The sequence below is a fragment of the Leopardus geoffroyi genome, chromosome B1 (genome assembly GCF_018350155.1).
Source record: "Leopardus geoffroyi isolate Oge1 chromosome B1, O.geoffroyi_Oge1_pat1.0, whole genome shotgun sequence".
NCBI classification, from domain to species: Eukaryota; Metazoa; Chordata; class Mammalia; order Carnivora; family Felidae; genus Leopardus; species Leopardus geoffroyi.
Genome location: NC_059327.1, coordinates 142652148 through 142774043, shown reverse-complemented (window position 1 = coordinate 142774043; position 121896 = coordinate 142652148). Strand labels below are relative to the sequence as shown.

Here is a 121896-nt window from a genome sequence, read left to right as displayed (position 1 = left end):
AAGGGAAATGCCTTTATTAAAATCTTAGGACAAAGTAAGGTTTTATGTCCTAGGAAGCAACAGATTTTAAAACATGAAAAGCTTGAAATCTCTAACCTATTGGGTTGGTTTTTCTTTAGTGAAGAAATGAAGCAGAAGAGAAGACATGAGAGAGGATCTGTGACCTCAGTTGAGGAGACACAGCCCATTTATTTTTTTTTTTTTAAATTTTTTTTTTTTTCAACGTTTATTTATTTTTGGGACAGAGAGAGACAGAGCATGAACGGGGGAGGGGCAGAGAGAGAGGGAGACACAGAATCGGAAACAGGCTCCAGGCTCTGAGCCATCAGCCCAGAGCCCGACATGGGGCTAGAACTCACGGACCGTGAGATCGTGACCTGGCTGAAGTCGGACGCTTAACCGACTGCGCCACCCAGGCGCCCCAACACAGCCCATTTAAAGGAAGGAGCCAGGATCTCATATTCCTTCCTCCCTCTGATCTCTGCAAGGGTTCCCTGCTGGCTCCCCTAGAAGCCAGAGAGAAGGAGAGCCCTGTGATACAGCCCATCAGTCTTATTTCCTGGGTAGAAAGCACAATGGAGAAGAACTGAGAGTGGAACTGAATGACAAAGAGAAGATACCCAATCATTTCCTTTGTCCCCTGGTAGAGATGGTGCTCAACATCTTTAGGACTAAAGTAAGGAAGAGAGAGATAAGGAAATCAAGTCTGGATCCTCTGTAGAGGGGTGTGAGTTGTTCTTCAAAAATTGAGAGATTCTGAAAACAAATTGATAAAAACTTCAGGCTTTTAAGGAAGACTCAGTTTCAGCAGGCTCTCTAGGGAGGTGCTAAGGAGGGTGTTTGCAAATGTACCTTTGGCTGGTATCAAAGGGAAGAAGAGTTCTAATTTCAACTAATTAGTTATTTCATCCATGAAATAAAGTAATAAAAAATATATGGAAATGAATATTCAAGTGTTGGGGGAAAAAAAAAAAGGAAAAGTGGAGCCAAGTAGGAAGACGAGGTGAGGGGTAGGTAAGCATTTACTGAGGGAAGCAAAGTTTCCCAGAAACTCTCAGCTATGACTCACTGCCCAGAACTTTATCACATGGGTAGTGGGCACCCTTAGCTGTGAGACAGTCTAGAGAAGTCAATGTTTCTATCTGGCACATTGATGCTCTGAACTAAGCCAGGTTTCTAGTAGAAGATACAAAGGGGAGTAAACATTGAGCAGGTAACTAGCAGTGTCTACTATCTTACAGAAAACTAAAACCTACCGATGTGAAGGGATTTATCCCTAAATTCAAAGATGGAGCTGGGATTCTAATTCTGCTTTCTGACTCCAAAGCAAATGCTTTTGCGGCTATGGAGTTGTAAGGGAAGGTTGGTGCTGGCTTCTTCCCTTAACATGTAGCATGAAAGAACTGCTACTTATTAGATACTTATTAAATACTTATTAGGATCTGGTATTTCTTAAAGGGCTGATATTTATTGTGTAGGTAACAGAGGTTTTGGACATACGAGAAGGACATACGAGAAGGAAAAACAGAACATTTTCAGGAGATGAATTAATCTCTTCTGGTGTCAGGAACACTGGATATTGGTCCTGGTTTTGCCACTGACTTATGACATAGATAGGTCACTTACTTCTCTATGTGACATTTTCTTACTGTCTATGAAATGAAAGTTTAACAATGTCATCTCAAAACTCATGGTTGATATGAAATGTAATGAGGATGTTAAATGTTTACTATCCATAGACAAAGTGTTTTAAGGAAAAGCCTAAGACATGTCAAACCAGCATTTCTGACCACAGTACTTATCAAAAACATTCCGGATAAAGGCAGAATACCATCCCTGTGGGATGAAGTATCAGTGGGATAAGTACTACCAAAATCTAAGTGCTTGGAACATTACTGTTAGGAATATGAACCACAGAGAATAACAATGCTTCCTCTTCCTTTCCTTTTTTCGAAAGAACACTTCTGCCTTGTTCTGAGCTCCTGGATCTGAAGCAGACCTGCAGGGAGGAGACGAGCTGCTGCAGAGGTCACTGTAGGGACCTCTTCTAACATGTGGGGTCCTGAAGAAGCACCGTGGGATTCCAGAGCTGCCACACAGTAGTCTCATTTCAAAGAGAAAATGTGAAAAATACAACTGTGGCAGCTACTGAGGTATGCAAGACAGTAGGAATTGGGGCTTAAAATCAAGGGAGCCTCGTGATAACAGATCCATAGTATTTTAGAGCTGGTGTCAACCCAGCTTCAAAAATACCCTGATTTGTAGGTTTTTTTTTTAAGGCTATAAAAGCTCCCCTTTAAAATGCTGAAAATGAGTAAATATACTCACAGCTGTTGAGATGATCTACAAATACAGACTGGCTGGGTTTGAAAGCTGAATTCTAAGTATCCACTTTGGGAAAGTTGCTTCATCTTTCCAATGTACTTCCTCATCACTGAAGTGCGGTGGTAGTGGAAGCTCTCCTGCGTTACTTTGATTACACAAGATAGCCCGCATAAAGTCCTTGGCACAAAGTATGTCCTCCATTAATTCTAATCCTTATCAGCATGTACTGTAAATGATAAGAAGTACCTAGCCATGGTTCCTATATTCCAGAGACCTAAGTTTCTCACATGCCCTTCTCTCCTCTTGTGTCAGCGACACAATGGAAGGAGGCAGATTGACAGAGGAAAATGCCCAGGTTTTGAGTCCTGCTCTGAATCCTCTAATGCTGCTCTTCGTTCAGCCTTCATTCAGTCACTTTGCTTCTCTGAACCCCAGTTCCTTCTCTGGTTGACTAAGGAAATGTGTCTTCCTTCTTGGACCCTTGTCTTTGGCAGCCTGGCACCAATCTTGATGTAAATAAATCCCTTCACTAACTTTCACAAAAAATCCATTCACAGTGATCATATAATGTTTTTGTAAAAATTCTTGCTGTGAGTTTATAATGACCACAGAAAGATACTTCATTGCACAGAGTGCCCACAATTTCATTTGGAAAATCTCCATTAGATTGATTTCTTCTCCTCTTTCTTCCCAGTCCTTGGCTGTTGTCTTCCTCTTCCTCTTAAACTAGCCCCAAGTTTCAACCCCATTCTCCTTCCCTTTCTCTCATTTATCATCCAGAAAAAGGGGCTTCTTCTGCAAGAAACCTGGGTGCCAGCCTATTGCTCTTCTTTATAAGAACTGGCTTATCAAATATTTCTCTCTCTTTAGAAATAATTCTCTTACCAGCTGCAGAGAAGACAATTTTTCTTTGGTTATTATTCTTAAACTGCTTAACCTTTAGGATGCAGCCAGTGATTCTGTTCTTGGAAAGAAACTGTTGCCTAGTTTCCATTAGTTCTTTCAGATCTCCTCCCCAGCCTGCTCTGTGCCTTGAGAAGTTGACCGTGTTGATTGCATCATGGGCTCCCTTGCCCTCTGGTGTCTGGTGCGTTTGACCAGTGAGAGGCAGTAGCAGGAGATTGGAGGATAGGAGGAGAGTGCCTTCAGGCACTTTACTCTTTCAGCTCCCATCACACCAGGTCACTTCAGGTTGGATGTATCCTCTCCTGAAGGCCACTACTGAACTTACCTCCTGTCCACTGCTCTTCCCCTTCAGTGACTCTTCTGGATTCTGGAAGGTACTCTCTCTCTTTGTATCTTCAGACCTAGAGATCGTCCCAGCTCTTGCTGTAGCTGGCCCCAGGATGCTTCGTTTTTTTCTTATGGTTTTCCTTTACCTTGTCTACACCTTTATAAATGGTGTCTTTATTAAACTCTTCTCAATCACACCATTTGAGTATGTCATTTATTCCTAGATAGAGTAACCTGGCCATTTACTCATCCCTTCATTCCTTCGTTCCCTCACAAATCATAACTGAGTAACTATTTCTGGTCAGGAACTATTCTAGTTCCTGGGCCATAAAGGTGAATAAGAAGACATATTTTCCATGATCTCAATTTTGGTGAAGGAAACAGACAAGTGAACAGATGATGACAACAGAGTTGTAACAAGAGGTTATAGATTTTTTTTTTTTTTTTTTTTTTTTTTTTTTTACTTTCAGAGAACATGAGGGAGGTTCTTAACTTATGTTTTGGGGAGTCTAATAGAGAAATGCTTTCTGAAAAAGACACAACTTGTGTTGTTCCCTGAAGGATGAATGGGAATTAGCCAGGAGATGGGGAGAATAAAAAGAGAGAAGATGTACTAGAGGATGGAACAGTAGAGGGGAAATGCTAGAAGGAGAACCAAAGGGGGCCAGAATAGAGATGGCACTTGAGTGATGGAAGACTGAATCAGTCAATAAATGAGCCCTCTCTTTCTCTCCTCCTTCTTTCTCTCCCTCCCTTCCTCTTTTTTGTTTTGTTTTTGTTTTTTACTGTGGAAAGAATTTGTCTTTATCCCAATCATGATGAGAAGGGTTTTGTCCTAGAAAGACCTCTCTGGATATAGTGTGGAGAATGGTCTAGAAGGTGGGACCTTGCAAATAGTGAACACAGTAGGAAGGGTGAGAACTAAGGGCTTAAGCTACAGTAGTAGACGAATGGATGCTGCCATAGGTGGACTCATGAGAAAGTCTATATAGGTAGGCTTTTTGCTACACGGGCAGCTGCTTTCTCATTTCAAACAGGGGACATAGAAATATAGGCATGAGAAGGAACTGGAAAGTTCTAGGTCTGTTTATATTCTAAATTAGGCTTCTGAAGTTCAATATCACATGGATGTTGTAAAAGATCAAATAAATACTATGATATATCTGTATATGTAACACCATCAGCTCCATACAATGAGTTACAGAGTAACAAATCCAGCTTCCAAAGGGCAGACCACCAACACAGAGAATTCTTTCTTCTGTGCTTGTAGGGATGGTGGCCGCCTTCCACCACCTGTTCCCTGGCTACCTTTGTTCTTCAAAGAATAGGCACAGGATCCAAGCAGGCATCAGAATGCACTGAGAGCAGCAATTAGTTCTAGTGAACAACCTGTTGGAATTAGTCCAGTTTAGAATGAGTTAGGAAAACTGAAACTGGAATTGTTCTTTGCACAAACCCTTTTTCTCCTCCGTTTCCTCTTTCACCAATTCAGGTTTTGGTGGAGGCAAAGGAGACAAAAAGGTTGAGTAGGATTTGGAGTCTAGCAGTTTGCCTTGGTTCAAAAGTAACAGAATTGAAATAAAGCTGTTGAAAAAAAAATTGGAGTACTTTTCCTGCACCTCTTCTCTCTGTGCCTGTTCCTACGGATGGCTCCTGTGGCAGAAAGAACCATTTTTCTCTCTATTTTTTTGTGGGTGTTAGGGATCTTTCATTGGAAAAAGGGATAATAAGGCCATGACAAGTTGTTACTGGCTTTGCCCTTCAAATACACTTTCTTGACAACCTCAACTGTATATGTTGGTGCTGAAGAGCAGGGCCTTGGAATTTGAACAACTGAGGTTTAAATCCTGGCTCTGACTCTCACTAGCTGTGTAACTTAGGGAAAGTTGTTTAATCCCCCTGAACCTGAATTTTCTCATTCATAAATGGTAATGTCAATATTAATCTCATGGGTGTCAAGGGTGAATTAAATGAGTCAAAGTATAGGCCATCCGGCTCAGAGTAAGGACTCAAAGGATGGTAACATTTGAACAGTAAATTAGAGATGGGGTTGTCAAATTAGGAGTCCAAGTTGGGCCTTCACTTTTGTGGTTGCCCTCTACTTAGGCTGGGAAGCAGTAGACGCCTTCAAGAATGTTGCCTCAGGCTTGGGTTGGCTTTCACCTTGAAGAAAGATGATTAAGTGTGGAATGTTGGCTGGCTCCTCTACAGTGAGGATTGTCACGGGTCTAGTTTTGAATTGGACTGTCTGGTATTTGAGCTTTCTGTCCAGGAAATCAACTGAGAAAATGCTGGGATAAGCATGTGGGGAGGGCATGTCTCTAATTTGGTAAACTTTACTTTTACAATGCTATTACATGACTTATAAAGGAATGTTCTCACTGACTTTTGGGCCTGCAGAAGCAAGTGCTACCACTCCAATTGGCTTTTAGACATGAGTTTGATATCATTCCCAATTTATACCTGCATTATTTATATATTTGTAGTACCATGGTAGAGCTGACCATTTCCCTCCTATCAAAGTACCTGTTTTTGGACCTCTCAACATGCCATGTCCCCTTTCTTCTTGCTTCCTTTCTGATAACAGAAGAGGCAGTGCAGTGTTCTGGCTAAAAGCAAAGATTCTAGAGCCAGACTGTTTGGGTTGGAATCAAGCTCCATCGCTTATATGCTATGTTGCCTTGGGCCAATTATTCATTGTCTTGTGGCTCAGATTCTCCATTTGGAACATAAAGATGAATGACAGGATTGTTGTGAAGATTAAATGAGTCAATATGGATTGGATGTAGAACATATCTAGGTAATAGTAAGTGCTGTGTATATGCCATGAACTATTCTAGATGCTTTTTATACATGTTATTAATCAACCCTCACAATAATCTTATGAGTAAGCACTCTATTCTCATTTCACAGATGAGGTGCTGAAGCTTACAGAGGTTAACTAGTGTGGGAACATAGAGCTAGTAAGTAGAGTTAAATCTAGTGGAGAATTAAACACAGGTCTGTCCCCCTTTATAGTCCATGTTCTTTACTACTTACTGTATCTCCCATAGTAGGTAATGTGCTTTGTTTTTGGCTTGTAGGTGTTGTTTTTTAAAAACACATACTTTGCAAGCATATTTGGCAATTTTGATGCTACCTGACTGCCTCAGAAGAGAATCTTCTCTCTCCTGACTATAGATACATGAACACTCAAGATGAAAATGGATGACTGGAATTAGCAAATTCCCAGAAAGCACTGGTAGCAATCACAGAAATAAAAAAGTCAATTTGTTCCTACTTGTCCATTGGCTTATTGCCTTAGACTTCTCGCTTTGTTATACCCTAGTTCAATTCCAGCTGGCCTTTTAGCCTCTGGCCTTATCCCATCCTCCAAACAGCTTTGGGATTCATCTAGCTAAACACACCACTTTTCAAACTTTTGCTCTAAATTACCTCTAAAAATGGAAAAGTGCTTATACCAAGTCTAGAGGAGGTATAGTTTAAAACAGCTTGCTATAGGCATAAGATTTTGAAGACTTGTATTTTATCTTTAAAATTCCTGTGGGTTTCTTTTTCTAATTTTTTCCTTCAAATAAATGTTTTATTTTTAAATTTTATTTAATTTTTGTTGTGTGTGTGCAAAAAGGTGATTTTGTTAAAGCACAGAGACAGGACCTGTGGGCAGAAAGATCGGCACTGGGGTTGTGAGGACTGACTGATTATATACTATGGAGTTGGGGGAGGTAAAGGCAAAAGGGAGTTTTCCAACATGACCTTCATATGCTAAAGACGACTCAAGAGACACTGGAGGCCTAGCTATTGTCAAGCTAAGATTGTTTTTTTCCTCTAGCCAGGTATTAACATCAAGACAGCAGGGAGTTCCTAGAGAAATGTTATACTCTGCCAGTCTCAAGTATTTGTCAATGGACTGCAGGTTATACGGAAATTTAATTTTACCTACCATTTCCTTCTTGTCTTTGTTCCTCACATCACTGTAGAGGGGAGGGTGATCTTGGGACTCCATGAAACTGAGTCTATAGGTTTCTGGAGATAGGTTACTGATAAGATTGCCCCCCCCCTTTTTTTTTTTTTATAATTTACTAAGGCATTTGTAAACTGATGGAGACTCATGTTCTGCATAACTGTGATCTCTATCAGTTAACCATTGGTTTTTTCCTTTCCTTTGTTCTTGGGCAGCCAGGAGTGCCTGTGGAATGTCACACATATCCCACCTGGGGCAGGGGTGTTAGCTTGTGCTTTGCCCTCAGCTTGCCTTTGGCTCCCACATCATTCCCCCCCTGAACCATTTTGACCCTTAAATCTTTAAAGTTGCTGAAGGCAGAGTATCTCATCTTCTATAGTTTCTTCCTGCTGAATAGGGGCATAGAGATGTTCCTATCTTTGGGTCAATATTCATCAGTTGGGGAATTTATATATAGGAGTTACCAAAAGCAGAGGCAGCCAGCCCAAGGTAGATAACTATAAATTGAACCTCCTTGAATAGAAAGGATTATCTATCAGCTAGAAATTATGGCAGTGAAGGAGTCTTGGCAACATACAGGGAGACACTGGAAAAGACAACAAAATATGGTTAATATTATTGGAAAAAGCCCAATAAAAACAGCCTTTGATAGTTAATCAAATTTTCCTCAAGTCCTTCATTGTCATTTGAAGATAAATTTGGGGTCTTCCACAGGTTCACAGGAATAAGAAGGCCTGTCAGCTGGCATACTATATTCTTGTGAGGAAGGTACAGTTTAATTATTGATATAGGAGCCCATGGAGAATGTCCTTCTAATTTTACTGCAGTGGGACATAATATGACCTGGTAGGAGCCCTTCCATTTTGGGGTTAAATCCTTGGCTGTATTAGGATTTCAATTCTTTAAATAAACCATGTTTCCTGGGTTTATATGGGATGAGTTTCAGTAACTGTCAGATCAGGTTTAGGGAAGATATGGTTTGCATATCCATTTAGAAATTTATGAGTAAAGCACTATAGTCTTTACCTATTGATAGGTTTACAGGAAGAAAAGGCTTTTTGGAAGAAGATTGGAAACCTTAGTTTGGAGAGCCACAGCCAAATGTTTGAGGAAACCAGAAAAATTAGGATCTAAATAGTATTAAAATTTAACATCTACGGAGATGAGTTATTGAAACATAATTTTTCTCTATAATTACCCTCATTTCCAGAGGTAGCCAAATCAAGACTAATTCATCTCGTAAAACAAGTCCAGTTTTAACAAGCTTGGCTTAATTATTTATACAAGCTCAGCAAGAATAGCAATTGAACATATAGATCTTTTAAATTTGCTTTGCTGTAACTTTTCATAAGGAAGCTAGATTGAACGTTTAGTAGACTCTCCAGGCCAGAAGTCAAGCCAAATACTTGCCATCAGACATGTCTACAATACCTGTAGATTTGGGCGAATTCCTCTTCATGAGGTCCCCAAGATATCCTGAGGTTCCTGCACCTGCCAGGAAATGACATTCTTTACTCACCTGGTAAGGCTGCTGGGAACCCTGTTACTAAAGTATCAGGCCAACATTTCCAAGGGCCTTTATTGGTTCCAAGCTTCATAAAGTCAACCTTAGTTCCTTAAAGCTGTCTGGTCATATTGGAGTCTATGCATGTCACTCTCAAATATGACATTCCAGTTAAAGCCTTGGTAAAATAACCAGTATTTCCAATAGTGTCCTGGGACACCATGGGGACATCTGAAGTGGGCGGTCCAAGGGGGTGCTCTTCACTCCTAGACATCTCAAATGTTTTATTTATGAATACTTTTAGATTTATATAACCGTTTCAGGGACTGTAAAGAAAGCTCCCTATTCCCTTTACCCAGTTTCCCCTAATGTTAACATTTTATATAATCATGGTACATTTGCCAAAACTAAAAGATCAACATTATATATATATATATATATATATATATATATATATGGTCAAAATGGTTCAGGGGGGAATGATGTGGGAGCCAAAGGCAAGGTGAGGGCAAAGCACAACATATATATATATATATATATATATATATATATATATATATACACACACACACACACACACATATATATATAATGAACTAAACTCCAAACATTTTGGATTTCATCAAATTTTCTATTAATATATTTTTCTGTTTCAGGATTCCATGTGATATCCCCTTAGTCTCTTCTGGTCTGTGACAGCTTCTCAGTGTTTCCTTATTTTTCATGGCCTTGATTGACTGTTTTAAAGAGTGCTGATCAGGATTTTATAGGATGTCCCTCAATTTGGTTTTGTCTGATGTTTTTCTCATGATTATACTGGAGTTATGGGTTTTGAAGAGGAATATCATGGGGATGGAGTGCTCTTCTCATTATACCAAAAGGTACTTAATAGCAACATGACTTACCGCTGGTGATGTTAACCTGGATCACTTGGTTAAGGTCGTGTTTGCCAGGTTTCTTCACTGTAAAATTGTTTAAGTTTTAGTTTAAATTACAGTTAGTTAACATATGGTATAATATTAGTTTCAGGTATATGTAAAATTATTATTTTTTCCCTTTCTCTACTCTGTTCTATAGATACCTGAGTCACTAAGCCCAGCCCACACTCAAAGGGAGGGGAATTAAACTCCACCTCTTGGACTGGGGAGCAGGGACGTATATCATTTCAAATTATTCTGTAAGGAAGTTTTGCCTCTCTTCCTCTATTAATTAAATCACTTATTTATATCAGTTGGATTGTTAGTGTCTAAACATAGTACTTTTTACCCCCAAATTTACAAACGAATGAGCTTTTCAGAAACATGTGTATCCTGAGGATTCTGAGAAACACAGACAAAACCCATTCCCACTAGGTCACTTCTTGCTTCCTCTGAATCATAGGCTTTAATGATAGCTGTGAATGAAAAAAATAAATGAATGACACACACAGGTGAGCATGAAGATCATTAGCACTGTCTGAGGGTAAGGATGTTTGACTCTAACACCAGTGTCTGACCAAAAAGCTACTCATATTTCCTTTTGCTTTGTTTTGTTTTAAACAAAGAATCAACCTTATTGGACATTCGGGGTCAGTTTCTCTTTTTGCCCTTCCCTGTGACTTTGGCTGGTGTGAGGCCTGGGACTGCAGCCTGATACAGAGTGGAAGAGGCCTTGTTGATGTAGCATAAGCCAACCATGGAGAATGTGAATCAGGTGGTGAAGCAGACTCGGTGGGTGAGGCTGGATGCAAAAAGAGCCAACGGGAGGCAGAGAAGAATCTCATGGAAGAGCTTTGCTTGGAATCCTTTGCCAAAGACAAGACTCTCCAGATTATTGAAAGCGGTCAGAGAGAAGACAAAAAGGCCAAAGCCCAGCAGTCCCCGTGAATGGCGAGCTACTCGCTGCAGACAAGCTGGTGGCTACCATCTGCATCCTGGTGAAGAGTAGCAGGTACATGAGGGAGGAGAGTGCCAGAGAGGCACCTGCATCTTACCCTTGGGCCCAATCGATGCCTCAGGCCAAGAAATAAGGTAGCCTACCTGAGCCTTTGCTCTGCTCATGCGTCGGCCCCTCAGGGTTCTCCTTTTGACTCTCCTTAAGGCTCACAAAATCTTTCACGTTAAGACTAAGTGCTAGAGGGGTAGTTGATTCAGCCACTTTTGGAAGATGACTCTAAAGTATTCCCTCACAATGTCTTCAACAACTCAGTGACCTTTACCAGGCAGGAAAAAAAGCAGAGGGAGAGCACTGCCTTTTTAAAGTGAGAAGCCTAAAGCTTGAGGCTCTGGCAACCGGGTATTTAGAAGGCTATTTTGTTTCACCAGCCGGAAATCACGGACCAATTGTAGACCGGCTCCTCGGTGTTCTCATTGGTCCGCACCCAAGAAGAAGGCGGGTCTTTGAGTATAAAAAAAAGGCTGGCTGGCGGCTGCAGCTGTTTGCCGTGCTGCTGCAGGGTTGGGGTGTGTGGGTCACTGAGTGAAGTAGTTCGCGGTTTTACAGGCGTACTAGTAGCTGAGGGGTTCTCTGAGGGTTAAGGAGGGGGTGGGTGGAAAGAACCAAACTTCTCGTTGGATCTCAAGGGAAATTTTGGGTAGCTTACTTTAGAAGTGAAAGGAGAATGAAGAAAAAGACGGGTATCTAAGCAAACAGATCGAAGAACTCGAAAGCAGTCATTTGCAGACCGAAAATATCTCTTTGTTATGTTATGTAGGATGTTATGGCCACTTCCTGAAGTCACTTTATCAGTCATGTCTTCCTCGAAATACAGATAGAGGAGAAACTTTTATAGTTAATGGGAGTCTGGGGGGAGGGGCGGTTCTTAAAGAAGCTTAACATTGGGGCTCCTGGGTGGCTTAGTTAAGCATCCGACTTCAGCTCAGGTCATAATCTCACAGGTTGTGAGTTCGAGCCCAGCGTCGGGCTCTGTGCTGACAGCCTGGAGCCTGCTTCGGATTCTGTCTCCCTCTCTCTCTACCCCTCCCCTGCTTGCACTCTGTCTCTTTCTCCCTTAAACATTAAAAAATATAAAAAAACGACAACATTGAACCTTGAACTTTGAGTTTTCTTCTCTCGTGCTCAAACCTCGCTGAGAAGTCACCTGCTTTTAACTGACTTCTGTTTAACCTCCCACTTAGAAGATGGTTGATCAAATCACTCTTCCAACTAACTTCAGTTGTATAAGCCTTAAAAGGACAGAAGTTTAGAGCTTCTATGCTCAAAGCAGATTCAGTAATCTAGCTTTCCTCACAAAAATTTCCTACTTTTTTCTTCTAGCGTTCAGTTGGAGTCCTAAAGTCTCCATTGGAAACTCCTGTCTAGACTAATGGCAAAAAGTGAGGACAAACCACCTCTTCCCTGCGTTAAGAGACTAAAAGTTAGATTGGCTTGGGTGGAAACCGTGGGAGAAAAATGTAGAATACTTTGGATTACATTTCTTTGGGGGAAGGAAGTGTCTTTAGTGATAAGTTGGTGAAGAACTAAAGCGAACTTAGAGCACATGTGGCTTTTGAGCCCTCTTACCAGGGAGTTAAGTTTTAACCACAATCATTTTGCAAGCCCTTGTCTGACCTGAAGGTGATAAAAAACCTGTGGGCTGAAACTTACCTACTTGTATGTGGAGCTGGAGGGGGGAAATGTATTACCTCTCCCTGAACTCTTCATTTAATGTCTGAATTGCTCACCTGAGATCACTTTTCTGATGAGGAGCGGATAGGAGCTTTTGCAGTTGGAATAGTAAAGAAATTTGACTTAGATGGTTACCCAAAGCACCATGAGGATTGTGAAATTTCCTTGAGCTTATTAACAAAATGTCACAAAGGAAGTCGATAATGTGGCATCTTTGTAACAAACTGATCAAGAGAATCCTATGTGACGATCCGGACTATGATGATTTCCTAAGTGCTACCTAGCAAATCATAGTGTGTCACCTGTATAACAAAGTGGTCTCGTAAAAAATCGCACTATACCTAAACTATACCTAGGTCTACCTGCTTTAAGAAAAATCTGGAAAAATAGGATACACAACTTTGTCTACCCTCACCCCTATCAGTGGGGAATTAATTTTGATAATGTACTTGTGAAGGAAGCCGGGCTCAAGAAGAACAAAGATCTTGCCTTGTAGACAATGTGCTCAAGACACGTATAGTTCTGGGGTTGGCAATTTGCTTGACGCAGAATCACTTGACCGATGAGATCTGGGGTCTTGAGTCCCAGCTTTTCCAAAAGACGCTGCTGCTGCTTGCTAACTGATGGTTATAATTAGAACTGGGGTAAGGGGAGGGAGTACTCCAGCAGGATGAGGCCCAGGGATCGCAATTAACGGCTTTGCTTCTTCATGGCTGCCTAACACTGAAAACCAATATTCTTGTTACTCCTCCTGTAGCATTCTCACCTGTAATCGTGTCTTTTACTGATGGCAAAATTTCTCTGCTTCCAATAATTCCAGAAACTGGTATACTGGTGACTTAACTGGCAATGAAGAATTCAGTTAAACTTAAGTGAATTCTAAGATGAACAGCATGGTATATTTTGTCTACCAGCCCCCTTTCCATTTTTGTAAACTTCATTAAATATAAAAGTGAAAGGAAAAGATGAAAAGCAAACCATATACACAACTTCAAATCTACAAAATACTTCAGTGTACTACTGGACAAAATGCTGACTTCCCAGTAGAAAACTAACTGGAGACCCTGAAAAGCTTTGCTTTTCTCCCTTAAAAATGCAGACCAAAACAATTAACACCTACTGTTTGCCTATTTAAAGGACTCCACTGCAGGTGAGTCCTATAAAACTGGTGTCTGTATGTTGGTGTTCCTGCATAGGCTTCTGGAGCCACTTGGCTCTAGATATCAAACTAGGGTATGATGAGGGGTTAGTAGTCACTCTTGTAAGACCATAATTGAAGAGTGGGGAGAAGAGGTTCAATAACACCAAGCTTCTTAAATGTCAAACTTCTTCTAGAACAAAACCTGGAGCAGTGCAGGGTTCTCTGCCAATGGGAATTTGGCCATGCTCTAGGACCTTCTTATCTGTGTGGTTACCTCTGAGCTGTGGCCTGATGTGCATTCTGTCTGCTTTCTGGCCCCTGGGCTCCGTTCAACCCAAACCTCTTAAGTTTTTTCTTGAAACTTGTCTGGGATTTAGCTCTTTGTAACTCCAACCCCGACAAACCCTTAGGGTGGCATTAATAGAAATTCTTCAGCTGTGGCAAGATGATTTTGCGTTCAACTCATTACTTGGGTTTCTGCTTAGTATTCAGTGATTACCCAGAGCTGCTTCACATCAGAGTTCAGTGCTACCTTCCCAGGAAATTGGTTGTTTGCTTAGTTTATTTCTTAGCACTAAATCTTAGTGTCTGTAGTCAGACCATTATCATTATCCTAATTGTAATCAGCCACTCAGACTAGAACTAAGCAAGAAGAGTAGGAAAATTATTAAAGCTGAGAATTCAATGATAGAAATTGTAACCAAGTAAACTGAAATGTGTGCCTTGGAGAGAAGCAGTTTCTCAGAAGGGTTTTTTGTTAAAGGCAGCACTCTGAATATCAAGAGCCCCCCCCTCACCATAAATCTTACATGTAGCTGATGCATTATTGGCTAACCTTTTTTTAAAAATATAATTTGTCAAATTGTTTAACATACAGTGTGTAAAGTGTGCTCTTGGTTTTTGGGGTAGATTCCCGTGGTTTGGCTATCCTAACTCAAGCCAGTAGCTTTTGGACCTTTGTGTTGTGTGTGTGCAATCTTGATACATAACAAAAAACCTGCTCTAGGAACAGCAGGGGAGAAATGTACATTTTTATCAGCCTACTGCCCCAGAGAATATTCAAGGTACTAGGGAACATAATTTGAAAGTGTTTAAAATATACTTAAGCTTGTTGAAGGAAAAAATACTGACGCATTAGTTTTAAAAGAAAAAAAAGTCCTCATTCAGGAAGACACTTCAAGCTTGCAGCTGTGATTACAGCATTAACTTCTCAATTCTCCCAGTGCTTCTAGGGAAACTCCGTATCTTTAGGCCTCATTTCATTTCCTCTACGGCAAACTTAAGTTTAAGTAGAAATGAACTCACTCTGGGTCTTTGGCTTCTGTGATGTCTGTTCCAGTGTTGTCAAGTCTGAGGTCTTGCATGAAATGGAGATGGAATTGGAGAAAAGGCTCACTGGGAAGCTTCAACCTTCACTATGGTTCTGAATCCTTTGAGGCATAAAGCAGTTTGCTTACGTAATAGTCCTTTCACAGACCTGATTCTGTTTAACTCCAAAGGCTGACATTTTTTTCTCCAGGGGAAAAATCCTGTAGAAGCCTGTGGGTGGGAGCTGTGGTGGCCAGAGGTGATCCAGGTCAGTTTTCCCTTCCCCCACCTCCCAAACCTGAGCCAGGGTCCAGGAGACTGGTGACTGCAGCAAGTGACTGGCTGGGAGCAAATAACTCTTCTCTGAAGCTTGTGTTAATGTGAGGCTGGTCTGAAGGCAACTAGATTCAACAGCCCTGTGCTGAGCACACTCTGAAAGGAGGCCTTGCCCTCTTAGGAACGTACAGCACAGCTTAGGAAGGAACACAAACACCCAGCTGTGGCCGAAGGTGCTTAACTGCAACACACAACTCTCCACAGAAAAGGGTGAGGGGGGAGGCTGTCTGAGAGTCAGAAATGAATTTCATATCTGGCTGTTACTCTCCGAAGTAACTTTGAAAAGTGTTGGAGTAGACTTCTCTTTTGGCCTAAATTTCCCTTGCAGAAAAAACCATAAAGGCTTGTTTAAAATCTGATATGGAATCCAGGCACAATCTTCCTCAACTGCGTGATAGAAAGGGCTTCTGAAGAACCTAAGGATGGAGTGAAGGGAATGAAGCTTCACTGCAGTAGCAGGAAGGGTCTCACTTCCCCAGTGGGATGGCCTGGGTGGAAGCAAGGCCAGGTTTTGAGTGGAAGGGGAAGCTTGGAAAAGCCCAGGATGGCTTTTGGTCTGTGCTACTGCTGGTGAGGTTTCTAGAAGCAGTAGAGAATTCTTTGAGGGATGTTTACACTAGGTGTGATCAACTAAAGGTCAAGCAATCACTGTCTAAAGATATCTGATGTAACATTTTTGTTCCATGTCTGAGGTTTAGGAATTCCCAGGTAGATGGGATGTGGTATAAACAGAAAAATCTTGTGATCTTGTCTAATTCTCTGAAATCAAGTTCTCATCCCAGAGAACCCTCAACTTCTGAAGTAGCATTTGTGGAAAGCTTCTAGATGACAAGGTTGTTGGCACATAGTCTCCCATAAATTCTTTATAAAGACATTAGAATGATGCTGTCCGAGACACATGTGAAACACAAGTACAAACCACATACTATAATCCTAATGACCCCATTAAATGAAACTCAGTTTTAACCCAATAGACAATCGATTTCAACATGCAATACAAAAACTAAAGGGCTTATATTTTGGTACTTCTTGTAGTTGCTATGCATTTTAAACTTACAGCACATCTCCATTCAGACTCATTTCAAGTGCTCAGTGGCTAGTGGCTATCCCGTGGGAATAGATAAAAGGTAGCATTGGGGGGCCTACTATCCCTCTTAAACTTCACTTCCCATGTTTTAGATGTTGGTCCAAGCTGACTTGTGTAGAAAGTAGTTTCACTATTGCTGCCAGTTGAGTTCAAACCTTTCAAGAGGGAAATTCCCAGGAATCAGAACATTGGAACCATTTAAACTATTTACTTGGACTTTGTCAGAATGATTGCCTTTGTGTTTAATACCATCCTACATCAGCAATATGGCCATCTTCCACACCCCTAGCAATCATTTTGATTATTGTTGGCAAACTTTGTCCTGGAATCTTCAGGGCCATGTCTAAAAGCACAGTCTAAAGCTTAGTTTACTAACTCATGGCTGTTCTAAGTAGAGGAAACTGGAAAAATACCACATGTAGCTCTTTTTGAGTATTTTCCAATGGAGTTAGTGATATCATAAAAAGAACAAGTACTTAAGCATTTAATACCTAGCCAGAGCCTCACTCATTACCACCACCGACCCCACCTCCCACCCCCCACCTCCAAAATACATACCAGAGTTTCTTCATTGTGGGAGAAACTACCTCTTAGTGTTGAATTCCACTCCAGTTAGGCTGGTGATGGACTGTTACCAAAACCCTTCATGAGCCAACTGAAGTATACATTCTGATGGACTTAACAGGACTGGAGATGTTGTGCCTGCATAAGGACCAGTGTAAATGGGTATCAAACAGAATTAAGTGGTCTTCGGAGTAGAGAGGAATCCTCCTTATAACAACTCCTTACTCAAGACTTCCTAGGTAAACTGATTAAGCCTGGATTGGAATTTAGAACTGGGCTAGTCCCTGCGCCCCCACCAGGTGTTTGCATTCATTGGCAGTATCTAAATTGGCCAAGGGGAAGTTGTGTTGGGAGCAGGAAGGTGAAGAGAAGCATGTCTCTTCCTCAGACCTGTGTTAAAAAGCTGTGGTGAGGCTGAGCCCCAGGTTCAAGTTGGGCAGCTGTACGGTCAAGGTGTCCAGTGGAATATGGAAGTCTCATTTAAGAAATATAGTTTGGTCCTCACATGGTGAAACATGTTCTCACATACCCTTGGCACCTCTTAGAAGGTACGTTGGGCAGTTGACATAAATAAGGCCAAAGCAGAACGGGAACCAACTTTTTCATGAACCTATCTGAGGTCCAAAAATAATGGAGGGTATTTGGGGGAGGTCGTGATACTGTGGGGGTGGTGGTAGGCATAAGCCAACAAAGTGGGTTTTGATATCATGCCCTCATTTATAGTCCTAAAGGGCTAAAACATGAGCAATCAGGGGTTTCTGTTTTGGAGGCATATCACCTCAAACAGTACACAATGCAAAGCTTTGTGAGATATTTGAGTAGCTACAGAATAGAAGCAGAGTCAGTATCTTTACTGTCTGTACTAATTAAGGAAATACTTCATAATTGATAAAAGTGATGTACTTGCTAAGATGGCAAGTCCCTTAGTGGTGCGAGTCCCCAGCAGCCCCAAAGTTGAGGAATGGGAGCCTAGGAGCCGTGTCAGTGTGGAAGTTAATAATGCAGGTGGCCACCGTTGAGATCCATGGGGTGATTAAACAGCATGCGAAGCATCTGCCTGATTCTCAGGAACTTCCCAGCATTGTTGGGGTGGGGGGAGGAAGAGGAGGATGCTTGTGGTATTTTCAGGTCTAGATCTAGACCTCCTGTTGATGGCCAGCATGCAGATATGTGCCTTATTATATCTTGGGTGCAGACCATTCAACCACCCTTGAGCTGCAATAAATCTCCAGAGGCCAATGGAGAAGTCATCTGGAGGTACTAGCTTTTTTTGTGGCAAGTCATGGCTGGGGGGCGGAGAGCATCACTCAGCTGGAAGCTATACTGTAAAACGCTTTGAATGATTTGGCCGTTACTAAGATGTTTTTGAATAACTTAACACTTGGCACTAGATCACTGGCTTTGTTGCTAAATAGCTTAAATATCCTACCTAGTTTAAGAATTAGACTTTAAGCCAAAAGTGTGTGTTAACCCATTATATATCTGAGGGAGCTGGGATCCCATTTACCTTGTCACACGTTGATAACGCTGACCTGGAAACTCCGGTGCTTTCTCCTCACCGCTGCCTCTCTGGATTGTTTCTTGATAGTAAGGATAATGAATCTCAAGTATTACCTGTGGCCTTTATGGTTTTAAAATTATGTAGAATAAACTATGTATAATACTTAAAGCATTTTCTAGGAGTTCTTAACCAGTTAGCTTATATAATAGGCCAGGCTAACTTGTAAGTAGGAGCCAGTAATAATGCAAGAGTGGTTTCCTTCACCTTGTGGGCCACTAGAAATGAGGCTTTGTAGAGACGACTAATCCTTCATGGTAACTGGAAAAGTTTCTACAACCTGAAACACCTTGTCAAGTTACCTTAACCTGCTTTTACTGGCAGTTACTGTTTTTACAGGCAGCACTTGCTTTGTTTTGAAAACTACTTACTACTTTGTTTTGAAAACTGCTACTCAGATCTCCTAGAATAAGAGTGGTCCAGTCTTAAGATAGACTTCAGTATTTTTCCCAAGCTAAGTTTTGGCCCCTAATCCAGCAATAAACATTTGTCTAAAATGAGTCTTCAAATGCCAATCATGGTCTTAGCTAATGTAACATGATTACTCAAAGACAAAATCTAAGAGACTGGTGACAGATCTGTCTTCGGGGGAAGGTAATTCTTACACATTTACTGTTATGTAACTAACCTTGACTACTGAAACAGAACCAGTCTTTTTACTTAGGGATTCTCTTGCTCTCAAAATAAACTTAAGCAGGACCCACGGTGCCAGACATGGGGCTCAATGTCCCCCACAGATCATGACCTGAGCTGAAGTCGAGTCAGACGCTTAACCAACTGAGTCACTCAGGTGCCCCTGAACTAGTCTTCCTATAAAATGCCTAAACACAGTAGAAGACATAGGCATGGGGAAACTGACCAATATTTGATGTGACTCAACACTTAATAGGCTGAAGGGAACTTAACCTGTATTGCCAGCTGTCAAATAAGTTTGTCACTTTAGTTAATGCTAACAGATTTAAGTCCAGTCAATGTTTTTCCCTGTCCAAAGAATATACAGGATAGGACCTTGTCTGGTAACAAAGTTCCCTCAAATAGATACTTTATAACTGTGATTAACAGGTTTTTTAAAGTTTTACAAGACTGAAAACTTGGAATTGTATTTTACAGGTTTGTTTTCATTTATGATCTGATCCTCCATAAATTGCCTGAATCTTTGCAACTCGTTTGATACTTGGCATGTCCCTATCACTAACAACTTGAATTAATAGATCCACCTGTGTAGAAGGGGAGTTTGGAATTGTTTTAAATTTATTTTATTTTTTATTTTATTTTTTTTGAGTTTGGAATTTTCTAGAGTGCTACCTGTTGCAGACCTTCCTGGTCTCCACCCATCCTCATTGTTCATTGGAATTGGGTGTATTTTAGAATGCTTATTTGAAAGGTTCTTCTACCTCTGTCAAGGGTGAGGAAGATCTATCAGATCAATAGATGAACCAGACAGGACTTAATGCCGCGGGCACCTCAATCTAGGCAATGTTGATGTTTAGAAGAATACCTGAAATTTGGAGTGAGGAAGCCGGGTTTATCTCTACTTGGTGTAGTCCATAGTGAATTCTTCATTGAAATGCAGCAGTTAGTTTGTTTCATACTATGTTATGACCCATAACTGGAAACTATTCTGCTTTGTGGTCCATTCACAGATGGTTAAAACACCCTAGATCCGTGGCATAGGGCCCTTTCTGTTTGGGTTCTCCAGTATTCTCCTGGTTCCATTCTCATGTCTCCATACTAATAATTATACTCTTGCCTAATTTTATACCACTTTCAGCTCACCTCTTATGTTCACATTCTGTTCCCTATCCTTAATCCATTGTACCACTTGGCTTTAAATTTGAGTGGATATTGATGGTTTTAGTTCTCCCTTTTCCTTAGGTTAATAAGAATTTTCAGTCTTAAATATAAATGTCCTTTGCTCAAATACATAGAACCTGGTCACCTTATGTGAACAGATAAGTGTTAAGTCTGTAATACATGTGTGGATATGACAAGGAATAAACAGTAGCAACAGGAACCAAGGCAGTACTATTCTGAATGCTTCTTACATATTTTGGTTCACTTATTTCTTAGTAACTACTGCACAGTGGCTCCATTTCTAGAGAAACAAATCTGCGACCCAGAGTCTAAGTTTTCTCAATCTCTCAACCTGGGAAATTGTTTATTTTGGGTTAAAGTGTTTTTATCTATACAATTAAGTTGCCCTTACAATGACTTGCTATAATATACAAATAGAACTAACATTTCATCAATGCTTTGTCATAGTTAAGTGTTAGGTACCTTTATTAATAGCAAACAATCTATAAAATAAGCCTAAACTACACATAATCAGGTGAATGTTATTTTTACCTTGCTCAGCAGGAAGCTAGGCATAAGGGAATAGTCACTTCCTGTAGAACAAAGTCCTATCTGCTTACCTGGTTCCCTGGTACACTGACTCAAATGTCAACCGTGGGTAACGTGGGGCATCTACCATTATGTGAATGGAAGCTCTTGTTGTGGCAACATGAGTGATTAAATATCATGAGCTTAGTCATGTACATGTTTGCATCAGACTAAATGACCAAGTAGACATAAAAAGGTGGTATAAATCTATCGTAATCACTTGGCATATACCTTGCTGTCTTTTCCCTCTTTTGTGGCTTAACTGTAACAGATCTCTCTGGTCTGCTTTAATAAACTAAAATCATTTAAGGGCTGCTGCTTAGTACACGTATACACTTAATTCTCCTTAATAGTAAACTCTAGATATAATCTGTCTGATTCAGTGAGGCAATCAGTACCTGTCACCTTGATAAACCAGAACTGATGTAGAAATCTTCCTCTGAGGTGTTTAAGATAGTCCATTTCTACTTCTGACTTACCTGACAATGCATGCAGGAACTGGCCCACTGCCAGTTAAACGAAACTCAGCTACTCAGTCCTAGGTAGCTATCAACTTCGATAGGTGATGCTCAGAGGCTAACTGCCCAAAGTATCCCTTGTAAAACGTACTGTGATTTGAACTCTAGGTGTGGTCCAAAGCCAGATACTAGTTCTTTTATATGGGGAGGTGCTAGATGGTTGTGGAAATGCTTCCCTCAGCCCCCAATTCCGCTCACTGTCAATTGCTTCTATTCTCTCATGAATGGGTGGTTAACACTTTGCACTTTGTTTTCCCAAATACCTAACCTAGTTATTTTACTCACCTTGTCTTCTCTTTAGTTGGACTGTTCAACTCTTCACACTTCAGTCCTGTGAAAACTGTTGTACATCCTCATGGGGACCTCCAGACCTTCATGACCCCTCTACTTCATCTCCATATTTCAGTTGCTGCCTTTATTTCCTTGTTAACTTGTCTTTTTCCCAAGTAACAATCTTGTAGGCTCTATTTGTTATGGCTTTCTTATTTTTTTATAGGCAGTTTTTAAAAATTACTGTATTGTAGCTGAATACTACAATAAAACAATGTCAACATAATTGAAACTATCAGTGCAGTATAAACTTTTGTCAAGATCATGTAATAGGCATCCTAAAAAATTAAGGCTTCTACAAAAATTAAGTACCCAGTAAATATTTTGATCTACCACCAGGATCTCTCTAAAGGTACAGAAACTTTTTTTTTTTTTTTACTTTCTGATAAACCTAATCCTGCATGATTCTAAATGCCTACTTTGTCTTTATACTGAAAAGGTAGAGCTTGGATGAATTAATAAAGATTAAGGTAGATCTTTGCCTCTCAACTTAAATGGAGTTTGGATTCTCCCAACTGCTAATTATTGCAGTAAAAGGAGGGGGAGAAGGAAAAAGGGAGAGTTGTTAGGCAATCTTAAGCTTAAATTCTCTTTGCACTCTCCCTGCTCCCAAGAAAAAAAGTAAATTTTAATTCTTACAACAGAAGTTTCCCCTTGCCTCCAGATATTCTAAACAAGTTGATAAAACATGGCATTAATAACCACAAATCAAGGTAGCACAAGAATTGAAACTTGTGTGGTAGTCTTTATTTTCACCAATTCTTGTGTGTTAAACTCCCCAACCTAAGTAGCTGCCTTAGTCTAAGATGGGTTCCACTCACTGACTTCACTCTCCTTTCTGAATCAGTCTCTGGCCACCTGTGACTGTTGGAGGCTAAGTCTTGGGTCTGTCCCTAGCAGCAAGGACGCTAGAACGGAGCCCTTGGGAGTGGCAAGACTCATGTGAGAAACTCTTAAGTGGTTCAAGAGATCAGGCTTCTGTAAACATGACCGACTTCCACAACTATGTTGAATGATTTGTCCTAAAAGGGCTTGACTTGGGTGACTGTTTCTAACCAGCTAAGCAGATAGCCATGGAGGGTTATGTGAAATTGAGAATGAGTGCCTTATAGCAGATATGGCGAAACACATTACCACAGCGACATAGATGCCAGCTGAAAAAGAATTCCCCCTTTAAAAATATAGTCCCCAATTTTTCAGGCAAGTTAGCAAAAGCAGCCAATTTCACAACTTGGTCAAGCTTTCCTTTTTCTATGGTTGCTAAGTGCCCCCTGTTGGAAGATGTGTTAAAATCTTTAGTTGGTAGTTGTGCTCTGTATGCTTAAATAACAAGATCCTGTGTTTTGAATGGACCAAAGCTCCACAAACATGAGGGCATAGGGTTAGTCTCGATTGGTTCTCTCCCTGTGCATTTGCTTTGATATGTTTTTGGTACAGCCTTCACGGTTTGAATGTTTCCTGGTTTTGGTCTTTTGTTCCAGAGAAAGGCTTTTTATAATTGGCATCAGTATCTATAAACATCTTGCATTTCTCCCCCTAAAAGCTAGTTGTTTGTTGAAGATAGTTGAGAAAGCGGGGAGCTGGACATTTTAGGCTGGTTGGCATCCTGAAAACTGGCTTCTGTTCTTAGAAAAACTCCCCCCCCCCCCCCCCCCAATAATCCCCTCCTACTTCCTGGTACAAACTTTTGAACCTGGGCCTGATGGGATGTTAGGAGTAAAATGGTTAATTTTCTGGCAGTAATAACTTATCAAATGAGATGAGTTAAAAGCCTGGGATGTCCCAGACTGCATCTCAAACTATCAGGTGTAAGATCAGTTGGTTTCTAATCTGTCACAGGGTAACACTTCATAAATACAGTGAAAAGAACTATCAGAATCCAAATTCTATTAGACAAAATAGATGTAGAATTATATTTTCAATAATCCAAACAAAAGGGGAAGGAATAGATTTTACATTGATTCTTTAAAGTGACTAAAAGAATTGTAAGATATGTAAATGAGTTAAAATGGAATACAATTGCACTAAATGTTATGCAGAATGAATACTTGTATTAGTACTTCCAAATGTTCAGTTTTTAGTGTGATGGGAGGTTTGTTTCTTAACTTATTGAATCTAGGTTGGATCCACAACAATGCTACTCCAAGAAATAACTACCATGTTTTAATAACTTTAGTAGGGGAACTCAAAGAATTGAGTTGATCACAATGGAAGTCTTTGAAGCCATCACAGCAGGCATAGGAGATAACTTAGCTAAAATAAATGAAATCATGCTGTATTTGAATGCCCCTTCAATCCTTCATTGTTAGCCATTTACAAATTTACCCCATAAAGCTATGGATATCTTTCTACCAGACAAAGGGATTTTGGATCTGGATTTCCTATATTTGGATCTCTTGATGGAAAACAAAATTCAAGGTGTTCTAATTCAAAAGATGCTTGATCATTTAGCAGACTTGGAATATCCAGAATACCTACTTCATTGATTTGCCAAATTATGTAACCTCTAATGACTCTTTCAGGAGTCTAACTTTTGTCTTTATCTTACCTGAACTGCATACCCATTTTTATTGGGAGCTTTTAGAGGCTGTTGGTATGGTTTGGAGGCCAGGGAGAATGTGGTTAGGCCCCTTATCTTCTCATCCACTTTGATTCTTCTGTCAACTAGATGATCTCAAAACACCCTTGGGGGAAGGTAGGTTGCAAATAAATGACATTAACTATTAAACACAGCTTTTGAGGTCTTATGTGGCTGAGGAAGAACTAAAATTTATGATACGAACCTTAAAAGTCCTAGCGAACTGAAGTTTCCAGGATTTCAGCATGGAAAGAGTAAAAAATGACTAAATCCTAGATCTACAGTTAGGATGCCATGCTTATAAATTCCCTTGAATGACTGTGCCAAGTGGGGGGTGGGGGCTTGAACTTTAGCCATTTCTTCATCTTCTCACGATGCTCCAGTCTGCCCTGTTTCTTAGTAATGCAATTGGTTCTTGCTTGATATGTAAACATGGTTTCAAGCCATAAATATACTTCTGTAAACCAGGCTATATAGGAATACTATATAGCCTAAACCCATCCTATATAGGAATTCTGGAAATGCTGCTTTCCCATGGAATAGTCAGGTTTTCAGCAAGGTGACATAATTCAGATTCTAGAACACAGATTTGGCACACTGGCCTGAGCTGGAGTTCTAGATATTCCATCCTCTGGCTGTGTAACCTGTTGGCAAGTTAGCTACCCTCACCAATCAGTACACAAGATGTTTTGCATAGGATGAGTAAAATGGTTCATCATTCCTCAAGGCTGAGGCAGTTATTTTTTGTCCTGATACAGGACTGTGTAAAATGAGATTTTTTTTGTCAGTAAAGGGAATGGAGCCTTTCAGAAGGCTACATCTAGAGTCTGGAGGGAATTAGGTATTCACAGGCTGCTTACAAAACTGGAGCATTAAGTCCCATAGCAGGGTGTTATAGCACAACACTTTCTAATCACTTTCAGTCATGGCTCTCATGGAAAGTACTTAGTAAGCTGGATGAAGGTGCTCATGGCTGAAAGTCCTAGTTTTCCTGAGGAATGAGAGATTTATGTCCTATAACTATCAATATAACCCACTCTGACTAGGAAGCTCTGCTTGTGGGTGCTGACTGTTTATTTGGAGAAAATGTCCCTGAAGACCTTGCTAGAAAAATGTTTCAACTACATTCTGCACATTGGGGAAAATTTGGAAGTCAGTGGTTTTTGAACATCATTGCTAGCAGACAGGCAAAAGGTAGGCAAAAAAGATGAGACTTGAGTTTGTCTAGAATGTCCCATCTTCACAGGTGAAGCCTCTTGGCTCTCTAACCCAGGTTCTAGAGCCAATTCTATTTATGGTATAATAGGCCAGCGGTGGTCACTTAGTATTAAGTCAGTTCTGTTATTGGTCCATGCTAATCTTGACAAACTTTAGCGACTGATTACTTCTTTCCATTTTCTAAGCTCCCATGTTAAACCCCACTCCTAAGAATTGAATCTCTACTTAGATCTTCAAGTCTTCCTGGACCATGGTAATGTACTATGCAATCTACCAAGGAGCAGTAGCTATCCCTGAGGCAAACCTCCCTGTGTAGTGTCCATGTCCTGACTAACCCTGGTACAGCTTGTTCTCCCAATGAAGTCTACCCAGAATCAGTTCTGACCTAAGTAGCTTGCTTCTTCTGAGATTCAGTTAGATAATCTACAGGATAAGGATAAGGATGGGATTCTCAACTACTGAAAACAGGACTGATCATAGGCTTTCTTTTCATGAGATTGATGGTCAGGGAAAGAAGGTAAATAGAAACATAATAGAACTATCTAGACCTTACAATGTACCACTTCAATATAATAGAGAATCATGTCTTCGTGATTTTTACTATACTCAGAGGTCTTTGATCAAATGGTGGGTAGGAGTTGTAAGTGGGAGGCATGCCCAGACATGGACTCTGGGGCCTTCCCCATGCCTGCCTGTGTAACAACAGCTATGATTATCTCTTTTCTATATTGGGTTTTCTCTAAATTGTCACTTGGTGGGTTTCAGCATTGCAGTCTGGAAAAAATGCACACAATTATAATCAACATCAGAATTGACACCTGAGACTAAACCTGGGCAAAGTTCCCTAAGCCCTTCTGGTGAAGGTTTGTCTTGTGTTCAAGACTGGGGCTAGGAAAGGGACATGGAACTGAGTCCTGTTGGGGAAGCTCATGGAAAAGATAGGACTGCCAGTTTACCTATTAACTGGACCTGGGCAATTAGATTCTTAATCCCCTCCTTTGCCCTTGGAATGTGGACTCCAATTTTCCACATTCCTGCTCTGAGGCTGTTCCAAGGACCTAGCCTTGAGATATAATAATGTGGTATTGAATAGGTACTGTTATGCCCAGAATTTGTGATCCCCAAAGACCACCAGGGAGCTGAGTCCGATGCAAAAGCAAAGAGCCTTTATTCGAGCTAGCTCGAGCTCAATCCCTTGCCTGCACTGACGCAGCGGTGAGATACTGGAGAGAGAACGTGTTTTGCAAGCACAAAGGTTTTATAGGGGTCTAGGGGCAGTTGGGGGGGGTGATGGTCGTGGCCTTAGCCGATTAGCTGCGGAAGGGTCAGACTCCCGTTGCACAGGTTGCTCTGCGTGGTTTGAAAGGGAAGTAGGTGTGGTCTGAGGTTTGAGCAGGAATTTCTATCTGCGGTTTTCCCAGAAAGGGGGCCATGTCGGGGACATAATCACTCAAGATGGAGGACACAGAACAAAATGGAGTCGGCCAGCCTAGGTCCACTCTTTCAGTACATGGTATACTTGAATGTCCTCAGTTAAAGCCTCTCTATAAACAAATTTTAAGACTTGGTGAGTGGGTGCAGGGATCCATTTGTTTTCTTGCTGCCCAAGACCAGACTCATATGCAAGTTCCCATTGCTTACTAAAACTGCTACCTACCAAACTGGAATGCCATGCCTCTTTCTTTGGTCTTTCGTTGCCCTTCACATATAATCTCAAGTTGTACCCTGGAAATTCTGGAGAGGGTTGGAAAACAAAAGATCTGTCTCTAGTGAGCTCGTGAAAGGCAAGGAACTGAGGGCTGCCTGAATAAATTTTTGTCTTACTGCTTTTGGGGGGGAAGAAAGGAATAAGACTCCTAAACTGGGAAGAGGAATGGTGAAACCCCACGGACATGGGAATTGGGGAGGATTGAGGCAGTGGCCACCGGCTTCAATGGTTCCAGGAGACCATGGAAAATCGAAGAGTAGGCAGTGAAAGGGCAAGGAGAAGTCTTGTTTTTATGTACTTGGCCGTGTATTTCTTGCGGTGCTGACAGAGCTACAGTTGCATCTTTATAATGTGATGAGCTAACCAAATTCTGTAGGCATAAGACATTCAATAATGTTAACTATGTTTATGTTAAAGGAAAGGAAATGGAGTTGGGGGTATATAATGTGATTAACAGGGTTTCTAGCATTGGAGTACCTTACGAGTAATTGTTGATCACATGAAAAATTCATTCAAGTTTTGTTTGCAATGTTTTGTAAGAGGCAGCCATTGATTCCTTGAATATAGGACAAATTCAAGGAGAAAAACCCAGTAAGGTTACCAAGTTGATAATTTAGTCCATTTAAAACAGAAAGGAAATCTGTCTTGGTGGACATAACCCATCTATAAAGTTTTTATCTGTAGTTAATTTTTAAAGTGGAGCAAAACCTTTGTTAGGGAGTTGGCAAATATGGAAAAAAGGCTTAGGGCTTTGCTTGTTTTAAAGATTGCTAGACAAGCCTGGGTGCTTTAAATTCATAATGTCTTTTGTGGGTGGGTAATGTCAGCTTTGCTTCCCCAGTATTCATTGGGATGTACCTTCAAGAGGTTCCTTGGAGTCAGAAGTAGAGTTGGGCAAGAGAGTTGGAGGATGGCTTAAATTCTTGAGGTGCCTGGTTCTCTCAGTTGGTAGAATATGTGATTCTTGATCTTGGGGTTGTAGGTTTGAACCCCATGTTGTGTATAGAGCTTACTTAAAAATCTTACAAACAAAAAAAAATCCTGGCAGTGCCTGGGTGGCTCAGTCGGTTAAGTGTCCAACTTTTGATTTCGGCTTCAGTCATGGTATCATGGTTCGTGAGATCAAGCCCCACATTGGACTCTGTGCTGACAACATGGAGTCTCCTTGGGATTCTCTACCTTTCTTTGACCCTCCCTTGCTCACGTGTATGTGTCCTTTCTGCTGTCTCTGTCTCTCTCACACACTCCCAAAAACAGAACAAAACAACAAAAAACACCAAAAAAAAAAAAAAAAAAAAAAAAAAAAAACCTGGCTCATGAGGTGGTGATTTTGTTGTCTCTGTAATAGAATTCCTGTTCTCATTGTAACATTAGGAACTTTTCTAGTTTCTGCTTCCTTCCCTATCCCCTCACTCAATTTTACTCAAAGGAAGAAGAGGAATTGGGTTAAGACTGGAAACAGTTCATGGGGCACATGTAGCTGAACATTTGTCTTTAGCTTTGAGCAGTCTGCCCCCCTCAATTTGTGTGGAAAAGCTTTCTACCAAGCAAGATTTCTCTACCTTATGGTAGTAGGTTCATTAAGCCTTGGAAGTTCAGTGGGACTTCCAAACGTGGTTCTGATTTGATACAACTAACAAAAGTATTTGGATTCTGTGATTTCAAGTCTAGTTCTCAACAGGTGCAGCACCACCTGGGGAAAGTGAGGTGAATATGACACCTCAGATACCAACCCAGGATCTGAATTGCTGTCCTGCCTGACAAGCCTAGAGAGGCACATCAGTTACAGTGTTGCTGGTCTCCTATTCATGCCTCCACACCAGTATGCAGAAGAGTTGAGGGTCAGGGTAAGGGATTTCAAGGCTATCAAGAGCTTTAAACAGTGTGACAGTATCTGGGCCAGGCTCTCCTCCATGGTACCGGTGGAGCTGGGGATACCACTACTCTAGGAAGTTGCTGTAAAAATTGGGTCAGATGGACAGGGAACTCAGCCAGGTCCTACTACATAAGGAAGTAAATCTAATGGTCTTGGGCAGTGGAGTCTGTCAGGTTCTTGCAATGTGCTCTATTGTCCATATTCTGGATAAGGATTTCTTTGCAGATAGGTTAGTTTGAGTACAAAGCTTGGGCTTCCCAAGATAGACAAATACCTAAGTCTAATCTGGGAGAACAGGTTGTGTTATTTCTTGGGTCTGGTCTGATGAGACAGTTTTGGTGTTCAGCAGTTTCATGTACCATAGTGCAAGTTGAAGATGGTGTTCACAGCTCTTTTGCATGCTATATTGAATTCTTAATCTGTCAGCAGTAAATTCATAATAGTTTATATTAGGAATTCGGAGAAACGACCCTCTCTAAGGTCTTAGAGACTTGGATTTATGTTGTAAGAGGTAACGTTAGATGGGGTAGGTTAAATTGAGAGCAGAAGTCTTAGTAATGGCTAAGTCTGAGCAGAAGAGATTAGAATGCCAAGATTTGAACTAATTGGTGAAGACTCTTCTATCACGGAAGAAATGGTAAGGGTTTGAGGGTCAAGAGGAACCTTCTAGAACCAGCTTTGAGAGGCTTTTGACCAGAGTGCTAGTACCTCTTCTGAGGTGGTGGTGGGGTTGGAAGAGTTTAAAGCAGCCTCACAGGACAATTAGTCTGCCAGAGGTAGTTCATTTGCTAGATACCATGACTTTTTTCAGGTCTATGGGTTAGAGATTTTTAAAGTCTCCATCACGGTAAGGGGTTAAGAGATCCCAGGTTGTATGGGTATAGAAGATGCTATAAAAAGGATAATGGCTGTGGATGGATTACAGGAACTAGTATGTGAATTTGCTTAAGTATAGGATGTGGCCAAAATGGATTGTTTATGAGGGCCAAAGTATTCCTTGGATTATATTCATCTCATGGTACGTTCTTAGGAGAGCACTGAATGCAGACCTAGAGGGCATGCATGCACCAGCAGGCAGCTGTGTCACTTTGGGTCTTGGAGTTAAGACCCAAGAGACTTCATGGGCATAATGTCTGGGGGCAGGGGTGGGGTGTAGGAGGGGGTGATGAGATAGGACCAGGCAGAGAAAATCTTCCTGCTTTATTGTAATCTCTGTGAATGAGGAAGGGAGAATAGGAAGAGCCTGAGACTGCAATACAGCTCTGTATCCAGTCTCTGCCAGCCTAGGATGGAGTTCCAATGCAAAGATAGCCAGTAGAGGAGTCTTGGATTGGGTAGAAAGTGAAGCCTTAATACACTATATTTAGTCTTTGGCTAATTGCTCCTTGGGAAGAGCATGCCGTAGACTTGAATGCTGTAGTAGATCCTGAAGCACTGCAGCTGGAAGCGGTCAGCTGACTCAAATGTTTATAGCTGCTCTAATCTCCCTTTAAGGCAGAACCTACATGTCCCCTTGACTACAATAGCCCCACCCTTGCACTCTACAGATACAGTTCTCTAAACTCATTTGGAGAGAAACTCTTTTGTGATTTCTATGGGCCCCTCTTCCTGATAAGCATTTCATAAGAGGGATAAGTGGGAAGAACTGCATTTCTCACTGCTGTAATTACTTTCCATGCTGTATTGGTACTTATCTCCCTTCTCCACTTGCCATTCCAAATTTTCCTTACCCTCAGCTATCACCTCTACAGGTCATTGGGACAGACTGAATCCTTCATGCCTGAAGGATCTATGGTCCTAGAAACCATTCTTTTATGAATCCAGGGTTCTCCTATTTATTCAGTTATAATTGGACAAAGGTATGTGGAGAAGTATCCAGTTAGATCACTTAAGTTCCATAGACCTTCTTCCTTCTCCCTGGAATAGCCTTACCACCCATTGGTGATCAAGGTCAATTATTCCTGCTAAAATAGTGACTCTTCTTGTGGGTTGGTTCCTAGGCACAAAGAATCAAAAGTGCAGTGGTAGCAGATTATAGCTTGTAGTTCAATGAAACCCATTCTGGGTCATTTGGTAAGACTTCATATCTTTTTGTGGCCAATAATCTCTAACCCTGCAAAGCCAAGAGTTGCAGGAGTGAGAATCACACCATCCCCCAGTGGGTTACTGGGAGATGGTGTGGGTCACTCCCTTGGTTCTCAGACTCCTGTAGTTATCTTACTGGGGATGCAGCACCATACAGGCCTTTCCTACTGTGTGCATATACTACCTCATAGAGGATGACCCCTTCATGTATACAAAGTATTGCTTTGGAGCTGGTAATTCTGCTTTCAGCAGATTATATGAAGACTGAGGTCAGGAGCTTCTGGGTGGTACAGTATGAAGTGACCAGTGAATCCCATGGTCGTTGGTCCATCTCAGTCTTTGCTTTGAATTGAATCCTCTGGTCCTAAGCTATTACACATACAATTTTTTGTGGATTTCATGACCCCTTTGGATAGTGTTGCAACTTGGGTCTTGCAGGCTGAGAAGGAAAACCCATGCTTGGAATAAGCATCTTGCAGTGACAAGCAACTTCTGGCCCTAGGATGGAAGATGCTCAATAGTTGCCACAAGCTAGCATCTTGGTCCTCCAGTAATATTGCCTATCTAGGGCCTCAGTGTTGATCTGTTGCAGGCAGATTGGACATCCATAGGCAATTGTAGCTCAGTTGGTTCGGGTAAGAGCAAGTGTGTGATGTTCGGTCCACATAGTCTCTCTCTTTCTCTGACTCTGTGGCTACTTTATTCATGTATCTGTGTGACTGAAAGACTGGCTAATGTCATGTGGTAGCCATATGTACTTGGTTATTCAGTATATCTTCTGGGGTGGATCCTTTTTGGTGGGGGTTAATGTGGGATAAAAATCTTCATACTTCATGCCCAGCACCAGAGGTCCATCTGTATTTCTCTACCAATATCTCCTAGTTTGATTTTTCCAATCTTCTTTCTAGGCTGATGACCAGATAGCTAGGCCATAGCCCACCCATTGCCTGTGTGTTCATGTATATTTTCCCCTTGGGGCCTTCTCCTTCATACAAAATAGAGGACAAAATGTACTCTTTGAAACCTTACCCATTCACAGTTGGGGCTAATACTTGACTGAACTTGAAGTAGTGTTGATAGTCTCTAGTATCTGGTTTATTTATGGGCTGGAATGTAGAGTTAAATGGAGACAGAAAACCACCAACCCTTTTTGCTTGACTCTTACATATTGCATTACATATTACATATTACATATTACACTATATTTTTGAGTTAACATTTTGGCTGTGGTAGGGCCAGTTTCGGAAACTTGCTATTTGTGTTATCCTGTGATAGCCCTTACTTAACATGCCAAGGACCCAATGTAGGGGTTAATCCAAATGCCAAGTGTGTTAATCTCAATTATATACTTAGGGGTAGTAACTTCTGAATGGGTCCCCAGACTTATTGCATTATTGATCAGCCAATCTTGGTCAGAACTCCATTTATTAATCCCCATATGTCTGTACTTTAACACAGGGTCATGATCCTTTGGGTCTCCAGATATCAATGTCAGATCTTAAATCCAATAGTGCTCACATTCTCCATATTTTAATGTATGTTAAAAATGAATAAATGTCTATAAGAACATTTGCCTCCCTAACCGGTCTGGTCCCCTAGCTATACCTCTAGGGTTCCTGGCACTAGAACTCTTTCTGTGGGCATTGAAACTATGGCCAATATGAATAAGGCCTGATCCTGTCTTTGAATGAAGCAATCTCATGGGAAGGATAGGACTGTAGTAGAATGAGTTTAGTGTGATGACAGTAGAGCATCTTATTAATACTATAGAAAAAGCACAAAAGTCCATCACGGGAGGAGGGCCGGGGAAAGAGCCCTAAAATAGTCTTCTAGAAGTATTGTTTCCCTTATGAAAAGGGAGAGGCTGAGAGACAAGTGCCTTTGATGCAGACAAGGCAAGATTATGGAGAACCTCAAATTTGTGATTGCAAGTATCAAGCTGGAGAAGGGAGCACTTTTTAAGACCTGGATGTTAACACCTATCTAAAAGGTAAGATATCTGGTCTTTAGGCAAGGAAGTGTCATATTCAGACTTGAATCTTCAACTTTATAGCAACATTCAAGTAGAAAAACTGATTTTTGGAACTAAAAGATATGTTACAAGAGTGGTTGGTAATAGACATCAAGACTAGCTTACAGGTTTCTGCTATGGGCACTCCTGAATAGATCCAAAAAAACTAGCTTATGACAGGTAGCTGCAATTGAGCTATTACTTGGTGTCTCATTTTCAAGACCAATAGTAAATTGTGATCTGTCTGAAATGAAGCATAATTCTCTGCCATAAAAGATGTGGCCTTACCCTCAAACCCTAGGGGTCTACATTCTAATTTGCCTATTAGGGTTTTCCAGAGACTTACAGAGAATATTTATACATCCCAAATACCGCTAGCACCACTGGATTTGGTAGATCAAGGTGGATCCAGGGTAACTTGTATTATAGCTTGAATGTCATTTTTTCCATGGGTCTGCAATCTCACTGGATGCTTCTAAAACCATAGCACTTCTTAAGGCATGGACAGTTTTCTCAGGATGAACCCACTGTAGGGTACCCTGCCTTTCATAAAGAAAACTCTTAATGTCCCATTATTTCTTGAGGAGGTTTCTTTTCAGCATTGTTTGCTTCAGGGTACCTGGTTCCTCTATACCAGATTGAGGGATGTAAATGTGGTTCAATTTCAACGGACTTAAGGCAGTGGAGATCTGCCTTTCTGTTGTTTACTCTGGCATATTCTTCGTGGGTGACATATCCATGTTCAACTGCTGATCACATAGAATCCTTTAATAGCTTCCAAGGAAATGAGAATTTCCATGCCCAGTGTCAGGGCGTTTACTCCTGGAGTGGTAGGGATAACCAGAGACTACACATGGGGTTGGAAGGTCTTGGGGGTCGAAACCATCCAGATCCTTAGGGGGGGAAAATAAAGCTCCAGAGTGCCAAAGAGGTAAGGCTGAAAGTTAGAGCAGGTACACATAGCTGTGTCTGGTAAAATGTCTAAGAAAAAGCACAAAAGTCCATCATGGGGGGAGGCATTTAAGATTTAACCTCTTTTAGGCATTTAAGTCCTTTCAGAGGTTCTTTTAAATACCACAATACAGCTAAGTAGTACAATATGATCTTAGAGTTCCCCTGCACTTTGAGGCAACTGACTAGACCAGGTTTCACATATGTGTTTAGGCTTGGCCAATAACAAATATGGACCTCTCTCCAGTCATCTGTATTACATTCTTACTGTCATTTGTCTCCCTTCCTTATGTCACTCAGTCTGCCTTCAGGAACTCCCATCAGCTTTTGACCAGCTCCACCCTTCAACTACGATTCCTCAGGACACTTAAGCACACAGCTCATGAAATTTTATAAGGGAGTGCTTGCTCTTTAGCTCTTTATGATAGACCTGGGAGAAGGACTTAGTAGTTTTTTAAGCTTACCAACAATGGTTCTGAAGTTCACACTTCACGCTAGTGTTTGTGGGCACTGTAAGCTTTCTTAATGAAATGTCTGTGTTCAGTTAGAACTTAATAGCTACTGTGGTAGAGAGGCCTGGAAATACAGTGAAGGCTTAAGTAGCTAAATGAATTCTCTTACTCAAGGTGCTGCCATCATCTTGCACTACTTTAATACTCATTTGGATGACCCAACCAGCTTAAATCAGTTTCTTAAACTGAAATTCAAGGTTAGACGCTAATATTTTTACGTGTGGGGGCTGTCCTGTGCATTGTAGAACATTAAACATCTGGCCACCTCTACACATTAGATATTAGTAGCACCCTGTCTCCCCAGATGACACCCAAAATATCTGTAGGCATTGCCAAATGTGCCCTGGGAGGCAAAACTGTATCTTTCTGCCTCCCATACCCCTTGCCCCATTGCAAGTCTGGAAAGACTAGGTATGATCTTAAATACACAAATCAATGTTGTACTTTTATCTAAACTGTGACATTTTTAGATGGTGTTCTCATTCCCTGAACTCCTGTGTTTAGGCCTCTGATGTCTAGATCTTAGGCCTTCATTCTGGCCCTACTCACTTGCCCTTCTTGGATCTTTGTCTATGAACCTCCAGGTAGTTTCATTAACTCCTTTCTACATACATCTTTGTGCTGGTATTTCATCCTGGACTCTGATAAAATAGCAGATAAGTACTTCAAATCTGGTTGTGACATCTAAGCCAATAGTATCTTTGTTACTGCTTCTCTAGGCTGTCACCTGCCTAGCTTCTCCCTGCTCTACATTGATAAGAATGCCACACCAGGGCAGCTCTGAGCAAATAGTAGGCCCAGCAAACCACATCCTGTCTCGTCAATGCTTTCAGCTATCACTGTGGAAACATGCTGTAGAGTGGAAATTTCTCAGTGGGACTGTTTCCACCCTCTCCCAGAGGGGAAAGGTTACTTTCATAGTATAGGGGAACCTCTTCTGAGCTTCTCCTCAAAAGGTGAGGTCAGGCTTCCTTAGAGCCCAACCAGGCATTGTCAGGATTGGAATCTTTTGGTTCTGCTAACTGGGATTTTTCACAACTGGATGGTCACTTCCCCTGTGTTTGCTGGCAGAGGATCTCCCAGGTTATATGGGACACCTGATTTTGTACAGTAGACCTTTCTTGCCAGGATAAATGAGTTCTAAACTCTAACTCTAGGGAGCAAGGCCTACGTTTGCTCTGGACTCCTCTAACTTGTAAAGCTCTGGCAGGCTAGAGAGAGATGGCTCTGGTGTGATAGGTTTATTCCAGGAGGAAGATCGGATCACTGTTAGCCCTTCATATCCTGTTGTAGTTAAGTTATACTAAGCACAGTGCAGCAGATCCTAGTTTAGGAAACTGCTGAAGGAAAGGTCATCTCCATGGTTTTGGAGGTATCCAACTGTCCCACAAGGGGGAATGCCACAGTGGAGTGGGTTAAGATGAGTGCAAGAATGACAGGGTATCATTTCCCAAATGTCTAGGCTATGGCAAGAGTTAAGTGGGGGAGAGTATTTAAATCCTTCATGATCATGAAGTGGTAAGTTCCCTGCACACTCAAAGTAAGTGTTCACCACTTTGAGGGGAGGCTGCTCTCCACTAGCATTATGGGCTATGGTGCTCCATGAACAGGTTTCATGATTCTGTCCGGTAGAATCCCATGAGGAAAGTGAAGTTCATTCCAGGGAGTTGAATAGAGAATATTTGTCAATAGTTTGCAATATCAAAGGTGTAAAAGACTGAAAGAACAGGGATCGGTAAGATCACCTCTTAAGCACTTACCCTAGTACACGCAAAATGTCTTTAACACCTTTGCCACACCTAAAATGCCACATGAACAGTCTCTTAACTAAATGGCCTGCACAACCTTATTAAAAATAGGGGAGGGGCACCTGGGTGGCTCAGTCGGTTTGTCGTCCGACTTCGGCTCAGGTCATGATCTCACCGTTCGTGAGTTCGAGCCCCGCGTTGGGCTGTGTGCTGACAGCTCAGAGCCTGGAGCCTGCTTCGGATTCTGTGTCTGCCTCTCTCTCTCTGCTCCTACCCTGCTCATGCTCTGCCTCTCTCTGTCTCAAAAATAAATAAAAAACATTAAAATTTTAAAAAACAGGGGAAACATCCAGAGAAGATTACAAATTAAGGTGAATGTACCCATGACCAAACCACTCCAGGAAGCTACAGATCATCAATATTTTTGTTGACACAGGCACAGAAATATCAGTGAAACCAAGACTATGCCAGGACACCATTCTGGGTGCCTTTGTGGGAAATTCTACTTAAAATACTAGCTTGCTCTAGTACTTTGTCCTAAAACCCAGTGCTTAACTTTGCCTCAGGACACTTTGTCTTTGCTGTTATTCACTCTTCAACTAGAGAAGAACATTTGGATAGGATCCTGAAACCACCAGCTAGTTCTTAATTTTTTTCTGGATCCTTGTGGGGAAAATTTGGTATTGCCGGGAAGTAGAGAGGCAGTGGAGCTAGTCTCCCTTTAGAAAAGTCAAGCTCAACCGGCTTCTCCCTAGATGCTAGTTTTTTGGTATGAATCATTAAGTCCTAATAGAAATAAGATGGGAGTTTCCTATTGCTGCAGCAAATTACCCACAAAGTAGCTTAAAATAGCAGATATCTTAAAACTTGAGAAGTTGGATCTGAAACCAGTCTCATTAGGCTAACCTGGAGGTGTAGGCACAGCTACAGACTTGACTAGAGGTTCTGGACTGGAAATTACATTCACTTTCTTGATAGCCCCTCCCCCCCCCTTATACTTTGGCTCATGGTCCCCTTCTAAAACCAGTGATTGCTAGCTGAGCCTTTCTTTCATTTTTGTTTATTTTTGAGAGAGTGAAGGAGAGAGCGAGGGAGGTGCAGAGAAAGAGGGAGACATAAAATCGGAAGGAGCTCCAGGCTCTGAGCTGTCAGCACAGAACCCCATGTGGGGCTTGAACCCATGGACCATGAGGTCATGACCTGAGCCAAAGTTGGAAGCTTAACCAACTGAGCCACTTAGGTGTCCCAAGCTGAGCATTTCTTACATTGCATCATCCTGGTACTGACTCTTCTGCCTCCCTTTTTCCATTCTTAAAGACACTTGAGATTTTACTGGTCCTCCTGGGATAATCTGATTTACATGGTAAACTGATTAGCAATCTTCCATTTGTAGTCTTTTCCCCTGGACTTAAAACCATAGCATATGCACAGGTTCTAGGAGTTAGGAAGTAGACTTTGGGGGTGGTTGTACCTACGACAAAAGGGTAAGAGAAGCATTCTCTACCTGGAAGGGGACATGTTTTTATGGAAGGAATCATGTGAATACAGTCTACAATGTCGGTGCTGCCCAGCATATGGGAATAAATAGTGGACACTTGCACCATGGCAAGAACTCTATAAAGGCCCTGAGTGATCACTGGATATGGAGACTGAAGGAAATAAGTCAGAGAACCAGGTCTGTGGTGATTTTTGGAAAAACATGTTTTTTGTTGCTTTCACTTGGACCTGTGGGTTCTTTCTGAGTTTTATATAAGCTGCTGAGCTCTTCTACCATTTGGCAACAACCTGAGGTGCTGAGACTTGGTGTTTTCTACCACTTGTATTTGGATAAAACAATAGGGCTTGGTAGTAGGTGTGCTCATAGTCCTTCCCTGTGGCCTGACCATTGTTTCCCTACAGCTTTGTGTTCTTCAGCATTAATGTTCTTGTGGATTCTGGATGGTTTCTCTACTCGACACTTGTCTTTCTTTGACTTTAAAATCCCTGGGTATTCACTGGTACAACAGGGCTGATCAACAATGACTGGAAATATCTTTCCTCAAAGCCTCTCATTTATCATTTTTACTAACATGGTGTGGGGATTGGTAGAGGGAAGCCAAAATGCCTGGGTGATCCCTATGGGTCCTAGAACACCCTTCTTTTTTTTTTTTTTTTTTTTTTTTTAATTTTTTTTTCAACGTTTATTTATTTTTGGGACAGAGAGAGACAGAGCATGAACCGGGGAGGGGCAGAGAGAGAGGGAGACACAGAATCGGAAACAGGCTCCAGGCTCCGAGCCATCAGCCCAGAGCCTGATGCGGGGCTCGAACTCACGGACCGCGAGATCGTGACCTGGCTGAAGTCGGACGCTTAACCGACTGCGCCACCCAGGTGCCCCAGAACACCCTTCTTTTAATACTTAAAAATTTTAAGGTTTAAGACGTATTAATATACAGTGAAATGATCAGTCATGCTAAATAGAACTTCTCACATAACCACACTTTATTTTGTGATAAAAACACTTAATGCAGTCTTAGAAAATTTCTAGTATTCAATACAGTATTAAAATATAGCTTCTATGACATACAATATCTTTAGAATTTCTCCTACAGAACTGTAGCTTAGAACTCTCTAACAGTCCCCCACTTCCCTCACCTGAGCCCTTGGTAATTACTGTTAAACTGTTTTTGTTTTTTTTTTAAACTGCATTTTGCGTTTTAGATTCTAAATGCAAGTGAGCTAGTAAAGATTTTTTTCCTTTCCCATCTAACCCAGAACTCCTCTTGTAGCATCACTAATACTGAGGAATGACGAACTGACAAACTATGGAGGATTGTCTGGTACTGCTGACCTGCTTGTTAGGGTGACTTCCATGGAGAGATAGGTCATTAATAACAATGTATATTCATCTTAGGATATCCATACTTGGGTATTTAAAAAAACAAAATACAACTTGTCTTTCCTTTTCAAAGTTTGTTAGTAGTTACTCCATAGGGTGTTTGTTTCCTGCAGGGTTAATCCTAGATTTGAGAGCCATCTTTTTTTTTTTTTTTTTTTTTTTTTTTTGACATCTTCCAGTCTGTTTCCCTATTGAGTTGTTAAAGATGGCTTCTCATGATCCTTTTTTTTTTTTTTTTTTTCCCCCAGACAGCAGGAAGTAAACCAAAAGTGGCAGGCCTACAGCTTTCTAAAGGTATGGGCTGCCATTTGCCCATAATTTTTAACATCTCCTTGTCCAGTATCTGGCTTTGTGGTCACAACTAGCAGAAAGGTTGGTCACGTAGTCTTAGCTGGGGGATTATACAATTCCCTGTATATGAGGGGCTCTGTTACTAAAAGGAAGAACATATTGGATAACCAGGAGTACCACTCTGTATTTAAAGAAGGCCTACCATATTTGGAATCCAACTGAACTATGTTCTGTAACTAGATAATTCACCTCAGATTTCCTCTGCCCCTTCCAAAGCAAGGTGGGCTGATCATGTCTAATCCCTCTAAGGTTACCTAGCTGGCCTAGAGCAAAGTCTGGCTTTCAGTGTGTTGGTTAGACGCTTGCTACTGTCAGGTTCAATGGAGTTCTACCACTGAGGAACCTCCTGTTGGACACAAATAATGTATGGGCCTGTGGAGCACCTGTCACACTAATGTTTGTACAAGTTCTGGCCCTTGAGCTGATGTCATGTATGGCATTTCACTGGCATTCAGGTAAAGCAATAGTGTGTAGTCTGGCTGTATGGGTTGGATGAGGTATAGTAGCAAAACTCTCTGAATTCTGTTTTTCATTGTACAGATGTAAACAAAGCTTGGGCATGAGGTTATTTAAGTAGCCCTGATGAGAAGTGGAGGAAGTAGCTGGAAATCCTTCTTACCTTCTACCACAGGCCTTCTGATAGGTCCGTGGTGTGGGTTTTATACTTGAATGCATGATTCTTAGGCAATATGTTATATGGAAATGCAGCTGTGCTTGACTGTTCGTGTTGGACTAGGTGCCGGGGGTCAGCTGAAACAAAGTATGGGTGATAGCATTAACAGCTTAATCTGTTCTTATCCAGGGCTTTATAGGAAGGCATTCCAAAGCTGATCTTTGAGTGGAAGAGGAGGGGAGTATGTTGTGCCTTGTGCTGGTCTAGTCCCCAGCACATCAGAGTCCACTATCATTGATCTCTAGGTAGTTGTGGTACTTGTGTTTTTGTTTTTGTTTTGTTTTTTGTTTTTGTTTTTGTTTTTGTTTTGGCTTGAAATAGTTAATAAACAATAGGGGCAGGGATATATTTGCCCTAGGAGAAGAGTTGGATCCTACTACTTTGAGCCTGGGCCTTTAAAATTAGGTTCTGGGGCACCTGGATGGCTCAGTTGGTTAACTTCAACTCAGGTCATGATCTCATGGTCTGTGAGCTCGAGTCCTGCATCGGGCTCTGTGCTGACAGTTCAGAGCCTGGAGCCTGCTTCGGATTCTGTGTCTCCCACTCTCTCTGCCTCTCTCCCACTCAGGCTCTGTCTCTCTAACACTCAAAAATGAATAAATGTTAAAAAATTTTTTTCTTAATTAGGTTAAGAACCTCTATGGTATTCATTATTGGTTGTCTAACCCACACCTTTTTTGGTCTGCCTTCAACAAAGAGACTATGAAAACTATATGGCTATGTGTAGCTTTAAGAAGAGCTGAGAAAGAGTTACTGAGACACAAACATAAGTCTACTGGAGGGCTTCTGGGAGAGCTATTTCTAGTTGATTAAAAAATCAAATAGGAACTAAAGCCTTTTCTATATTTGTGCCTGCAATCTCCATGTGATAGCTGGAGCTTATTACACTTTGTGCCTGAATTAAAAGCTTGCTGGCAAGTCAACGTTCTAAAGATGATAGAGTGGATGGAAAAAGCCTGGGTTCATGGAGACCCCACTGAGCAACAGAACTGTTTATAACAATCTGTCTCCAGACTTGCTGTATGTGGAAAACTGTCCTTGAGCTCTTGAAGCCAAACTGGCATTGTGTGAAACCAAATGTGTAACTTAACTGAACCCACTGTGCATGAAACAGTGTTTTAAATTTTGCCTTCTACCAAAGAAGCTTCTGTAAAGTCCCAAAGGAGAAAGAGGAACACGGTCAATCTCTTGATTTAATGCCATAACACAGCTTTTAAAATGGCTAAGAGTAGTCACTTCCACGTAAGAGGCAAAAGACACATAAAAGCTTACCATAAAACCTAAGGTGGACAAAAATATTATATCCTTTTTCTACCTAAAGTAATCTCATCTCTTCATCACCAGTTAAATGTCTGTTATTTGAGTCCCTTTATGATTAAGGCTATTCTCAGGTAAAATCTAGGTAACTAAGACTTAATTCCTGGTTAGAGTTCTCTAAAATGCATACCCTGAGAAAAGGATCTGGGAGGAAGTAATGTACTGGGGAAGGTGCTACCAGGAAACAGTGAATTAGGGAACTAATAGAGGGAAGGCAGGTACACCAGCGACTACATTAGTGAGTAGGTAACCACTGTGGCAACTTGGGCCAGTTCTCAGAACCTTCTTGTGGGATAGTTCTGAGGAATGACCTTTGAAGACTCCCAGGGGGAGGGTACCCACTCCTGACCCTCACTGGCTAAGGGTTGTTCCTGGGGGACTCCCTCCCAGTACTCCTGGCAAACATGGTCCTGTGGCAGAACTTGGTGGAGAGACAGAGGAAGCCATTGGCCTATGGAGCTATTGACAGGTGACCTTGGGTGACCTGAGTAAATAGGAAGAGTTTGGGATCTACTCAGTCTACCTCTTAAATATTTGGACCCAATTTTGCCCCATATTGAATTTACTTGACTGGTTATCATTTTGAGTCAACCTTAAGAAAGCTTAAGTGTAACAATCTACCCACACAGTAATTAGTTCTTAAATTCTTATATACATTCCTTACCTATTCTGGATTCCCTTCTGCTTCTGCCAGTAGTTTGGATCAGGATACTTGGCCAGTATGTTGCCCAGACATCTGGTTACCTTGTTCATATGAGGTTGTCATTGCTACAGTAACTGTAATATGTCCCACCCATGGTGGCATTAAGGCAACCAATCTCACAAGTCTAGACATAAGCTTCCCTCTTCATAGAAGCCTATGTTGTCATGATTCTCGGGGTCATTGACCTGACATATAAGTAACTCTTCTCTTTCCCTATTGGCCTACTGGCATGGGATGCCTAGCATCACCAGTTGTTAGTTTAGGTCCTCTGTAACCCATTCCATATCTTCTGGGGGTCAGAAACTCTAATCTGCAATACATGAATTTGTAGGGAAATAAGCCATCCAACTATAAGTGGGTATTACTACTTGCTGTTGGTTATAGGTAAAATATTGTAGCCCCTGGGGACAAAATACATGACTATATCTTCATCTTAGAGTGTAACTTGATGGATATGACACTGGGGATATCTAAGAGTTGATGTGAATTGAGCTGAAACATAACCAATTACCTCAAGACACAAAAGCGCTAAGACATGGGATAACAGGCAGTAAACATAGGAAGTGAAGGCTTTTGAGTTCACATGGTTCCAGTACAGTCATGCCTGAGGGGGTTTTAGAGTATCTACCTGAGAAATTCAGACTAGCTTATCAAATCTGAGGCTTATCTTGTCTGCACCATCTTATTGGGGCCTTGAGGCCTTTCACCTTCAGGAAGTAGTTCCCCAGGAAATCATAGGGCTGAGCATATTCATGGTTTGTAGAGCCCAGGGTATGTAGATCCAGCAGGGGCCAGGGTCAGATATTTGTCCAGGTATTCAGGGTGTGACACCTTTCATTCTGGAAAGAGGATAAAGTTGATACTCAAGTAGCAACTTCAGAATACCTTTTGGTGCCTTCATCACTTTATTCTGTCTGGTCCCGGAGAAAGTAGTTTCATATCTTAATAAGGCCATATCCTTGTCAAAATAGCCCAGTAGAGGTTTGCTCAGATGCCAACTGACTAGGTGGTTGGCAGCATCATCTGCGTGGATGGAACTACCCTGGCATATATTAAAGTTTATGGTGAGAGGCAGGTGCTATTTATAAGGATCTAGGTGGGTCAAGGACTGGTCATGAGTGTGGAGTGTGTTGGGTTGGGCTTCCTAGAAGCAGACGCTAGGATGAGAATTTGAGGGCACACAACCAAGTAAAACTCCATAGGATAGTAGATAAGATGGGCAAGAGGAGGCTAAGCAAGGGTGTGAGACCAAGTAGAGTCTTACAGAGGATAAATAAGTCAATATGGCAGAGGACCTCTGCAGATAGTATAGGTCATATCTCAGTTCCAATCAAGGGAAAGAGAAAAATATTCCTGCCATCTCACTCATCCCTCTTGGATTAAAGCTTGTCCTAGACCGGTTCCAGGTGCTTGGGCCCTCTTCAGATGGCCCCTTCTCCTGCCTTCCCACCCAAAAGACTGGCTTTTGGCAGTCAAATAACCAGGAACTATAATGCCTAAAATTAGAGGCTTTAAGGAGGTGTGGGCTGAGCACTGACAGCTTCTGATAAATAATTTTCCTAAAGCTTGGAGCTAGAAAGAGAACCCTTAGTTTTTTTTTTGTTGATTCCAAACACTACTAAATCAAGAAGTAGATGAGCAAATCTGGAAGTGCACTGAGTTGTTGTGGATTTAAAGTAAGACCAAATGAGAACTAGATTTTGTTTAGCCTTCCCACAAAAGAACATGAAGTTCATGTAGATATAAGGAAGTGTTCTCAGGAGAAATCCATGAGGGAGTGGGAAGATAGACTGTAGGGGTTGGTAAGTAAGCCAAGGAAGAATCTCTAGCAAAATCCTGTGTACTATATTATCCACATGGATCACACAGGGGGGCACTAAATTACAAATTAGACTTGGTGAATTGAACTTTCATATATCTGACAGTCATTAGCTAAAATGCCTTTAGTTAGGTGGGGAAGTGTAAACTTTTAGGCACATCTGGATCTTTGGGTGTACAGGCAAAACAGGTCCAATAATCAAAGGATGGAATTTTAGAATAGAGGCAGCAGCTGGCTCTGGAAGTCCCATGATAGCCAAGTTGAGGAGACACAGAAATGGTAAAATAACTTTGAGGGAATTATGCACATGGCCTTAACCTCTTTCATTAATGATTGTGTGGTTAGAGGAGGAAAAAGACAAAGAATAGAGGAGAAATGAGGCCTAAGGTATTGGATTTATTTCATAAAGCATGTACAAAGGTATCCTGGAAATGTGACCCCTCATTTTGTGTGTATGCTTGCCTTTGGGCTTAACTGTAAGAAAAAGATCTCAAAGCTTTGTGAAGTACTTTGTTCTTAAATTTCATTCAGCATCTTCTGGAATACTCCTCCAAAATTTGAACCAGTGGCAGGATGAGCAGTTACCAGAGGGTAGCCCACTGGCAGGGCACCACCTGGAGGCTGAGATAGGTCATTATGGAGAAGTAGGCAACAGACTAGAAACATTGCTTCTTGTTTTTACTATATACTGCATATTCTAGCATTGCCTCCTGGCAGGGACAAGAATCTCAATATTGGCATTTCACCAGTTATTTTGGTTGTTCTGGAGGTAGCTTTAGTGGATTGTAAGGAAGGGCCTGCTGGAGCAGAATTCTGAGTCCTATTAACCATATCTTGTGGGCTCACTCATGGCAGTTCTAGAAAATTTTCAGGTTATACTTTCCTTGATAAACACTTCTACATGGTCTATTGAAGTTATAAGTGACTTGGTCTGTTTGCCAAAATGCCCAGAGAATTTTGTTGACTTTGAAGTTGAATTTGCCCATGCGTTGACCATGATGAGTATACTTCTCCCTGGATATGTTATGCTAATGGGCAGAATGAAGATGTCATGGATTCCTCAATACGGGAAACTTCCTTCCGTGCAAGGGACTGATAGAAGAAACCAAGGGAATATGATGGACACAACATTAAAAAGTAGTGTGCAAAAAAGTAGTGTGCATTTCTTTTGTACTTTGGTATATTGTAATTTTTTAAAATGGTAGCTGGATGTGATATACCAGGTGAAGGAAACTCTTGTAAATAGAACTTTAATAACATGGTGACAAAGTGCGGGAGAAGCACTGCATAGTTATAAGGTTAGGTCTCCGGCTTTCCACGAGCCTATGAAGTGGGACTATGAACTCCACAAGTGTTTTATTAGTTGTTTACCTCCTCCTGTAGGTGAGACAAATGGCTAGAGTAGGCTGAAATTGGGTATTTTCCTTTCAGTTAAGTTAGGCTCTGATAATACCTGAGCAGGTTAAGCTGTGGTGCATTACTTACCCTTAAAGGTAGACCTTGTTAAGAACAGAGCCCTCTGGCACATTTTAAATCATTCTTACTCCTCTGCTGCTGCCAGAAACAGAAAGGGATTTGTCTTCTATTACTGTGGAACTTAGAACTCCTGGAGGTAAATCTTCTATTTTAGGGTTGGGGTGGTCCGTATGACTGAAGGCTGTGGAGTTTTAAAATCTTAGACTTGTCTACTCTGAACTTGCAGAAACTGATCAAATACAGTTTAGGTTTTCCTCCTTCCTGCTGTTTCCCTCTGAAGTTTCCAAAAAAAAGTCTCTAATAAGCCAGGACTGTGTATTTAGTTACCTCTCCTCAATCTAGAGGGCAGTGGTTTACCCTGTATTTCCCCCTCTTATAGATCCAGACAGAGTTGACTTTGTGTTGAAATTTCCACTTGTTAGGGCAGAGTGAGTGACTTCCAAGCATATACATGTGGAAATAGAAATAGGAAGTCTCCTCTTCACCCATTTTGAATACCACCTGCTTGCCTTCTGTAACCACAGTAGTCTGAGATCTGGGTCCTCAGAGGAAGTGAAACCTGGCACAGAAAGAATAATGAGGCAATAGTTACATTTCCTTTAACACATGTGATTTTTTTTTTTTTTTATAATGCATCAAAAGTTAATCTTGGCACAGGATTGTCTGTTATGACTTGGGACTAAATATTCTTGCTCTCTGGTGATGGACCTGAGATAAGCAGAGTTTGTGTGTGTGTGTGTGGGGAGGGTGGGGGGAGCAAAGGAGTTCAGCTTTGAAGGCACATCCACATTGTGTGTAAAATTTGTGAGTGTTAAGTAAGGCAGCTCTTTCTTGAAGTGGGTTAGAGAATTCTAGACATCCTCCTCACAGAATGGTGTGGGCACGGGACATGATTCTGCCTAGCGGTCCGGGAGAAGTTCTTCCTGTTCCTAGTGATAACAGAGTCTGAATCCTGTGCAACTCTAGGTTCTGATCTCAATGCTTCCAAGATTTCTTGGTCTAGCGAAGGATGGGAGAATGCAGTCCTTGGCTATGAACCAACTGTATCTGTTTGCCAATTTCCTTTTTATTTCTGCCTGAGCTGCTGCTTGTCAGTCACTGTGTGTAGTAGTGACCCTTATTTCTACTACTGAGATCCCCTTGGTTTGGACCTGGATCTACAGATATTAGAGTGGGAAATGAAATGCAATTGTTAGCATCTCCATTGATCTCAGGTCTCAAACTCTTCCTAGAGTTACTCCCATAATCTCGAGGTTTCTTGATCCTAACATTTGAGTTACTGGGCTAGGTTGGCATGGGTTGGATTGGGCACTAAGGCAGAGACTTGGTGAGAATTTAGGACTGCAAATCTCTAATAGAGCCAGGTACTTGAAGCTGTAGGTTTGGGGGATGTATATGGGACTTAGTGATTACTAGTGTCTTGAGCCAAGATTGAGATGAAACTGGTGATTTCTTGTGTGGAATCAAATGTATAGGAACTAGATGTATAGGAACTTGATGAAGATGAAACTGATGAGGGAAAAGGAACCTCAGGAGGCAGAGAACCTTCATTCTGCAAATAGGGAAGGAAGGAAGGTTGGTATAAAGCCTCAGATTTGAAGTCCTAGAAGAGGTTTGAGTAGACTGATAGGAAATCTTGTACTAAAAATTCTTTGAAAAAACAGTCCTGTGTCTTGTAGAAATGGGCTTGCCTTAGTCTCCTAGTCAGGGGGCATGAGCTGGGCAGTTAAACTGCCCACCACAGGATATGAGTGGGCTCTTAATCATTTTCTAATATGGGAGCTCTTTGTGGATGTGGATCTACAAACAATAACAGAGTATGAAATGTAAGAAACCTAGAAAGTGGGTAAGGAGATATGTGTCCCCAAAAGATGATTTAGAACTCACTTATATTGGAGGCTAGATAAGGATCCTTGGTTAACTCTAGATCCCGAGGGGGTGGAAGTAATCAGCTGGTTCAATGGTTCTTGATCTCAGCTGCACTTGGAATCAATAAATTTGACCAATTACCTCTAGGCCTGAATTTCATGTGCCTTGGGTTTAGACTCAAATCATTGAAAAGTAGTCAAGTGGTTTTCTCTATGTATCTGGAATAGAATAGAAATGTGATACAATCACTGTTTTGCCCTGGTTGTTTTGCAGAATCTGTTAATTAGTAGTCCTTTAGGGAGAGACCCTCTCAAGTAGGAGAGTACCATAGTAACTTGAAGTATACCTACGATTTCATTAGCTGTCTAAGGAACTGTTGTTTAAGTATAATACCCATATCCCAAACCTTCAGAAATAACTTTTAAAGGTAAACTTTGTTTTTGGGTAAGCATACTAATACCAGATGGCTAGCTAGAATTTATTTTTTGCCTCCTTTTAATTGGGAAGGCCATCTTGACAGATATCAAGGGATAATAACTAATGTCAAAGCTAGACCTGGGATTTTCATGGTGGCAACTCCTCAGAAGTTGTGAACTCTGAAAGCTAGTCACTCTACTCTGGGCTTAAGCATTACAGACTTATATTGTTTAACATTTATTTTCATATTTTCAGCCAAACATACTCCTGACTTTCTTGTAAGGAATCATTTCTCAGTTTCCCTCTATCCTTGGTCATTCTGTCATAGATCAGACTTAAGCTCACCAGGATATTCCATTTGCCTACCCACATATCCATGAGTACAGTGACTAGTTCAGGGATGGGCATGCTATCAGCCATTAAAACACAAGGAGATATTGTTGAAAATGAGCAACTTAGTTTCCAGAAAAATACATGGAAGAAATAGGACAAAGGTAACAAGGTGGAGCACTTGGTATCATAAGAGGAGACTTTGGAATTTCCTAGAAGGTAGAGCCTCTTTAAACCAATTTCACCTGGAGACACAAATTTAGATGTGTCAGTTTTGCCAATGTATTTCTATCTTAAAACAGTTATGGTTTGGATTTACCATCATTTACAACCGAAAGAATCTTAACTGTTACAGCCCAATGGAATATCTCTGAAATGTGGGAATTAAAGTAAACTGATTTGCTTCATTTGCAATGTTAAAGCCAACTTGGTAGTTACTAAATCTGAGGACTTAGAAGGGTGACTAAAAGAGCTTCCAGATAACTTAAAATGGGGTTGGAGTGGGAATGAGTTTACTAAAGAGTTGTAAAGGCTATGCAAAGGCAAGTATAAAAGCCATATCCATATGGCTTTTCTGATATACTTTTTACCAGCACGAGTGCTACTTTGATAAAGGAAAGGCGGTGCTTTCATGAGTAATGGAAGTTGAGAAAAGATAGGAAACTACTACCACTTTGGGGACTCTTGTCTAGAAGTGATTAAAGTTTGCAAGGAAGGAAGAAACTTAGTGAAATGAAAACTGCATGCCAAACAAAGGATTAGCAAAGTGTAATGGCTAACACCAGCCCTAGTGCTAGCATTGGTAATAGTCACCCAAGATTTCCTGGATCCACTGAGCTTTCAATCCAAAAGAAACTTCCTGGTCAGTCTGGGTTCCTCTAGCCACTTAATTTGGATACTTCTTGGGGCAGGATGAGGACATTGGGGCCCACATTAGATAATTATGCCCAGGAAGGGCATAAGTTGATCTGGGTTAGCAACAGAGAAATGGCATAAGGCAGAACATAAAACCAGAAGAGAAAAATCCAAAATAGCCATAAGCAAATATGAGATGGTAACCTGGCAAATAGTGTTAAATTGGTTTAGAAGTAAGTGGTAGGGACTGGGTTTTTGTTTTTGTTTTTTTAAAATAGGATCCACATACTTCAGCCATCCTAGGAGCTGCATTTACCCACCTCATCTACATTAGATGGCTTAAATCTTTGTTCTGAATGGAATAGACTTGCAGATACCTACAGGCTTATTTCCATAGCTAAATGTAATAATAGTGCTTCAGTCTCTGGGAGCCCAAACTACTTTTTGTTGTAGTTTGAAGTTACTTAAATTCCAGTTAACATATAATGTAACAATATTTTCAGGAATAGAATTTAAGTCCTCACATGTGACCCCCAGTGCTCATCACAACAAGTGCCCTCCTTAATACCATCAGCCATTTAACCCATCCCCCTGCCCACCTTCTGTCCAAAAACCCTCAGTTTGTCTCTATTGTAAAGAGTCTTTTATGGCTTGCCTCATCTTCCCACACCCCCTATGTTTTCCCTCTATTTTGTTTCTTAAATTCCTCTTGAGTTAAACCACATGGTATTTGTCTTTCTCTGACTTAATTTACTTAGCATAATACACTCTGCTCCACCCATATCCTTGTAAATGACAAGATTTCATTCTTTATGTCTGAGTAATATTCCAGTGTGTGTGTATGTGTGTATGGGTATCACATCTTTATCTGTTAATCAGTCAATGGATATTTGGGTTTTTTTCATAATTTGGCTATTGATAATGCTGCTATAAACATCAGGGTGCATGCATGTTTCCCTTCAAATCTGTATTTTTGTATCCTTTAGGTAAATACCTAGTAGTACAGTTGCTGGATCACAAGGTAGTTCTATTAACTTTTTGAGGAACCTCCATATTGCTGTCCAGAGTACCTGCACCAGTTTGCATTTCCACCAATAGTGCAAAAGGGTTCCCCTTTCTCTGCATCCTTGCCAACTGTTTCTTGTGTTAATTTCAGCCATTCTTTCTGGTGTGACGTGATATTTCATCATAATCTTGCGTTTCCCTGATGAGTGATGTTGAGCATCTTTTCATGTGTCAGCCATCTGAATGTTGTCTTTGGAAAAGTGTCAATTCATGTCTTCCCATTTCTTAACTGGACTATTTGTTTTTGGGTGTTGAGTTTGATAAGATAGTTAGATTTTGAATACTAACCATTTATCCAATATGTCATTTGAAAATACTTTCTCCCATTCCAAAAGTTGCCTTTTAGTTTTGTTGATCATTTCCTTTGCTGTGCAGAAGCTTTATCTTGATGAAGTCTCAATAGTTCATTTTTGCTTTTGTTTCTCTTGCCTCCGTAGATGTGTCTAGTAAGAAGTTGCTCCAGCCAAGGTCAGATTCATTCTGCATGTTGCTGTCCAGGTTTTCCAACACCATTTGTTGAAGAGATTCTTTTTTCCATTGGATATTCTTTTTTGCTTTGTTGAAGATGAGTTGACCATATAGTTGTAGGTCCATTTGTGGGTTTTCTAGTTCATTGATCTATGTATCTGTTTTTGTGCCAATACCATACTGTTTTGATGACTGCAGTTTTATAATATAACTTACAGTTGAGAATTGTGATGCCACAGCCTTTGCTATTTGCCAAGATTGCTGTGGCTATTCAGGGCCTTTTGTTGTTCTATACGAATCTTTAGAATTGTTCTAGTTCTGTGAAATATGCTGGCAGTATTTTGATAGGGATTGCTTTAAATGTGTAGATTTCTTTGGGCAGTATAGACATATTAACAATATCTATTCTTATCCACGAGCATGGAATGTTTTTCCATTTTTTTATGTCTTCTTAAATTTGTTTCATAAGTGTTCTATAGTTTTCAGAGTACAGATCTTCTACCTCTTTGGTTAGGTTTATTCCTCTAGGTATCATTGGTTTTGATGAAATTATAAATCGTATTGATTGCATGATTTTCTTTGTGCTGCTTCATTATTGGTGTATAGAAATGCAACAGATTTCTATACACTGATTTTATATCCTGCGACTTTGATGAATTCATGTATTAGTTCTAGCAACTTTTTGGTGGAGTCTTTCAGGTTTTCCAAATAGATTATTATGTCATCTGCAAAGAGTGAAGGTTTGACTTCTTCCTTGCTGATTAGATTCGTTTTATTTCCTGTCTGCTTGTTGAGGCTAGGACTTTCAGTACTATGTTAAATATCCGTGGTGAGAGTAGACAACCCTGTAGTGTTCCTGACTGTAGACGAAAAGCTGTTTTTCCCCATTGAGGATATTAGCTGAGGATTTTTCATATATAGTCTGACCCTCTATCCCTACTTTGTTGAGGGTTTTTATCAAGGATGGATGCTGCACTTTGTCAAGTACTTCTGCCTCTACTAACAGGATCATATGGTTCTTTTATTGTGGTATATCACATTGATTTATGAATATTGAGCCACTCTTGCAGCCCAGGAATAAATCCCACTTGATTGTGGTAAATGATTCTTTTAATGTACTGTTGAATATGATTTGCTAGTATGTGGGGGAATTTTTGCATTGATGTTCATCAGGGATATTGGCCTGTAATTCTCCTTTTCAGTGGGGTCTTTGGTTTGGGAATCAAGGTAACACTGGCCTCCTAAAATGAGTTTGGAAGTCATCTTTCCATTTCTATACTTGGGAACAGTTTGAGAAGAATAGGTATTAGCTCCTCATCAAATGTCTGGTAGAATTTCCCTAGGAAGCCATTTTGCTCTGGACTTCCGTTTGCTGGGAAATTCTTTGACTGATTCCATTTCTTTGCTGGTTATGGGTCTGCTTAAGTTTTCTATTCCTGTTTCAGTTTTGGTAGTTTGTTTCTCCATTTCTTCCAGATGGTCCAATGTATCGGCATATAGTTTTTTATAATCTCTCATAATTGTATTTCTGTGGTGTTGTGATTGCTTTCAGTCATGATTTTATTTGGGTCCTTTCTCTTTTTGATAAGTCTGTCTAGGAGTTGATCAATTCTATTCTTTCAAAGACCCAGTTCCTGATGTCATTGATCTGTTCTACTGTGGGGTTTGTTTTTTTCTATATCCTTTATTCTCTAATCTTCATTTCCCTTCTTCTGCTAGCTTTAGGCTTAATTTGTTCTAACTCCTTTTATGTGTAAGGTTATGTTGTGTATTTTAGATTTTTCCAGATTGAGCTAGGCCTGTATTACTATATACTTCCCTCTTATGACCACTTTTTCTGCATCCCAAAGGTTTTGGATCATTGTTTTCATTATCCTTTGTTTCCAGGTATTTTCTTTCTTCTTTAATTCCCTGATTCAACCATTCTTTAGTAGGACGTTTATTAACATCTCTCATGTATTTGTAGTCTTTCCAAGTTTTTTTTTTCTTGCGGTGGACTTCAAGTTTCATAGCATTGTGGTTAGAAAATATGCATGGTATAATCTCAGTCTTTTTGTACTTGTGAGGCCTGATTTGTGACCTAGTATGTGATCTATTCTGCAGGATGTTCCATGTGCACTCAAAGAATGTGTATTCTGCTTTTGGATGAAATGTTCTGAATATATCTGAAGTCCATCTGGTCCAATGTGTCCTTCAAAGCCATTGTTTCCTGTTGATTTTCTGCTTAGATGATCAGTCCATTGTTGTAAGTAGGGTGTTAAAGTCCCCTATTATCCTATCAGTGCATTCCTTTGTTTTCTATATTTGGGTGCTCTCAACTTGGAATAAATATAGTTAGATCTTCTTGTTGGATTATGATATAGTGCCCTCCTTCATCTCTTGTTAGTCTTTCATTGAAAATCTAGTTTGTCTGATGGAAGTATGGCTACTCTGGCTTTCCTTTTGACATCCATTTGTATGGTATAAATGTTCTTCATCCCCTTTCAGTCTGCAGGTGTCTTTAGGTCTAAAATGAGTTTCTTACAGGCAACATATAGGAAGGTCTAGTTTTTATCCATTCTGACACCGTATCTTTTGATGGGAACATTTAGCCCATTTACTCCAATTAGAGTAATGATATGAATTTAGTGCTATTTTATTGTTTATGGAGAATTTATCTTCCTTTCTATGTTGCTTTTGGTCTTTCCCACTTAGTCTCTTCTAATATTTCTTATAGGACTGGTTTAGTGGTCATATACTCAAGTTTTTGTTTGAGAAATTAAAAAAAAAATTTAATGTTTGTTTTTGAGAGACAGAGCATGAGCAGGGGTGGGGAAGAGAGAGAGGGAGACACAGAATCTGAAGGAGGCTCCAGGCTCTGAGCTGTCAGCACAGAGCCCAACGTGGGGCTTGAACCCATGAACTGAGATCATGACCGGAGCCGAAGTTAGACACTTAACCAACTGAGCCACCCAGAAGCCCCTGTTTGGGAAATTAAAAAAAAAATTCATTTTATTTTGAGAGAGAAAGTATGAGTTGGGGGTAGGGGCAGAGAGAGAAGAGAGAATTCTAATCAGCCTCTGTGCTGTCCATGCAGAGCCCTACATAGGGCTCAAACTCATAAGCCTTGATATCATGAGCTGAGCCAAGATCAAGATTTGGATGTTTGAACCACTGAGCCACCCAGGTGCCCCTGTTTGGGGAAACTCTTTATCTTTCCTATTCTGAATGATAGTCTTGATGGATAGAGTATTCTTGGCTGCATTTTTCCCATTCAGCAGGTTGAATATATCCTACCACTCCCTTTGGCCTGCCAAGTTTCTGTAGAGAGATCAGCTGCTAACTTTGTCTTCCCTTGTAAGTTAGGGACTACTTTGATCTTGCTCCTTTTAGGATTTTTTTCATTATATTTTGAAATTTTAACTATGATGTGTCTTGGTGTTGGCCTGCTTTAGTTGATTTTGATGGGAGTTCTCTGTGCCTCCTGGATTTGAATGTCTGTGTGCTTCCCCAGATTTAGGGAGGTTTTCAGCTATAATTTCCTCAAATAAACCTTCTGACCCCTTTTCCCTGGGGAAAAGGGACTGCTATGATGCAAATGTTACTATAACTTAAGGAGTTACTGAGTTCCCTAAGTCTATATTCATGATCTAATATTTTTCTTTACAGCTTCATTATTTTCCATAATTTTATATTCTATATCTCTTGGTCCCTGCTTTTATCCTTGTGGTCATTCCATTCTGTTGGTTTTAAATCCTAGTTCCTGCATTTTTCATTTTGGCATGACTAGTTTTTAGGTCTTTTATCTCTGTGGTAAGGGATTCCTCCGTGTCTTCTATGCTTTGTTCAAGCCCAGATAGTATCCTTATGATTGTTGTTGTAAAGTCCGGATCAGGCAGATTACTTACATCTGTTCTGGTTAGATCTGTGGCTGTGACCTTTTCTTCATTTTGGGATGAATTTCTCCATCTTGGAATCTTGTCTAGGTCTCTGTTGTCTTCTGTATGTTAGGAAAGCCTGTTAGGTTTCCTGCTTCTGAGAGTAATCTCTTTATAAGGAAGAGATCATTTACAGTCTAAGTCCTGGTGCTTTAGGAATTGTTTCTGTAATATGCTGTGTGTACTCTGCTGCTGTGTTTTAGCCATTCTTTCCTTCAGGTCAGTCCTCTACAGAGATTCTCCTTGCCTGAAGTGGGGAGTGTTTGGACCTTGGCTAGAGTGTGGGGAGTTTTAACTAGGTATGCTCTGGACTGCTTGTTAAGAGACCTGATGCTATTTCTGTTAGAGCTAAAGCTTTATAGCGTTCCATGGTTTGTGCTGGCTTCTCTGGAGGGGCCCACTGCCCTGGTTCTCAGGCATACTTATGGAGAAAAGCAACACTTGCAGAGTGTTGGTAGCCACTGTTGGTGCTATGTAGCTTACTGAAGTTTATGCTGACGGGTGGCAGAAGGAAATGGTGCCAGCCCCCCACCCTTCTCCCTAGAGAGGGGCATTCATGCCTGCCAATGTTCAGAAAGTTCTCTCAGAAGAGCAACCTCCATTCGTGTGTTTCAGGTATTCCTTGGATCCGTTCCCTGCCTTTACCTTGTCTGTGTTCTGGTCATCTGCCTGTTTGTAAGCACAGTGCACCTGTGTTTTATCCCAGGCTGGCCAGCTGAATTTTAAAACATCAAACTTTAGGGAACTGGCATGGCATGGACCCATTCTGGTCCTCTATGGAAGGGTCTTGCGGAGCTGGGACTGATGAAAGAAAGTCACACCAAAGTGCAGGGCATGGAGTTTGGAGTAGAGCATAGCAAAGAGCCAGTGCCCAGGTTAGCCACACTTAGCAGGTGTCTCTGTGCCTGTGTGTGTGGGGGGTGGAGTGGGGAGAGAGGATAATAATGCCTGCTGACTCTTTTGTCCCTAGAAAGGTAATGCCACCTCTGCCAAAATGTGCTCCATGAAGGGGAGGGCACCACCTCTCCCATGAATCCCAGGGACTCCTCAGATTATACTGTCTGCTCCAGGGCTATCTGCCCTTCTCCACTGGAGCATTGCACTCACAAGGCTCCACATTGGTCAACCCACGGACCTCTAAAACTCAGTCTTTGAGCCCCACTGACTACAAAAACCCTGGAGAATCAGCCCCTCTGGTTTCTCAGTCAATGGCTTTGGGGACATGTTTTCTTTGTATGATCCCTTGTGTGTTCCTCTCTGGCTGACTGTCTAGCTCTGTGTGTCTGTCTCCTCCCCACCCCTCCAGGGCTCCCTCTCTCTTTCTCCCCCTCCCTCCCTTCCTTATGACCAGGGCTCCCTCCCCTCTGCAGCACCCACAATAAATTTCTCCCACAAATCCTGTCTCCATACCTCCTGCCTTTCATGATGTGGGCTCTTCTCTCTCTAGTTGTGAAGTTTGTTCTATCAGTCCTCAGATAGATTTCTTGGGTATTTAGAACAACACCAGTCTGACTGAAGGGAATGAAAGAAACGTTGTATAGGAAGTGGCTTAGACTGGTGCAATACCAAGTGCCTTGGCAAAATCAAGGGCAAGTAACAGCAAAAAGTGTCCCCTCAGAGGCCAAGTCTCCCACAACAAATGGGACATCCTCAATATTCCTGATGGGCTTAGCTGGGATATAATCCATGGGAAATAAGGCTTTTTAAATGACTGTCACAGTCTGTCTCTTGTGCTGACAGATCTTATCTACCCAGGTCCACAAAGCAGCAACTTCATGATTCCTGCAGGTTACAAAGGGGAGACTGAGAAAGGATATAGGTGGGATGAAATACAGCTCTCCTTGGTGGAGTTGATCTTGGATTATAACTAGTAACCCATCTTATCCCTTCTCCATTCTCCACTGTAAATTATTTTCATCCTTGGCTCTCACCTCCTCTGGATTTTAGATTACTTTAGTAGTGTGACCTGAACTGTCATCCTAAGGACTCTGAATCTGTACTGTTCATACCTTTTCAAGCTTGGGGTGCTGAAGTATCAATTATAATGGGGCCAGGAAGGAAATAGGAGATAACCACGTGGATCACATGGTTTCAACATGCATTCATTTTTTAAATACTTATTTTTGAGAGAGTATGTGAGTGAGCTGGGGAAGAGCAGAGAGGGAGAGAGAATCCCAAGCAGTCTCTGTGCTGTCAGCATGGAGCCTGATGCAGAGCTTGATCTCACAAACTGAGATCATGACCTGATCCAAAATGATAGTCAGATGCTTAACTGACTGATACCCAGGAACCCCTCAACATACATTCTTATCTGCTTCCATCATGTCAGAATAGTCCAACTTTCTGCTAATTAATATCCCTGCAACTGTGACTCAAGAAATGACTCAGATGATTGGGAGTGAGGGACGATGGGACTGCTCTTATCTTTATCCTTTGGTTCTTGTGCCCATGTGATCTTTCTCAGTAGGGATAAAATAACCTATAGATAATGACTTTTTAATGGACAGACTTCAGGCTGACAGAAGGCATCCCAAACTTACAGCATATTAACTCTGAGTTAGTACTTTTCCTGTGTTTTATGAATGCTTTGTTTTCTAAGAGGCTAACTGGTTTTGAATGGTTGTATGATGTGATAGGAACAGTGGACTCATGATGAGAGGGCCCATTCTCTACCACTTCTGTGAAGTGAGTCCATTGGTCAGGTGCTTCACTCTGGTATCCAGGCCTATGGATGGAATATGGTAGAAGTCACTAGAGTAGTACTGTTTGAGGCTCTGTGGGCAGGAAAGACAAACCTATATCAAGATTAGGTATCTATTGCTAGTAGGCTAAATTTCTGGGTTTTTTATTTTTGACTTTCCAGAACAGAACTGGTGTAACATAGGATAGTCAACTTCTGTCAAGTGGCAAGTTGGTCTACTTAACAAATAGTGCCATTTGGGGATTCAACAGTTCTCTCAACAGGTTGTGTATTCTGAGGCAACAGTAGCTAGATTGCCTGAAAATTGGCATTCCATGTAGTTAGACATGTATGTACTCTTCATCCCTGTAACCATGGCTACAGTACTCAATTATACATTGGCTGAAGAATGCTGGGTACAAACTGGCAGAACGATTTTGACCACTCATTCAGTGTCTCTTTGGTTAGAACTTGTGGGTATTAACATGTGATATGAAAATCCGAATATTATATCAATATGCTTTTTCCTAGACCTCATCCTTTCTGATTTTCCAGTCCCTTTTTATCTGGAACCCATCTAGATGGCTAGACAATTGGCCACGGCCAAGGGAGCAATATATATTCTCATCTTGAGCCACTTGTCATTTCACTTAGTTGATTTGTAATTTAGCAGCTGGAACTATCAATTACTCTTCCCTAAATAGAGGGTTTGTCACAATCCGAGTATAGCCAAGATGCTTTGGAATTGGACCTAATCTTTAGCATTTGGAACATAAATTTGTTTCTTTCCTAATCCTAAAACTATGTCGGTGTGGACAGAAGTTCTTAAACACTTGAAGAATCTGGGTTATAGTTGAAGAATAGAACTGCCTTTGCTGTCTGCTCCCTTCCAATTAGGAATAGGAGATACTCGATTATTGGATAGTAAACTAAGGAAACGTTTGAAGTATAGTTGTGATTCACTTACTGGCAAAGTGGAGAGTGGGGGGAAAAAAAACCACACAAAAAAACTGTCTTGGGGTTGCAGGTCCTGGTAAGTATTAGCTAGGCCTGTTGGCAGAGCCCATGCACTTGCAGGTTAGGAAATGAGGACTGGGTGGTATCTGTCAGTTTGGGGCAGAAGGGATATTGATGATAATAGTGATAGTTCTTGTTTTTTTTTGCCTAGTTGGTATGTCCTGATTTCAAGCCAGGCTTTAGTCAGACCAGTGTGTTGAGTTACCTGTTACTGTCCTTCAGAATGGGATGGAAGTCTATAGTAACAAATTATAAAAATAATCTAATGCCTTCTTACAGAATCTCTGTATTGAGTTTAGTATAATAAGGCTGATATTTCCCGTTTCCTAACAGATGAGCTTTCCAAGTCTAAGAAGAATCCTGTAAGAGGTATATACAAATATATCTAAGCTGGAATGACATGATTTACCTATCTTTCAAGTCTCCTGTGTCAGTGTGCCAAACTGTATCCAGAGTTGGGAACTTCCAGGTGACTGGAAAAATGCAGGATCAGTCAGGCCTATGGTTTGATTGGAGAGACCTGGGCCCACACAGCTTCAATGGACCACCTGGGTGTGCACAGGGGAGCAGCTATCAAGCTACTATTGTCACAGATGGAGTAGCATATTACTGATGTTACTGACCTGGACTGTTTTTTGTTTTGTTTTGTTTTGTTTTACTTATCAAAGTTATCAACTTTTACATAGTGGGTTGCTGAAGACTAGCCTTGGTTGCATATCTTTCAATCCTGGGTAGGAAGGTTGTCAGTTTGTCTCCAGAGGAAGCAGATTTCATTTACACATTTAGATCAATAAGGGATGCTCTATATTTATAACAAATCTTCCATCAAAGGTTTGCTTTTCATGTGATGTCACTCAGAGACCAATTTTATTCTACCTGACAAATTTGCCTTCCATATGGAGGCAAGGCTGCACCTAAAAGCTAGATAGCATTTCTATAGATCCCTTCACCTGACTCCTTTGACCAGAGAATTAAAACAAGAGTATTTGAGTAGATCTTTTATGAGAGATGTTTTAGGATTCTAGAATCAGTGAGGTCTGTTACTTTCTAGGACATTGTTAAGGTACTGTAAGATGTTCTATGTCTTCTAAGATATGGGTGGTCTTGAGGTTATCTCTCATCCTGTGTGGCAATGCAGGTGAAGAATCAGACAAGGCTCAAGAGTGAACTGTGGGGTTAATATAGTAGGGATGAAGTTAGTGTTTTGCTAAGGAGATGAAGACCTTGTTTATGTATTGGAGCTTTGTGTTCCATGAGACTCCTCAGAGGTGAGTTAGAACTTCAGTTGGGCTGCTCTTGATGGCTTTCTGTGTAGAAAGAACCAGCAGTGATGGACTAGATGTATACTTGGGATATCCCTTAGGACTAGTACTGGATGGAGGCAGTTTTTGGCAAAGAATGGGTTATGTGTATCAATTTTGGGAAGAAAGGTGATGGTGGAGGTGCTCAGTTGGTAGACCCTGACTTTATGCCCTGTTCATTTTGTGACCAAGTTAGGAGGCACCAGTCATTGTTGCCTTTCAGAAGTGGATAAAAATCAGTAACAAATTGATGTCAAGGGTATAACGCTCTTTGACAGAATTCCTGTATTGAGATTAGTATGAAGGTTGGTATTCCCAATTTCCTAGCAGATGAGCTTTCCAAGCTAAGAATACTGTAAGGTACACATATCTGCCTTTCTACTCTCTCAAGTCAGTGTGCCAAATTGTATCCAGAGTTGGAAATTTCTAGGTCACCGGAGGGATCCTAGATCACAGGCAGACCTAGTATTCTGATTGATGGAGGGGCCTGGGTCCACTCAAATGCACTAGGCACCTGTGTGTGCACAGGGGTGCTGCTGTCAAGCCAGTTCTGGTGTTACAGGTTATGGAGTGGCATATTGAAAGTACTGCTATGATAAAGCTGTATGTATGTGTATACACACACACACAGACACACACACACACACACACACACACAGATATTTTCAAACTAGGCTAAAACCAATTGTATTGTGGGTCAGGCTGAAGACTTGGTCTTGGTTACAGATCCTTGGTAGAAGACCCTTAGATCTTTGGTAGAAATGTTGCCTTTCTCTTGCCTTTGAGAGAAGCATATTGAGGCAATAGTTCATCTACACAAGCAGATAAATAAGGGTCTGCTCTGTATTTCGGTAGGAATTTCCATGAGAAGATCCACCTTCCTTGTGGGTGGGAATCCATCTTCTCCCAGTGGACAGAAAGAAGCCTGGAATTTCATGGGAAAGGAAGTCTGTATTAAGTAGCTGGTTGGTTACATAGACCTCATCACCTGGCTTTTTGAATAAATGGGCCAAAAAACTGGTTAGAACACTTAAGCTGGTCTTTCTCTGTGGGTGAAGTGCTTGTTGCTCTCAAAAACAATGAGGGTGACCTGTGGGGCAGACATACTGGAAACTGAGTTGGGCGTTTTGCCTAGGTGGTGGCAGCACTCAATCATACAGCAGAGCTCTGAGTTGGAGGCTCAGCTGGGCTGTCTGAGAGGGAACCATCAATGGAATCAGCAGTGATTGACAAGTTGATAGTTGTGAATATCTAGAGTCAATAGCCCTGTATGGAGGCAGTTTTGGTAAAGAATGGGTTAAATTAAAACAGTTGTGCTGTTTAGCAGAAAGAGGACCTCAGTTGGGAGGAAGTGGACTTTGAAGGCTAAAGCACAGCAGAGTGCCTCAGAGAAGCCAGAGTTAGGTCTGGTCATGTATCAATGACACACCACACTTAGATGAGTGGATTGGTCACAGTAGCAGAGGATACCATGTTTTCAAAAGTACCTGTGCTTGAATAGTATGGTTCCTTTTCTACAAATACACTTTCACATTTTCTTTACAAAGACAAAAATACTTGCTCAGGAGGAATAAGTGTATGGCTAAGTGTGCCTTCTATGGTTTCACCTTTCAGGATGTTTTAGGGCATACAACTCTTCCCTGAACAGAGATTTTCTAGACCCCCTAAGACTCATTTAACTTTCCTCAAGTGGGGATAAAGGACAAAGCACTGCAAATTAAGCAACATAAACATGAGGTGTGGACCTTGTGGGAAACAGAAGAGAGTAGCTGATCACCATTCACCCCTGTACTTGTGTGCAGCTGAGTTTGCTAGTGTGCACCCACAGGTTCTTTGGTGCATTTTCAATTTGCATAGTGACTCTTAGGCAGAAACATTTGCTGATGATAGCAAACTACAAATGGTGAATTCAGATTACAACTGAACTTTGGTTTAAGAAATCTTGAATTTCTGGCTTGTCTAGAAAAGTTGAAAATCTTTAAGATATAACACTAGCAAAAGTGTTCTTTATCAGTCAAGGCAGTCTTTATAATCCTATGATTGTTATCTTGGGGCTATGGTGTGCATGTTCCCCCATCTGGATATTTATGGAGAAGCATCTGCTTAAAATCAGTATTGGGCTAGGTGTAAAACTTAGTTCTCTGACTTAGTTTAGCAAAATTTTTTTGAGAGGGAGCAAGTGAGAGAGGGACAGAGAAGGAGGTAGAGAGAATCCCATGAGGGGCAGAGGGAGACCAAGAGAAGCATGGCTTGTGCTCACCCACCGTGAGATCATGACTTGAGCCAAAGTCAGATGCTTAATGAACTGAGTCACCCAGATGCTCCAGATGAGCAAATTTTAGATGCCAATAAATCTACATGCATGGGGAATACATCTACTTTCACCCTCCTGTTCAGACCTCATTGGAAGATGTATCAGTTACTGGGTTTCAATTTCTCTGACCTCCCTCTTCTCGTGGTGACCACCCTGGCATTACAGAGCATGTATATCCTGTTCATGTACCCTATCCAGACTGTTGATGGCCCTTAGTAGGTAGTGCTCTCCCCTAACTCTGGGAGGAAGAATCTAGAAAACACAGCATGTTCTTGTGATGCCTGAACTATACAGACCACTTGAGAGAGTTTAGAATTGAAGGATTTTGTCATAATGATCAGACAACCTGGGCAAGAAAGAATAGAATCTTCTTCATCTTAAGCCTTTTTTGCCTAGTTATGTAGGTTGTGTTGCTTGGAGTTAAATATGGAGGTGGAGTTTGACATGAAGATCCCTTATTAGAGATGAAATTCTGTAAAAGGGATTGGAGAGGAAGCAGGATTGGGAAGTGGTTGAAGCTAACTGAAGTTGTAGGCACAACAGTGCCTCACACAGGCCCGTAAGAGCATCAACCTTTGTATGGCCCACCAGAATTATTCCATGGTACCCTGAGATGGCTGGCCTGTGTAGGCTGTCTGCAGTCAGGAAGAGGATGTGGGCTGTCAGAGGAAAGACAAACTGTGGACAAGGTTCCAGCAGCTGGAGCAAAAAGCTCTTCCTTGAAGTGAATTTTGGAAAGATAACACCAGATCATTCATATCCAGTGACTTTCTGAATTTGACTGTCCTTTCTAGTCTCTCGCTTGCTATATACATGTGGATGTGGTCTGCATAGCTACCCTCCAGAAGGTCTCTGCCTTTTCTAAAGAGCCCCCCAAACGGAATCTGAGCTTCAGTTACTGGATGTTTACCAAGTGAAACAGAAGATATAAGTGGGGTGAAAGTTCTATCCTAAGTAGGATGTGAAAGTGTGCAGAGGGCAGCTATTCCTTCAACATCTTTATACCTAGAAACTAAGGTGGGAGAATTCAGTTGGTAGGAGTCTAACTCTGAGGGCCATTTTAGAACACATAAGAGGTATGGTCTACATGTCTCACATGTGAGCTCTGTAACTTGTACAAAATTAAATAGTTCAGAATACGATTTTCTATGTCCTAGATGGTTTAGACCACACGGGAAACTTCTTTTTCTCTGCCCAAGTCAAATGGTTTGAGGTCCCAAGACCTTGGCAGAATGCAGTCCACAATGGTTATCCCCTACATTTACTACTTGGAAAAGCCTATCCAGTAAAGAGTAAATATTTGGTCTAGTACCTTGACAGGAGTTTTTCAGACTACTTGTCTAGATCCTCAGGTTGGAATATTCTTCAGGCTATAACAGCTTTACACCAGTGATCTTAGAGGCGCTTGTGGGAGAGAAATCCACAATGGCTCTATCCATGAGGGGCCAGAACTAGAACTCTTTGCTTGCTTCATGATCACCAAAGTCTTTAACTTAAATCATGTGCTTTCAGAAAAGATGGAGGAAGGAAGAGGAGGAAGAGCCTTTAATGGCTCCTGTTATATGGAAAAAGCCTAGTGTATATATTGGGTCTTGACATGTGATGTGAGCCATATGTAGGTACCAGTGATCTCTTATGGGTAGATCTCCTAGGCAGAATTAATGATTCACTATAGTAGCAGCCTCATGACACAGAAATCTTCTCTGTTTAGAATGACATTTAAAAGACCGGGGTGTTCTGGGAAATTGTGTTAATGCAAGTTGGCCATATCTTGAGTGGTGCCAGCCCATATCTTTTCTCATTGTTCTTCCTGATTTCTATTAACTCTCCCTGTAATCCATCAGCAGGATAAAGCCTATTTGGACCTGGATAGAATAGATTCCTTAATCAGCTAGGAAATCTTTGCATTGTATTTTGAAAATGGGATTGTGGGGATTGTAGGAATAATGGTCTTCCAGGAGCAGACCAGAATGACAAAGTAGGAGCCATGCCAGTCCTTGCTAGAGCATCCAAAGCCTGAGTTGGACATCCCTCTGTACTACCATAGAGATTGTCCTCCTGATATTTGGGATTTTTTTCCCCAGCCCTAGGCCCGAGGGCAGCGTTGTCCAACAGTGATAATGTGAGCCACATAATAAAAACTGCAGTGTCCATAGTAAACAAGTGAAACTAATTTGTTAGCTTTGTATTCAAATCTGTTACCCCCACTTTTTACTTGTAATTGTGATCTTCATTTAGAATCTTGTTCCCCAGTTACCAGTCTCTGCCTACTGATAGAGAGATTGCCCCATAGGCTTGTTAAATACCTCACAAGCTACCCGGCCTTCCTAAAACTTTCCAATTTTCAGAGAACTTGGTAAATGTTGAAAAATGCACAGTGACTCTAAATGGACCCATTTACAGTGGCTTACATGTTTTTTTCGCTCAGAAAAGTAGCATTCATTTCAGATTGGCTGAGAGTTGACCATTGGTTATTATACCATTTGGTTAAAGAAAAATAGTGGCTATTCAGAGAGAATGTTTTAGAGGTAGCAGCAGGGATTCAATCATGGTAGCATTGAGTATCCTCACCACATGAGGATATCCATTATATTCATAGATGTGGAGGCCATTAGTCTGCACTGAGCAGGAGTTGTAATCAATGGAAGTTGGTGGCTGGTGTGGCAGGTGGGAAAAGTCATGGACAGAACTGCTGGGTTAATCTTGGTGAATGATGGTGATTATATACTAGGAAAAGGCATAATGAAGGGAATCTGGTCTCTGTGCAGGGACAGCTATTTTCAAGTGAAACCACTTGATGAGGGTGACTCCTATAGGGGGAGAGATTTGCTCTATAGTACTCGATTGAAAGAGATGTGAAGTTAATGTCTATTGGTTAATTTGTCAATACGTGATCCTGTTCCCAGTTCCCAAACTCCTAATGTCGCTAGTTCCTCTTTGCTAGAAGAGTTCTCAGAAGTTGAGGGAATTAATTTTACTCTCATAGCAATACATGACTGTTAAGATGGTACAGGTTTTGGATGTCCTTGAGTTTGAGAGACTGTATGTATCTGATCTCCTGTGTATCTGGGAGACCATTTTAAGGACTTAGAGTGAGAGGGTCTAAATGTAAGTAGGCTTTGCAATGGTTTTTAATAACTTGTGGCGACATTAGCAATAGGGGCGCATGTCTTCTTGCATGTCTTGTCTAGGATAAAGTAGCTTTCTGAAATCTTTGCCTTCCTTCAATTTGAAATGAGAGCATAATTTTGCTTGTGAATTGAGTACAACTTTATGCTTTATGGGTACTATTTAAAAGTTACTAGTTCAGGGGCGCCTGGGTGGCGCAGTCGGTTAAGCGTCCGACTTCAGCCAGGTCACGATCTCGCACTCCGTGAGTTCGAGCCCCGCGTCAGGCTCTGGGCTGATGGCTCAGAGCCTGGAGCCTGTTTCCGATTCTGTGTCTCCCTCTCTCTCTGCCCCTCCCCCGTTCATGCTCTGTCTCTCTCTGTCCCAAAAATAAATAAACGTTGAAAAAAAAAATTAAAAGTTACTAGTTCAGGCCTTTAATTCCTTACCTTTTTTATTGTTGTTCTTGTTTATTTTTGAGAGAGAACCAGAGCAAGGGAGGGGCAGAGAGAGGGAAGACAGAATTCCAAGCAGGCTCAGGTGGTCAGCACAGAGCCTGATTTGGGGCTGAAACCCATGAACGGTGACACCATGACCTAAGCTGACACCAAGAGTCAGATGCTTCTCCAACTGAGCCACCCAAGCATCCCTTTCACTCCTTACCTTCACCAAAAACCTTTTAAGGTTTTTTGAATATTAGGGATATTAGACATCCATATAATGTACTTTTAGTTCAAATAGTTGCCATAGATCTATTTGTTCTTTTTTTAAAATATAATTTATTGTCAAATTGGTTTCCATACAACACCCAGTGCTCATCCCAACAAGTGCCCTCCTTCCTGCCCATCACCTACTTTCCCCTCTCCCTCACCCCTCATCTACTGTTTGTTCTCAGTCCTTAAGAGTCTCTTATGGTTTGCCTCCCTCCCTCTCTAACTTTTTCCCCCCTCCCCCCTCCATGGTCTTCTGTTAAGTTTCTCAAGATCCACATATGAGTGAAGTCATACGGTATCTGTCTTTCTCTGCCAGGCTTATTTCACTTAGCATAATACTCTCCAGTTCACCCATTTTGCTGAGAATGGCCAGATTTGATTTTCTCATTGCCATGTAGTATTCCATTGTATATATAAACCACAACTTTATCCAGTTATCAGTTCTTGTATAGTTTCTTATACTTGGAAATTTTTAATGTTCATCATGGTCATAAACTACTCACTGAAAAAATTGAGTCTCCTTTCTATTCTTTCTCCCAAGCAACTTATTTTCCCTCTTTAGAAGGTACTATCTTTATTTCCTCCAGATATTTATGCATATACTTAAATTTCCAAAGTAAATTATACCATTGACATGGTTTTGTGCATAACCCCTTAAAAAGTCTGAAAGGAGTCTCCTTTCATTAAAAAAGTGTTTGCAGGACTACATTATTTTCTGGAGGATATAGATGCAATTCAACCTGTTTTCTTCTCCAGCTATACTGGCTACCTGTATTCCTTGGCTCAAGGCTCTCTTTCAGGCTCAGGCCCAGGCCCAGTGATGGCTAGTTGAGTCTTTACATCTATTTCAGCTCTGACAGTAGCTCTTCTGCCTCCCTCTTCCACATTTAAAGACCCCCCGTGATTAGACTATCCAACTGTGATCATCAAGGATAATTTTCCTGTTTGATGGTTAGCTGATTAGCAGCCTTAAAAATATCGGCAATTGTAATCCCCCTGCCATGTAACCTAACCTATTCATAGTTTCTAGGTGTTAAGATGTCGACATCTTTGGGAGTCTTAATCTGTGTACCACAGAAGGAAATGGGAAACAATCTCCACCTGAAAAGGGGCAAGTGCTCATGAAAGGAGTCGAGTGTGGTCCACTATATTGATATTACTATGGGATATATGAGAGGCACTCCCACAATAATAGACATGACTTCTAAAGACACTGAGTGCTCATTGGCTGTGGAGACTGAAAGGGACAGACACAAAAACCAGTGTGTCTGTGCTTGCTCTTTAGAAAAAGGTTATGGTTTCTCTAGTCTTTAACTTTGTGTGTTCTTCTTGGTATCTATAAACTACTGAGCTCTTAGATCTGGTTGCAACTTGAGATGCCATTAGACTTGGTACTTTCTAGCATTTGTGTCTAATTGCAGAATAGTGAGTAAAGGACAGGTGCTTAGGTTATTCCCCTGTGGCCTGACCATGTGTCTCCTTAGGTTTGTGTACTTTGACATGATGTCTTTATGGATTCTGAGTAGTTTCTAATTACAGTATTAATTTTGTCTTTTTAAGTTTTGGTGTTCAAATTATTCCATATCTATATACTGAAGCTACAAGACTGGTCACTTAGATTTGAGAGGCTAAGTGTAGACAGGACAGACCTAAACGCTTTTCATACTAGAGTGGAAAAGCTAAAATATCTTTTTTTTTTTTTTCAACGTTTATTTATTTTTGGGACAGAGAGAGACAGAGCATGAACAGGGGAGGGGCAGAGAGAGAGGGAGACACAGAATCAGAAACAGGCTCCAGGCTCTGAGCCATCAGCCCAGAGCCCGACGCGGGGCTCGAACTCACGGACCGCGAGATCGTGACCTGGCTGAAGTCGGACGCTTAACCGACTGCGCCACCCAGGCGCCCCATAAAAATATCTTTGATTTCTACCCAAATTTAACTCTACCCTTGAGCCCCAGCTAAATATGCCAATCATTAAGTCATTTCTGGGTTAAGACTTAATTTTGAGGAGAATCAGTCAACTGAGGTCCATTACTGCTTAATTTAAGTTCTCCAAAAAGCTCCACTGAGACCAGGGTTTAGACGAAATTTTTAGTAGGAAGGGGATTCCAGGTAACATAAGGGAGTTAGGGAAGTGAAAATGTGAAGACCTAAATCACTAAGTACATTGAGTGAGCATTGACAGCAACTTGAACCAATTTTGCAAAGGGACCCTCTCAGATAATTGAGAGGAATGATCTAGGCAGACTTCAAAAGGTCGGACCATCCCTCTCATCTTCTTAGTGGCTGAGAGTCCCTTGGAGGACAACTTCTTGTCACCGTTGGCCTGCCCTACACATAGGCATGGACTTGTGGCAGGAGAAAACGTGGGCACACAGAAAGCCATTGACATGTGAAACAGTGTAGGTTTCCTCTGGATGACCTCAACAAATGGAGCAAACACTAACTCCTCTTGCCTATTTATGGCTTACACATTTGGAAGCTCTTCTGTGCCATATTGACTTCATTGTCTTGACTGGTTGCCATATTAAAAAAATCAACCATTCTAGATAAAAAACATAGGACAATTTCAATAGATATAGAAAAAGCATTAGACAAAGTACATGTATCCATAAACTCAACAAAGCAGGTTTAGAGGGAATGTAAATAAATGTAATAAAAGGCCATATGTGGAAAATCCCATAGCTAACCCAACTGAAAAATTGAGTTTTCCTCTAAGATCAGAAACAAAGATGTCTACTCTTACAACTCTTATTCAACATAGTACTGGAAGTCCTACCCATGGCAATCAGATAAGAAAAATAAAAGGCATCCAAGTTGGTAAGGAAGAAGTAAAACTGCCACTATTTACAGATGACATGATATGATATATCAAACTCCAAAGACTCCACCAAAAAATAAGAACTGATAAATGTATTCTGCAACTACTGAATTCAAAATTATACAGAAATCTGTTGCATTGCTATACATAAATGAAGTGGCATAAAGAGAAATTAAGAAAACCATCTCATTTACAATTTCATTAAAAAGAATAAAATACTAAGACATAAACCTAACCAAGGAGGTAAAATACCTATACTCCAAAACGTATAAGACAGTAAAAGAAATGGATGACACAAAGGGAAAGATATTTCATGCTCATGGATTGAAAGAACTCATATTAGAATGTCCACACTACCCAAAACCACCTACAAATTTAATACAATCCCTATCAACATACGGACAGTCCTTCCTACAGAACTAGAACAAATAATTCTAGAATTCACAAGGAACCAAAAACTGAGTAGCCAAAGCAATCTTGAGAAAGAACAAAGCTGGGGCTATGACAATCCCAGATTGCAAGATAAACTAATCTGTGGTAATAAAAATGGTATGGTATTGGCACAAAAATAGACACATAGATCAGGACAGAAGAGAGCCCAGGAATAAACCCATACTTTTTTGGTTAATCTTTGACATAGGAGACAAGAATATACAATGGGGAAAAGGTAGTCTCTTCAACAAATTGTGCTGGGAAAACTGGACCACTTATGCACAAAAATAAACTCAAAATGGATGAAAAAACCTAAATGTAAGACCTGAAACCATAAAACGTGTAGAAGAAAACATAGGCAGTAATCTTTGACATCAGCCATAGAACCATTTTTCCTAGATATGTCTCAAATCAGAGAAACAAAAGCAAAATTAAACTTGGGATTGCACTAAAGTAAAAAGCTTTCACATAGTGAAGGAAACAAAGACCACCTCCCTGAGTGAGAGAAGATATTTGCAAATGAAATAGCTGGTAAGGGATTAATATCCAAAATATATAAAGATCTTGTACAACTCAACACCAAAAAAACCACAAGTAATCCAATTAAAGGGCAGAGGACCTGAAAAGACATTTCCCAAAGATGTAAAGATGACCTTCAGGCATGTGAAAAGATGCTCTCAACATCACTATCATGGAAATGCATATCAAAACCACAATGAGATATCACCTTACACCTGTCAGAATAGCTAAAGTTAAAAAAAACCATAAGTGTTGATGAGGATGTGGATAAAAAGGAACCTTTATCCACTGTAGGTGGGAATGTAAATTGGTGCAGCCACTGAATATGGAGGATCCAAAAAAATTTTTAAATTACCATATGATTCAGTAATTCCACTAGGTATTTACCCAAAGAAAATGAAAACATTAACTCAAAAAAATACATATGTTTATTGCAGCACTATTTATAATAGTCAAGCTATGGAAGCAACCCGAATGTCCATCCATAGACAAATGGATGAAAGACGTGGTCTATATATGCAATGGAATATTACACAGCCACAACAAACGAACTTTTGCTATTTGCAACAAAATGGATGGACCGAGAGGGTATAATGAGTGAAATAAATCAGTCAGAAAAAGACCCTATGACTTCAGTAATGTGCAATTCAAAAAACAAAGGATAAGAGACACACACTCTGAAATACAAAAACAAAATGTTGGTTGTCAGAGGGGAGGTGGGTGGGGAATGGATGATAGGGATAGGAGATTAAGAGTACTCTTTATATATGTACCATATTGTCTTTATCCATACACATACATGCAGGAATATTACTCAGGCATCAAAAAGAATGAAATCCTACCATTTGCAACAACATGGCTGGAGCTAGAGTGTATTATGTTAAGTGAAATAAGAGAAAGACAAATACCATATGATCTCACATGGAATTTAAGAAACAAAATAGGTGTACATATGTGAAGGAAAGGAAAGATAAAAACAGGCAAAACCATAACAGAGTCTTAACTATAGCGAGCAAACAGGGTTGCTGAGGCGGGGGGAGGATAGGCTAAATCGGTGATGGATATTAAGGAGGGTACTTGTTAGGATGAGCATTGGGTATTATATGTAAGTGATGAATCACTAAATTCTCCTGAAACAAATACTATACTACATGTTACCTAACTTGAATTTGAAAAAAATCTTGAAATAAAGAGTGCACTTATCTAGATGAGCACTGAGCAATGTATAGAATTCTTGAATCATATTGTATATCTGAAACTAATCTTATGTTATACTTGAGTTTTTAAAAAAAGCAACAGCTTTTACACTCTTCACCTATTTTAAGTTTTTGTCACAACCATTATGCCCACAGTTGCAATGAGTCCCTAGAATGCAGTGGGTATTAATCATCTCCCTTTTTACCTGTTCTAGATTCCTCTTTATCTTCTGCTAGTTCCTCTGCTGATCTAGATGATTTACTCATAGGGAGACCCAATTACATATCCTGAGTATGTAGTTACCTTACTCTAGTCAGGTTATGGTTGCTGAAGTGTCACCATACAATGTCATTAAGAAATACCCAACCTCACAAGTCTAGACACAGGTTTCTCCTACAAAATGGAATACTATTTCTTCACAACACTCAGGCTCAATGATCCCTGCCATACCAGAAACTTCCCATTTGCCTCCTGGCCAAAGGTATGAGATGCCTAGCATGACAATTATTTTAGGTTCTCTGGAATATATTCTATATTTCCCAGTGGAAGTCTTTCTTCTCTGGGGACCACTAATCCAGCCAGGCCTAAAGTGGTGAGAACAGAAAGTATCCCATCTCTGCTCTGACTGTAAGGTGTATGTTGACAGGAATCATGCTACTTCTCTCTTGGTTATGATTATAGTATTGTATCTCTTCAGGGACACAAAATGCTAAATCTGGCTCCCTTCAACTTTAAGTTGGATAGGACATGCTATTTGGGATATTTAAGGGTTGATTTGAAATCAAATGAAACATTTCACCAATGAACATGAGGCAAAAGCCCTAGGATCCTGGATAACAGCCCCAAACAGAAAAGACCATAGTCAAGTCAGCTAAGCTCAGGTGGCTCCAGTTATACTTGAGGTTGAGCTTCTCAGAAGGTGCCTCCCTGCTAGTCTGGGCTTCCTCTTGCAGCCTTTGGGGTCATGAGGTCACTCATTTTCAGGTCTTTTACTGCCTTCAGGAAGTAGTTCTCCAGGAAATTATAAGTATGATCGTATTCATGGTTTTCAGAGTCCAAAGATGTGGATCCAGTAGGGCCAGGTTCAGATGTTTGTCCATATGTATGGGTGTGGTCTCATTTATTCTGGGAAGAAGGATGTAGTTGACCGACTCACGTAGAAACTTCTGGATTACTTGGGTTCCCAAAATTTTCTTCTGCCAGGTTCCAGAGAAAGTGGTTCATTCCCTCTAGGGCCCCATACTTGTCAAACTATACAACCCCTGTAGGTGGTAGGGAGAGGGTGCTCAGATGCAAATTGACCAGGTGGTTGACAGCATCATCTGTATGGCTGCAAGTACCCAGGAACACACGGAAGTTTGTGGTGAGAGGCGGGTGCTCTCTTTGAAAGAATTAGCTAAGGGGCTGTGGGTGTGGAGTGTGTGTATTGGGTAAGATGAGAATTGGTGAGTGATCAGGACTTTTAAAGCCCAGTTAAACTCCATGGGGCATTAAAGAAATAGGATGGGCAAGAGGAGGCAAGGCAAGGGCATTATATCAAGCAGAATTCAATGGATGGTAAACAAAGGTCTTAATGGCAGAGGACCTCTGCAGGCAGTATATGTTGTACCTTAATTCTTTCAATAAAGGGGAGAGTATTTAATCCCTTTTACCCCATTCACCATTGGTTAAAACATACCACAATGGGGACTAAATTCCCAGGCTCTTTGAGTTTGTCTCACACACACACACACACACACACACCATCCCCAACAAAGGCACAGCCATTGGCTGTTAGTAATCAAATCACCAGAAGTTACTGTGCCAAACATGGGAGTGGGATCTAAGGCCATGTGGGTTGAACAGGGACAGACCTTGATAGAGGGCATCCTGAAATCTGGAGCTAGGAAGGGGAATCCTCACCCCAGTCTGTTCCTCCAAACACTGTTTAATCAAGAGGCGGATACACAAAACCAGAAGTGTCATGAGTTGTCATGAGATCAAGTCTGTTTAGTTTGGTTCCCTAGAAACAGACCATGGGAGACTTATGTGAAAGTAATTAAGGAAGTATTCCTAGGGGAAACAAGTGAAGGAATAGGGGGGCAGACAGGAGTTGGTAGGCAGCTAAGTAAGGTGTGATCTCTGATAAAATCCTGTGCATTGTAGTCTTCATCTAGATCTCACGGCAGATGGGAAGTGAGTACTAGACTACAAGCGAGTCGTGAGCTGGGCTTCCACACTCCTGTAATTGCCAGTGATTAGTACTGGCTGACCTTGTTTGGAGAAATGTAAACTCCTGGGCATTCTGGCTCTTTGGGTGTGCAGGCAAAACAAGTCTAATAATCCAAGGGCAGTGTTCCAAAAGAGTTGCAGGTGCTGACCTTTGAAGACACATGGCATCCAGGGTTGAGGGGATACAGAGAAAAGTTAAAAAGGATTTTGATGGGATATAGGTATTACCTCCCACATGGTTCATCAATGATTTTGTGGCTAGAGGGTGGAAAAGACAAAACAGGTGGCAAGTCTATTCCTTTGACTAACACTTTGCTACATGTCTGTCGTAACCCCTTGTGGCTTACAGGCTGGCCTTTGGGCTTTATCACCAGAGCAAAGTTCTGTCAAGTATTGTAGAGTCCTTGCTCTCTATTCCAAGGCCCAAATAAGATTTTGGAAGGTGGAGGTACGGGAATCTGCAAGAGTTAGGAAGACTTCCAAAACAGCCTGTATTTGTAGAGTTTTGCATTTCAAATCATAATAGTCTTCATCTATAATCTGCAGCCTTTGGCAATAGGGCCTATTTATGTAGGGTTCATGTGCCTCTTTCTTTAGTTTTAAACTCCTGAGAATGTGTTCAGAATGTTTCTCTGGAACAGCAGTCAGCAAATCCTCTTCTAGAAACACAAGGAATAGAAGTTCTGAAGCTAGGGCTCTGTGTTTGTTGGGAGTTTTTTGATTATTGATTCAATTTTGTTAGTAATGAGTATGTTCAGATTTTCTATTTCTTCCTGATTCAGTTTTGGATACTTACATGTTTCTACGAATTTATCCCTTTCTTCTTGGTTATCCAACTTGAACTGCTGGAGGTTTCTGTGCCTGGGCTCCAGCTTTGCTTCTATTACACTTAGGAGTAGGTTAGAGCAGCATATTTACTTAATGAAAAAATCACATGTTCATATAAGTGTCACAGGATGAGCGTCGGGGTAGAGGGCAGAGCTTTGATGGGAGATGAGAGGAAGTTTACTGGGGGATTCTCCTGGGGTCAACACCTGTGAAAGGGAAGCAAGATAGGATGGAGGGAGAAGTTGAATTGCAATGCAGATCAGACCAAAGCCTGAGCCATCCCTATGGGGAGTTGTCAGCCTGGGATGATCCTTGAGAGCTACCTGACATGGGATGAGAAGTCTGGGTTTATATTCTCTCAGATTGCTAAATCATTAGATGCCAGCCACCATGGAAGGGGGTGTGACCTCAGATGAGTAGGCTCTCTTCAGCTGATCTAAGGCCTGAAGGAGATGTCAGTTGAGGGCTACCTGTCCATGGCATTCCCAGTGGCTGGGAGAATAAGTCCTTGATTCCTGAAACAGGGGAAACAGGTGCTACGTCACAGCTTATAACCTAGCTTTAAAGATTAGACAGCAATAAAAACAAAATACATATCCATACCTAAGAGGAACGACCCTGATACAGATGACAGGTTTCCTATGAGGCCTTTAAAAAAACTCATAGGACTAGGAGAACAGGCTGTTGTGTAAGTACAGATACATCCTGATGCTTTGTTCAAGTGTGACGTCCGTCCATCTTGGAGGCTCTGAAATTCTAGAACTTCACTGGGCCAAGAGCTGTCTGCTCTGATATGAGGGGACTAAATGTTCTTCTTTTGACCAGATGACTGGCTGTTAATTGTCCAGAGGGTACCCCATCCATGACTGGATCATCTGCTGCCAGGGAAGCTGCCTAGAGTCTCAGCTAGGTCATCATGGGTGAGAAGTAGACAGATGGGTATAGGAACACTCCATTTCTTGTTACATTCTGTACTTTGCTAGCACTGGTCCCTGGCACAGATACTATATATTGGTGTCTCACCAGTTATTTGTTCTGAAGCTTGTTTTCTAGTGGATTCCAAAGTAAGGAATTGTTGGAGCAGTATCCTGAATCTTATGTTACCAGCTTGTCTACTCTTAAAAGTTCTGTTTTTTGTTTTTTGTAAAGTCTTTGGGTTATATTTTCTCGATAATATTCAAATTTTCGACACTGTCTTCTGGTTTAGTGTTGCTGTTGAAGTTATGTGCGACTTGGTAGTGTGCTTAAATGCCCAGAGATTTTTGGTCTATTTTGAAGTCCAATGTGCTAATGCATTAGCCATTATGAGTAGATTTTTCTTGGAGATCATGCTGTCAATTGAGGAATCCATGTCCTCTTGGTTCTGCTCAAGTGTGGGAACCATCCATTCAGGGGATCAGTAGAAGACACAAAGAAGACCCAAGTTAAGTGGGCCTTCCTACAAAAATTAATGTCTTTTCATCTGCCATTTTGCTTTTGGTATGTCTTGTTTCATTCTTCTCTCTCTCTCTCTCCTTCTCTGCCTCCCCCTTCTCCTTCCTGCGCCCCCCCCTGCCCCCCCGTGCCTGCCTCCTCGTTCATTCTTTCTCTCTCTCTCTCTCTCTCTCTCTCTCTCTCTCTCTCTCTCTCGCCTGCCCTCCCTCCCTCCCTCGGTCTCGCCTTCTGTCTCGTCTTTTCTCGTTTTTCTTTTTCTTTACCCTTTTTCTTTCTGTCTTTCTCTTTTTCTTCTCGTGATAACCAGACCAGGCTGTACCAGGTAAAAGGAATTACTGTAAATAGACCTTGTATATTATGGGGAGGTTTGGGAGGAATGGCCTGTGACCATATGATTAAGTCTCAGGCTTTCTGTGACTTAAGCCTTGGGACCATGAACTTCACAGGTATTTATATATAGTTTTTTTTTTCCCCATACAGGTAGGAGAAATGAGTAGAGTGGGGTGCAATTGAGTATATCCCTTCTAGATCAGTTAGGCTGTGATAAACCTCAGAGGTTAGGTTTGGTGCACTAGTTGCCCCTGAGAGGGAGGCCATGTTTAGAAGAATAGTGTGCTTTGGCATGTTCTTACCGGTTCCTCTTCTGTTCCTGCTAAACACATGAGTGGATTTTCTTAGATTCTTATTGGGGAAACCTAGTCAAGTTCCTGCAGGTAAACCTCATATTCTGGACAGGCTTCCTTGACTTTTTAAATCCTGACTTTTCTGCACTGAACTTTCCAAATTGGTCACTTACAGTTCAGGATTTCCTCCTCTGTGCTGGTTCCCCCTTGAGTCTCTGTGATTGTAAGCAGGGAATCTTGTATTCACCTGTCTCCAATCTATGGGGAGCACTTTGCCCTGTCTCTTCCTTTCTCCTATGCATCCAGGAAGAATTTTAAAGTCTGTTCTGTATTTTATTTGTTGGGACAGAGTGGTGACCTCTAAGCTCCCTACATGGTGGTAGTAGAAACCAGAAGTCTCTTTGGCTGCTGTTTTGAATACCATTGGCTCAGGCTGTATTAGGAAAACAGATCTAGGTACCTCAGAGGAAATTAAACTTTTGTGTACAAGGAATGTGAAGAACGAAAACAATAGATCTCTGTTAAAACACTTGGTTGTACATATCAAACTTTTCTGGAAAGAGCTCTAGAACATGATAGAACTAAATGTTCTTGTTTGTTCTGATGAGGGACCGGAGAGGAAGACCAGACTTTGTGGAAAAATTCAATAAGTCTGTTTTGAAGACACATCCACATTGTGAAATTTGTGACTGTCATGTGAGACCAGGAGCTCTTTTTTGGAAGAAGGTTAGGGAATCTCAGACATTACCACATGATGGGAATTGGTGGGATATGATTCTGCCTCATGGTCAGGGAGAAGTTCTCCTCTGTTCCTAGTGTCAACAGGGTCTGAGGCCTCAGTGCAACACTATGCTCTGCCCTCAGAGGGTTCGGAGGAGATTCCTTGGTACCAGTGAGAGGGATAGAAAAATTGGAGTCTTTGGGTACGAGCTATATCTGTTTTGCAGTTCCCTTTACTTGTACTACTCTTGCCAGCCCTTGTATGTAGTCATGACCCTTCTTTCTATTACTGGGGTCATCTTGGTCAGGACTTGGAACTACAGATATTAGAACAGGGTATGAAATGCAAGAAGACTAGGATTGTGTTGTAGACCACTGAATCCCCCAAAGATGGTTGAAAATCCACTTATATCTGAGGAAAAGTTGGAATTGTCAAGTTAATTCCTTATTCATTGGAGTAGAGCTAACCAGATGGTTTAATGATTCCTGATCTTAGCTGAACTTGGAATTGAGAAACCTTAGCAATTACCTATATGAGTTCAGTGTATTAGGTTTCAACTAAAGTTTTGTAAAACTAGACAAATGCTTGATGTCTAAATGGGAAGCTTGTCAGAAAGGCAATGAAATCACTGTTTGTCTTTAAACGTTTTGTTAATTGGTAGACTTTGGTACTGTGTAAGGGAGAGCACCCACAGTAACCATTGTGGTATACTTACAATTTTATTAGCAAAGAAGCTGTTGCTCAAGTATAATACCGCCCTCCAAAGTCATCTCAGAAATATCTCCCAGCTGAACTTGGTGTTGAGTAGGAATCAATAGCAAATATTAGCTACATTTTTATTGTCCCCTTATCCTTATTCAGGATGGCCAACTGCCAGGTCTCAAGGAACAATCATTAATGTCAAACCTAGGCCTGGAATTCTCAGGGTTGCAGTTCTGAGGCAGAGTTCATTTACCCATTCAGGTCAATAAGGATGTTCTTTATTAATATGAAGTCTTCCTTCTACATGCTATCATTACGGACCAATCTTACCCCAGAAGGCAAAAGAATCAGGCCCAGAATTCCATGTGAAGGCAAGTCTGCATTTAGTAGCTGAATAGTTTTTCTGTAGACCCCCTCACCTGGCTTATTTGACTAGATGGCTCAGAAACACGATCAGCAATTTGAGCTGGTTTCCTCTGTAAGCAAAATGGCATTGGAGTCTAGAAATAGGTTTCTGACTCCACAGGACATTTCTACCAACTGGTTCTCTAAAACCTATGGCTTCTAAGATGTGGGTATTCGTGAGTACTTCTAGCTTGGCTAGAAGTACATATGGGGTTATCGGACCAGGTCCAAGAGTAAACAGTGCGGCAGACATGCTGGGATTATGTTCAGTGTTTTGGCCAGGAGATGGCAGCACGCAATCTTATAGTGGAGCTCCATGTTCCCTGACACCCTTCAAGTGAGGTGGAGCCTCAGCTGGCCTGTTTATGAGATGGCTTCTTTGTACAAGGAACCAGCAGTGATTGACTAGATGGTCCTAAGGGAGGTCCTGGGTACACAGCCGTAGATGGAGGCAGTTTTTGGGAAAGAGAATGAATTAAGTGAAAAGGAAAATGGGTCTCTGCAGATGATGCAAAAAAAAGCTCTTTAACATGAAGAATAAACAGATTCTTCAGGCGAAAGCAGAACAGAGTGCCCCAGAGAAGCAAGTAAGTTTCTCATTGTATATCAATGACCCACACCTAGATGAGTGGATTGTGTTATAGTAGTAGAGGATATCACATCTTTGAAAGCACCTGTGCTTGAGCAGCATGGTTCCTTTTCTACAAATAAACTTGCACAGTTCTCTCTTATGCATAGACAAAATGGGACACCAGAAGCAGTGTGTCTTCTATAAGTTCATTTCAGGATTTTTATCACCTACATCTCTTACCTGAACATAGGAATTCGTCTAGGCCACTGAGGTTCACCTAATTTTCTTCCTCAGGTAGGAATAAGGCACAAAGTACTGTAAATTAAACATGACCATGAGATGTGGACCTTGGGGGGGGGGAGGGGGGAAGGAGAGAAGACCACAGCTTATCACCATCCACTCCTGCACCAGTGTGTAGCTGGATTTGTTGGTGTGCACTCACAGGTTCTTAAGTGCGTTTTCAATTTGCATAGTGACTCCTGGGTAGAAAGACTGTATCAATCATAATAAGAAAGTACAAATGGTAAATAAGATTGCAAGAAGTATCTCTGAATGTTGGTTCAAATAATTCTGAAGTTTCAGCTTTTCCTGAGATGCTGGAAAGTTATGAGACAGAACACTAAGAGACTTGTATTAGTCAAGGCAGATTTTTTTTTTTTTTGCTCTAGTTATTTTATTTTTTTAAATTCAAATCCAAGTTAGCATATAGTGAAACAATGATTTTAGAAGTGGATTCCTTAATGCCCCTTACCCATTTAGCCCATCCCCCCCCCACAACACCTCCAGCAACCCTCAGTTTGTTCTCCATATTTGAGTCTCTTTTGTTTTGTCCCCCTCCCTGTTATTATTTTTGCTTCCCTTCCCTTATATTCATCTGTTTTGTCTCTTAAAGTCCTCATGTGAGTGAAGTCATAAGATTTTTCTTTCTCTAATTTCACTTAGCATAATACCCCCCAGTTCCATCCACGTAGTTGTAAATGGCAAGATTTCATTCTTTTTGATTGCTGAGTAATACTCCAGTGTGTGTGTGTGTGTGTGTGTGTGTGTGTGTGTGTGTGTGTGTGTGTATACCACATTTTCTTCATTCATCCATCAGTGGACATTTGGGCTCTTTCCATACTTTGGCTATTGTTGATAGTGCTGCTATAGACATGGGGGTGCATGTGTTCCTTCGAAACAGCACCCCTGTGTCCCTTGGATAAATGCCTAGTAGTGCAATTGCTGGGTTGTAGGCTAGTCCTATTTTTAGTTTTTTGAGAAACTTCCATACTGTTTTCCAGAGTGACTGCACCAGCTTGCATTGCCACAATGCAAAAGAGATCTTCTTTCTCTGCATCCTTACCAATATCTGTTGTTGCCTGAGTTGTTAATGTTAGCCATTCTGACAGGTGTAAGGTGGTATCTCATTGTGGTTTTGATTTGTATTTCCCTGATGATGAGTGATGTTGAATTGCTCATAATATTCTTATTATTGTTTTTATTTCTGCTGTGTTGGTTGTGATCCCTCCTCTTTCATTCTTGATTTTATTTATTTGGTTCCTTTCCCTTTTCTTTTTGATCAAACTGGTTAGTGGTTTATCAATTCTGTTGATCTTTCAAAGAACCAGCTTCTGATTTCATTGGTCTGTTTTGTTTTGTTTTTGGTTTTGATAGCATTAATTTCTGCTCTAATCTTTATTGTTTCCGGTCTTCTGCTGTTTTTGGATTTTATTTGCTTTTTTTTCCCCCCCAGCTCTTTAAGGAGTAAGGTTAGGCTGTGTACCTGAGATCTTTCTTCCTTTTTTAGGAAGGCCTGGATTGCTATCTGGCCTGGATTTTCCTCTTATGACTGCCTTTGCTGTGTCCCAGAGGTTTTGGGTTGTGGTGTTATTTTCATTGGCTTCATGAAAGCCAATATACTTTTTAATTTCCTCTTTAACTTCTTTGTTGGTCCATTCATTCTTTAGTAGGATGTTCTAGTCTCCAAGTATTTTTTACCTTTCCAAATTTTTTCTTGTGGTTGATTTTGAATTTCATAGTGTTGTGGTCTAAAAATATGCACAGTATGATCTCGATCTTTTTGTACTTGCTGAGGGCTGATTTGTGTCCTAGTATGTGGTATTTTGGAGAACGTTCCATGTGCATTGGAGAAGAATGTACTTTCTGCTTTAGGATGAAATGTTCTGGATATATCTGTTAAGTCCATCTGGTCCAGTGTGTCATTCAAAGCCATTGTTTCCTTGATTTTTTTATTAGATGATCTGTCCATTGCTGTGAGTGTGGTGCTGAAGTCTCCTACTATTAGGATATCACTATTGATGAGTTTCTTTGTGATTAATTGATTTATATATTTGGGTGCATCTACATTTGGCGCATAAATGTTTACAATTGTTAGGTCTTCTGTGTGGATAGACCCCTTGATTATGATATAATTCCCTTCTGCATCTTTTTTTTTTTTTTTAACGTTTATTTACTTTTGAGACAGAGACAGAGCATGAACGGGGGAGGGCCAGAGAGGGGGAGACACAGAATTTGAAACAGGCTTCAGGCTCTGAGCTGTCAGCACAGAGCCCGACGCGGGGCTCAAACTCACGAGCCGTGAGATCATGACCTGAGCCAAAGTCAGACGCTTAACCGACTGAGCCACCCAGGCGCCCCTCCTTCTGCATCTCTTGATACAGCCTTTTTTTTTTTTAAATATGAAACTTATTGTCAAATTGGTTTCCATATAACACCCAGTGCTTATCCCAAAAGGTGCCCTCCTCAATACCCATCACCCACCCTCCCCTCCTCCCACTCCCCATCAGCCCTCAGTTTATTTTCAGTTTTTAAGAGTCTCTTATGCTTTGGCTCCCTTCCTCTCTAACCTTTTTTTTTTTTCCTTCCCCTCCCCCATGGACTTCTGTTAAGTTTCTCAGGATCCACATGAGAGTGAAAACATATGGTATGTCTTTCTCTGTATGACTTATTTCACTTAGCATAACACTCTCCAGTTCCATCCACGTTGCTACTAAAGGCCATATTTTATTCTTTCTCATTACCATGTAGTATTCCGTTGTGTATATAAACCACAATTTCTTTATCCATTCATCAGTTGATGGACATTTAGGCTCTTTCCATGATTTGGCTATTGTTGAGAGTGCTGCTATAAACATTGGGGTACATGTGCCCCTCTGAATCAGCACTCCTGTATCCCTTTGGTAAATTCCTAGCAGTGCTATTCCTGGGTCATAGGGTAGATCTATTTTTAATTTTCTGAGGAACCTCCACACTGTTTTCCAGAGTGGCTGCACCAGTTTGCATTCCCACCAACAGTGCAAGAGGGTTCCCGTTTCTCCACATCCTCACCAGCATCTATAGTCTCCTGATTTGTTCATTTTAGCCACTCTGACTGGCGTGAGGTGTCAAGATGGTCTGCTGTAAGTATGGCTACTCCAGGTTTCTTTTGTTGACCATTAGCATGATAGATGGTTCTCCATCCCCTTACTGTCAATCTGAAGGTGTCTTTAGGTCTAAAGTGGGTCTCTTGTAAACAGCATATAGATGGATCTTGTTTTCTTACCCATTCTGTTACCCTATGTCTTTTGATTGGAGCATTTAGTCCACTGATGTTTAGAGTGAGTACTGAAAGATATGAATTTATTGCCATTATGTTGCTTCTAGAGTTGGAGTTTCTGGTGGTGTTCTCTGGTTCTTTCTAATCTTTGTTGCTTTTGGTATGTATGTATTTACATTTTAATCTTTTCTCCCCTCAGAGAGTCCCCCTTAAAATTTTAGTCAAGGAAGTTCTTAGAACCATTTCCAATTTTTACCACTTTGGGGCTGGTCTGAATTTTATGACTATAAGTTATAGGTTAACATAAGGAAATCAGCTTGGGTATTGAGCTAGGTAAAAAAAAAAAAATAAACTACCCAATTATGACTTGACCTAACATACTTCACATTGAATTTACATGTGCAGAGAATGCATCTGCACATTTTTCAGGTGTCATGGAAGTTGTAACACTACAGTGTTCAAATTTCACTGAGCGTTCCAGTGGTGGAAACATGGATGTCTGGTATCTCCCCCTTCTAATGGTGGCTGTTTTGGGATCCTCCCTGGAATTACAGAACATGTGAAGCTTGTTCTTGATCTTGATTTGAAACAATGGCCTTAGTGGGCTGTGTTTTTCTCTGACTTTATGAGGTAGAACATATTTAACTTTTTATACATTTGTGTTTGGGCTGGATAAATGACAGACACCCAGAATTCCCAGCTGAGGGGCTAACACTAGGTAGGAAACCAGATCAGAGGATAAAAAGTATTAGAATCCAGTGGCATAAAGAGCAATAATAATTTGCATATAACCTGAAACTAAGAGTATGGAAATCATGGCATGTCCTAGAGGTGCCAGAACTATGCTGAACTCTTTGAGAGAATTTAGAATTGAAGGGCTACGTTGTGATGTTGAAAAGGCAGGCCAGGCATGAAGGAGTGGAATCATGTTCTTTCATGCCCCTTTTGCTTAATGTTGCAGGTTGGGTTTTTGGGAATTAGATATCGAGGTGGAGTTTGGTATGAAGATCTCTCTTTGGATAAAATCCTATCAAGGGGTTGGAAATGCATGCAAGATTGGGAAGTGCTTGCAGTTAACTGCAGTGTAGACGCAACAATGTTGACTGGGCCCCAGAAGCACTGATGTGTGTCAATCCATCAGAATTGCTCCATGGTGGCCTGAGATGGCTGGCCTTTGTATGTTCTCTGCAATCAGTAACTGCAAGTATGTTGCCAGGGGAATGGCATGCCCTTGTAGCAGAGATAAACCCTGAAGGGAGGGGACAGCTGACTCTACCCCCAGGAACTAGAGCAAAAGGCCCTTTCTTAAAGTGCATAAGCTATTACCTTTCCAAGTTCTCTATATCTGGTAACCTGTTGAACTTGACCATTCTTTCTAATGTCTGAGCTCCTCTTACACATGGCTGTGCTCAGCATAGCTTTCTTCCTGTGGGCCACCAACTTTCCTACGGAGCCTCCACAGTGAAATCTGATGTTAATTACTTGATGTTTGGCAAGTGAGACAGAAGCCACAGGGGACTAGAGTTCTATTCTAAGCAGGATGTGAAAGTGTGCAGAAGGCAAGTATTTTTTTTTCACTTCCTTTCTTTCATCATATCTAGCAACTTCTCTTAAGTGTGACCTCTGTAACTTGTCCAAACTGACAAATAGTTCAGCATGCTATTTTCATGGTTTGGATCCCACGAAGACTTGTTTTCCCTGCTCAGGTCAAATGGTTCAAGGTCCTAGGACCTTTAGGAGAGGGCAATCTACAGTGTTACTCTGTTTTTGCCACTTTGAAGAGACTTTCCAGTGAAGAAAAGCCACAAATTTGTCTTAGTGCCAGGAGAGGAGCTCTTTAGGTCACTTGTCCAAATCTTCAGATTGGAGTACTTTAGGCCATAGTCTTGTGCTGATTGTCTTAAGGTACAAGGGGTAGAGAATTCAAAGTGGCCTACCCACGGTGGGAGTAGGGGTATGAGTTTAACCCTTTGCTTGCCTCACAATAACCTAAGTCTTCAACTTCGAGCCTGGGCTTTCAAAAGAAGAGGAGGAAGAACCTACCTTAGGCTCCTAATGCCTGAAACAATTCTAGTGTAAGCATGGGGGCTTGACCATGACTGTGTGGGCTGTGTATAGGTACAAATGATTTCTTAAATGGGATCTCTTAGGCAAAGCCAATAATTACAGTATCAGCCTCACGGACACAGAAACTTCCTAAGTTCATCACGACATGGTAAAGTTCTGGGCATTCTTGTAAACTGTTAATGTGATATGGAAAAACCCAACTCCTGGACCATACTTGAGTAGTGCTAGCCCACACCTGTTTCACTGTTTCCCTTGACTATGAATTGCTTACCTCTCCTTACAGTCCATCAACAGGATAAAGCCTATTCATACCAGATAGAATGGTTGCTTTAATATACTTAGGAATCTCGGTATTATTAATTTTTTAATGTTTGTTTATTTTTGAGAGAGAGCACAAGCAGGGGAGGGGCAGAGAGAGGGAGGGAGACACAGAATCTGAAGCGGGCTCCAGGCTCTGAGCTGTCAGCACAGAGCTTGACACAGGGTTTGAACTGTGAGATCACGGTCTGAGCTGCAGTCTGACACAGAACTGACTGAGCCACTCACGTGCCCCCTTGGTATTATTTTGAAAATGGGATGGAGGTAGGGGAGAAGTGTGTGTAATAAGAGAGGCTTCCAAGGAGCAGACCAGAATGACAAAGATAGCAGGCATGCTAGAGCCTTGCTAAAGCTTCCAAAGCCAGGATGGCCACTCTCTCTACCACCATAGTGATCATCATCCTGGTAGCTGGGAATTGTTCTCAGTCCAAGGAGCTATCTCCTATTAGCTTTGAGGGCAGTGCTGTCCAATAGAATTTGAGCCATATGTTTAAATAGTCTAGTAGTTACAAAATAACAACACAAAATTGGATGAAATTAAATTATTGGGATTTGACCTAGGTTCAAGTCTCAGCTGCTCTGAATTTCTAGTTATAACTGTGGTCCTCATTTAGAATCTTCTGGCCCAGGTACCAGCTCCCTACCTATTAATATAAGAAGTGTCCCCATAGGCTTGAGTATGAGCTCATGAACTACCCAGCCTTTCTTGAATTTTCTAGTTCTGTGGGAACTTGGTAACTGTTCTAAAAGGCACAGTGACTCTAAATGGACCTATTTTCAGTGACTTAGAGGTTCTTTGGCCCAGAAGAGGTAGCATTTATTTTAGGTTAGCTGAGATGTGATAGTTTTGGGTTACTATACACATGGGTTGAGGAAAAAATAGTAGCTCTTCAGAGTGAATGTTTTAGAGATGGCAGCAGGGATTGGATTAGCTGTGGTAGCTTCCAATAACCAAATACGTACCATGGTCAGAATATCAGCATTCATGGATGGGAGACCATTAGTCCTTACTGAGAAGAAGTCATGATCAACAGAAATTAGTGGTAAGTATGGCAGGTGTGGGGAAATCATTGATAGAACTGGATTTTCTGAGTAGGAAATCTTGGTGAATGATGGTGTTGCGTACTATGAGAAAGCATAATGAAGGTGATCTGTATACAAAAACAGCTATTTTCCAAAAGTAAAATCACATGGAGACCGACCCCTGTAGGGTAAGAGCTTCTTTGTGTATAGTCCTTGATCAAATGAGACATAAACTTAAGACTCTCTTCCTTGGGGACCCCTCCCCAGCTTCTTTATGCCACTAGGTCCTCTTTGCTGGAGTAGTCGTCTGGGGTTGAAGGACTTTATTTCACCACCAGCACAGCACCATTATGGGTATAACTGTGCAAAGTTGGGATAAATGTTTGTTTGAGACACTGTATTTCATCTCCCTTGTATTTGGGAGACCATTTTAAGGAATTAGGGTGGAAAGTTCAAAATGTAGATGTTTTCCAATGCTTTTTAGTAATTTCCCTTATAATTGCATTAGCAATGGGAGTGTCTATATTTCTGCAACCTAGCCAGAATAAGTAGCATTCTCTAATTCTTGCCATTCTTCAATTAGAAATGAGAGCACAATTCTACTTACTTGAGAATCGTGTACATTTTTTGTGTGCTTCATAGGTACTTGTTAAAAACTGTGCCAGGCTTTTGACCCTTTACCTCTTAAGTGTGTTATTTGTAAGTTTTTTAATATTAGTGTTACAGACTTCAGTAGGTAACATGTTTTCTAACCAAACTTGCTTTTATGTCAATTTTGGTTGTATATCTTCTTGTGTCTTTTGGACTTATGTTCATCATGGGCATAAATTATTCACTGGAAAAATTTAGTCTTTAGCTATACTTTTCCCAAGCAAGTCAGTTCCTCTTTATAGAAGAAACTACCTTTCCTTACTTCTGGGGATTTTACATGTATACTTAAATTTCCATGAAGTAGAATCACACTAGATATAATTTTATGCATTACCACTTACATTTTGAAATGTGTTCTCACTAAAATGGAGGTGTTGGTAGAGCTGCATTCTTTTCTGGAGAATCTATATGGGAGACTGAATCTGATTTCTTCATTTCTCTAGCTATTTTGGCTGCCTGTGTTCCTTGGCTCATGGCCTCCTTCAAAACAAGTGAGAGCTATTTTAGTCTTTTTATATCCCTGTACTCTGACAGTGACTCTTCTGTCTCTTGTCCATGTTTAAAGACTCTCATGATAATACCATCTAACAAAGATCATTCAGGATAATCTTGTTCTATGTCAGCTGATTAGCAACCTTAATTCCATCTGCAATATTAATTCCCCCTTGCAATGTAACCTAGTTCAGTTTCTGGGAATTAGGATGTAGACCTGTTTGGTGACCATGACTGTGCATACTATAGAAGGGAATAGGAAGCAATTGCAACCTGGAAAAGGGCAGGTGCTTATGAGTGGAGTCATTGTATATGGTCCACTATATTGATGTAGCCCATGGGATATATGTTGGACACTCCCACCATAATGGAGATGAATTCTAAAGACAGTGGGTGCTCATTGGCTATGACAGGAGGGAAATATCTGAGTGCTAGCAGGTTGATTACTTTTGGAAAAGGACAAGTTTTCCTCAAATCATCCTTTATTGTGACTCGTGAGCTTTTCTTGGGGTTTTCATATGCTGTTTTACTCTTCTAATGCCTGGTTGCAGCTTGAGGTGCTGTTAGGTTTAGTACTTTCTACAATTTGTCCGATACAGAACAATAGGACTTAAGGACAGGTACTCAGATTCCTTCCTTTTCACATGGCTGTATTTCTGTCCTTAGCATTGTGTACTTCAGCATTTATATCTTCATGGATTAAGTGGTTTCTCCAAAGATCATATTTTTCTTAGCTTCAGTGTTCAAATTCCCATTTTTAAATTAATATAGTTGCAAGACTGGTCCCTTACATATTTAAGAGAAAAGCAGAAAGGAATGCTTTTCTTCTAAAAGTAGAAAAATGTAACAGTCTATTTATCTTAAAATGACCCTTAAGCCCCATGAATCCCATATGAATTAACATTTGTTTTCAAGTTAAATCAGTCAAGTCAGATTAATTCCTGATTATTTTGGGTTCTCCAAATAACTACCCTGAGACAAGGATTTGGGTAGAAGTAAATTACTGAGAGGGATTTCAGGAAGCATAGGGAGGGAGTTAGGGAAAGCAGGCAAACCATCAAAAATAGATTAGTGAATAGGTGACTGTGGGCAAATTGGGCTAATTCTACTGAGGAACTTTGGTGGGAAGATTTTGAGAAATGATTTAGGTAGACTCCCAAAAGACAGGCCACCAGTACTTCCCTTTCCTGGATGAGGGTTCTTCTGGGACACTCAAGACTCGCATGTAAACATGATCCTGTGTAGGAGAACACAGGTAGGAATCAATTGGTCTATGGAGCTTCCTGTAGATGATCTCTGGGTGGCCTGAGCAAATAAGAGCTCAGTCTACCACTCACACATTTGGATCCACTTGTGCCCATATTGAGTTAACTTGTTTTGTTTTGGCTGGTGAACATCTTGATTGACAATTCTTTTAATGTTTACTTTGAGAGAGAGCGCGCATGATGTGAGTTGGGAAGGGGCAGAGAAAGAGAAGGTATCCCGAGCAGACTCTGTGCTTGTCAGTGCTAGACCCCAAAGTGGGGCTTGATCCCAGGAGCTGTGAGATCATGACCTGAGCTGAAATCAAGAGTTGGATGTTTAACCAACTGAGATACCGAGGTACCCCTGAAAACTGAATTTTTACAAATAAACTTATAACAACATGATCATTATGACAAGCTACTGTCCCATAGTTGCAACAAGCCCCTAGGTAGTAATTGATATTCATCTTTTGGCTTCAACTTTAACCTCTGCCAGTATTTCTGCTGATCTAGTTGCTGGCTCAGTAAGGGTACCCAGACCTATACCATTAAGGCTCAGGTCATGGATGCTTCAGTCAAAGTGTACTTGTCACTACTGTGTTTCTAAGAGGCATTCAACCCCACATATATAGACCTAGGTTTCTCCTATGAAATAGGGACTATTTCCTTCATGATGCTAAAGGTCAGTGACACCTGCCATAACAGTAACTCTTTATTTGCCTGCTGGCCTATAGACAAGAGATTCCTTAGAGTGACCAGTTGTAGCTTTAGGTCCCATGGAACCTATGTTATATCTCCTGATGGAAGTATTCTACCAGGGACATCAGAACCACGAATTCTGCAGGGCCTAAAGTTGTAAGGATGGGAAGTACCCATCACCAAGTGGATCTTAGGGTGTAATGGTGTCAGGAACCATTCTACTTCTACCCTTTGGTTATGGATACAGTGTTGTAGATCTTGGTGACAAAATACTAACAATGGATATTTAATCAACTTAGAATAAATTGATGGATTTTTTTGATACTCGATATATTTAAGGGTTGATTCGAAACCAGCTGAAACATCACTAATGAGCATGTGGCAAAAGCTTTAGGATCAAGGATACTATTTAGCTTAGCATGGGAGAGCTCAGATGGTTGAACTTGGATGGCCCCAGTCATACTTGAGGTTGAGCTTTCAGAAAGGTAATTACCAGCTAATCAGGGCTCATCTTGTTCACACTGTCTGGTCAGAAGGTCACTGATTCTAAGGACTTTTTTACCTCCTTCAGGAAGTGGTTCTGCAGGAAATCACAAGAATAGGCATATTCATACTTTCCAGAGCTTAGGATATGTGACTCCAGTAGGGTCAGTTTCTGATCTTTTTCCGTGGCATGCATAATGTACCCCCATGGATTCTGGGGGGAAGGTGCAGCAGATGAACTCAGCTAGCAACTTTGGGATTCCTTTGGTGCCTCAACTTTTTTTCTGCCAGATCAGAAAAAAAAATGGATTATTCCTTCTAGGACCATATCCTTGTGGTCAAAATAGAAGCTTTGTAGTGGTGGTTAAAGGGTGCCTAAATGTGAAGTGACCAGGTGATTGGCAGCATCCTCTTGGGTGGATGGAACTACATTGGTATACATAGCACCCACCTGTCAGCACAGGCTTCTATCTGAAAGACAGCTGTGTTAGAGGCTGGCCAGACGTTTGAAGTATATGTTAGGTTCAGTTCTCTAGAAGCAGACCCTAAGATGAGAATTTGTGAGTGATTAGGACTTACAACTAAGAACAATTCCATAGGATAGTAAAGAAGTAAGACAGGCAAGAGAAGGCAGAACAAGGGCATAAGATGGAGAAGAGTTCAGTGAATGGCAAACATGGGTCAATATGGCAGATTACCTCTGGGGACAGTATAAGTGGTACTTCGGTTGTATCAGTGTAGGGCAAGAGAATGAAAGAATTATTTTCTTACCCCATATGTCATTTCCTGAAGCCTTCTGGTGGGGGAGGGGACATAAATTTCAGGTCCTTTGAGCTCTATAGGTAGCACCCCTGGTCAAGACATAAGTGCTGACTGTTAGCAGCCAAATCACAAGGAGCTATTATGTCAAATATAGGAGAGAGATTTAAGGAGATATGGGCTGAACACTGATAGCCTCTGATACAGGGATTCCCTGAGGCCTGGAGCTAGAAGAAGAAAATGCCTCCCCCAGTCTCTTCATTCTGAACATTGTTAAATCAAGAAGCATATCTGTAAAACTGGAAGTACCATGACTGTCATGAATTTAAAGTGAGACCAAATATGTAATGGGTTTTATTTGAGATCCTCACAAAAGACAGAGATTCACAGAAGTAATTAAGAGAGTATTCCAGAAGAAATAAGGCATAGAGAGGTAGAATAGAGATTGATAGGTAAGCCAAGGAGGAGTGATCTCTGGCAAAATCCTTTGCACTGTATTCGCCATCCTCCAAAGGAGAGCATTAAACTATAAGTTACACTCCATTGTGAGTTGGACTTTCAAAGTTGTGTATCTAACAATCATTAGTTAATAGCTGCCCTTATTTGATGTAAGTGAGGAGGTATAAGCTCTCAGGCACTTAGGAATCTTTTGGTATACCGGCAACACAGGTACAATAATCCAAGGATGGTGCTCTGAAACAGATGCAGGAGCTGGCCTTGGGAAGTCACATGAGAACCAGAGCCGAGAGGACACAGAGAAATGGTAAAAAGGAACTTGAGGGGATGTGGGCATGCCTTCAGCATGGTTCATTAATGACTTATGGTTACAGGAGGAAAAGGACAAAGCATAGATTATATTGCCTTTACTCCCTCATGTAATACCTTTCTAAATGTCTATCCTAGGAATGTGACCCCTCATTTTTTTTCTTCAGACTTGCCTTGGAGCTTGATCATAAGAAGAAAATTCTTTCAAGGTAGACTTGTGAAGTCCTTTGCGCTGTTTCTCCAAGATCTAATTTTCAGTATCTTCTGGAATGCTCCAAAATTTCCACTAGGAGCATGCGGAGAAGTTTTTAGATGGAATCCCATAGTCGGATGAGCCACTGTCAGGGAGCCACCTGGAGGCTGAGCTAGGTCACTATGGAGGAGAGGTACACAATGAATTAATATAAAAACACTTCTTGCTGTACCCTGTATATCTTAGCACTTCTTCCTGCAGGGACACTAGTCTTAATATTGGCAATCATCAGTCATTTTGGTTGTTCAAACTTGTTCCCCACTGGATTCCAAAGGAAGGGCTTGTAGGAGCAATATTCTGAGTCTTGTTAACAGTATCTTATAGACTCGTGCAAATCAGTTCTGTTTTTTTATGAATCTTTGGGTCATATTTTCTAGATAGTAAAGCTTCTACACTGTCTTCTGGCTTAGTATTTCTGCTGAAATTATGAGTGACTTTGTCTTATTGCTGAAATTCCCAGAGGATTTTGTTCTTTTACTTTGAAGTTCAATGCGCCCATGCACTGGCCATTATGAGTAGATTTTTCTCAGGTATTCTTGGGTCCAAATGAGGAATCCGTGTCATCTTGATTCTGTCCAAGTGTGGGAACCATACCATGCAGAGGATTGATAAAAGAAACGATATGAATATAAAATTTAATGGGTTTTTTTCTTGTCATTTTACCTTTTGTTATATCTTGTAATTTTGTCATGAACGCCAGACATGATCTACTAGGTAAAGGGAACTGCTGTAAATAGGCTTTTGATAATGTGGGAAGGTGTAGGAGAAGTATACCATGATCATATGACTAAGTCTCAGGCTTTTTTTTGTGTGTGTGTGATCTTATGCCTTGGAACTATACATTTCACAAATGTTCTATCAGTTGTTTTTCTGTCCTTTTAGTTGGGAGACATGGTTAAGTGAGCGGGAGTTGGCATTTCTCTTCCAGGCCAGTTAGGCTCTGATAATATCCCAGCTGGTTAGGTTCAGGATTATTAAGAAAAACAAGAGCACTCTGGGGCACCTGTGTACCTCGGTTAAGCTTCTGACTTCAGGTCATGATCTCACTGCTTGTGAGTTAGAGCCCCGCATCAGGCTCTGTACTGACCGTTTAGAGCCTGGAACCTGCTTCGGATTCTGTCTCCATCTCTCTGCCCCTCCCCTGCTCACACTGTGTGTGTGTGTGTGTGTGTGTGTGTGTGTGTGTGTGTGTGTGTCAAATATAAAATAAAACATAAAAAAACGAGTGCTCTGGCAAATTTCAAATGGTTCTTCTCTCCTACTGCTAGAACAAAATGGGATTTTTTTTCTCAGATTCTTTTTTTTTTTTTTTATGTTTAGCTCTGAAGGAGAGAGAGCACAAATCGGGGAGGGGCAGAGAGAGAGAGAGGGAGATGCAGAATGTGAAGGAGGCTCCAGGCTCCGAGCTGTCAGCACAGAGCCCAATGTGGGGCTCAAACTCATGTACCATGAGATCGTGACCTGATCTCAAGTTGGATGCTTAACCAACGAAGCCACCCAGGTGTCCTTTTTCTCAGATTCTTATTGTGGAAATTCAGTTGAGCTCCTGGAAGTAAATGTCATGATGTGTGGGTTCCCTATGACTGATTCCCTCTGAAGTTTTTAAATTTCAGGCTTCTCTGCACTCAGCTTCCAGGAATTGTCAAGTAGTGTTTTCCTTTTCCTCCCCTCTGTTGGTTCCCATGTGGTTGTCCCTTGAGTCTGCACTGTAAGCTGGGTCCCCTTATATTCACCTGTCTCTCAAATCCAGGGGGAGCAGTTTGCCCATGTCATTTGTATAAAGACAAAGCAGTGCTTTGAAAACAGTATGTTATGAATAATGCAAGTCTAGAAAATTTAGGAAGCTACCACCACTTCTGGAACTTCTGTTTAGAAATGGCTAAACTTAAAGCAAGGATTGGCTGAGTGATATCCTAGTTAATAACATCAGCCCTTATGCTAGCATTGGTAATATAGAGTCACCCAGGTACCCACCAGCCTGGATCCAATGAGCCTGTAATTCAAAGGAACAGATCTGAGTCATGGCATCATTGGTCAGTCTGGGTTTATCTAGCTCTATATAAATTTCAGATGCTTGATTTTCAGCTTCTTGAAGCAGGATGATGGGTGTGGGGTCAAAGGTAGACAGGTATATTTGGGATAGTGATGATTTCATCTGGGTCAATAATAGAATGAAATGGCATATGGTAGAACATAAGACAAGAACAGAAGAATTCAAAATAATTTTCCCCAAGCAAATATGAGATGGAAACTTCTATAGTTCCCATGCCTTCTAACACTTATGCTTGACTAAATTTTGGAAAGGAGTATCCATATATCTTGGGAATCCCATCAATGTGGTATAAAGTTAATATCCATAGTGTTGAGGTAATTCAGGATCTGTACCTAGCTACTCTTCTGCCTTTGGAATAAGGTAGCTTTGGGGTATCTATAGATACATACAAGCTTACTTTTTCATTTGAATGGACTAGGATGCTTAAGTTTTTATCTGAGACCCAAAAGTTTTACACTATTATTCTCTATCCTCTGAGATGCAGATGCCTAGATGGGGTTCATCTTCAAGATTTTTTTTTGTATTGGGAGAAAGCTCTGTGAAGGAAATCTAGAGGGAACTAGAAGATTCTTGGGGGAGTGATCAACTGCAATGCAAGTCTGACTGGCTACAAGAAAGAGGAATAAATATTGGGTAGGGAGTGCCTTAGACTGTGGTGCAATACTAAGTGACTTAGCAAGGTCAAAGGCAAGTAATAGACCAGAAATCACCCTTCAGAAGAGTCCAAGTCTCCCAAGAATGGGACTTACTCAATATTCCTTTTGCATTCAGTCACTGGTTGGAATCCATCTATGCAGGGGGTGGGATTTTAATGGGCACCAGACTGCCCTTTGTGCTGACACATCTACTCCTCTATCTGGGTCTTCAGAGAAACTCTATGGTTTCCAAAAGCCTCTATTCCAGAGAAAAAAAGTCAGAGGCTATAAGTGAAGTGAGGTACAGCTCCCCTTGCTGGAGTTTACCTTGGGTCACAATTGATACACTTCTTGTCCTTTCTCCACTCTTGACTCTGAATTCTCTTCATCCTTGGCTATCACCTCACCTGAAGTTTGAGTTACCTGGTGGTGTGACCCAAACCATCATCTTAAGGAGTCTGAACCTAATAAACCCTTTTCATGCTTGGGCTTCTGGATGTATCTGAGGTAAATGGAACAAGGAAGGAAGTATGAAGAGATAGTTAAATGGGTTTCATACACATTTTTACTTGCTCCCACCATGTTAAAGTAGCCAAACCTCCTCTTGCTGACCAAAGTCCATTATCCCTGCAACTATGATGACTCACAGAATGACTCAATATGTCATTTGGAATGATGAAATGTGGGATCGTCCTAGGTTTTACCTCCTGATTCTTGGATCTAATCTTACTAGGGATACAATACCACATAGGTGTCTCTTTAATGTAAAGACTGCATTATGAAGGGAGGCATCCTAAACTTACAGCATGGCAACTCTGAGTTAGTGCTTCTGTTATGCTATCTGAAGGCTCTTTAAACTTGCTGCTGAAAGAAAGGCTAGATGCTTTTGCATGGTGTTGCATGTTTTGGTATAGATCAGTGGACCTCATGATCAGGGGCTCACTCTGCACCTTTTCTGTAAGTGTTCTATTGGTTAGGTGCTTTGATTAGGATTCCATTCCTGTGGATGGAACACGGCAGAAGTCCCCAGAGTAGTGGTACAATTTGAGTCTCTGTAAGCAGGAAGGATAAACCTATACCAAGATTAGTTATCTGTTCCTGGGAGATTGAATTTCTGGCTCTTCTAAAATGGAAAGGGTTTTATATAATCAATATAATTGCTACCAAGTGGTCTCCTTTACAAGTAGTGCTAAAGTAGATATTCATTACTCCTCTTTAACAGTTGGGGCATTCAGAGGCAACAGCAGATTGCCTCTGGAATATGGCATTCCATGTAGTTGGGCACCTATGTAGGCTCCATGCCCACTGCAAATCATTTGCTTATTGGCTGATGAGGTCTGGCTGCTGTCATCTGTCAGAGACATTTTGTCTGTTTGACCATTCCATGCTTCTTCTGTGATGAATGTTTTGTAGTAGGTGTAATAGAAGATATGAAAATAGGGCATATGGATACACAAGATTTGCCTTTCTTAGATCTCATTGTCCAATTTTCCAGTCCTTTTCTATCCAGACCCTGACTAGATGGCCAGGCTAGTGTCCTCCATCCGGGAATCAGTATATATTCTTTTTCTTTACACTTTAACTTGATTTGCATTGCAACAGCTGGAGCTGTCAGTCCCTAAGTAGGAAGTTCCAAAGGCATATTTCAAGCATATGTGATATGCTCACAATCATAGAGCATAGCTGAGATGCTCTGGTATTGAAATTAGTGTTTAGCTACCATTTGTAACATAATTATGTCTCTTCCCTATTGTCAAACAACTGTTAGTAAGGCTGATGGTTTTCTTATACCTGAAGAATTTACACATGTGATTTAAGAACATCACTGGGCCATGATAAGTGTTGCGAGATCTTTTGATTACTGGATATTGAGGAAGTTACTGAAATAAAATCATTACTCTCGTTTACTGGAAAAAGTTGCAAGATACGAGTTGCCCCTGGAGTACTGCAGGACTTGATCAGTACTAGTTAGGGTTTATGGCAGATCCCATGTCCCATGCAGATTAGGGAATGAGGACTGAGTGACATCTGTCAGTTTTGGGCAGGGTAGGTGGTGATGATTTCTTGTCCAGTTGGTACACCCTGACATCTAGCCTGGTTAATTTGTGAACAAGTGTGAGAGAGTCACCTGCCATTGTTCTTGTCTTTCAAAATAGGATGGAAATCAGTAGTGACAAATGTCAGAGGTCTAATGTTATTTTCTAGGACTTTCTGTAAGTTAACTGTGAAGGCTTATCTTCCACATTTCCTAACATGTGAGAATTCCAAGGCTAAGAAAAACTCAGAGGTCAGTGAAAACATGTCTGAACTTAGTGGACATAAAATGTACCTGCCTTTCTAGCCTCATGAGTCAGTGTGCCAAATCATATCCAGAGTTGGTAACTCTGTGCTTTGGAAATCCTAGATCAGAGAGGCAGGCCTATGATACTGAGTAATGGAGGAACCTGGGCCCATTCAAGTGCACTTGGCACCTGGACATCCATAGGGGAGCTGCTATCAAGCCAGTTCTAAAGTTATAGGTTACAGAGTGGCATATCATTAGTGTTACTGCTGTAGTAAAGCCATATTTTTAACTTAAAATTCAAACTAAGCCATTGTTGTATTGTGAGTCAGGCTGAAGACTTAGGCTTGGATGCAGATCCTAAGGAGAAGATCCTAGGATCTTTGGTAGAAATGGTGCCTTTTAATTTGTCAATTTGTCTTTGTGGGGAGGCATGGGGAAGCAAGAGTTGATCTACCCATGCAGCTTGATAAGGGTATGCTCTGTATTTATATGAAGCGTTGCTTAAGTCTCCTTTCTACCTACTGTCACTCTGGAACCAACCTTACCTTTCCTGGCAGCAAGAATCAACCCTGGAATTCTGTGTGAAGGCAAATATGCACTTAATACCTGGATAGTTCCTCTATCCAGGAACCCACTTGGCTTATTTCACTAGAAGAGTCAAAAAATAAGATAGGCCATTTAAACTGGTCTTCCTCTGAGTATAGTGCTTGTGAAGTCCAGAAATGATGAGATTTGAGTCCATAAATCATTGTTATTAAGTTTTCTAAGATCTATGCCTTCTAAGATGTGGGAGTTCCTGAGGTCTTCTCCCATCCTAGCTGGAATGCAAGCAGAATTCAGACAAGGCCCAAGGGTGAACTGTGGTAATGTACCAGGGCTGAATTCAGTGTTTTGGCCAGGAGATGGCAGCACGCAATCATACAGCGGAGTTCCATGTCCCGCGAGATCCTCTCAGGAAAGCTTGAAGCCATGACTTGGCTATTTCTGAGATGGTTTCTGTGTAGAAGGAGCCAGCAGTGATTAACTAGTTGGTCATAAGGGAGATCTCCATATATAGCCCTGGATGAAGTCAGTTTTTGGTATAGAGAATGAATGAAAAGGAAAAGGGATCTCTGCAGATGATGCAAAACAAAAGCTATTCAGAAAGAGAAAAGAGACCTAAATAGACTTAAAAAGCTAAGGCAAAGCAGATTGCCCCCCAGAAACAAGAGTTAGCTCTTACCATGTATCATTGACACACACTTAGATGAATAGATTGTGTCATAGTAGCAGAGGATATTACATTCACAAAAAGTACCTGTGCTTGAACAGCATGGTTCCTTTTCTACAAATATACTTGCACATTTTTCTCTTGTGCATAGAGAAAATGGGTCACCAGAAGCAGTAACTATGGCTAAGTGTGTCTTGTATGGGTTCATTTTTCAGAATGTTTTATCACCTACATCTCTTCCCTGAACATAGGAGCTTTTCTAGGCCACTAGGGCTCATCTAATTTTCCTCCTCAGGTGGGAATGATAAGGGACAAAGCACTGTAAACAACATGAACATGAGGTGTTGACCTTGTGTGTGTGTGTGGGGGGGGGGCAGAAGCAGAGAAGACAGCAACTCATCACCATCCACCTCTGCAGCCATGTGAGTTGGATTTGCTGGTGTGCACCCACAGGTTCTTTACTGCATTTTCAACTTGTATAGTGACTCCTAGGTCGATACGTTTTGCCAATCATAATAAAAAATTACAAATGGTGAATTCAGATTGCCAGGAATATTTCTATTCAGCTTTGTTGAAAATTTTTTTATAATTTTTAGATCTTCCAGAAGAGCTGTAGAATTATAAGATGGAATACTAGTTAAAGGACTCTGTATTAGTCAAGGTAGTTTTTATATTGTCCTGTATGATTTTTACTGGGACTATGATTTGTGACCACCTCTGGAAGTTACAGGTAGATCTCTTCAGATAATTTGGTTTGGTGTTGGACTAGGGGTAAAACCCAGTTCTCTCACTTGGTCTAGTGTATTTTATAGACACTGTTAAATTTACATGAGCAGAGAATGCATTCACATTTTTTCAAGTAGCCCTGGAAAATGTAGCAGGACAGAGTGTCCATTTCTGAGCACTTCAGTGGTGAGAACGTGGATATTTGGTAACTTACCTCCCTCTGCTAGTGGTACTGTGTTTGGATCCTCCCTGACATTACAGAACATATGAATCCAAGTTCTTGAATTCTATCCAGACCATCAATGGCCCTTAGTGAGCTGTGGTCTCCCCTAACTTTAAGAGAAAGAACATTTTCTCTCTTTAGACATTTGTGTGTTTAGGCTGGATAGATGAGAAACACACAGAATCCCTAGGTGAGTTGCTAACGTGAAGTTAATGCTAGAATATAACATGGGAATCTAGGGCTATAAATATCGGTTAGAACTGGCATGTAACTAGAAACCAGAGGAGTCGGGAAATCATAACCACATCCTAAGATACCAGGTCTGTGCCAGTCTCTTGAATTAGAGGTTAGAGTTGAATAATTTTGTAATGATCATAGGTATTCTGGCAAGACAGAGTGGAATCCTGTTCCTCCTAGCCCCTGTTGCCTAGTGTTACAGGTTCAGTTTTTCAGAACTAAATATTGAGGTGTGAGTTTATTATGAAGAACCGTGTAAAAGGAATGGGAAAGGGAGCAGGACTGAGAAGCAGTTGCAGTTAAACTGCAGTGTAGACGCAACAGTGTTTGGCCATCCCCAGGAGCATTGACAAGTGTATGGCCCATCAGAGTTGCTCCATGGTGGCCTGAAGTGGCAGCCTTTGTATGACCTCTGCAGTCAGTAATTGGATGTAGGTCCCTAGGGGAAGGGTGTGGCCTTGCAGCAGAAACATACTTTTTGGAAGTCACACCTGACAGTACTCCCAGCAGCTGGAGCAACAAACCCTTTCTTGTGGGAAGAATGGTGTCTTTCCAAGTCCTCCATATCCAGTGCCTTCATGCACTTGACTATCTCTTCTAGTGTCTTGCCTTATAGGTAGGTAGGTAGGTAGATACACTCAGCATAGGTTTCCTCCTGAGGCCATTGCCTTTCCTATAGAACCCCCTGCCAAGTGGAATCTGATCTTAATTATGAGATGCTTGGCAAGTGACACATAAGCCAAGGAGATTAGAATTAGTTGTATTCTAAGGAGGATGTGAAAGTTTTTTGGAAGGCAACTATTCTTTCAACTTTCTTTCATCCTACTTAGAATCTAGTTTGTAGGAATTAACTCTTCAGAACATTTTAAAGCACGAATGCTAGGAATAGTCTGTGTGTGTCTCTTAAGTGTGACTTCTGTAACTTGTACAAAATAGGATAGTTCAACATGTTTTTCAAGTGCCAGGCCATTTGGACTCAATGCAAAATTTGTTATCCCTGACTTGGTTCAAAGGTCTTAGGACCTTTGGGAGAAGGCAATCTGTAATGGTTACCCCCTGTATTTATCACTTTGAAGAGCCTTTGCAGTAAAGAAAAGTCAAGAATTTGTCCCAGTGCCTGGACAGAAGCTTTTTAGGCCACTGTCCAGTCCTCAGGTTGGAGTATCATCCAGGCCATAGCAGCCTTATGCTGGTGTTTCTTATAGGCACAAGGGAAAGAGAAATCCAAAATGGCTCTACCTGTGAGGGGCCAGAGCATTATTTGCCTCATGATAATTTAAGTCCTAAACTTTGAGCCTGAAGTTTCAGCAAAAGAGAAGAAAAAGACCCATAAAGACTCCTATTGTCTGTAATAATTGCCCTATTGTAAGCATGGGGCCTGACAGGAGCCATGTGGGCTGGGCCATAGGTACCAGTGATCTCTTATGGGAGGATCTCCTAGATAAAGCCAATGATTATCAATAGTAGCAGCCTGATGGACATGGAAATCTGCTCTTAATCCATAGTGACACTGTAAAGGGCTGGAAAGCTGTGGGTTAATGCAATGTAGAAAAACCAGTTCCTGGCCCATATCCTGAGTAGTGCCAGCCAATATTTTTATCCACACAGTTCCTTATGTTCAATTAACGTAACTCTCCCTAACTCTCCTTGTAGTCTACCTACCTACAAGATAAAGCCTACTTAAACCCAAATAGAATGGTTGCCTTAATATGCTTAGAAATCTTGGCATTGTCTTTTGAAAATGGGACTGTGGAGGAAGTAGAAATAATACAGAGTGCCTTTTAGGAGTAGAGCTCATGTCAGGGCCTTCTTAGAGCATCCACAGCCTGGAAGGCCACCCTTTGGTACCACTATAGATAGTAACCTCCTGATACTTGGGAATTGTTTTCAGCACAGGGAACTACCTCTTAATTGCCCGGAGGGCAACTCTGTCCAATAGAGATAATTTGAGCCACATGTTTTAAATAGTTTTGTAGGCACAATAAAAACAATCAGATGAAATTTAAAAATTATTAGTTGTATTTAGACTTCAAGTCTCAACTACTCCCACTTGCTAGTTGTAATTGTGATTTTCATTTAGAAACTTCTGGCCTGCAATTCCTTGTGTACTTCTAAGGGAACTGTCCCATAGGCATTCTGAAGATCAGCTGATAAACCACCATGGCTTCCTAAAATGTTACAGCTTTTAGGGACCTTGGTAAATGTTCTAAAAGGCACAGCAAAATCTAAGCACACCTACTTTTCAGTGGATAGAGGGTTTTGGCCCAGAAGAGATAGCATTCATTGATATTGAGAGTTAATCATTGTATATTCTTAGGCCACTGAGTTGAGGACAGATAGTGACTGTCTAGAGAAACTGTGTTTTAGAGGTGGCAGCAGAGGCTGGGTCAGTGATATGCCCAAATTCGAGAAACCCCCGAGAACAAACCACCAGAGTCAAAGCCAAGTGGCAGGGGTCGTTTATTGCAGGTTCGAACCCAGACCTCCACGCACTCGTTGCCGGTGACGCTAAGAGGCCCCGAGCGAGGTTTTTACAGCATTTTTATAGACAGGCACAAACAAGTTAAGGGGAAGTTAGGGGCTTTCCATGGTTACAGAGCTGTTATTGGTTGACACTTAAATTTGAACACTCAGCAGAACTTGATTGGTTCCCGCCTTTAGGTCAGACCACAACTGGGCACGCCTTGGCTAGTTCCGGGAACGGCGGAGGGGGGGTTTCTTTTGTTTCGTGGTTATGGGTACACCTGGTAATTTTTCTTTAGTCTCTCATTCCCCCCTTTCTTTGGTGCCTCAAGAGCCAATCTTGGGTCTTACGTGTCTGATTCAAATGTTTTGGTAACAATAGGTTGGTATTGGGTCCTAAGGACCATCAGTTGGACCGTGTTAACCTGGTCTTTTATAAAGGCAACTAGTTTATTAATAATATAAGGCCCGAAGGTGAGGAGGAGAAAGAGGGGTATAAGGGGCCCAGCTAGAGTAGAAAGTAGGGTGGCTAGCCATTGGGACTGATTGAACCAAGACTCAAACCAGCCTTGTTGTTGTTCTCGCTCACACCTCCATTTGGCCAGGCCTTCTCTAACTTTAGCCATGGACTTTCGGACTACTCTGGTGTGGTCAGCATAAAAACAACATTCTTCTCTCAAGGCTGCACATAAACCTCCTTGTTGGAGGAAGACTAGATCTAGCCCCCTTCGGTTCTGTAGGACTACTTCAGAAAGGGAGGTCAGAGATTTTTCGAGGTGTGAGATTGAGTCCTTAAGTCTGGCTATATCCTCATCAATGGCTGCCCTTAGGCTGTTGAACCCCGGTGCTGGATGGCTAGTGATGAGATCCCTGTTCCTGCCCCTATGGTACCGAGGCCAAATAAGGTGGCCAAGGTTATGGCCATAAAGGGCTCCCGTTTTGTTCTTAGTGACTCTCTTGCTTCTGCCCCTTCTGTCCGCAGATCATATACAACATTTTCTTGGTGGTAAATAACCTTTGGAAACACTAATACCATGATACAATATTCTGTTGACGAATTAAAAACATTCCTACTAACACATGGGGTGAGCCCTGTCTTAGAACAAACCCACCAACTGTCAGGAGCTGGAATTATCCATTTAGATTCATTTATAGAGTAATTACTCGGGGCACAGAGCTGGATATGGCTAGAGGGGACCTTTCCTATACAAGTCCCATTGCCAGTGACCGCTTGCAGTGTGAGGCTGGGGCTCTTTCAATTCCACCTGCAAGCTGCTGGCGACTCTTCTCCTGATTGTGAAAAAGGGGCAGCTAGACCTACGGCTTCGTAGAAGGGGGGTTTTATATCATAACATAACCAGCAGGCCCTTGTCGCCTCAGGGTCCGAACGGTTTAAGGCCTCATACGCTGCTGTTAGCATTTCCATAGGGAGTCTATGCCTTCTGGGTTCTGATTTTCTTGGACAGCTTGTGCTTTTACTCCTGGGGTAAGGATGGGGGTCCTGCTGGAGGGAGTAGTGGAGATCTGCCTGGGGATAGGCTTGTCTCTTTTTTTTCCTAATATCTGATTTGGCCCCACTGGTTGTACAAGAGGGGAGACTTTTAATTTTATTTGAATGGCAGTCCCAAAGAGGGGATATTGATATAAGTAGAGTCCCCAAGTGAGTCCTAAGACCCATCGCCTGTCCTTTTTCCCTTCCTCTGTAAATCTTCTACGAATAAGGTTACAGTTTTCATCATACCTGGTGCGGGTACATGGTCGGACATAGGACATTTCAATAAATTGGGGTTTTACTTTCCACTTCCATTCCCCATCATTGGAGGTGACACAACTCCAGGCTGCGCAGTAGAGGGTTTCAATCCCTCCACATGTGCGCCTCATTGCCCCTGTCCTAAATCCCAGACATGCATAAAATCCATTTCTACTTTTTGACACCCTCCTTTGCAGTTGCCTCCATTTACCTCCTTCCATTTCTTCTAATGGACTAACTTTTTCTAAATTGAAATATAGATCTGGCCACCAGGTATTTAATGGGGCAGTTCCTAGGGTATTGTTGTAGGCTTCATGAGTCTTTAAGTTAGTAATTTCCCATGTCAAATTATAGGGGTTGTGGGGGTTTGGATCTACAGACAGAATTTGCAGAACAATCGAGAGGAGGGCAAGTACCATAGTTACAGTTCAGTCCGTTGGCTGCGTAGGGTCAATTTTAAAGGATTGTCCTTAGTCTGGTCAACAGTCCAGGTTGTCTTTGAGGGTCCGATGAGGTCTGAGAACGGGTCCACCGGTTTGGCATGGGTGTAATGGATCTAGGTGGCGATTCCGTCTACTTTGATGGCCGTAGGCATTGTCAGGATGACCTGGAAGGGTCCTTTCCACCTGGGTTCCAGAGTCCCCTGCCGATGACGTTTGACGGGGACCCGATCCCCAGGCCGGAATTGATGAGGAATAGGCGGGGATCCAGTCTCATAAAGTTCTTTTAATTTGGGCCATACATCTTCATGGACCCTCTGCAAGGCTTGTAGGGAGAACAAGAGTTCAAGACCATTATCATTCTCAGTTTTGACAAGGTTATCTTTTAGGTTAGGGATGATGGGGGGTGGTCTACCATGCATTATTTCATAGGGCGTGAGTCCCAGTTTGTATGGGGAGTTACGCACCCTGAACAGAGCGTAGGGGAGAAGGACCACCCAATTAGTGCCAGTCTCCATGGTCAATTTGGTTAGGGTCTCTTTTAATGTTCTGTTCATTCTCTCTACCTGTCCTGAACTTTGGGGTCGGTATGCACAATGTAATTTCCAATCAGCCCCAAGTATGGAAGCCAGTCCCTGACTTACCTTAGAGACGAATGCAGGTCCATTGTCTGACCCTATCATCACCAGGAAACCATACCTGGGCAGGATTTCTTCTAGGATCTTTTTGGCTATGATCTGCGCCGTCTCATTCTTGGTTGGAAAGGCTTCAGTCCATCCTGAAAAGGTATCTACAAAAACCAGCAAGTACTTATATCCATATTTTCCTGGTTTTACCTCAGTGAAATCTATTTCCCAATAGGTGCCCGGTCTGCTCCCTCTTTGTCTTGCCCCTGTTGTCTGAGGATTGCTACTCGCATTGTTGAGTTGGCACACGGTACATTTAGTGACTACTTGATCAACCTTATCGGAGACATTTTTGATTTTCAGTCCAGTCTGTCTCATTAAGTCCAACATTCGCTGGGAACCTAAGTGGGTGCTGTGATGGATCCACTCTAGAACCCGCCATCCTAGCTTCTCTGGGAGTATAATGCTGTTCTTGGAGTCTCTCCACCAGCCATCTTTGACTCGGGTCATAGGAAGTTTACTCATCCATTGAATATCGTTTTCTGAATATTCAGGGCTGGGGGGCAATTCCCGGGGTCCGGAGTCTGGCAACTGCAGGATCAGTAACTGTGTTGACGGCCGGACTATGTCTTTTGTGGTCCGATCGGCCAAATTATTGCCCCGGGAAACTGGGTCTGTTGCCTTCTGGTGTCCTGGGCAATGTACAATCGCTAGCCTTTTGGGTTCCCATAAGGCTGTTAGCAGGGCTAGAATCTCTTCTTTATTTTTGATGTCTTTTCCTTCAGCTGTGAGGAGCCCCCATTCTCTGTATATCGCCCCATGTACATGAGCGGTGGCAAAGGCATACCGGCTATCAGTGTACATGGTTAGCTTGCGATTTCTTCCTAACTTTAGGGCCTGGGTTAAGGCTATTAGTTCTGCCTTTTGGGCCGAGGTTCCAGGGGGCAGGGCTTCTGCCCAAATTACCTCGGTTTCTGACGTCACGGCTGCCCCCGCATACCTTTGTTCTTGGTGAACGAAGCTGCTTCCGTCGGTGAACCAGATGGTGTCTGCATCCGATAATGGCTGGTCCTGCAAGTCCTCTTGGATCCCATAAACCTGAGCCAGTATGTCAGCGCAGTCATGAAGTGGGGTTCCCATGTCTGGATCTGGCAGCAGTGACGCTGGGTTTAGGGCTGTCGGGGGTTGAAGATGATCCTGTGGGGGTTCAGTAGCAGTCCCTGGTAATGAGTGAGTTGGGCATTGCTCAGCCATCGGTCAGGTGGCTGCTTGAGGATGCCTTCGATGGCATGTGGGGTGGTGACTTGTAGTTCTTGGCCCATGGTCAGCTTATCAGCATCTTTTACCATTAGGGCAGTGGCTGCAATCATCCGGAGACAAGGTGGCCATCCGGATCTAACTTTTTAGACAGATAAGTGACTGGCCTGCGCCAGGGGCCCAAATGTTGGGTTAGCACCGCCTTAGCTATGCCCCGGCTTTCATCCACATATAGGTGGAAGGGTTTGGAGACATCGGGGAGTCCCAGGGCAGGTGCTGATAGCAGGGCAGTTTTAATTTGCTGGAAGGCCTGTTCGGCTTCTTCCGTCCAACTAAAGGGTTGTTGGTCTTTTGTTGCCTGGTATGATGGTTTTGCTAATTCAGCAAACCTTGGTATCCATAGTCTGCAGAACCCAGCCGGCCCCAGGAATTCCCTCACCTGTCGTGGTGTCTTTTGTCTGGGAATACGAAGGACGGTTTCCTTCCGGGCATCCGTTAGCCAGCGTTGCCCCCCTTTCAGTAAGTAACCAGGTAAGTTACCTCTGACTTGCAGATCTGAGCCTTCTTTGCTGAGGCGCAGTAGCCTAAGGTTCCCAGAGTTCGCAGGAGACCTTCGGTTCCCTGGATGCAGGTTTCGGGCGCCTCGGCAGCTATCAAGAGATCATCAACATACTGCAGGAGAGTTATATTTGGGTGGTATTGTCTGTACTCACTTAAATCCTCGTGTAGAGCCTCGTCGAACAGGGTTGGAGGGTTTTTGAATCCTTGCAGTAGTCTGGTCCAGGTGAGTTGACCATTTATGCCCCTGTCTGGGTCAGTCCACTCAAATGCAAATAGCTCTTGACTTTTAGGTGCTAGTGGTAGGCTGAAAAAAGCATCTTTTAGATCTAGAACAGTATACCATTGTTTTTCTAGGCTCAGGGCGCTCAAGAGAGTATAGGGGTAAGGAACGGTTGGATGTATGTCTGTCACCCGCTTATTGACTTCTCTCAAGTCTTGCACTGGTCTATATTCCCTGCTGTTGGGCTTGTGCACAGGTAACAGGGGGGTATTCCAGGCTGAATGGCAGGTGCGTAGGACCCCGAGGTCAAGGAGGCGGCGGATATGCGGTGTGATGCCATTTTTGGCTTCCGTGGGCATAGGGTATTGGCGCACGCGGACGGGGTCCGTCCCGGGCTTGACCTCTATAAATAGGGCTGGGTGATGTTTTGCTAGCCCCATACCACCTGTTTCTGCCCATGTGTCTGGGAAGCGTTGAAGCCAGGGCTCGATACTCTGATCCCAAGGAGTGGGTTTCTGATGGAGCCTGTATTCATCTTCTAGTCTCACAGTGAGTACAGATATGGGTTGGTTGTGAGAGTCAGTCACTGTGGGTCCCCCCGGTTGGAAATGAATTTGGGCCCCCATTTTGGTAAGCAAATCCCTCCCAAGGGGAGGGGGCTGTCGGGAATGACCAGGAAGGAGTGGGTTACCTTCCTAGTTCCCAAGTCCACAGTCCTCTGAGTTGTCTAGGAGTACTTTTTTATTCCGGTGGCCCCTTGTACCTAGGATGATTTCTCAGATAATTTTCCATGGGGCTTGACCAGAACTGAGTGTTGTGCCCCGGTGTCAACTAGGAATTGGACCGGGGTCCCCTCCACTTGTAATGTTACCCTAGGTTCGGGGAGGGGATCCGAACCCCGTTCTCCCTGTTCGGTATCTTGAGTAAACAGTATGGGGGCTGTTTTAGGCTGCCATTGTCCTTGGCTGGGGCGGGGTTGTTTCTTTTTGGGGCATTCTCGTGCCCAATGGCCTTTTTCTTTACAGTAGGCGCATTGATCCTTATCTAAGTGTCATCTGGGAGGGCGTGCTGTTTGAGTGCCTTCTGGGGGTGGCTGCTCTTTCTGGACTATTGCGGCCAGGACTTTAGTCATTTTCTCTGTGGCCTTGATCTGTCTCTCTTCTGGGGCGTCCCTGTTGTTGTAGACCCGCTGTGCTATGCGGAGTAAATCTCGAATCTGTTTACCTTCTAAATCCTCTAGCCTTTGGAGTTTTTTCTTAATGTCAGGAGCTGCTTGGTTCACGAAGGACATAACGACAGCCGCCTGGTTCTCAGGGACCTCTGGATCCATGGGGGTAAACTGCCTAAAGGCTTCCATTAGTTTAAGTAGGCAGCTGGACTCTGTCTTTCCCTGTACGACCAAATATACCTTAGCCAAATTGGTGGGCTTGCAAGCTGCAGCCCAGAGACCCGCTATCAGAGTCTGGCGATAAATGAGTAGCTTTCCCCTACCTTCTGCCATGTTGTAGTCCCATTCATCCTGTGGAGGCCTGGTTAGGGGGAAAGCCACATTAATGAGGTCAGGGTTAGATGTCGGTTGACTGTCATCTCCAGGAACCAGCTTTCTTGCTTCTAATTGGATCCTCTCCCGTTCCTCTGTGGTGAACAGGATGCGGAGGAGCTGCTGACAGTCATCTCAGGTGGGCTGGTGGGTGAACATAACACTGTCTAAAAGAGCTATTAGGTCTTTAGGGTTATCAGAGAATGGAGCGTTCGGTTTTCCAGTTGTAAAGGTCACTGGTGGAAAAGGGCCAATACTGGAGTCGGGGGTTGCCCGTTTCATCTGGGGGTCCTATTTCCCGCAGGGGTAGGGCTACAGTGGAGTCGGGGAGGTGAAGGTTTGGCTCATGCTGGGTGCGCCCGCGGGTTCGGCCGGCTGGCCCTTCGTGGTTGGTTTCATTTTCAACGGGGCCAGGCGCAGCTGGTCCCAGAGCTGCTGCCGCTTCCCACCCTCCTGGTTCCCCTAGGGGGGCAATTAGCGGGGCGACCAGTGGGGCAGCCAGCGCTGGTGGGGCCTGGGGTATGAGGGGAGGGGGATGATAGGGTGGAGGGTCTAGGGATAGTAGGTCCTGACTATTAGGCAATATAGGATACAAGGGTGCGGATGGCGTCTTTGGCTTTGGTCTGCAGGCCGCATGGCAAGGACCTTACGTGTTCCTGATGACAGGAAGGGGGCCAACCAAGGGGGTAGATTTTCAACCAAATATTGCCATACTAGAATGTAGAGAATCTGATCTGGGTGCCCCTCGCGACCTGGTAGAAAAATCTTTGACTTCACCTTAGCGATTATAGGGAGGCAAAAAGTTCCTTCAGGTGGCCATCCAATGCTGAAGGTTGGCCATTCGGGGCAGCAGAGAGTTATTATTTTTCCCTTCTGGATGTCTAGACTCAAATTCTGTCCTCTGGTTCTAACATCCCTGAAGTTAGCAACAAGGAGAGAAAGAGGAGTGCTTTGAGATTGGCCCATCTGTATCCTGGAGGTGGAGAAAAGGATTAAAAGGAGAGATAGTAAAGTTAGGAGGATTCCCGGTTGCGCCAGGCCAGGTCACCTGTGAAAGAGAAGGGGGTCAATGCTTAAAGGTTATAGAATAAAGAACACAACACATAGATCACTAGCACGTTTCGGGTGCCCGTAACCCGGACAGAAGAATTCTGATGGGCCCAAAAAGGTGCCCCAGATGGGTGCCAGTGGACGTCTCCTACTGGACCCAACTGACTGCCCTATAGCGCGTCCGCCAGGGCTGTGTCAGTCACTGATACAGGTCCCGCGTGGGAGAGAGCCAAAAACGAACAGACAGACAGAAACGGACAGAGCCGGCTCACTTACCAATCGGTCTCAGGGACGACCCGTTGACTTGGGGTCTGGTGGGATTGGGGGTATCCCGGACGAGCCCTCAAATGATATGCCCAAATTCGAGAAACCCCCGAGAACAAACCACCAGAGTCCAGAGTCAAAGCCAAGTGGCAGGGGTCGTTTATTGCAGGTTCGAACCGGACCTCCACGAACTCGTTGCCGGTGACGCTAAGAGGCCCCAAGCGAGGTTTTTACAGCATTTTTATAGACAGGCACAAACAAGTTAAGGGGAAGTTAGGAGCTTTCCATGGTTACAGAGCTGTTATTGGTTGACATTTAAATTTGAACACTCAGCAGAACTTGATTGGTTCCCGCCTTTAGGTCAGACCACAACCGGGCATGCCTTGGCTAGTTCCGGGAACAGCGGAGGGGGGGTTTCTTTTGTTTTGTGGTTATGGGTACACCTGGTAATTTTTCTTTAGTCTCTCATCAGCTGTATTACTACAAAACAGAATCAAAATACACTGTTTCATACCTTAGCACACCAAAAAATAACTTATAATTCTTTTTAACATATTGTATAGATATTTCTCTATCAGTACATATAAACTTATGTGTCTCATTTTGGATTCCCCCAAAACAGAACCTGATATCAGGGGTTTAGTAACTTTCCCATGGTGTGTTCTATAGAGTTGATAATGTGTGATAGAAAATAGTATGGTCCTTGGTAAATCTCATTGGTCAAAACTACTGTTTAGTCTGTTGGCACACGTGGCTCACATCTGTATAAAAATTTCTGGTGCAATTTGAAGTTTTCCTTTTTTTTTTTTTTTGTCTCTATTTTTTGTTCTTGAAAGTTTCAACTTCTTTGTTTCAGGAGTAGAATTTAGTGATTCATCACTTATTCATCACTTACATATAACACCCAGTGCTCATCCCAAGTGCCCTCCTTAATGCCCATCACCCATTTAGCCCATCCCTCCACCCAACACCTCTCCAGCAACCCTGTTTGTTCTGTCTTTAAGAGTCTCTTAGGGTTTGCCTCCTTCTGTTTTTTTTTTTAATGTTTATTTTTGAGAGAGAGAGTGTGCATGAGTGGGGAGGGGAATAGAGGGAAACAAAGAATCTGAAGCAGACTCTAGGCTCCAAAGTGTCAGCACAGAGCCTGATGTGGGGCTTGAACTCACAAACTGTGAGCTAAAGTTGGATGCTTAACCAGCTGAGCCACCCAGGTGTTCCTGCCTCCCTGTTTTTCTTATTTTTCCTTCCCTTCCCCTATGTTCATTTGTTGTGTTGCTTAAATTCCACATATGAGTGAAATCATATGGTATTTGTCTTTCTTGGACTTACTTTGCTTAGCATAATATATTCTAGTTCTATCCACATTGTTGCAAATGGCAAAATTTCATTCTTTTTGATCACTGAGTGATATTCCATTGTGTATATATATACCACATCTTTATCCACTCATCAATTGATGGACATTTATATTTTAGCTATTGTTGATAGTGCTGCTATAAATATTGGGGTGCATGTGCCCCTTTGAATCAGTGCTCCTGTATCCTTTGAATAAATGCCTATTAGTGCAATTGCTGGGTCATAGGGTAGTTCTATTTTTAATTTTTTTAAAATGTTTATTTTTGAGACAGACAGCATGAACGGAGGAGGAGCAGAGAGAGAGGGAGACACAGAATCCGAAGCAGGCTCCAGGCTCTGAGCTGTCAGTATAGAGCCCGTCGTGGGGCTCGAACTCACGGACCGTGAGATCGTGACCTGAGCCAAAGTTGGACGCTTAACCGACTGAGCCACCCAGGCGCCCCTATTTTTAATTTGTTTGAGGAACCTTCATTCTGTTTTTCAGAGTAGCTGCACCAGTTGCCATTCCCACCAACAGCACAAAAGGGTTCCTCTTTCTCTGCATCTTTGCCAACATCTCTCATTGCCTACGTTGTTAATTCTAGCCATTCTGACAGGTGTGAGGTGGCATCTCATTGTGGTTTTGATTTGTATTTCCTTGATGATGAGCAATGTTGAGCATCTTTTCATGTGTCTGTCAGCCATCTGGATGTCTTCTCTGGAAAAGTCTGTTCATGTCTTTTGCCCATTTCTTCACTGGATTATGTTTTTTGAGGTGTTGTTCTTTATGGATTTTGGAAACTCACCCTTTATCTGATACATCATTTGAAAATATGTTTTCCCATTCCACTGGCTACCTTTTCATTTTGTTGATTGTTGTGCAGAAGCATTTTATCTTGATGAGGTCCCATTAGTTCATTTTTGCTTTTGTTTCCCTTGCTTCCAGAGACATGTCTAATAAGTTGCTGAGGCCAAGGTCAAAGAGGTTGTTACCTGTTTCCTCCTCTAGGATTTTGATGGTTTCCTGTCTTGTCTTTAGGTCTTTCATCCATTATGAGTTTATTTTTGTATATGTATAAGTGGTCCAGGTTCATTTTTCTGCATGTTGCTGTCCAGTTTTCCCAACACCATTTGCTGAAAAGACTGTTTTCTTCCCATTAGATATTCTTTCCTGCTTTGTCAAAGATTAATTGGCCATACATTTGTGGGTACATTTTTGAGTTCTTTATCCTGTTCCATTTAAATGTTTTTGTTCCAGTACCATACTGTCTTGATGATTACAGCTTTGTAATACAGCCTGAAGTCTGGAACTGTGATGCCTCCAGTTTTGGTTTTCTTTTTTTTTTTTTTTTTATTTATTTTTGGGACAGAGAGAGACAGAGCATGAACGGGGGAGGGGCAGAGAGAGAGGGAGACACAGAATCAGAAGCAGGCTCCAGGCTCTGAGCCATCAGCCCAGAGCCCGACGCGGGGCTCGAACTCACGGACCGCGAGATCGTGACCTGGCTGAAGTCGGACGCTTAACCGACTGCGCCACCCAGGCGCCCCTTGGTTTTCTTTTTAAGCATCTCTTTGACTATTTGGGATCTTTTCTGGTTTCATACAGATTTTCCTTTCTTGTACAAACACTCTAAAAACAAGAAAAGTGTATCTCACTGGAGCAGCTACTTCTATAAGAGAAGATCTTGGTTCCATCTGTCCAGATCTAGCCCTTCAGAGTTAATCAGGACCTCTAATGTTGTTAAAACAAGTTGTCTCATATGTGAAGTTAGACTTCTTTGGGCATCTGCCTTAAACTGCTAACTCTTGTAATCTTGTGGTAGAAATGAAAATGATTATACACCTAATTGAGTCAATTACCCAGATAGGGTAATATAAGCAACCAGTTTTGAAATTTATAAAAACTGTTAAGTAAACTAGGGAAACTAAAGGTAGAACAATTCAGAAATTTTTTATAACTGTAATTTCAGTTTGGAACCATGGATGTGGTGAATATTTGGATGTAAATGGATCTGAGTTGAGATCTCGCCTTTATTTAACTGTTCTGACTTTGAGGGATTTTTCTTTCCTAATAAAGCAGGCATTATACCCAATCTACACAATAGTTACAAGGAGCAGAAGAATGTATGATACAGCACTTCAAATCTGATGAACTATATTTGACCCTTGAACCATGTGGGGGGTATATGGATGATCACTGCCTATGTTAAACTCCCCCAAAACTTAACTACTAATAGCCTACTATTGACTGGAAGCCTCACTAATAACATCAACATGCAACACATATTTTATATGTTATATAATATACTGTATGCTTAAAGTAAGCTAGAGAAAAGAAAATGTTACTAAGAAAATAATAGAGAAAATACATTTGAAGTACTGTATTGTGTTGACTAAAAAACTTCACGTATAAGTGGACCTGCACCGTTCAAACCCATATTGCTCAAGGGTTGACTGTATGTTCACTTCTCAAAAGTGGACACACTTTTAAAGGAAAAATGGTGGAAGAATTACAGCTTTTATAGACCAAAACTTGCTAGATTCCTTCAATTAATTGGAAGTTCTCTCAACCCTATGGTTGAACAAAATAGGTCCCAAAGTGAGGCAGGTCTCTTACATGGTGGAAGATCTTAAACACCTGATAGTCTCAAACCACTCACTTTCTCATACCACAGCATGTGTATTCTGTCACTGGCATTCTATAATGAAAGAATAGTGGTAAAAGCCACCAACTTTTGGTTCAAAGCTAAATCCAGACACGAACTATACAAACAACCAGATGTGTGCACAAAAGCTACTTTTGAGCCAAGTAAAATAAGGGGAAGTGGAAAATGACAGCAAATATTGCAAAATGTAATCATTCAGTAATATCAGTTAATGCCAGACTACAGTGAATCACAACTATGCCATTTTCATTGGCAATTAAAATAAACATAAAACTACTTCCTTCCCCATCACACCCTTCACTTTATATCCTGTTTTTTTCCCCCCTTTATAGTACTTATCCCTACCTGATTGTCTCCCTCATTAGAGTGCAAACTCCATGAGGGTAGGGACTTAGTGTTTATTGCTGTATCTCTCAGTGCCTACAATCACACTTGTCTGACACCCAGTAGAACTTGATATATTGATTACTGGATGCACTGGGCAGGTGAACTGTTACACAGATTATTAGTACATCTTTTTTGCCATTGCTTAGAAAAGGAACGTTTGTCTTTCTGAGATTCTTTACCTATGTTCCCTAGAAAATATATCTTGAGACAAAATTTAGGCACATTGTTTATTGGGGGAAGATGTGTGTGACTTGAGGGCAGCAAGAATGAGGGGATTAAATTAAGGAAGGAGAAGAAGGAACCATATACAAGGTGTTAGGTGACTCGAGTTGATCATAGCTTTGTAAGAATACACATAGCTGCTTGTGTAATGCAGGCTGAATGAAAACACAAACATTTTGTGGATTGGAGTATATTTAAAATTTCCAATGAAAAGTACAGCATAGAGGATATAGTCAATAAGATTATAATGTTGTTTGACAGATGGTGACTACACTTATGGTAAGCACGGAGTTAAAAATTCTGATTGTTATGGTGGACTGCTCAATTTCTCCTTAATTTTTCAATTAAACTAAGTTGTAAACCTAAGCCTCTATGAATCTAACAACCTTAACATTTATTTCTGTTGAATTGAAACTCTTTAAAATTAGGTAATGATCTTAGATCAAGTATTGATCTTGTCTTGATTTTTAACTGGATACTAGCTATCTTGTTGATACCTTGCTATTTATTTTTCCATCTTTTTACTTTAAAAGTGACATACTTAAATCATCAACTATCACATTTGAGTATCAAATACAAGCATTTAAAGAATCCAGGCCTGGTGTTCTCTTCTCAATTCTCTGACAAGAATTCTTAGAAATCTCAAGGGTCAACTTAACATTGCATTTTGTGCTTTCTGTTCTGCTTCTTTCATCTAACTCTGGTTTCCCTGAGTTTCAGAAAAAGCAAAAATGTGCTATGTTACCAAACTGGTCATGTTCTCATTGATCACACGGGATCTCTCTCATAGCTTGGATTCTCTTGAAGTCATTGCTTAGATGGACTTTGGGGTTCAAAGAATGTCCACCTGTGAAAGGGAAAGGAAGCAGGGCTAGTTAGAAACGGAAATGTGATGTAGGCCAAAGCCTTGACCAACAGGGTGGAGGTGCTCTGGAGTTAAAGTTGCTCACTGGTGTCCTATATCAGGCCTCAATGAGTAGACAGACTGCCCTGGGAGGCTGTGGCTTAGGCAAATCAGTTCTCTCCCACTGTCCCTTAGGGGCTGCCTGCTAATAGTACTTCCCCAGCTTCAAATCAAGCCCTTCCTTGAAGGGGGGTCTGGATGGAGAATCTCCATATCTACCACAGTGTCTGTTTCCAAAGTATGGCGGTTTCTGGTCCGGAGGAATGAAGGGTGATACTCTGCTGGCTTCCAAGTATCTCTCATTTCCCATTGGCATCAAATCCTCTGCACTTTTGGGTTGTCACTTAGCTTTTCCAGCAGCTGCCTGTATAAGCCAGATCCCCTTCTCCATGGTGCATGGTGTTCTGCCAAGTCCACAAGTGGTAAGTGAAGCTGTATCCTCAGAGTCTTATCAGGTTGGGCTTGGGTCCGTGTGACTCCTGCCATGGCAGGTGCTATGGCCACAGGGTCAGAGTCCAGCCTTCTACCTAGGGGAATCATAGACAGCTGATAAAGCTGGAGATGAGATGATGGTGACAGTTGGGGCTCTCTATTGACCATGCAGCCAAGCACCAAGAGACAGGTAGTACTGAGCAAATTTGGGAAGTGTACCAATCTGGTCTCTGTGAAATGTAACTTCTGTCTTGAAAGCTCATGGGGCAAGTTTTAGGTAAAATGTACAATAGTGGCCACAGTTGTTGTTGTTCTGGGCCACTTCTCTCAAACAAAAACAAACTTGAAAGGTCTTCTCAATGTTAGCACATTCTAACAAAAACTCATTTTACTTTCATATTAAATATTATAAGTAGGCACAATTATATTAGCATAACATTTGAGAATAACTACAACTATAGCAAGGCAAATGACTGCTTATTTTCCATCTTTGAAGATGTCACTAGGATAGAAGGCACATTGACTATAGTAAAGTCTAATGAATTAGGATAAGCAGTGAGAAAAAGCAGTATGAGAATAAAGATCTCTAATGTTAGCTCTTTAAGGTCACAAATTCTATAGAGATTACTTGGAAAATCATTCCCCCCCCCCCCCCCCGAAAGAACTGCCTTAATACACTGTGACACTCAAAACTGGCTGCAGGAATTAATCTGCTTTAGTTGGGTCAAATTTCAGTGAATGCTATGTTGTCGTTCAATAGTGGACAATCACTACCAAAAACCCCAGGGCAAAAAACATGGAGGGAAGAGAGTTTTAAATTATTCCTCATCAGCACAAAAATGTCAGAAACCTTGTTGTTGAGCAAACTTTAGGAAGTTTTCCCGTTATCTCTTCTTAGCTTGATGCATCAGGAATGAACTTTTCCATGTGGATTCTGTATTATATATGCCAGACAGATCAACTGGATGCAAACTGTTGGGGGAAGCAGTTATCTCTCAAAGCTCATTGCCAATCAGTTATGGGCCTTGAGTGTTCCTATACATGTTTCTTGGGTATTCTAAGAATGCAAGGCCCTGATCATTCTTGACCTGGGCCAATTCTCAGGGTTGTGTTTTCAGCTAGCAACTCTGAAGGATGAGATAACGTTCTCCCTCCAGGGAAAAATAACAGGTTTATTTACTGCTTCTATAAAATGGTGAGTTTCCCAAGTTAAGTGTTCCTTGGCTGCAATGCAAACCCACTGTGACATCTACCTAGACTCTGCCATATCTTTGTCATGAGGCTCAGGGAGGCATAGAGACATGAAACCAAAATGCTCATGTTGCTTGTTTTGCCATTAGTATAATATCCATGGTTTCTCACCTAGGAGTCTTCTGTCTCCCATAAGCATTCATGAAATAGTAACAGACCACCTCATTAGCTTAGTAATTAGGGTAGAATTCCAAACCCTAACACAAACCTGCCTGAATTTAGAGAAATGTGATTTCCAGAAGGAAATAGGCAATATATTATAAAATAAGGGTGACATGAGAAAGTGGCATAGGTGGAATAACATGAGAAACTGATCTGACATTGGAAAAGGGAATGTTTCTCACAGAAATGAAATGAAAATTGTGCAAAAATGAATCTTGGCACTTATAAGCCTTGTGCTTTGTGAAAGGGGAGTTCTATGGATGTTTCTTGGCTTTAAGTTCAGTGGTGGTAATTTAGGGAATCCTCAAATCAAGAGAGGGTTACTTTCAACCCTAGGTTTGTGGTGACCTCAGAAGTCTGGATAGAATTTCTGTTATAGAAGTCCTTGAACTTTAGGCACTAGTTCCCAACAAAAGTTCTTGAACTTTTGGGAATTGGAAAAGGTAGTAATTGATTTTTGTGAGCTATGTTTTTAGTATTTCAAAATGGCTAAATGCACTTATTTTCTTGCATAGCTTTTTTGACAAGTTAACAAATTCAAACACCAACTTTCTCTGCTTTTGATTGGGATGTTATTGCTTAACAGATGTGAGAATACTGATTCTCTTGATCATGAATTCCATTTGGCAATAAAAAGTTGGTCTTTTCTGACTGTAATGTTCAAATGTTGATAGCAGATATATACTTGGTGTCTAAAAGGACAGTGAATAAATACAAGGAGTCCCTGAATTGTGAGGAACTTTTGCTTTGGAATTCATCTGACAGTGTGATTTGACATGCCTGATCCGAGCTTGATTTCACTTTGCTTTTATTTTGGGCAAGGCTAGGGCAGGTTAGTGAGTAATCAGAGCTTTTGGTCTCTCTAATAAGAGTAACCTCCTACTTTCATGAATCTTGCTTTTGCCCTCTTTATGTTGCAAGGCACAGACTTAGTAGAGTAACTTCAAATTATGAACTTCATGTGTGAATAGGGGCATAGCCATAAGAACTAAGAATGGAAATTAGGAGCCTATCATGACTCTATGGCCTGGGGGTTGGCAATCCTTTTCTGAAAGGGCCAAGGGTAAATACTTAAGGCTTGCAGGCCATATAATCTTTGTCTTAACTACTCAATTTTGCTGTTTTAGTGGAAGTAGCTATAGACAACACACAAACAAATAGGTGTGGCTATATTCCAATAAAACTTAAACTGGAGGTAGATTGGATCTAGTCCATGGGCATGAATTTGCCAACCCCTGCTATATATAGCTATACCTCATGATCTTTCAAGTATTTACCTTCTCTTGGTATTTCTCAGTATAAATACCTAAGAGGTATGATCAATCTCACCTTTTTGTGCCAGGATGTATTAGTTGTTGCATTAAATCTTGTCAAAATGAAACCTAGAGTGATTTACAGGATGGTAAGTAAATTGAAAAGGCTCCAGGTAATTCAAGCACAAATGTAATACAATTAGGTCTTTACAAGTGTAGTCAAAGGGTTAGCCCTATTTTCAAAGTGATATGCCATCATGACAGTCATCTACTGGCCAGAAGGAGTTGCTATGTCATCTACCATGATCTTTTTCTTTTACTTTGTTATTGAAGTATGGTTGACATACAATATTAGTTTCATGTGTACAACCTAGTGATATGACAATTCTATAAATTCTTACTACAATAAATATTGTCACATTAGTGCAATATTATTGACTATATTCCCTATGCAGTATTTTTCATCTCTGTGACTTCATAACTATAAATTTGTATTTTTTAATTCCCCTCCCCTATTTTGCTCCTCCCCTCACCCACTTTCCCGCTGGCAGCTGCCAGTTTGTTCTGTTTATAAGCCTGTTTGTTTGTTCATTTATTTTATTTTTTAGATTCCACTCAGTAAAATCATGCTATTTATCTTTCTCTGACTTACATTACTTGGTCTAATAGCCTCTAGATCCATTCACATTTTTACTAATGGCAAGATTTCATTTTTTATGACTAATATTCCATTGTGTACATATACCACATTTTTACTGGTTTATCTATTGATGGACATTTGAGTTGCTTCCATATCTTGGCTATTATAAAGCTTCAATAAACAGTGATGCATATACCTTTTCAAAATAATGTTTTATTTTCTTTGGGTAGATACTTGCTAGTGGAATTATTAGACTGCACAGTATTTCTAACTTTTTGAGGAACCTCTATATTCTTTTCCTCAGTGGTTGCATTAATTTACATTTCCGTCTACCATGCACAAGGGTTCCCTTTGCTTCACATCCTTGCTAATACTTTTTCTTGTCTTGTTGACACTAACCATTCTGACAGGTGTGAGGTGATATCTCATTGTGACTTTGGTTTGCATTTCCCTGATTTGTGATGTTGAACACCTTTTCATGTATGTTTTGTATGTCTTTGAGGAAAAATGTATATTTAGGTCCTCTGCTCATTTTTAAATTAGTTTGCCTTTTTTGTTGAGTTGTATAGGTCTTTATGTATTTTGGATATTAACCTCTTATAAATTTGTCATTGGCACATATCTTCTCTTTAAGTTGCCTTTTTATCTTGTTGAGGGCATCCTCAAATGTGCAGAAGACTTTTATTTTGGTGGAATCCCAATAGTTTATTTTGCTTTTGTTTTTCTTGCTTGAGAAGATATTTCTAGAAAAATATTTCTTTAATCCATGAGTATGAAATGTTTTCATTTGTATCTTCAATTTCTTCCAATGTTTTATAGTTTTCACACTGTAGGTTTTTTGCTTCCTTGGTTAAATTTATTTCTAAGTATTTTTGGCACAGTATAAATGAGATTGTTTTCTTAATTTCTCTTTCTGCTAATTTGTTACTGGTATAAACAAAGGCAACAGATTTCTGTATATTAATTTGTATCCTGTGACTTTACCAAAGTCATTTATTAGTTCTAAGAGTTTTTTGGTGGAATCTTTTGGGTTTTCTATATGTAGTATTGTGCCATCTGCAAATAGTGACAATTTTACTTCTTTCTTACCAATTTGGATGACTTTTACTTTTTCTTGTCTGATTGATGCAACTAGGGCTTCCAGTACTGTGTTAAGTAGAAGTGGTGATGGTAGACACACTTGGTTTGTTCCTGATCTTAGAGGAAAAGCTTTGAGATTTTTCTTTATTGAGTATGATGTTACTTGTGGGTTTCCTGTATATGACCTTTACCATATTAAGGTATTTTCCCTCTAAAGTCACAGTGTAGAGAGAAGAAATGGATATCCATTTCTTCTTCTTTATCATGAATGGATGTTGTATTTGTCAAATGCTTTTCCTGTATTGAGATGGTCATAGGATTTTTATCTTTTGTCTTGTTAATGTGATGTATCACATTGATTTGCAAATATTGAACCACACTTGCAACCCAGGAATAAATCCTACTTGATTGTGGTGAATGATTTTTAAAAATATATTGTTGGATTTGGTTTGCTAGTAATTTGTTGAGGATTTTTGTATCTATGTTCATCAGGGATATTGGCCCATAGTTGTTTTTTAGTGGTGTCTTTATCTGGTTTTGATATCAGGGTAATGCTGGCCTCATGAAATGATTTGACAGTTTTCCTTCCTTTTCTATTTTTTGGAATAGTTTGAGAAAGAATAGGTATTCTTTTTTAAATGTTTGGTAGAATTCACCTGTGAAGCCATCTGGTCCTAGGCTTTTGGGAATTTTTTGGTTACCAATTTAATTTCTTTGCTGGCAATCAGTCTGTTCAAATTTCTTCTATTTCTTTCTGTTTCAGTTTTGGTAGTTATGTTTCTGGCATTTTATCCATTTCTTCTAGGTTGTCCAAATTGTTGGCATATAGTTTTTTATAATATTCTCTTACAATTTGTATTTCTGTAGTGTTGGTTGTTTCTCTCTAGTGTTGGTTGCTGCATACCAGAGGTTTTGGACCATTGTGTTTTCATTTTCATTTGTTTCCATGTACTTTTTAAATTTCTTTTATTTCCCAGTTGACTCATTCATTGTTTAGTAGTATGTTATTTAACCTCCATGTATTTGTGGTCTTTTTAGATTTTTTTCTCATGGTTGACTTCCAGTTTCATAGTGTTATGGTCAGAAATGATGCATGGTATGACTTCACTCTTCTTAAATTTGTTGAGACTGTTGAAATTTGTGGTAGCCTAATATATGATTTATTCTGGAGAATGTTCCATGTGCACTTGAAAAGAATGGGTATTCTGTTCTAGGATGGAATGTTCTGAATATATCTGGTAAGTCCACCTGCTGCAGTATGTCATTGAAAGCCTTTGTTTCCTTGTTGATTTTCTGTTTAGATGATCTGTCCATTGATGTAAGTGGAGTGTTAAAGTCCCCTACTGTTATTGTATTATTAATTTCTTATTGTTTTATGTATTTGGGTCCTCCAATGGTGGCTGCATAAATATTTACAGTTGTTATAGCTTCCTGTTAGATATCCCTTTTATTATTACTTAGTCCCCTTCTTTGTCTCTTGTTACAATTTTGGTTTTAAATTATATTTTGTCTGATGTAAGTATTGTTACTCCTTTCTTTTGACATCTATTTGCATGATAAATGTTTATCCCCTCACTATCAATGTGTAGATGACTTTAGGTCTAAAATGAGTCTCTTGTAAGCAGCATATAGATGAGTCCTGTTTTTTAAATCCATTCTAACACCCTATGTCTATTGATGGGAGTATTTAGTCTATTTATATACACAGTAATTATTGGTATGTATTTATTGCCATTTTATTACCTGTTTTGTGGCTGTTTCTGGAGACTTTGAGTCTTTCTTGTCTTTCATGTTTTTCTGATTTTCTTTAGTGATAAATTTGGATTCCTTTCTCTTTATACTTTACATGTTAGTGGCTTTTGATATATGGTTACCATTATGTTTGTATATACCCTCTTCAAATAGCAGTCTATATTCAGTTGATGGTCATTTAAGCTTGAACCCATTCTTTTTTTCCTTCCCACATTTTAGGTATATGTTATTATATTTTGTATCTTTTATGTGTTCCTTGACTGATTTGTTACAGAAATATTCATTTTTAGTCCTTTTGTGTTCCTGTGTTTATACTGGTACTTTTGGTCTTTCCTTTCAACTCAGAATCCATTTTAATATTTCTTGCAGGGCTGGTTTAGTGGTCATGAACTCCTGTATTTTTTGAGAAACTCTTGATCTCTCCTTCTAGTCTGAATGATAACCTTGCTGGGTAGAGTATTCTTGGCTGCAGATTTTTCCCATTCAGCACTTTGAATATATCAAGCCCTTCCCTTCTGGTCTGCCAAGATTCTGTTGAGAAATCTGCTAGCCTTATAGGTTTTCCCCTGTAAATTAAAGACTTCTTTTTTTTTTCTTGCCTTTTTAAAGATATTTTCTTTATTAGGGGTGCCTGGGTGGCTGAGTCAGTTAAGTGTCTGATTCTTGATTTTGGCTTAGGTCATGATCTCGTGGTTTGTGAGATTGAGACTGGTGTAGGGCTCTGTACTATCAGTGCAGAGCCTGCTTGGGATTCTCTCCCTCTCTCTTTGCCCTTCCCCCATGCACATGCACTTTCTCTCTCAAAATAGACACTTAAAAGATTTTTTTCTTTATCACTATATTTTTGCAAATTTAATTACAATATGTCCTGGTATTGGCCTGCTTTGTTGATTTTGATGGGAGTTCTCTATGCCTCCTGGATCTAGATGTCTGTTTCCTTCCCCAGATTAGGATAGTTTCAAGCTATTATTTTCCTGCAATATATTTTCTTCCCTCTTTTCTCTCTTCTTCTGGAAATCCTAGAATATAAATGTTACTACATTTGATGGAGTCACTGAGGTCCCTAAGTCTTTGTGTTGCATACTTCTTTCTTTTATTCAGCTTCATTGCTTTCCATTACTTTGTCTTCTAGGTCATTAATTCGTACCTCTGCTTCTTTCAGTCTGCTGTTCGTTGCATTGTGTGTTTCTAATCTCTTTATTTAAAAAAATTTTTTTAAATGTTTGTTTTTGAGACAGTGTGAGCAGGGAAGGGGCAGAGAGAGAGGGAGACACAGAATCTGAAACAGGCTCCAGGCTCAGAGCTGTTAGCACAGAGCCTGACTCGGGGCTCGAACTCACGGGCTGTGAGATCATGACCTGAGCCGAGGTCGGATACTCAACCGACTGAGCCACCCAGGAGCCCCTCTAATTTCTTTTACTGTACTCTTTGTCTCTGTTTCTTTTTAACTCTTTTATCTCTGTGATAAGGGTCTCCCAGATGTCTTCTTTTCTCAAGCCCAGTGAGTATCCTTATGATCATTACTTGAAATTCTCTATCAGGCATGCTACTTACATCTGTTTTGCTTAGATCTCTGTGACTGTGCCCTTATTTTCGTCTTTGATTGGTGATAAATTCCTCTGTCCTAATTTTGGCTAAATCTCTATCTCCTGTATTAGAAAAGCTAGTTATGCCTCTTGCTCCTGAAAGTAATGGCCTTATGGAGA

The 121896-nt window shown here is 41.3% G+C and overlaps 1 pseudogene; it reads right to left on the bottom strand.

Annotated features, from left to right (window-relative positions):
• Positions 1-10054: 10054 nt before the first annotated feature.
• Positions 10055-102154, bottom strand: LOC123596438 (annotated as a pseudogene).
• Between the last annotated feature and the right edge of the window lie 19742 nt (positions 102155-121896).